The 121,896-nt window shown below is 49.3% G+C and overlaps 4 protein-coding genes and 1 long non-coding RNA gene across 9 annotated transcripts; 3 read left to right on the top strand and 2 right to left on the bottom strand.

Annotated features, from left to right (window-relative positions):
- The first annotated feature begins 13,836 nt into the window (after window positions 1–13,836).
- On the top strand, window positions 13,837–32,836 carry SDHC (succinate dehydrogenase complex subunit C). The gene is made up of 6 exons (XM_044990932.1): window positions 13,837–13,928; window positions 18,558–18,614; window positions 20,324–20,425; window positions 21,432–21,493; window positions 26,620–26,783; window positions 30,054–32,836. The coding sequence occupies exons 1-6, from the start codon at window positions 13,909–13,911 to the stop codon at window positions 30,156–30,158; spliced, it is 510 nt and encodes a 169-aa protein (XP_044846867.1). The 5' UTR covers window positions 13,837–13,908; the 3' UTR covers window positions 30,159–32,836.
- Window positions 32,837–35,738: 2,902 nt separating this feature from the next.
- On the bottom strand, window positions 35,739–42,055 carry CFAP126 (cilia and flagella associated protein 126). Its single transcript, XM_044990931.1, has 5 exons — window positions 41,924–42,055; window positions 40,094–40,156; window positions 39,433–39,513; window positions 38,389–38,565; window positions 35,739–36,915 (listed from the first exon to the last, which is right to left on the bottom strand). Exons 1-5 carry the CDS (start codon window positions 41,948–41,950, stop codon window positions 36,241–36,243), a joined length of 1,023 nt encoding a protein of 340 aa, XP_044846866.1. The 5' UTR covers window positions 41,951–42,055; the 3' UTR covers window positions 35,739–36,240.
- Window positions 42,056–45,496: 3,441 nt separating this feature from the next.
- Window positions 45,497–72,180, top strand: LOC123352057 (NACHT, LRR and PYD domains-containing protein 3-like). Of its 4 annotated transcripts, none has more exons than XM_044991766.1 (10): window positions 45,497–45,626; window positions 58,312–58,378; window positions 58,770–58,936; window positions 59,873–60,050; window positions 61,311–61,376; window positions 62,487–64,224; window positions 66,627–66,713; window positions 67,351–67,521; window positions 69,214–69,381; window positions 71,265–72,180. In XM_044991766.1, the coding sequence occupies exons 2-10, from the start codon at window positions 58,345–58,347 to the stop codon at window positions 71,344–71,346; spliced, it is 2,691 nt and encodes an 896-aa protein (XP_044847701.1). In that variant the 5' UTR covers window positions 45,497–45,626; window positions 58,312–58,344; the 3' UTR covers window positions 71,347–72,180. The 4 variants fall into 4 exon arrangements, with proteins under 4 accessions (XP_044847701.1, XP_044847704.1, XP_044847703.1 ...); XM_044991768.1 differs by lacking the exon at window positions 45,497–45,626 and adding an exon at window positions 57,369–57,436; XM_044991769.1 differs by lacking the exon at window positions 58,312–58,378 and having other exon boundaries at window positions 45,518–45,626.
- Window positions 47,029–88,380, bottom strand: LOC123352058. 2 transcript variants are annotated; one of them, XR_006574092.1, is made up of 4 exons: window positions 88,251–88,380; window positions 83,086–83,400; window positions 77,551–77,721; window positions 47,029–47,993 (listed from the first exon to the last, which is right to left on the bottom strand). It is a non-coding gene; the product is annotated as an uncharacterized LOC123352058 (long non-coding RNA). The 2 variants fall into 2 exon arrangements; XR_006574091.1 differs by lacking the exon at window positions 47,029–47,993 and having other exon boundaries at window positions 77,069–77,721.
- An 8,192-nt stretch (window positions 88,381–96,572) lies between these two features.
- LOC123351384 (NACHT, LRR and PYD domains-containing protein 12-like) lies at window positions 96,573–116,667 on the top strand. Its single transcript, XM_044990683.1, has 8 exons — window positions 96,573–96,656; window positions 97,245–97,422; window positions 103,677–103,742; window positions 104,850–106,578; window positions 108,526–108,612; window positions 111,255–111,425; window positions 111,820–111,987; window positions 113,816–116,667. The coding sequence occupies exons 2-8, from the start codon at window positions 97,398–97,400 to the stop codon at window positions 113,895–113,897; spliced, it is 2,328 nt and encodes a 775-aa protein (XP_044846618.1). The 5' UTR covers window positions 96,573–96,656; window positions 97,245–97,397; the 3' UTR covers window positions 113,898–116,667.
- Window positions 116,668–121,896: the final 5,229 nt, after the last annotated feature.

The following is a 121,896-nucleotide window of genomic DNA, read 5'->3' as shown; positions in this document are numbered from 1 at the left end:
AGGGGGTGGGCGATGCTGTCTGGAGATGCCAGCCTGGCAGGGAGGCACAGGCAGCAGGGCTCACTCCTGCAGAGCCAGCAGGCCAGCCCCTGGGTCCCCCCTTCCTGTTGGCATGATGGTCAGGGGCGCAGGACCAGGGGAGCCCCTGGGCTCAGAAACTCCTCACTGCACAGCCTGGCCAGCAGCTGCTGCTCTCCTGCAGCTATGGGGTGCTGTGATCAAGAGGCAAGAAGTGAGGTGGGCCTGTGGTGTGAGGCCGCAGAAGGGACCTTGAGGCAATGAGGGGGAACCATGGGAAGACGGTGACCCAGCTGTTGGGAGAGGCTAGCACCTGTCCCCTCCCCTTCTCCCACCCAAAGCAGGATCGATCACAGAGACCCCTTGGGACTGTCACCTGATGTCCTGAGACTACCCCTGAGCCCATTTTCTCTGCCAGTTTGGGCCTCCAGAACCCTGTCGTGTTGAGCCAGATATGCTAATCTGCTGCAACGCAGACCTAGGGTCTGACCCACACCCCAAAAGACTTAACTAAAAATGGCTGAGGAAGTGCTCCTGTCTCTAGCACCCAGACACCCAGCTCTCAATGGGATCTAAACCCGCAAATTAATCCATTTTACTCTGTATAAAGCCCTTTAAAAAAATTCTGTATAAAGCTGTTTGCTCCCTCAGGTATTAATTACTTATTCTGGGTTAATTAATAAGCAAAAGTGATTTTATTAAGTATAAAAGGTAGGATTCAAGTGGTTCCAAGTAATAACAGACAGAACAAAGTAAGTTACCAAGCAAAATAAAACAAAACATGCAAGTCTAAGCCTGATACATTAGGAAACTGAATACAGGTAAATCTTACCCTCAGAGATGTTCCAAAAAGCTTCTTTCACAGACTAGACTCCTCTCTAGTCTAGGCCCAATCCTTTTCAGACCAACGATGTGGTTTATGGCCTGGGTCCAGCAATCACTCACATCCCCGTAGTTACAGTCCTTTGTTCCAGTTTCTTTCAGGCATCTCCTTGGGGTGGAGAGGCCATCTCTTGATCCAGTTGAAGACAAAATGGAGGGGCTTCCAGGGCCTTTTATAGTCTCTCTCTTGTGGGCGGAAACCCCTTTGTTCTTCTGTGCAAAATCACAGCAACAAGATGGAGTTTGTAGCCACCTGGGCAAGTCACATGTCCATGAATGATTCAGCTTTTTGCAGGCTGACACCATTGCAGGAGCTGGTCCAAGAGGCAACTATAGCAGGACCGCTTGGAAATAATGACCATAATACAATAGCATTCAACATCCCTGTGGTGGGAAGAACACCTCAACAGCCCAACACTGTGGCATTTAATTTCAAAAGGGGGAACTATACAAAAATGAGGGGGTTAGTTAAACAAAAGTTAAAAGGTACAGTGACTAAAGTGAAATCCCTGCAAGTTGCATGGGCCCTTTTTAAAGACACCATAATAGAGGCCCAACTTCAATGTATACCCCAAATTAAGAAACACAGTAAGAGAACTAAAAAAGAGCCACCGTGGCTTAACAACCATGTAAAAGAAGCAGTGAGAGATAAAAAAGACTTCCTTTAAAAAGTGGAAGTCAAATCCTAGTGAGGCAAATAGAGAGGAGCATAAACACTGCCAACTTAAGTGCAAGAGTGTAATAAGAAAAGCCAAAGAGGAGTTTGAAGAACGGCTAGCCATAAACTCCAAAGGTGGTAATAAAATGTTTTTTAAGTACATCAGAAGCTAAACAACCAGTGGGGCCCCTTGACGATCGAAATACAAAAGGAGCGCTTAAAGATGATAAAGTCATTGCGGAGAAACTAAATGGATTCTTTGCTTCAGTCTTCACGGATGAGGATGTTAGGGAGATTCCCAAACCTGAGCTGGCTTTTGTAGGTGACAAATCTGAGGAACTGTCACAGATTGACGTGTCACTAGAGGAGGTTTTGGAATGAATTGATAATTAATCAACATTAACAAGTCACCGGGACCAGATGGCATTCACCCAAGAGTTCTGAAAGAACTCAAAAGTGAAGTTGCGGAACTATTAACTAAGGTTTGTAACCTGTCCTTTAAATCGGCTTCGGTACCCAATGACTGGAAGATAGCTAATGTAACGCCAATATTTAAAAAGGGCTCTAGAGGTGATCCCGGCAATTACAGACTGGTAAGTCTAACGTCGGTACCGGGCAAATTAGTCGAAACAATAGTTAAGAATAAAATTGTCAGACACATAGAAAAACATAAACTGTTGAGCAATAGTCAACATGGTTTCTGTAAAGGGAAATCGTGTCTTACTAATCTATTAGAGTTCTTTGAAGGGGTCAACAAACATGTGGACAAGGGGGATCCGGTGGACATAGTGTACTTAGATTTCCAGAAAGCCTTTGACAAGGTCCCTCACCAAAGGCTCTTACGTAAATTAAGCTGTCATGGGATAAAAGGGAAGGTCCTTTCATGGATTGAGAACTGGTTAAAAGACAGGGAACAAAGGGTAGGAATTAATGTTAAATTCTCAGAATGGAGAGGGGTAACTAGTGGTGTTCCCCAAGGGTCAGTCCTAGGACCAATCCTATTCAATTTATTCATAAATGATCTGGAGAAAGGGGTAAACAGTGAGGTGGCAAAGTTTGCAGATGATACTAAACTACTCAAGATAGTTAAGACCAAAGCAGATTGTGAAGAACTTCAAAAAAATCTCTCAAAACTAAGTGATTGGGCAACAAAATGGCAAATGAAATTTAATGTGGATAAATATAAAGTAATGCACATTGGAAAAAATAACCCCAACTATACATACAATATGGGGGCTAATTTAGCTACAACAAGTCAGGAAAAAGATCTGGGAGTCATCATGGATAGTTCTCTGAAGATGTCCACACAGTGTGCAGAGGCGGTCAAAAAAGCAAACAGGATGTTAGGAATCATTAAAAAGGGGATAGAGAATAAGACTGAGAATATATTATTGCCCTTATATAAATCCATGGTACGCCCACATCTCGAATACTGCGTACAGATGTGGTCTCCTCACCTCAAAAAAGATATTCTAGCTCTAGAAAAGGTTCAGAAAAGGGCAACTAAAATGATTAGGGGTTTGGAGAGGGTCCCATACGAGGAAAGATTAAAGAGGCTAGGACTCTTCTGCTTGGAAAAGAGAAGACTAAGGGGGGACATGATAGAGGTATATAAAATCATGAGTGATGTTGAGAAAGTGGATAAGGAAAAGTTATTTACTTATTCCCATAATACAAGAACTAGGGGTCACCAAATGAAATTAATAGGCAGCAGGTTTAAAACAAATAAAAGGAAGTTCTTCTTCATGCAGCGCACAGTCAACTTGTGGAACTCCTTACCTGAGGATGTTGTGAAGGCTAGGACTATAACAATGTTTAAAAGGGAACTGGATAAATTCATGGGGGCTAAGTCCATAAATGGCTATTAGCTAGGATGGGTAAGAATGGTGTCCCTAGCCTCTGTTCGGCAGAGGATGGAGATGGGTGGCAGGAGAGAGATCACTTGATCATTGCCTGTTAGGTTCACTCCCTCTGGGGCACCTGGCATTGGCCACTGTCGGTAGACAGGCACTAGGCTAGATGGACCTTTGGTCTGACCCGGTACGGCTGTTCTTATGTTCTTATGTTATGTTCTTATGTTAGTTTGAACGTTCCCAGGATGTGGATTGGCATCTCCCAAAGTCCACTATCAGTTAACTGTTTCTTGATTGGGGACTTACTCAGAATAGTCCTTTCTCAAGAAGTTGACCAAATGCTTCACTGAGGCTACTTAGAATCAAACACACAAGTACATAGCTAATATTCATAACTTCAAATACAAAAATGATACACACATACAGACAGCATCATCATAACCACCAAATTACAACATTTCCATAGACACCTTACCTGACCTCCTTTGTACAAGACCTGGTGCAACTATAGGACCTTGGTTGCAACAATGATCTATACAGTCACAGTTCATGTAAAAAACGTCACAGAGGGGATGGATGAGAAGGCAGTGGGGGAAGGAGGATGGGTAGGGAGACAGCAGGGGACGGGGGCACCAAAATAATGCTACTGATGTATCTGTATCAATGGGATCTGCTTTGCTCCAATAACTGATTCAGTCCAGTATGTTCTGGGCCACGGAGGAGCCAGACTTATGTCTCTCTATTTTTCAGCCTCAACAGTCCAGCCATATTCACTTGTTGGGGATGCTGGGCCTTTTGCTGTTCTCTCAGGTGCTAGGGAAATCAGGCAAGCGGCACTGGACTCAATGAGCATAGGACTGGAAGGTCTCTGTCACTGGAGGTTTTTTAGAGCAGGTTAGACAAACATCTGTCAGGGATGGTCTAGATAATACTTAATCCTTCCATGAGTGCAGGGGACTGGACTAGATGACCTCTGGAGGTCCCTTCCAGTCCTGCACGTCTATGATTCTAGAAGATCCCTGAGATCAAAGGAAGTCCATGGATGGTATTTCTAGGGTTGTTGTGATGGGTTATGCCCCTTAGGAAGCCACCTGATGGGCTGAGATACCACTGAGTCTACCTGTTCTGCCCGCATGGGCCCCCTTTAACCTGTCTTGCTGAGCCAGGATAGTAAAGCCTCCTCTAACACACACACACAGGCAGGGCCACACTCAGCTGCAGATCAGCTCTGGGAAGACTCAGCTTAAGGGACTTGCTTCAGCACTCAGGTATCCACCTCCCTTGGAATGCAGACCCAAAGGTATATTATGAAATTCACCTCCTCCCTCAATTTGGAGGAAGGTATGCACAACTTCTCGCTCCCCTTCTCCCATTAGAAATTACAGAAACTGGGTTATATTATAAACAAAACAAATTTTATTAACTACAAAAGGCAGATTTTAAGTGGTAAAAGGGGTAGCAAACAAAACAAAGCAGATTACCAAGCAAATGAAACCAATCACTCAAACTAAGCTAGTTTCAATAAAAAAAATAGTTAGAAATAGTATTTCTCATCCTGAATATTGTTGCAGGCAGAAAGGCTGCTGCACTGGGACCTCTTGAGACCTCAGGTATTATTACTCACAAGCTAGAGGCCCTTCCATCTTGAGCTCAATCCTTCTCCTCCCCCCACCCCCAGTTCAGTTCTTGCTTCCATGTCTTTTTCCATGTCTCTTAGGGTGGGGAGGTGGAGGAAACCTTAATGATGTCACTCCCCTGCCTTATATAGCTCTTCTGTAAAGTGGAAACCCTTTGTCTTCTAGTGGAAAAACCACTGGCATTCCAAAGGGGAGGAGGGGTATCCAGCACCAGGTGACTCAGACCCATGTCTCTGCAGGGCTGTGGCAGCCATTGCTCGTAGGCTGTCTCCAGGATCCACAGGAAGTCTAAGCTCTTTCACAGTCCATTGTTTCTGCTAATGGCCCATTAGCCCTGTCTGGCTTTTCCATTGTTGTACCTGAAGGGCTGGTTGGGGGTGACACCCAAAGTAACACATTTGAAATACACGTACATATTAATATTCCTAATTTCAGATACAGAAATGATACAGGCATACAAACTGGATAATCACATTCAGTAACTCATAACCTTTCCAATTATATCTTACATGATCCATCTTGCATAAAGTACATCTCAGTTATGTCATATTCATATCATAAGCATATTTTCATAAGGAACATGGAATGTAATGTCACAATTGTAATTCCCAAACTCCCATTGACTTTAATGAGGCTGGGGTTTCACCCAAGAAGCATGATACTGAACTAGCTTCAGAAATTATTGGGAAGCTGGGAGAGGCAGGAGAGGGTGGGAGCATAGGCACCAACTCCATGTGTGCTCTGGGGCTGGAGCACCCATGGAAAAAAATAGTGGGTGCCCAGCACCCACCAGCCACCTCCCATCAGCTGTTCAGTGGGCCCCACTCATCAGCTCCTCCCCATTCCCTTCCCCCCCAGTGCCTCCTACCAATCAGCTGTTACATGGCGAGTGGGTGGCACTGGGGGTGGGGGGAATGGGGAGGAGCAGGGGCAGGTAAGGCAGAGTAAGGGCAGGGCATGCTTGGAGGAGGGGGTGGAATGGGGGCAGGAAGAGACAGGGTGAGGGTCGGGCCTTGGGGGGAAGAGGTGGAGCATCAGGGCAGAGCAGGGGTGGAGCACTCCTGGGGAAAGCTGAAAGTCAGTGCCTGTAGGTGGGAGAGATTTGTACATGACACAGTTCATGGGGGTCATTCTAAATAATAACGAGGGACTATGGGCCAGTGTCCCTAGTTGGTGGGGGGGAGGGGAGCACTGTGGTGGGAGCCAGGAAAGAGGGCAGACACAGATGCACTCTCCATCCCTTTCAATCCCTGCCAGTAGGGTCTGACTCTGCAAGCAGCCAGGATGGCCATGTCCAATGGTAATGAGAAAGCTGCCTTCAGCTGGCTCCAAAATGCCAAGAGTCAGGCTCCAACTGATCTCTGTGACATGTCAATTCCATAGCCTGGATCCTTCACCAAGACCTGGTCCCTGCAATAGGCCCCCCACGTCAACAGAATAAAGTTCAGACCAGTCACATACGTAATTGGTGCTGTCAAAAGGCCCATTTCAAAGCTGAAAACAATTATGAGCCGAAAGGCAGCAGTGCTCAATAAATAGTTCATGGGGGGTCTGTATTTGGGGGAAAAACAGATGATGTTGTCTTATCATAGGGTGGGGATAACATTCTCTTCATTCCACTAGTGTCTCTGGAGGATGTTAAACAGAAGTTACTAGAGACCTAGCCCTGAAAAAGAGCTCTGTGGAGCTTGAAAGCATGTCTCTTTCACCAACAGAAATTGGTCCAGTTAAAGATATTACCTTACCCACCTTGTCTCACTACTAAAGTTAGACATTTTTTAAATTAGCCAGTCCAGACAACTTGGATCCAAGAGTTTTTAAAGCGCTGGTTGAGGAGATTGCTGGACCGTTAATGTTGATTTTCAGTAATCTGATGTTATTGACATGAACTGTGACTGTACAGATCATTGTTGCAACCAAGGTCCTATAGTTGCACCAGGTCTTGTACAAAGGAGGTCAAGTGAGGTGTCTACAGAAAGGTTGTAATTTGGCGGTTATGATGATGCTGCCTGTATGTGTGTATCATTTTTGTATTTGAAGTTATGAACATTAGCTATGTACTTGTGTGTTTGATTCTAAGTAGCCTCAGTGAAGCATTTGGTCAACTTCTTGAGAAAGGACTATTCTGAGTAAGTGCCCAATCAAGAAACAGTTAACTGATAATGGACTTTGGGAGACACCAATCCACATCCTGGGAACGTTCAAACTAACATGTAAGCAATGGTGTCAGCCTGCAAAAAGCTGAATCATTCATGGACATGTGACTTGCCCAGGTGGCTACAAACTCCATCTTGTTGCTGTGATTTTGCACAGAAGAACAAAGGGGTTTCCGCCCACAAGAGAGAGACTATAAAAGGCCCTGGAAGCCCCTCCATTTTGTCTTCAACTGGATCAAGAGATGGCCTCTCCACCCCAAGGAGATGCCTGAAAGAAACTGGAACAAAGGACTGTAACTACGGGGATGTGAGTGATTGCTGGACCCAGGCCATAAACCACATTGTTGGTCTGAAAAGGATTGGGCCTAGACTAGAGAGGAGTCTAGTCTGTGAAAGAAGCTTTTTGGAACATCTCTGAGGGTGAGATTTACCTGTATTCAGTTTCCTAATGTATCAGGCTTAGACTTGCATGTTTTGTTTTATTTTGCTTGGTAACTTACTTTGTTCTGTCTGTTATTACTTGGAACCACTTGAATCCTACTTTTTATACTTAATAAAATCACTTTTGCTTATTAATTAACCCAGAGTAAGTAATTCATACCTGGGGGAGCAAACAGCTGTGCATATCTCTCTATTAGTGTTATCGAGGGTGGACAATTTATGAATTTACCCTGTATAAGCTTTATCCAGAGTAAAACGGAATCCTTTGGGGTTTAGGCTCCCAGAAAGACTGAATACTGGGTGTTGGGAAAGTCCCTGTTAACTGAGAAGCCCCTGGGCTAAGTGAATCTTAGTTTCTGTGAACTGCAGGGGGGTGTGGCCCAACCTCTTTGTCTGGGCTATAGCCGACTGGTGTGTCTCAGCTCAGCTAGATGGGAGTGGAGGGAAGCCTTTTCTGGCAGGGGAGTTTGTCCTCAGTGGTATCCCAGCACATCTAGTGACAGTCTTGAGGGAATTTCTGTGACCCAACCCATCACAAGTAACTCTTGGAACACTAGGGAAGTTCCAGAAGACTGGAAGAAAGTTCGTGCTGTGACATTATTTAAAACAGGTAAAGAGGGTGACATATAATTATAGGCCTGCCAGCTTGACATCAATCCCAGGTAAAATAATGGAACAGCTGAAACAGCATTCAGTTATTAAAGAATTAAAATAGAGTAGTATCAATGCTAATCAACATGGATTTATGGAAAATAGATTCTGTCAGACTCACTTGTTATCTTTTCTGATGAGATGAAAGGTTTGGTTGATAACAGCACTAGGGTTAATGTCCTGTGCTGTACTTCGATTGTTGTAAGGTGCTTGGGTTGGCACTGCATGACATTTTGATTAAGAAAACTGAATGATACAAAATCAGCACGGTGAACATTAAACGGATTAAAAACTGTCTGATAGGTCTCAAACGGTAACCGTAAATGGGGAATGATCAAGTGGATGCGTTTCCATTGGGGTCCTGCAGGGGTCAGTTCTTGGCCCTACACTAGCTAACATTTTTGTCAATGATCTGGTAGACAACGTAAAATCATCACTGATAAAGTCTGCAGATGACAAAGATTGGAAGAGCAGTAAATAGTGTCATATCACTGATATGGAGTGACCTGGATTGCTTGGTAAACTGGAGGTAACTGTACAGTGTGCGATTATTATGGCCAAATGTAAAATTCTACATTTAGAAACAAAGAATTTAAGCCATGTTTACAGGATGACGGATTCTATCCTGGGAAACTCTTCAAAGGATTGGGGGGTTGTGATGGAATGCACCCCTGTGTTCATTTCACACCATACACGCTATTGTAATAATCTTTGCACAAGATATGCCTCGTGAGGTATCATTTGAAAACTCTTAATTTGCTGGTCAGTATTGTCTTGATAAAATATGTGTGGCAACATTGCGTGTACAGTTATAAGATTTCCCTGTATGATGTTATTAACACATGTTCCAAATCCCACAGGCCTGGCTAAACGGTGTTGGCTAACAGGACTATCCCAGACAAAGGAATGTGTGCTTGTCTTAATTTGCATTTAAGCAGTAAACAGAGTCATCAAGCAGGCAGGGAAAACAAAGGAAGCTCAAACAGATGGGAAAAAGCCAGTAGGGAACATCCTTCCACATCAACTCTTTGTCTGCCAGTACTCAGCTGGAAATGTTTTTCAAGAGGGGGACTGACACTATGAAAAGTGTTTTGCAGGGAGTCAGATGAGATGATCACAGTGGTCCCTTTGGACTTTATAATCTACGAATAAAGGTCCCTGTTGGTCACCCAGAGAGAGACAGTCACTGGGACAGCCAAGTCCAGGCCTAGCAGAGGCTTTGTAGGGGAGGATCAGGTCTTTTATTTGGACTTTAGGCTAGTCAGGTGACCAGAGTAGCATGCTCGTGCGATGTTGCTCTGTTCAGTCTGCTGTGCTTAGTGCAAGAGCTGTGGTGTATTCCTCCAACTACAGCTCCCCTGAGCAGCTTTACAGATCAAATGACAGTCAGTCCAAGCTGCAGCAGAACAAATCACCAGCTGGTGAGCTTTTCAGGGCAGGCAGGCTCATTATTGGATTTGAAGAAGCTCAGCTCTGAGGAAAGCACCCTGAGAAATGGTTTTCTTTGCTCCCATGACCCTGCCAATGCTCGTTGAGCTGAATTCTGTAAGAATTAGTCAGTTGGAACCTTATTTAATTGCACAGAATCCCTGCCTGAAAACGATGGGGTACACGAAGCCCTATTTATTGTGTCACAGCTGGAGAATTCAAGGCTGTGTTTCTAGGTAATGAGTACTATAGTCCTGCGGGCCTCCGGGCTACGCCAGATGAGCAGCTGATTTGTCCCAGTCTGAAAAATGAGGTCGAAACTCCAGGGTGCTCTCTTTCTCTATGCCTCTTTCAAGCAGTTATTTGTAGATCCTGGTTATGACCCTGTGCTGGCAGGGCCTGGGAGCTTTCCCTTAGGGTCTATCTACACTGCAGCTGGGAGGTAAGACTGCAGCATGTCCAGGTGTACCCGAGCTAGCTTTGATCGAGTCAGGTTGTTAAAAGTAGTAATGTAGCCACTGTAGAATATCCAGCATCAAGATCTGGCCACTCAGATACTATCCCCCCATTACCCCACAATCTAGGGCACCCCGCCTACACCCTATTGAGGGCTCAAGGCATGACCCAGTCAATTTAGGCACTTCCACCCTTTCCCTACAGAGAGCTTGGGGTGTAAGGCACCCATCCTTTCTCATGAGACCTGGTCAGTTAAGTACCTGCCCCTACCCATGGGGCTCGGGGCTGTACAGGTCTGCGTGACCTTTTCCTAGTGAAAGAACCATAGACAGCTGTGTTCTAAACATCTATTTATTAGCAACGCACACAGAATACATATACCAAGCAAATCTCTTATGCTCACCGCTCCCAAGGTACAGACAAATTTCACCTGATGGCCAGTCCGGAGCCACTAGTCTGAGGGTTCCTGGCAATGCCTCTGCACATCATGGCCATGCAGAGGGGTTGGAGTTCCCCAGCAGCTTAATGTTGAACTATAGTCCAGAAATGGTTCCCAAAGAGCATTGCTTTCCATTTACATTCTCTAGGTAAAACTAGCTCCCCCCCTTTCACTTCACTAAACCCACCACCCCTAAATAACAAACATTGTAACCAATTACACCCTGGCACCTCTGTGTCCTCCTTCCTGCCCAAGTTTTTTACATTTTATCTTTCATGCCCAAATTGTAACTTAGTTGTGTCCTTTTCTGTTTGTGCAGCTGGTGAGCATAAAACACTGGTCAGAGCTTATTTTACCATTTGTTGAGTCTCTTTCTGTATCCTTCCTAATTTCCCAGTGCCTGGTTGTCCAGTTTATAACCTCGGTGGTTATAAGTCTCGTTAGGACATTCCTGAGGTGGGGGTGCTTTATCAGCAGTAGAACTTTTTTTTTTCTCTCAATTTTAGCATTTCATCCATGGCTGATTTAATGGAGGGCGGGGGAGGGGTTGATCAGGTCTCAGGTCAACATTCCATGACCCAAGGTATGTACTTGGGTGGCTACCCTGTCCTGCTAGGGCTATACTACTATTTTTAGCAAGCTACTCAATCAAAGGTAGCTTGAGTATGCCTCCCTGTGCTGTCCCTATTGCAGTGTAGACATACCCATAGTCTTTTTTTATATTCTGTACAATTAGTCTGTGGAACTCATTGCTACAAGATATTACTGAGGCCAGGTGCTTAGCAGGATTCAGAGAAAGATCAAATATCGATATGGACAACAGGAATATCTGGATTTAATACTAGCCATGATTAAAGAAAGAACAAAAAAGTTTAGAAGAACTATAAACCCTCCTGCTTCAAGGCACACACCAGCCTCTAACTAATGCGGGTCAGGAAGCAACTTATCCAGTAGGCAGGTCATGTCATACTTTCCCACTTCATGTTTCTATGAAACATCTGGCACTGGCTACAATTAGAGGCAGACGAGACAGACCCCTAATCTTACAGTTTCTATGCTCCTTGTCTGCAAATATTTCTTTTAAATACAAACATAATTTTGCCAGGAGCTACTTTAGCTCTTTTGGTAGCAGGAATGGGGAAGGTGTGGGGGGAGAGAAGATTTGTGTGGAGTGCAAAGTATAATAATTTGACTTCTGTGTGACTTTCAACATACCTATATAAATTACTGACCACTGTTGTTATTTCACTTATTGTAGGGCCTATTTTAAATGGCAGGGGGCATTGTATGAGAGGAAGGATACAGTGGGAAACAAGGAGTCAGCATACCTGGGTCTGTACTGAGCTCTGTCCTTCAATTGGATAAGTCACCTTCGCATCTGTGCAATGGAGATATTGTTGATCTGCCTCGTGGGAGGGTTGTGAGAATTCAGTAACGTTTATGAAGCTGTGATGGCAGAGGAGGTGCCAGTTCATGCTAAGGCCCCTAGGTCTCAACTGAACACTGAGGGCTTGTCTACACTGGCAATTTACAGCGCTGCAACTTTCTTGCTCAGGAGTGTGGAAAAAACACCTTCCTGAGTGCAGCAAGTTTCTGTGCTGTAAATCGCCAGTGTAAACCATGCACCAGCGCTGGGATCCTCTCGTGGAAGTGTTTTTTTTTTCTCCCAGAGCTCTGCCGCAACCACACAAGCCACTTTAAAGTGCTGCCACAGCAGTGCTTTAGCATTGCCGGTGTAATAGCTAGAGCCAGTCTGGCTCACCTGTGTGCTGGAACGGTTAAAATAGGTATTAGAGTTATAAAAACATGCTTAGCATTTAGCCTTTATGGAATACTTGTAAATTGCTGCATGCATTAATCTCACTTTATAATACCTGTAGGCCATGTAATAAAGTAAAATTTAAGTGTTTGCTCCATAACTGTAAATCACCTGAGAGGAGAGCAGCATTACCAAGTGCGAAATACTTGTTTTCAACATGAAGTGTTATCTCTTGCCCAACAAAAGAAGGCCCATCAACACTAGGGAAACCACTGCTGAACATAACCACTGCTGAAGACAAAAGGCTTTGTGCATTGCTTCTCCTCTCCCACCCCCATGAAGAAGAGATGTGAATTCAGCTGTCAGGAGGAATTCAGTTGCACAGCTCTAATGCTTGAGTTCACACTTGATACATGGTTGGTGAAATCTAAGGTCTTGTCTACACTGCCACTTTACTGCTCTGAAACTTTCTCATTCAGGGGTGTGGAAACCCCCCGAGCGATGAAAGATTCAGTGCTGTAAAGTGGCAGTGTAGACAATGCACTAGCGCTGGTAGCTACTCCCCTTGTGGGGGTGGTTTTTGTTTTTTTGTTTTTTTTACAGCTTTCTCCCAGTGTTGGTGCCGCAACTACACAGCCAAGTTGAAGTGTTGCTGCGGCAGCGCTTTAACATTGGCAGTGAAGACATGCCCTACGTATAGAACTCACAGCCAATTTGGGGTTTGTGTCCTGCTTCTCAACTGTTAGCCCTGAAGATCGTACTCATGCTCTTGAGCCACTGGAGCACAGCTTGAAAGGAGCATTTTGAGATCTGCAGAGCAGATCAAGATGAGCCAAAGTTACTTAGTCAATTCTTCTTCTTCTATGCCCATAGTTGGTGCTTAGATGGTAAAAGCCCAATAGAAATATCTTTGCTCTCAAAACTAAAAAACTTATTTTGAAACTTTCATAATCTAATTTAATAAAACCTTTCTGTGGAGCCTCCCTCTGGGGCTCGAGCCAGGAGTGTCTGCCAAGTTTGTTACATTAATGTTAAGCATTTAGAGGGCACATTATATCCTCAGAGCACCTGACTATGACATTTCTGCTTCCATTGAAAATAAGCGGTGGGGCTGTAGAACCACCTTCACTGCCGCCAGCCCGCGTGGGATATAGGGCAATAGCGCTACCGCCCCTATCGGGCTGGGGACCGGAGAGCCAGAGCCAGGGGCTGGAGCATGTGCCTACTGATGTTAACAAGAGCAGGATCAAACCCGGTGACTTGCCCGGGGTCACAGAGCGAGTCCCTAACAGAACCCAGGCATCCTGGCTCCCAGCCCCCCACAGCCCAGCTCCAGGGAGATGCACAGCAGTCAACGAAGTGCGCATGCGCGTGGCGGGGTCCCAGCGCTGGGAGGGAATCCCGGCTATGAGGGGCGAGGCGGCCGCTGGGAGAGGAGGCTCCGCCTTTCCCCGCGCCGGGAGCGGAAGTAGGGCCGGCGGACGTATTTTGTACGTCTGAGGTCACTTCCGGACCTCGGAGCGTTTCAAGATGGCGGCTTCTTTGTTGAGGTGATGTCTGGGAGCGGGGGGGAGGGGTAGGCTGGAGATCTGGCGAGTGTGGGGCGCTCGGGTAGCGGGCGGGCCCGGGGGGAGGAAGGGGACGCCCGGCGGGGGAGCGAGTAACGGGGCGGGCTCTGGGGAGCCCGGCGGAGGGGGGGGGAGCACGGAGAGGAAGGGGAGGCCCGGCGGAGGGGGGGGAGCATGGAGAGGAAGGGGAGGCCCGGCGGGACGGGCCGGGGAGAGGAAGGGGAGGCCCGGCGGGGGGCGGGTAGCGGGATGGCCCGGCGGGGTAGGAGGTGGCGGCCGTGCCGTGGAGAGCCCCCGTGGCGGGCGGGCCGGTGACGGCCTGTGCTGTGGCTGCGCTTTTGGACAGGGTGGAAGCGTTGGAGGGCTCGGGGCAGCGCTGGGACCCTGCCCCTGGCTTCTCCCGGTCACCTGCAGCGGTGCTGCTCCTGCCTCCGGGGGCCGCCAGGGGCGCGCAGTTAGGCCAAAGCAACAGCCTCGGTGACCTGCAGTGAAGCCTGACTGGCTCCCGCTGCCGGGGCGAGCCCGTGACAGGCTTTTCTAACTAGCTTTCTGTCTGCATCTCTCAAAACTGCCAAATGCACTCCTAATTTTTTTATCCATGGTACATATATGACCCCAGTTACTGTAACATCTGAGCACTTCACAATCTTTAATGTGTTTATCCTCACAATCTAGGCATGGCTCAATATCTAAATAAATACTTTGCCTCAGTCTTTAATAAGGCTAATGAGGAGCTTAGGGATAATGGTAGGATGACAAATGGGAATGAGGACATGGAGGTAGATATTACCACATCCGAGGTAGAAGCCAAACTCGAACAGCTTAATGGGACAAAATCTGAGGGCCCAGATAATCTTCATCCAAGAATATTAAAGGAACTGGCACATGAAATTGCAAGCCCATTAGCAAGAATTATTAATGAATCAGTAAACTCAGGGGTTGTACCGTGCGACTGGAGAATTGCTAACATAGTTCCTATTTTTAAGAAAAAAAATAATCCGAGTAACTATAGGCCTGTTAGTTTGACATCTGTAGTATGTAAGGTCTTGGAAAAAATTTTGAAGGAGAAAGTAGTTAAGGACATTGAGGTCAATGGTAATTGGGACAAAATACAACATGGTTTTACAAAAGGTAGATCGTGCCAAACCAACCTGATCTCCTTCTTTGAGAAGGTAACAGATTTTCTAGACAAAGGAAACGCAGTGGATCTAATTTACCTCGATTTCAGTAAGGCATTTGACACGATTCCACATGGGGAATTATTAGTGAAATTGGAAAAGATGGGGATCAATATGAAAATTGAAAGGTGGATAAGGAACTGGTTAAAGGGGAGACTACAATGGGTCGTACTGAAAGGTGAACTGTCAGGCTGGAAGGAGGTTACTAGTGGAGTTCCTCAGGGATCAGTTTTGGGGCCAATCTTATTTAACCTTTTTATTACTGACCTTGGCACAAAAAAGCGGGAATGTGCTAATAAAGTTTGCAGATGATACAAAACTGGGAGGTATTGCTAACAGAGAAGGACCGGGATATCTTACAGGAAGATCTGGATGACCTTGTAAACTGGAGTAATAGTAATAGGATGAAATTTAATAGTGAAAAGTGCAAGGTCATACGTTTAGGGATTAATAACAAGAATTTTAGTTATAAATTGGGGACACATCAGTTGGAAGTAACAGAGGAGGAGAAGGACCTCGGAGTATTGGTTGATCACAGGATGACTATGAGCTGCCAATGTGATATGGCCGTTAAAAAAGCTAATGCGGTTTTAGGATGCATCAGGCGAGGTATTTCCAGCTAAGATAAGGAGGTGTTAGTACCATTATATAAGGCACTGTTGAGACCTCATCTGGAATACTGTGTGCAGTTCTGGTCTCCCATGTTTAAGAAGGATGAATTCAAACTGGAGCAGGTTCAGAGATGGGCTACTAGGATGATCTGAGGAATGGAAAACCTGTCTTATGAAAGGAGACTCAAAGAACTTGGCTTGTTTAGCCTAACCAAAAGAAGGTTGAGGGGGGGATATGATGGCTTTTTATAAATATATCAGAGGGATTAATATTAGGGAGAGAGAGGAATTATTTAAGCTTAGTACCAATGTGGACACAAGAACAAATGGATATAAACTGGACACTAGAAAGTTTAGACTTGAAATTAGACGAAGGTTTCTAACCATTAGAGGAGTGAAGTTCTGGAACAGCCTTCCAAGGGGAGTAGTGGGGGCAAAAGACATATCTGGCTTTAAGGCTAAGCTTGATAAGTTTATGGAGGGGATGGTATGATGGGATAGCCTAATTTTGGCAATTAAAGATAAATTGCCAAATTATCAGCAGGTAAGTATGCCCAGTGGTCTGGGATGGGATGTTAGCTGGGATGGGATCTGAGTTACTACAGAGAATTCTTTCCTGGGTGCTGGCTGGTGAGTCTTGCCCACATGCTCAGGGTTTAACTGATCGCCATATTTGGGGTTGGGAAGGAATTTTCCTCCAGGGCAGATTGGCAGAGGCCCTGGGGTTTTTTCGCCTTCCTCTGCAGCACGGGTCACTTGCTGGAGGATTCTCCGCAGCTTGAGGTCTTCAAACCACAATTTGAGGACTTCAATAACTCAGACATAGGTTAGGGGTTTGTTATAGAAGTGGATGGGTGAGATTGTATGGCCTGCATTGTGCAGGAGGTCAGACTAGATGATCATAATGGTCCCTTCTGACCTTAAAGGCTATGAGTCTGTGTGAGGCAGGATAGGGCTATTATCCCCTTTATTCAGGTGGGACGCGAGGCACAGAGACTGTGTGACTTGCCCAAGGTCATACAAGGAGTCTGTGGCAGAGCAGGGAATCCTGAATCCCTGCTTGCTTCCTAGCCTCTGGATCCTCCTTCCTCCCCTCATTGCAGAAATGCCAGATTTGTTTAGCTGTGTTCCTTGTTCAGTTTGCCTCCAGCTTCCAGAAAATTCTTCCACTGACAGAAGTTGGAGAGAGATGAGGGGAGGAATCTGGCCGCGTTGGAAGCCCTCATCCTAAACGTGTTTTGTCATAGTAATTACCATAACTCCATAATGAAAGTCACTGCAGAGAACTGCATTGTGAACCGGCAACCGTAAACTAGATTAACCCAGACAGTGCTTATCTTAATAGGGGGCGGTGAATTGATCTTGGGAGACAGGAGGTTCTGAATTGCTAATGCTGGCTCTGCCAGCTAACTCGCAGTGTGACCGTGGTCAAGTCATTGAACGACTGTGTTCTTTCCCTTCTTTGTTGTTTTGAATTGCAGTAGAGCCTAGGGGCCCCAGGCGTGGACCATGGCCCTGTTGTGCTAGGAGCTGTACAAACAATAAAAAGAAGGTCCCTGCACTAAAGACTAAGTAAATTGTAAAACAAGGCTGATCCTCAGAGTGTGGAGCTGTCAGCCGTGTCATTTTGTGTACGCTGTCATTTTTTTTTGAAAATCTCTTGTCTTCTGCCATCTGTGTAGATGGTGTCCAGGAGTCAGAGCTTCGATTTATGTAAATGTTTATAGCTTAGTTGAGGTCAATGGAGCTATGACGCCCTGTTGAGGGTCTGGTCCTCAGGTGTTTTTACCGCTGTGCCCTCCAGATCTGTTGGGGGATGGTTAAAAATACCAGCACTGTGTTTACAGACTGGTGTTAATGAAACAGTGGGAGATTTCCTGAGATGCTGGAGCAGATGCAGTCTGCATGCATCTGAGGGTTAATTAATGTTTGTCAGTGCGCTGTAGATGAAAGTGCGGAGTGTTATACACTTAATTCTAATCATGTCACCAGGAAATGAAGTGCTGTCTTTTGTGCCTTGTCCTTGACAGTAACTTGGGGGAGAGAGCGGATGCTGTAGATTCCAACCCACATCTGCAAACTCTTGAGCTGTGGCTGGATTGGAGGCCTGGCTCTGCCCCTCTTGCTGGAGAAATGCCCTTGAATGTCAGAGTCACAATTACTGCAATTGATCTGTAGAGAATGGCTCCCACTGCTTTGGGGACCATAAAAACCTTATTTATCTCCCACCTCCAGTGTTGATGTGCCTGAAATACTGTGTGCATTGGGCCATGACATTGACTTGCCTTCTCGCTAACACTCAGAGAATAACGAATGGCAAGGGTGAAACAATATAATGAAAAAGAGCTTTAAAGAGGAAAGCTGGTGATCTCTTTATTTCAGAGGCTCGAAGAGCTGTAGACTGAACCAGCTCTTTTCATAGTGCTTGGCAGGCATGCTTTCTGGGACATTTACCACCCAGTCCTGATAATTGCTTCTCCTGAGAGTGAAGAATGGCCTGCATTAGCCTCGCTGTTAGTGCAGAGTACTGTTTATGCCTGTCTTATTAGCAAGGTATTACAGCTCAGTATGGTAATTACAGGGTATCATGAAGAGAGAACTCTTGGGCAGAGTCTGGAGAGTCTAACTAACAACTAGGCTCAGCGTTACAAGTGGTGTTAAAAATAATTCCTCATCCCCCAGGCTCACTCTTAAAACATCAGGCATTACACTGTGGTCTCCTCTGCTCCTGGTTATAAAAATGCCCCTGTTTTGTGTGCATTTACCCCTTTCAGTGTCTAGCTGACATTCACATAGCTTTTTCCGTCTTCTTTTTTTTGCAGACATGTGGGTCAGCGTTGCCTGTGGACTCGGCTCGGCCCCAGCCTTTCTGTGCGACAGTGAGTTTTTGAGTCTTTATTGAGAGTAAAGGGATTAATTCCTTTCTCCCTAAGGGATCCCTTCTAAGACTTCACTGCCTGTGCATGTTCTACCTGCTTATTAATTCTAACCATTCAGATATCTGGCAGGTGCCATGTGTTGGCAGGGTATTTACTATGTCATTACATGATAAATGTGACTAGTTAAATAACCTGCAGGTGTTTATTTTATCCCAGGATACAATTATTACCTCACAAAAGAAACTCCTGGCTGGAGGCTGGGGTGTGTGTTAGTCCTGGGCCTGGCTGTTATTGAAGGTGTCAATGATGAATATGTACAAACGCAGTTGGATTAGAATAGTGTAACCGGAATAAAAGCAGGCTCACTTTGAGATAGCCTCTTATGAGGTCAGCATTGATCGGGATTTGCATGCCGTACAGGTGCATCAGCGACTATGTTGCATCCATGCGCTTTGCCCGTCACTGCTGTCATTCTGTGTAAGCTGCAGTGCAGTGTACACAGTAACTTTATACCTTACAAAGGTATGAACAACAGAAATCCTCCCAGCTCCCGTGCTCCATGCAAGCTGCACAGCTGGGCTCAGTGGGGGGTGGGGGAAGCTGTTGCTTTTTGTTTTTTTTGGCTAAATCGAGCTGTAAGAGTAATTGCTGAGTTATCTCAGGAACATGAAATTACAAGGTCTTTCTTTGGTACAATGTGCAATTACCGTGGCAGTAAAGAGCAGGTTGCATGGTATCAGCCTTATATAACATGTTATCAGACAGCTAATAGTCCGACTCAGCTGTGGATGGTGCTTTTCAGGTTGGGAGAACTAGGGAAATCAGTATGGAACTGAGCACAGCACTGTCTCACCATCCTAAGTTTTATTATGAAATGCTGAGAGCTGCCCCTGACTGTGTCAAATCCTGTTTTTCAAGAGCTCCATGCTGCATTACTGCAGTTGAGACCAGCAGAGGTGCTTGAGGTGGCAGCTTTTGTTAGGGGCTCTAGTTTGGAACTCTCCCTCCACCCACAAGTCCACCAAGGCCCAGTTTTGTTACCCTACCAAACACGTTGTGAAGCCTATCTTTCTCCTTGTGGTTAAGGTTGTTGAGGAGGGTGGGTTGACGTCGGCAGTCCTTGTTAAAGTTGTAATTTTGAAGTTGTGGGCTTGGTGCCCAGACCACTGGATGGCACCTATAGATGGACTTAATAATTTTAATAAATAAATACTCCTCGATGAGCTGGGAATGGAGGAGATGAATTCATGTCAGAAGCCTGCTTCCCTGGCATCTCCATTCTTACTCATGGCCTCACTGCATCTTCCTTGGGCTTCATGCAGACCTGATGTCGTGTTTATTCTGCCCTTTAGTTCTTTTTCTAGGTGCTGTTTTGCAGGGCAGCTATGAGCTGGCCCCATTTTCAGAACTGTGCCCATGGTTCAGGTAGTTTTCCTGTTTCAGGATAAAACTGCAAGGAGCAAAAAGCTGCTCAGTGGGAGGGGCATTGTGTGTGGTCGGTTTGACTTGTGCTGATGTGGAGATGGATGAGCTGTCTCCCATGGGATGTACAGTTCTGCAAGGTGAAACGCCTCTCTGGTGTTGCCCTGTGGACCTGGAACAGCCCTGCTCAGACAGTGATGTTCTGCGGGCACAGGGTAAATCTGAGTCACTTAATTTTGTTGCTCTTCCTTCTACTCCTCTGACTTCCTACCTCTCCTTTGTTCCAGCGTGGTCCCCATGGGAACAACGGCGAAGGAGGAGATGGCTCAATTTTGGGATAAAAACACCCAGTCGAACCGTCCTATGTCCCCTCATATCACCGTCTACAAGTAAGAACTCCAGAGGCATCTGCATCTCTGTGGGGTTACATCCCAGAGTCTGGCAAAGGACTTAACCCTCTGCATCCTCCCCTTCATGTGGAAAGAACTCTGTATGTTCCCTTTAGTCGTCAGGGAGCACCTGCTTTGTGGTTAAAGCAGAGGAGTGGGAGACCTGGCTTGTATTTCTAGCTCTGTCATAGACATTCTGAGACCCTGAGCGACAGAGTGTTACTTTCCCACCTGTGACAATTTCTTCATCTCTGCAATGGCAATAATTAAACTGACCCATCTCAAGGGGTTGTGAGCCCTAGTTAATGTCTTCAGAGCCCTCTAACGTCCTTGATGGAAGGTGCTAGACTGGGTCAAAGGATTATTTCCCCCAAAAACCTGAGTCCAAAGGGTGTTAGGGTGACCTGAGGCACAGGAAGGGGATCATGTTAGGCCACCAGAGCACACCTCCTCAGTGTCTCTGCATTGGGCTGTTCCCATGATCTGATTCTCTTGTGGTAAATTTCCTGTTGTGTTGGGATTTTTCTCATTTCTGTGTATATGTCTGGGAGCCTGAATCCTGTCCTTCCCCTCTGAATCGGCAGCAGCCTTGCACTCTCCCCCCATCCTCCCTCCCTTTAAGCCCTCCCAGCAAACATGGGCTTTCTCCCTCCCAGGATTCCTGCCAGTGGGGTTTGTCATTCTTGAGCCACCCCTGCAAATTCCCCATCCATTTTCCTTCTGGCTAGATTCCTTGAATAATTCTGAGTGCAGAAATACACAGCCAGCAGCACAGAGCGGTCTGGGAATAGATTGGTCATGCCTCTGCCCCCCTTCTCAACAAGTTTATGTGAGTTCCCAGTTTGTCTGGAAGGCTTCCAGCCTGTCCTTCACCCTCACATTACCTCAGGCTCCTCCTTAGACTATCTCACCTCTAACATGCTTCAGACACCCCAGATGTGCTATTTGCATATCACCCACACTCCATGAGTGGCTCATCTTTCTGACAAGGTCTGTTGTTTTGCAGGTGGTCTCTGCCCATGATGATGTCCATCGGCCACCGTGGCACTGGTGTTGCAATGAGTGCAGGTGTGTGAGTCTCTGCCTCAGGTACCTTCGGGAGTAGACGGGCCTTGGTCAGCATCAGTATAGAGAGCTTCCATTTGCAGTCACTAATCCTGAGACAACTTGACTTTCATTCTGTTGATTACCTCGTCTCCCCTTGTCCTCAAGGCAAGGAGTTGGAGTGTCTCTGCTGTAGTTGCTACAGCTGGGATCTGTAATGGGCTATACTGACTGCACAAATAAATACCCATTGCTCCTAATCTCATTCTTTTCCTTCTGCAAGCTGTGTCTTGCCACATACACTGGTAGAGCCCTGCGTGGATACACAATTTATATCCATAGAGACAAAGTGGATATCTGTGGAGCTGCAGGGCTCTAGTGACAATGAGCGAGACCAGCAGGGCCATGGCCAGAGACTGGGCCAGGAACCGCAGTGGCGAAAGCAGCAGCATGTTGGGCCACTGCTCCCAGGAGCCAGTACCCAGACCGGGCAGCTCCTCTGGTGTGGCTGTACCGCCCCCAACCCTGATCATTGGGGTGGGCACCAGGCTCACTGGCTGCTGTCCCTGGTCCCTAGTGTCTGCATGCTTCTGTCCCGTCCACACAGCAGTGTGTGTCTCCTGTCTGGGAGCATGCGAGCTGCTTGCACACACTAGTGGGACGAGGGATAGCTGCTGGTGAGCAGTGGGCAGGGCTGGGGTGGTACAGTCTCATCCTCAGAGCTGTCCAGGCTGGGTTCCGGCTCCTGCAAGTGGTGGCCCGACATGCTGCTGCTTTCACCGCTGCGGTTCAGGGCCTGGTCACTGGCCCTGCAGCTCCTCGGATATCCACTTTATATCCGCAGATATAAATTGTGTATCCGTGCAGGGCTCTGTGCACTAGTGTCCATACTCCTGTACCTTGTCAGACCCGGTGCCCTGCACGTGTGCCATATGTAAGTGGTACCCTTCCTGGGAAAGTCAAGGAGGCAGCATTTTCTATTGGTTAGAGCCTGGGAGTCAGAAAACCTGCATTCTGGTCTGAAATCTGCCACTCCCTTGCTTGAAATCACACAGCAAGTCACTTACCCTCCCAGGGCCTCATTTTTGTTTGGTGGAGACTGGCTCTCACATGGGGTGCCGTAGTATAAATGCAAAGTGGGGTTCGCTTTTGCTTTGCCGTGGCTTCCCGTTAAAGGGCTGCTGCCCCAAGCAAGAACCCCAGTGTAGGGAAGCCACTCATCAGGTATGAATCGAAAGAGCAAGTTCAGATTGAAATGGGTTTTCTAAGCTTTCTGCAGGTATTTATTATTTGTATTACTGTAGTGCCTAGGAACCTTAGTCATGGATCAAGATCTCATTGGTGTAGGTCTCATACAGACACAGCTGCTGCCTTCCCAATTAGGGCCCCCTACAGAGACACTGATAGTGCACACTGGGTGGGGGAGTAGGTGGCACCAGGATTGGGGCCGCTAAACCATGTCCAAACAGATAATTTGATCTTGTACCATTTAACCAAAACACTAATGTTGAAACTGTAACAGTCTTTCTGACCCTCATTCTCCTAAGGCCCTTCCCTCTTCTCTGGCTGTGTAAAGAATCTGGCTCTTTAAAGTGTTTGTGCTACTGCTCAGCCTGCTGGGAAGAGGTGGAGCTGTGTTTGTAGGGGGAGGGCTGCGAGGGGGTGTCTGAGCAGAAGGAGCTTCACTCTTAGTGTTCTTCCTCCCGGGACCCGAGAGCCAGGCAGCAATACAGGTGGGAACAGGCGCTGAGGCCAAGGCCTATGTTTTCCAAACTGGACCTTCCCTTTAGGTGCCTGATTTCCAACACCTGGAAAGCCGTGAAGATCTGCAACCACAGTTGAAGTCAATGGGAGCTGTGGGTGCTCAGCACCTCTGAGGATTTGGCCCCAGGGTTTGGAAGTTGGGTGCCCAAAGGGAGAGGCCACTTGAAAATGTAGCCATAGGCACTCTTGTACATGTGGGCCCAAGTGACAAGAGCCAGTGCAGAGCTATGGCTGGAGCTCTGCTCTCCTGCGCTCCAGCCGCACAGGGTTTATCTACACAGCCCATGGCAGTGAGTCTCAGAGCTCAGATCGACAGACTCAGGCTTGTGGGGCTTGGGCTACCTTGCTAAAAAGAGCTCTGTAGATTCTGCAGCTCAGACTCTGAAGCCTAGGGAGGGGGGTGGGTTTTAGAGCCTGTGTTGAAAGGTTTTTTTACTGTGATAGCCCAAGTCTATTGACCTGGACTCTGAGACTTGCTGTTGCTCTCTGTGTAGACATACTCTAGCAGTGCTGACTTGCAGGGTATTTTCAGAGCAGGAACACATCTTCTGCATAAGAAGCAGGATACATAATGGCCATACTGGGTCAGACCAAAGGTCCATCTAGCCCAGTATCCTGTCTTCCCCACACTGGCCAATGCCAGGTTCCCCCGAGAGAATGAACAGAACAGGTGATCATCAAGTGATCCACCCCCTGTCGCCTATTCCCAGCTTCTGGAAAACAGAGGCTAGGGACACCCTCCTTGCCCATCCTCCAGGAACTTACCTAGTTCTTTTTTGAACCCTGTTACAACTGTGGATTGTAGGGAAACCCATGGCTAAGAGGTTTGCATGAGCCCCCCAGTTGTGACTCCGTACCACATTTAACTCAGGTCTTTGTGTTGTGCTGCTGTTGGAGCAAAATGATCGGGAAGGAAAGGGAGAGAGTGAGGGGCTGCTAAGAATAACTTCACCAGCCCTCCCTCTCCATCAACTCCTAAAGCTGGACCTGGAATGTGGGGAATGTCTTTGGGGAGAGGTGACCCCCCCCCCCCACTTGCTTTCCACAAGGTGGGTAGAATCTGAAATGAAATGCACAGCAAAGCTTGTGTCTCAGGACCAGAAAACTTCTGTTTCTGCCAGTGGGGGAATTTAACTAAAGATTGGATAAAAATGGCGCTAGAAACCATGGTGCTGTTTCCAGATGGACTCATTAGACAGAGTTGCTTGTTTGAAGGGGGTCTAGTGTAGGTTGGGCCTTAAGGCTTGAACTGACCATGTGCTCCCTGCCTCCCTCTTGGCTTTCACTCAGTTAAACCCCAGAATTGCTAATCTGTGCAGCTAGGCATTATTGTCACAAAGTAGAAAAGCTGAAGGTCCAGCCAGGTGCCAAATGTCAGCAGCATTTGAATTCTGTTACAGAAATGAACTACAATGAGCACAGCAGTGTTTTAACCCAACGTGGGTGCTTGCTGCAGATCACTCTGTTACATCAGCGCAATTTATCTCCTTGCTGGATCTTAGGAGCCCAGCAGGTTTATTCCCTAATGTCCTTTGAGTTAGCCCATGTGCCCTTCTCTGTAATACCATACTAGGAGGAGTGACACCCACTGTGCCAGGCAGAGAGGTGGTTTGTCAACATGGTCCAAGCCTTGTGGTCCTGTTGGTCATTCTCCCCAGCCCAAAGCTACTCATTCCCCAGAAGGCTGGGAAATGCCTGCCCTTCTGTGCAGGGGGCTTGGCCAGCAGCTAGTGTGCTATCGGACCTGCTAGTTCAGGGGTAGGCAACCTATGGCATGCTGATTTTCAGTGGCACTCTCACTGCCCGGGTCCTGGCCACCAGTCTGGCGGGCTCTGTGTTTTAATTTAATTTTAAATGAAGCTTCTTTAACATTTAAAAAACCTTATTTACTTCACATACAACAATAGTTTAGTTCTATATTACAGACTTATAGAAAGAGATCTTCTAAAAATGTTAAAATGTATTACTGGCACGCAAAACCTTAAAATAGAGTGAATAAATGAAGACTCGGCACATCACTTTTGAGGGGTCATTAACCTTTGTGCTAGTTGTTGTTCAAGCTCACAAAGTTGCCATTGCCTGTAAAAGAGGATTTATTACTCACTTACAAAACAAGCCCTTTGTTGACCTCTGCCATGGGAACAGCAAGAGGCCTCCTCCCCAGGCCTTTAGAATCCAAAGGGTAACCCCACACTGGCTGCACTGTCTCACCAGACAGCTGTGCAGCCAACAAAATGGAACAGACCGGGGAGCTCTGCTTTCACTGGCCAGGCCAGCAATTACATGAGCACTTGATTCCTGCACTTTCTCAAGGCAAACACAGAGGCCATTGAAACCACAAGTGGCTGAGCTGGGAAGCAGCTAGTTGGCTTGGAGGCGCTGGCACCGCTGCGGATAGAGCTGCTTAAGCCCGTGTACCAGAGGAGAGCAGTCGGGCTCCACTGACCGGAGGGTTAATCACAGCTTGGCTAGCTCGTCTCTCTTTGATCACTCCCATTCTTTTAGCAGCACCATCTGTAAAAAGCCTCTTGGCCTAGAAATGACAGAGAGGCTGCCACCACTTCTCCAGCTAGCATGCTCACTTATGTCAAGCCGTGTCTTTGTGTGCCAGCCTCTTCACTGATGTCTGCACGTGCCATTGGGCTGCGGGGCTTGGCTCCTGCTAAACTGTTTGGTTAGTGATTGGCGAGTAGATATTTTTTTCCCTACTATTCTGGACTCTAGGGGACTTTCTGGTGGAGCTTCTCTCTTACATTTCAGACATTGAGGGGATCCTCTGAAACTTGCATTCCCAGGTAGTTTGGCTTATGCACTGAGGCCTTGATTCTGCAAAGGCTTGAGTGTGTGTCACTGTACTCTCAGGAATAGTCACTGGGGCTACTCACATGACTCTAGATACTCCCATACTTCAGTGTTGGCTGGACTGGGGCCAACAGTAAGGTACTTAATAGCCTTGTTGACTTCAGGGGGTAACACTGTGGTAACAAAGTGACCTCACACCTTATATTCTGTTGCTATTTGTTTATTTAGCCAAGCTGAGACTGTGACTGGAATTGTTCTTAAAGGCATAAGTGTGTCAGAACAAAAAGTGACCTCTCCTGCACTAATCACCTAAAAGTAACTCTCCTTCCATCTCCTCACTATGACGTGCAGAATTGAAGGCCGCTCCCTGTGGGAGCTGTGCTGTACTGATGCAGAGGAACCAGGAGAATGGGAGAAGAAGTTGGCTCATTTTGTTTGCATTGGCTTTTCAGGCCCCGGGAGTAGGAGCCCCTGGCTCCCAGCTGGGGAGTGCTGATTATCTTGCAGGGCTCTCTCTTTCCTGCTGAATAAGCTGCTGGCTAACATTGGCAGCTGGTTTGACTTGTGGGTTCTTTCTTTTCCAGGAGTCTCTCTCTTTGGCCTGGCTGCCTTGATTCTCCCAGAACAGTTCCCCTATTACCTGGCATTTGTGAAATCGCTGAGCCTGGGGCCTGCTCTGATCTACTCTGCTAAGTTTGCTTTGGCTTTCCCCCTCACCTACCACACCTGGAACGGAATCCGACACCTTGTGAGTAGCCTTGATGGAGCTGCATGTATGTGTCTGTCTAAGGTGCAGGGAGTTGGGTGGGCATCTGGGGTAATACTTTCAGAAGTGCCTAAGTCTCATTTTCCAACGTGACTTGTCACTTTGGCACTTCTGAAAGTGTAACCTCTTGTTTAATATCCCCAGCTTGTAACATCATTGTCCTGTGACAGTGTGAGACCTTCCAAAATGACTGGTTTTCAGTGTTAATATCAGCTCACAATAGCCATGTTATGTTATACATTAATATTATATTACATCTGTCTCTGATCTACTATAGTCCCTTTATAGAAACCAGCCCTTAATATTTGCCCTGGGCTGAAACTTGGGAGACAGTATCTCAGCGTAGGAGAACTTTGCGGATTTAAAAAGACTATTGGCTCCCCAATGTGGGAACAAGATGTGCTGCTTTTGCTGCAGATAACGATGTCTTGTGTTTCTGTAACTTCAAATACATTTAGTTTTACAAAATCAAAATGGCAGAGGCAGCTGGCTGTGTGTGACCTGATCCCTTCTGCTTTAGGGGGAGTGTGGCTCAGGGGTGCTGCCCTTCAAACATGGATTTGTGCTGCACACGTTGGGTGCCCGTTGTGTTTTCGTCTTGGTGGCATAAGTATTGCTTCTCTAATAAAGTATTGATCCCCAGAGTTTGTATCTTGCTTCTGGTATTACCAGATGCTTATGATGAAAGAAACCCATCATGCACCTGGTAGAGCTGTCCCTGTAGGGATCAGTGGCACCCTGAGGAGTGAGGTGAGGGGGCTTTGTAAATCCCTCAGCTGGGGAGACTCGTTGACCCTGGTATGGCTGGCACTGCTGCAAACATTGTTCATTTTGCAGCCCACCAAGAATTCCAGATCAGATCTGCGAACATGAGGCCTGGCCCAGGGCTCCAGCGTTGATCTAGCTGGCTGAGCCCTGTTTGCTCACGGAGTTGCTGTCAAGCAAATAGAAAAAGTCTTAACAGTCCTCTCATTAGGGCCTTGTGAGTCAAATGCGGGTTGAAAGACTGTAACTGCGTATTTACATTAAAAAGGCAATGCAACTGCCTCCAAATCTATGTTAAAATAACCAGCAGTGCTGACAGCTGGCCAGGTGGAGGGCTACATTGCAGAAATGTGGGGCAGGGAACGGTTAATGCTTACATTGTTAGGTGTTTCATTTCCTTGAATAAACTGCAGTGCTGTGGTGGTGGTGGTGGTGGTGATGTGCGTGTGCATGTGCGCCGGTCGCTCCACTACTGGAGAGCTGGTCACTATTGTGCCTAGGCCTAAATTCAGTTAGGTGTCCAAAATCAGACCTATTATCACAGCACTAGCCATGTAAACCAAAGGCACTGCCAGCTTAGGCTGAAATTCCCAGCTCTCTCCACCCTTAACTTAGATGTTTAGTGCACTGGGACATATTCTGATCACCTGATAGCACCTGTATGTGACATGGAGCAGTCCTACATTGGCCAGGGCTAGCAGCAGACTGAATGACCAACTAGGTCCATGTCTGACACCATGGTGATTGACTCAGACCCCATATACAGAGGCATAGTCAGCGAGAAATTCAGACAGTGAGGAAAATGACTCCTGAATGCTGCGTTCCCTGTCTTTGAGGGGACGGGGATGACTGCATGGATGGCCGGGTTAGGTGCAGAGCTGCTTTCTGGTAAGATTCCCTACTGGAGAAGGGGAGGTACCTCCTGTGACTGATTTTGGCTCTCCTGTGGAGCTCCTTGGTGTAATACTGAGTGAGATCAGTAAGTTTCCATGTACAGAGGGAGAGCTGAGGCACAGAGCGGCCATTACATCCAGTGTTATCTGGAGTGTTGACTAACTATCGGTGCCCACTCTGAGACATCTGGGACCTGGTGTCTCCATTAGATTTTTGTTTAGAGCTGAGGTTGCCTCACACCTTTGAAAACCAGGACATTGTCTCAGGTTGCTCACCCAGCACCAGTGGATGCTTAGAAAGTTTAGGCCTAAGTAACTGGCACAAAGTCATACAGGTAGTCAGTGGCAGAACTGGGAACAGACAAGACTGTCTGCCTTGTCTGTTGCTGCCTGCCACCTCAGTGCATTATGGATGGCTAAGGCTAAGTTTTAGTCAGGGGTATTTTAAAGTCACAGACAGGTAGTAAACAAAAATTCACAGTCCGTGACCTGTCCATGACTTTTACTAAAAATACCAGTGACTAAAACTTGGATGGGGAGGGGGCTGCCCGGGGCCCCAGCAGGTGCTGGGGGAGTGCAGGCGGTAGTGCGTGGGCCAGGACACCTGCTGGTGGGGGGCGGGGCTCCCTACCTAGCTCTGCGCCCCCCCCAGCTCAGCTGCTAAGTGGAGGCATGGTCAGGCAGCCTGTGTGCTGCCTCTGCCACCCCTGCAGCTCCCATTGGCGACGGTTTCCAGCCAATGGGAACTGTAAAGCCAGTGCTCTGGGCGGAGGCTGTGTGCAGAGCTGCCTGGCCACATCTCCGCCTAGCAGCTGAGCAAGGGGGATATCGCTGCTTCCAGGGAGCTCCCCAGGTAAGCGCCGCCCAGAGCCTGTCCCGTGCCCCAACCCCCTGCCCTGTCCAACACCCAAACTCTTCCGCTGCTGCGGGAGGGCGGTGGCCCGAGACTGCCCCAGCAGGGGCTGGTGCGACTGGCGCAGGGGCTGCAGAAGTCATGAAGGTCACGGAAAGTCACGGAATCTGTGACCTCTATGACAAACTCCCAGCCTTACTGATAGCCAGTCAGAAACCAGATGGAACCAGCTTCGCTGGGACAGGGTTTGTCGTTTGTGTAATGAACGGGAGTCACTGTAGCTAACTCTACAGGGCATTATCAAAGATTGCTCATTTCTGTTGGGTCACCGAGGCCATTCCCAGGATGATCCCTGGCAGCAACATCTCTAGTGCGCTGTCCAATCTAGGTGTTGGGGCTCTCACTGCCCCTGCGCACAGCCAGCACCCCTCACCCTAGAGACTCCTACAGAACTTGTGATAGGTCCAAGTGTCCCTCCCTCACTTGGGCATTTCTCTGCACTCCCTCCCATTTGCAGTCAGGTCCTCAGAACACAGTACTCCAAGCGGGATCTCAACAGCTCCATAGCCAGAGGGGCTGTTCCCTTCTCTGGCTTGTTCTTTGCCTATTTTCTGTAATGCACTGATGGCCCTGGGCTCTGGAGGTCTGGCGTGCCTGGGGTTCAGTTGCAGACTGTGTGAGTGCCCCAGTGGGATGCCCTGAATCCTTGAGTGTGTCTCTGTCTCTGTTCTCTGTTTCTAGATGTGGGACATAGGAAAAGGATTTAAGATTCCCCAAGTCTACCAGTCTGGAGTCCTGGTCCTGGTCTTGACCCTGCTTTCCTCTGCTGGACTCGCAGCCATGTGAAGGCACCTCCCTCCTGAAGCCCTCCCTTCTCCTACAAGGATTTGATTCATCTGGTGATCTGATCCAGACAGAGCTCAGTATGTGTGTATGGAGGTAGGGCAGGAGGGACTAGAGACTCCTAGATAACTAAATTGTTGGGGAAAGATGGTGTTTTCCCTTCTTTGTAAAACATGTGACTGATCAGAGTTTGCTTATTACTAGCCCTGAGTGATGTGCTGTCTCCAGATATCCTAGCCCAGCGGTTTCCCAGAACACCCTTCCAGAATGCCACGGGCAGGAGTCCCAGGCCAGGATGTTCAAGACTCTAGGTAGCCACAAGCAGCTGGTAACTGACAGCTGATTAGCGGTTGATTCCGATCCACTTAGAGCATGCTCAGAGGAGCTGCCTTCCTTAATTCATTGCTGTTCTTTCAAACTAACTCTGGTTCACTTGCTTTCTGCTCTGCCCTGAAGCTTGAGACAATACTGGCACTGTGTGCCCCCTCACTGGGCCTGAGCGGGGTTGGGGGAGGAGACGCGAGTGCCTCTAGCCTAGCGTCTGTGTGTAGGCTCACGTAAAAGACAACTGTCCCCATTGATGCTGGTGCTGGTTCTAGGGCAAGCAGAGACTGAGCCGCCGACGCCAGCGCCCGTGATGCTAGTAAGGGGAATGAGGAATTTGATGCTGTCGGGTACAATGCCTAACTGCTGGAATCTGGCTTTCTGCTGCAGTCAGCATCCTGTGGGCTTTACAGTGGGGAGAGGGGCAGCCTGTAGCGAGCCCAGTGCTTGGGGGCTGGGTATGTTGAGTTCCAAGTGCTCTGTGCAGCAGCTCACAACTCTTCCAGCCGATCAAGGATAAACACCCGTATGTTTTTGGAGTCTTCAATCAAATCTGTTCTTTTTTTTTTCCCTCTGAAAATCTGTTCTTTGAACCTTTTGGATGAGTGCCGATGCCACTGTCTCCCCCCACTGTGTACTGTCACTCCAGCCCGTGTGTTTGTAACAGACCCACCCTCCCCAGTAAAGCAGGCTTGCTCTTTCACACCGCACGCTGGCAGCTGAGTTCTTGGTACAGATTTTTCAAATGAGCTGCCATTTTGGCTTTTCGATAGACTCTAATGCAACATCCGAAATCTGAACAGAGACACATGGAGAATTTACCCTGAGTGGATGGAGAATGTCGTGTTCTTTTCAGAGAAGCAGTGCAGAGGTGTGTGGTATGACATGGGAGTCGGGGCCCTCTGATCACATGTAATGGAGCCCATAGTGACTGGCTACACCTTGGGTATGCAGTTGAGAAGCCTGACACTGTGGGCCTGCACCCCATGGTCATTTACACTGATGTGAAATGCTCCCGGCTCAGTGTGGTGGCATTTCAGACCCAGTCCGTGCTCGCTTTGTGCTAGTGCCCCAGGTGCAGGCTGCTGGAGAGTCCGCCCAGGGGGCTAGAGATTGCGGCTAAAACCCAATGTGCTCCAGTAGTTGCATTTACACTTGGAGACGTGGTTCTGCTCTAACAAGTGACTGTAAAAATGGCCTCTTCCTATTTAGGGGCTCTGCCTCCTCTATGGAGCAGTTGGAGCTGTTGACTCTACTGTCTGCAGGAGCGGTTTTCCTCCCCCTCTATTGATGCTGTGGAGCCAGCATGGACTGTCCTGAAACATGAATTCCGCTGGCTCCAGAGTGGCTCCAGGGCCAGCAATAGCAGCACAAGGTTTCTCCCACACAGTGCTTCAGCTCTGGGTGCTTTGGTGTCCAATGCCTAGTGAGGGTTTGGCCTCGGAGAGTAACAGTGACGTTATGACTCCCCTGACAGCACTAGGCCCTAGTGTGCACTACCTGCAGATGCATTTACCACTGGGTTGTCATGGGGTTAAGAAGCCTGTGGCTATAACCACTCGAGCCTGTGCTGGTGGCAGAGCAGTGTGGGCGGAGTGCCCTATAACTGTCAGTGAAGGTGCAGACCCAGAGAGGCAGTGGTGCATGGCCATCTCTCCCGGGAGGAGGCAGAGAGATGATTTCCCTTCCCTTCCAAAGTCATGGAGCCAGCAAACAGTGCTGCCTTTTGGTGGCTACCAGTTTTAGTCTTTCACTGGTAATTCCCCCACCCCAAGTGAGCCAGTGAGTAGTGACCAAACAGAAGCATGGACTGATCTGGAGGCCTCAGTGGTAAGGTCAGGGCCTGGTGCAAGTGGTGACCATGGACAGAGGAGTGTCTGCTTAAAGTGCCCTGAAAAGCATTTATGCAAGATGGGGTGTGGGCACCGTGTCTGTGCTGGATCAGAAGGCCTGGCAGGGGCTGAAAGGGTTTTTTGCTTTTAGAAATATTAGCAGCGTCCAGTCTGCTTGTCCTGGTTTTGCTGGGGGATGTCTGTCAGGGGGTCTCAGGATATCTATGAAGGGAGCACTAAAAGCCCTAGTTAAGAGGGAAGAGGTGGAGTTTTTGGCAAAGGCTTCCTTTATCCAAAGGGTTAGTCACTGACATTAGATTAATCAATTCCAAGGCCAGAAAGGACCACTGTGATAATCTTGTCTGACCCCTGGGATAACACAGGAGAGAAACGCCTCAAAATAAGTCGTAGAGCAGAGCTTTTAGAAAAATGTCCAAACTTGAACTAAAAATTGTCGCAAGGGAGAATACCTTGGTAAATTGTTCCAATGGTTAATTACTCTCATAGTAAAAAATTTACACTTTATTTTCAGTCTGAATCTTTCTAGCTTCAACTTCCATCCCCTAGATCGTGTTATATTTTTCTCTGATACACTGAAGAGCTCATTATTAAATATTTGTTCCCCATGTAGATACTTACAGACTTTGATCAAATCACCCCTTAACCATCTTTTTGTTAAACTAAGTAGATTGACCACCTTGAGTCTGTCACTGTAAGGCATGTTTTCTAATCCTTTAATCGTTCTCATGGCTTTCCAAACCCTCCCCAATTTATCAATATCCTCCTTGAATTCTGGACTTCAGAACTGGACACAGGATTCCAGCAGCGGTCGGTCGTATCAGTGCCCAGTACAGAGGTAAAATAACCCTACTTCTACTTGAGATTCCAGTTTATGTATCCAGAGATTGAGCTGATTATCCACCATGATCCTCCAGTCTTTTTCACAGTCAGTGCTTCCCAGGAAAAGAGCCCCCCGTTGTGCATGTATGACTGACATTCATTGTTCTTAGATGTATATGTTTACATTTAGCCATGTTAAAATGCATATTGTTTGCTTCCGCCCGGTTTACCAAGTATCCAGATTGCTGTGTCAGTGACCTGTCATCTTCATTACTTACAAAAATTGGGGGAGTGGTATCATCTGCAAACTTTATCAGTGATGATTTTATGTTTTCTTCAAGGTTATTGAAACAAATGTTAAATAGCATAGGGTGGAGAACCGGTCCCTGCGGGATCCCACTGGAAACATCTGCTTGATGATTCCCAGTTTAGAATTACAAATTGCAAAACACAAAACAGCAAAAGCAAACACAGGAGTGTAACAGTCTGAATAAACCCTTCCCCCCGCCAGGTGTTCAGCTTTCACTTCTGGCTTCTGTGATGATGTGATCCTCACTGTTTCTTCAATCACCACAGAGGTCTCTAAGCCCAGAGAAGACCCGAATCTCCAAATTCAAAAATCAAGCAGGGACAAATATCTTAAAAAAAACCTCCAGCCCTCCCCTCCCCATCAGAAAGTGTGTGTGTGTTGGGGGGGTTACACAGACTTAACCCCACCCCCTTTGTAGATCACTATTCTTCAGCCATCCACTGATGCATTACATGCTGCAGTTGCCAAAACGACTTTCAATTGGAGTTTGATTTCTAATCAGTTGTTATTTGACACATGCCAACTGTTAAGTTTGGACTTTGCCATGCCTAATTACCCTCTCACAAACGCTTCTGGCACCGAGTTGGCTTCAATACAGACAGGGAGATGGGAAGCCATGCTCTGAGTTCTGGGGAATCAGGGCAGCCCAGGACCTTGGTAACTCTGGGGGAGAAGCAGCAGAGGCAGGCACTGGTTTTACAGTTGCAGAAAGCGGGGCAGCCATGTTTCCATCATGCCCTTTCTGGTGTTTTGCCTACAATTTTTCTGTCCATTTGAAACCTTCCTTGTAAAATCTGAACCTAGGCTTGCATCTCATCTTAAGAGAGGGGGGTGGCTGTCACTGGCCAACTGGTTAAGTTCTTGGGGGTTATTCTGGGCTTGCTAGGAGGCACTGGGCATGGCTTCTATTTGATGGAAGGCTTGCCAGGGTGGGATTGGGAGGATCCAGTCCTGTGTGCCCTTGCCAGTTCCTCAGCTGCTGCTGATCCAACTTCTTCAGGCTGGGACCAGCAAAGGGAGGTGAGTCAGAGTGGGAGGGCAGGCTGAGCATGGAGGAGCCTAATGCTGGGCCCCGGTGGTGGCATTGTCTAGCTGGGAGTGTGTGCCATAGCCTAGCTGTAGGTGGTGGCCAATCAGGATCAGGTGCGCTGAGGGCCTTGGCCCGGTGATGTATGTTACAGCTGAGGTCTGTTGCCCTCCAGCGTGACTCTTCTTAAGTTATTTTTATTTTAATGCAAATTGATGCTAATAAAGGTGCTGCAGGGCCTGCTTCCCTTGGCCCACAGACCTTGCCCTGGAGAGCTCCACCCAGCCTCTGTCTCCATTCAAGCTGTGGCCTCTCCAGGGCTGCCGTTAGGAGGCTCAATGATGCCCATTAGGAATTGCAGAATGCCCCCTGCTCCCACAATCTGATAGTTGTTCTGTGCACTGCATCCCCTCTCTGGCTCACTCTGATCCTGGGCTGGGTTCAAACCAGCTGCTGAGAGGTGTTGGGTTCCCTAGCCCCTGCCCTCCCAACTGCTCATCACTGCATTATAGACAAGCACAGGGGACCTACAGTGCAGTGAAAGCATCCCCCAGGCTTCGCAAAGATGATTCTTCTGCCAGCGCTGAATGCGCTAGGCCTGGCTCCCCCTCCCCCATGCTGGGCAGAGAAGAGCCAGCCTGAAAACATGATGCTACAGATGGTGCGATACTGAGGCATTGCAGCCTGCATCCCCTTGGGACAGAGTCAGAACTGCACTGAGCCCCTCTGGGGACTGGCTTTGTGTTTGCTCCATGACTCTTGACTGCCCCCCATTGGATGTTGTTACTGGGGTGAGTGAAGCTCTTAGCTGTGCTAGAAGAAGAGCCAGCCCTGCAGGAAAGTGCTCAACATATCAAACTCGGTGAGTCCACGAGTGGCTGGGGGCTGCAAGGGCATCTCACCAGGACCCCCGGGGCTGCACCTAATCAGCCTGAAATGGAGACGAAAGCCGCCCCCCTGCAATTAGAACACAGACGTGACCCATGGGGAGCAAGAGGCCCAGCATACTGTGTTCTAGCATGATCTGATGCTGCAGCACCGAGCATGCTGTCAGGAGCCAGGGTGGGTGGGTGGGTGGCAATAGAGGGTGAGTGCTGGCTCAAGGCCCTTGGCATTAATGCTTGTGGGAGTGGAGGCTGGGTGCTGGCCCACGGTGCTAATGTTTGTGAGAGTGGACGGTGAGTGCCAGCCCATGGCCTGCCACTGATGCTAATGCTGGTAAATGAAAACTGATGGGAGATTGTTTTAGTTTTAGTTTTATTTTTGTGTTGATTACCATGAACACACACACTGGCCACATGGTATTGTCGAATCATCAGCATCACTTGGGCTCCTTCAGAACCAACCACCCTCTTGCCAACCTGGGCATCAGCCCTGGCTGGTTTTGTTCCCACGCTCAGGTTGAAAAGCAATTTGTACATATGGCTGAATGTCCCTGTGAGGCAGCGTCTTGGTTCGAGAGCCCCGACCTTGGGGCTCAACAGGCTGGGAAGTCGATTGTGTCACTGCTGGGTCAGTTGGGCTCACTCTTATCCGGGGGGAAGTTCCTACTCGCAAAGAAACTAGCTCACAAACAGGATTAAAAGTTGAGATTTACAACTAGATGGAGGGAAAGGAAACACCTCCAGCCTGGGGATAGAGGTGACTAGAACTGAAGAAAGTAAAGGGCCAGAAGGCTTGAAATGCTGAGCAAGATGTTTGTCCTTGGTCTCATTAGCGTTCGTGTCTCGGGCATAGAATTTGCTTTGACCTTCAGTTGAATGTTTGCTCAAATCTTTCTTCAGGGCAGGACTGGGGTCTTGCTGACCCTTCCATCTTGGGTGACATGCTCCCGTTCCCCTCTGCTGCCCTCCTTGACATCCTCTTCTGGGTCTCAGCTGCTTCGCTAGCCTTTGAACCGGGGCGGCCTGATGCCAAGGCCTCATGTGAGATGGCTCCCCTGGAATTGGCCTCCATTGACCCAGGACAACATGAAACCATGAGCTCAGGCGAGCTGACTCCTTTGGCTTTAGCCTCCACTGACCCAGGTCGACTTGGAGCTGGGACTTCGGCGGAGATGGCTCGCCTGGGATTAGCTTCCCTTGAAGGAGGGCGGTTGGAAGCTGGGATCTCTTTGATTCGAACATCCATGCAGCCGGGCTGGCGTGACAATGGGACCTCAGATGATACGCTTCCTCTGTGCCACACCTCCTTTGAGCCTGGCTTGCGCGAACCTGAGATCTGGGTAGCTCCTTTGATTCGAACATCCATGCAGCCAGGCTGGCGTGACAGTGGGACCTTGGGGGGGGTGGATCCTTTGTGATAAGCCTCCTCTTCAGGGGGCATTTTGGCTGAGGACCTGGGGCCCTGGGAGCCTCTGTTAGATGCCCGGCTGTTCTTACTGGAAAGCTCCTTTGTGGGCTGCGTGTGTGATTCAGGCTCTCGAGGCTGTTTAGGGAGGAAGAAGTGCAATGGTGGTTTGAACCCTGCTGCGGTGCTGCACAGAGGCCGTCAGTGCCATGGAGGAGCACAGCGAAGCCAGAGGTGGAGAGGAATGTGAAGGGCAGAGCTGGCACTATAGGCGAGCTCTTTACTGCCAGTTGGGCTCTGCACCTGGGCGGCTCCCATGCAGAGAGGGTTTGATGCAGTTCTTCCCCTGCCTGGGTCTCCGCATTCCTAGTAGGTCCATCCCCAGGCTGGATGTAACCCCTTCCCTTCTGCAGTGCTGCTGCAGCAGGCTGATTCCACTGACACCTGAGGATGAGCTGGTGCCGCTCAAGCACCACCCAGGGCCCATCTGCTCCCATAATTGACCCCAGTGGCATTGGAGACCTTCCTGTCAGTGCTGCAAAGTTAACCCTTTAGAAATGGGATGGCCAGTGTTCTGTGAGTTCAAGGGCTTCTGGCTACTGGGAAAATTTGTTAGGCCTGATCTGCCTACTTCTTACCAGGAGCCCCTCCTTCCTGCCCCGGGTAGTGTGCCCAACATGACCTACATCCACCATAGGTCTATGGATTCCCAGCCCATCTCTTGGGAGGGCAACGTGGGCAGAGGTCAAAGGTCCCTACCTGCTTGGGGCATGGGCTTCTCTGCAAGAGCGAGCTTGTCAGGTAAGAAAAGAGATGCCACTCAGCAGTACGAGGAGCAGCTGGGGCAGGGGCATTTCTGCATTCTGGGCAGCTCCCATTCAGTACCTGGAGAGTGGCAGTAGTGAGAGCTGTGGTTTGTGAGCTCCCCCTGCTGGCACAGCTGCAGCACTGCGTGGGCACATGCCCCAAGCTGCCATGGCAGAGTGCACAACCAATGCTATACTGAACCTAGCAGCCCCGTCACACCGGCTGATGCAGCCCTGCAACCCAGCAGATTAAAACCAGCACCTCCCCGAATACCAGGGGCTGTCAGTTTCCAGAGCTCATTACCATGTGAGATGAGAACGAACCCTCAGCATTAGCCTCTGCTATGCAGAGTACAGAGATTAGGGTTTTAGTTGAGAGTGGAGGTTGCTGATGGGGATGTGTGGCAGCCCATTGAGGTGCCTTTGCCATGCAGCTGAGTCAGCCCCTCCCCAGCATGGCACAGGCTGCCATGTTCAGGAGATTAAATACGCTCTGAAAGGATGGACAAGAGGCTAGGAGTGTGTGCTTGAAATCTGCCCTTGGGACACCTCCAGCTGGCTTCATAAACCCTGGCCTTGGTATTTTGGGGCACAGCTACTCTCTGCTCACTCGCCCGGCTCAGAGACCCAGACACCCTCATGTCAGTCAGGGCGGCACAGATTAGTGCCAACAGTTACATACACGTGCCATTTCCCAGGCCGGCCTCCCCCACTCTGCTCTGCAAGGGTTCAAGCCAAGCCTCAGCAAACAGATGCCGTCTGCTCCCTGTAGGAAGGTGCAGCCCCTGCACACAGGGCTCCCTACCTTGCCGGTGATCTGCGGGCGGAGGCCGTTGCAGGCGCTGGTCAGTGCAGTGGACTTGTGGATCCAGTCGGTGAGGCGTGAGGCTGCGGCAGCCGAGCGGGAGGTCAGGTTCAGTTTGGCTGGGGGAATCTTCAGTGGCATCTCCCAGGTTCCCATAAATGTGCCCCAGGGGGAAGCCTGCAGGGCAGGGGGGTGATGGCTTTGGTCTTGGGTGGCAGAGCCCTGAGAACTTCTCTCAGAGACAGAGCAGCCCTGTCTGCACTGACATCAAAGACTTGCTACAGCCATGTCTGAAGGGGGCTGAACCCTGCCAGCTAGCAGTGAGACCCCACTACCCAAAGCTTCCTGCCCCCAAGGGAAACCCAGCCAGCAACAACCAGGTTCACACACAATTGTAGCTTCCCTAGCTCTAGTTCTGAGGGGGGGCAGGAACAACCCAGGAATCCAGCTGCTGCTCCCGGCTCCTCCGCACCAGCTTCCTGGGCTGACTAAATGCTGGCCCTGGCTAGCTGCACCCTCTCTAAGGGAGGCACAGCCTGGGCTTTCACCTCACCAGGCAGAGCTAGTGTTACCAGGAGAAGGCTCTGCACAGGGAGTTGGGGGCCCTGGGAAAGATGGATGCTGTATAAAGCCAGCTGGTTTCCCAACTCATGGTTAGAAAATACCTTCCCCACACAGAACTCCCTCAGACCCAGGCCAGGAAGGGCAAAATGCAGCACCCTCTCTGGTGGGGGCTCATGGGCACATCCCCTCCTGTTCATGATCACACCCCTCCCTGGGCCAGCACCAGCACTGAGTGCTAATGGGCAGGGGCCTTCAGGGTTAACGTCTCAATGTGATTCAACAACGGGACGTGAGGAGTCACCATCTGATCACCCAGGGCCTATAACCTTCACAGTGCAGGTCTGATGTACCTGGCAGGGCTTAGATACCATGGTGATGGGCACCAGAGACAAGGCAGATAGTTACTTGCCCACTTACTGGGCTCCCAGCTCCAAACCCTGAAAACTGCTTAGCAAACAGGAGCCAAAGCAGCCCACTCACCTTTGAACGTGGCACTGTGGGGAGCAGGTGTCCTCGGTCATTGGCTATAAATTGGGTGTAGCCTTCCCGGGCAGAGGGGTGCTGAGGGCAGAAGGAAAACAACGGGTTAAACTGCTGACGTGGAGGTAGAACAGAAATGGACGGACACAGCCACTCTGGGGCTGGGCTATGAGGGAGAGCCTGGGAGGGCAGTGGGCGTCCATCAGCCTGGCTCTCAGCATTGGGGCCCTGGGCAAACAGGGCTTCCCAGCTGCGTGTGATCCAAACTTGTAAGTCCCCAAACTGGTCGCCTGGCCCACCCTGGTCACCTGGCCCACCCTGGTCACCTGGCCCACCCTGGTCTGATCCCAGCACAGAGGCAAGTGGGAGGCAGGGTCTGGCTCCAGATTACTCTGGCTCCATTGACACTATCTTATTGCCACACGGTCCAACTCATGTTAGAGGCTAACAGCTCCTGACTGGGAGCAGCCAGGAAGAACAGCAGAGGAGGCCGTTGGGCTCAGAGGTTCCTGGGTGCACACTGTGTTGTGAGACGGTGCAGCCACCTTTCCTGCACAGGTGAGGTACAGATGCAGCACAGTGAGGCCTGCAGAGAGCTCTGGGACACATCCCCATGAAAGGGGAGCGCAGGCAATGCAGGGTGAGGGCAGAGGCGTCCTACCTCCTTGTAGAGCTTGGGCAGGGTCCAGTTTTGCAAATTCTGTGCAATGAAGGCATCCTCATACTGCAAAAGAGAGAGGGGGCAGGCCATTAAACAGGCAGCAGAGCCAGAGAGCTCCAGCGCCCACTTAGGGTGACCAGATAGAAAGTGTGAAAAATCGGGATGGGGGTGGGGGGTAATAGGAGCCCATATAACCCCCCCCAAATATCAGGACTGTCCCTATAAAATCAGGACATCTGGTCACCCTACGCCCACTGCAGATACTCAGGGTATGCCTGTCAGAGATCTCTCCAGCCCATCCTGTTACACTGACACCCTTGTGCCCTTAACAGCAGGGGGCAGTGGTGAGGGGGGCTCACAAAACCCTATTCCTGCTTGGGATGCATGCAAGCTACCCCATGGCCCTGTGAAGCAACCCAGAAACAACAAGATCATGAGCTTCCAGCACGGCTCTGAGGCCAGGCAACCTGGCCTGGAGGAAGGAGCTCCAGCTGGGCGCGAGCCATGGGTTAGCTTGGAGCCAGGGACCCTAGATACACCTGCACTGCGACTTTGGACAAGTTCCCTCCCACTGGGCCTCAGTTTCCTCTGCTGTAAAGGGGGTGGGCATGATTCTGAATTCCTGGCCATGAGCCCCCCACAGCTGTGGTGGTGGGGCCCAGGCTGACATGCCATTGAAGAGGCAGCCTGAGGGAGCAAAAGCTGCAGGTGTTGGGTGGGAGGCAGTCTCAGGGGAGGAGATTGTTTCTCTTGGGGGGCGTGGGTGAAGGGATCTGTCTCATGAAGGTTTGGGGGAGAGGTTGGGCTGGGGGGTGTGTGTAGGTGGGGGACCCAAGGGAGTGTCAGGGGGACCTAGGGAGTTGGACTAGGGCAGTGTCAGGGGCAGGCATGGGGACAGGTTAGGGGCCCCAGGGTGGTGGTTTGGGAATCATAGAATATCAGGGTTGGAAGGGACCTCAGGAGGTATCTAGTCCAACCCCCTGCTCAAAGCAGGGCAAATCCCCAGTTTTTTTGTTTTTTGTTTTAAACCCCAGATCCCTAAATGGCCCCCTCAAGGATTGAACTCACAACCCTGGGTTTAGCAGGCCAATGCTCAAACCACTGAGCTATCCCCCCCAAGGAGAGGTAGGGCTGGGGGGCAGGACTGTGGGGAGTTCTCTGGGGGGCCCGTGGGAGGTGGGCAGTACCATGGGGGGTAGGGCCTGGGTTGGTGTGGCCCATGGAGGATGTAAGAGGGGTTGGGTGGGGTAGGACTGTGGTTGGTGGGATCCCGCGGGGGGTGGGGCCAGGGTCCGTGTGGGCCTGTGTGTTAATGGGGTAGGGCTGGGGATAGTGGGTCGGTGGGGCCTAGTGGGGGGGTAGGGCCGGGGTCGGTGGGGCCAGGGTAGGTGGGAATGGGACCCGTGGGGGGGGCAGGGGTCTGTGGGGACTGTGGTGGGGGGGGTAAGGCCAGGGTCGGTGGGACCCGTGGGGGGTCGGGGGGGGCCCGTGGGGGGGTAGGGCCGGGGTCAGCTGGGGGGGAGTAGGGCAGGGGTCGGTAGTGGCTGGCGGGGGGGTAGGGCCGGGTTCATTGGAGGTCAGCTGGGGGGACAGGGGTCGGTGGGGGCCAGCGGGGGGGGGGTAGGGCCGGGGTCCGTGTGGGCCTGCGGGGGAGTTGGTGGAGTCAGCTGTGGGGGGGGTAGGGCCGGGTTCTTTGGAGGTCAGTTGGGGGGGCAGGGGTCGGTGGGGGCCAGCGGGGGGGTGGGGCCGGGGTCGGTGGGGGACCGCGGTGGGGGGTAGGGCCGGGGTCATTGGGGGTCCCGGGGGGGGCGCCCGCCCCCCGGCCCTCACCTGCCCCGCTTTGTAGTTCGTTGCCATGCCGCCTCCGGCAGCTTTCCGCTCTGTTTACACCTGTCTCCTAGCAACCACGCGGGGCAGACACCAACCAATGGGGAAACAGCGCCCGGGTTCCATCCCCGAATCTCACAAAGTCTCGCGTAACTGTCGGAGAGCTGAGCCCTCCCTATGGCCCCGCGGCGTCCGCCCCCGCGAGACCCCGCCCCCTCGTCTGACTGGCTGACTCCGCGGGGGCGGGGCCGCTTCTCGCCAGGGAGCGTCGCGCGCGGGCAGGGCTGCGCTGGCCCGGCCCGGGCTCCGTGGGGGTGTGCAGGGAAGGGGGGGTCATTAAAGCCGCTGGTGAATAGCCGGGCTCTGTGCTCGGCTCTTTATTGCTACTGGCAGCGCCTGTCCCGCCCAGGCTGGGTGACCAGTGTCCCCTATTTGTCTTGTATAGGTGCCTATTACCCCCTCCCTACCCCTGCCCTATCTGGTCACTTTAAGCCTGGACAGCAAACAGCAGCTGGCCCAGGCCTGAGCCTGCTCCCCGCTGGGGCCCGTGGCAGGGAATTGCAGGCCCGCTGCTGCGCCCTGCAGCCGTCCCACTGCACCGGCTGGGTAAACAGCGACGGTCTGTCTGTTCCTCTGAAACATGAAATCGTGGCCCTGTAGGTGGGCAAAAGCACAGGCTCAGGCCAGTGAACCTGCTGGGGTGATCCACCCGTCTTCCCTTCCCGGCAGTCAGAAGTTTAGGGTTGCCTCGGGCATGGGGTTGCATCTCTGACCATCTTGGCTAACAGCCATTGATGGACCTGTCCTTTATCTCGTTCTTCACTGAACCCAGTTATACTTTTGGCCATCAACATCCCATGGCAATGAGTTCCACAGTTTAACTTGCCATTGTGTGGGAAAAGTACTTCCCCTTATTTGTATTAAACCTGATGCCTATTAATTTAAAAAAAAAACAACCTGCTGGGCTGCCACCAGAGGTGCACAGCACCTGCCCTGTGCTCATTGCACCTTGTGTCATGGCCAGCTGGCAGTACCCATCAGAGAAGGGCTGGAATCAAACCCTGCAACAGCTGCCCCCCAAGCCAAACAGCAGCAGGAGAGGGGCAAGGGGCAGGACATACATACAAGAGAGTCACTGCAGGAGAGCAGCATTTTCCGATGCAGAGCAAGACTGACACCCTGTGGCTAATTTGGGCTAACCACAGCTGCTGGATTTCTGCCTCCCCAGTCCCAGCTGTGCTGGAACTGCAGGGCATGTTCCAGAGGGGCAGGACTGGCTCCCAGGAGTTCTGATGTCTGAAGCTGAACTTCCTAGATTATCACTTGGCTCAGTGCAGCCCATGTCACTGCAGCTGTGTTATTACAGTTGCAGGTGTAACATTGACAGACATTGTTGGCAGGCAGGATTGAACCTGGGACCTCTGGAGCTTAGCGCATGAGCGAAAAGCTACCTGACCCCTCAGGGATACCACTATTTATCTCTCTCCATTCTGAAAACTGATAATTTATTCCTACCCTTTGTTTCCTGTCTTTTAACCAGTTACTGATCCATGAGAGGATCTTCCCTCTTATCCCATGATGGCTCACTTTTCAAAAGTCAATTTAAATTAAATACATTAAAAAAATATATATATATTTTTAGAAATCTAGACCTGTTATGTGTTTTGGTGTAACTAACATTATCCTTATGTTACATTTGCATCATCCTAACAAAACATTTACTTTATTCATATCTCTTTTATATATCTCATTGGTCCTTTCCCCCCCCTGTAAATTCGAACCCCCCCAATTTCAGTTCCTGGTGAAACCACTGCCTGGGACAGAACGCCACACCCAGAAGGTGTGTGGGTTACACAGGCCCTTCAGTTGTATGTATATGTTGGTTGCTCCATATGCCCTCATAATGGTGCAAATCACTGCAGATCATTTAGCAGGAGAACACCTACGCCGTATCCCTGCACAGGGCTCCTTTCATCCACTGTTGGATCATTGCATTGTGGGCGTCAGCACAGCTTTCCAGAGCATGGATGCAAACACCTGATGAACAGTTGGCAGACTCCTAAAGGGCCAACACGCCTTCTATGAAAGCTCCCAACACACATTTCTGGGTCCCCCAGGGAGTCCTCCAACAAAACCAGGGAAGCTCAGATTTGATATTTTGGTCACTCCATGGTAAACACCAGACAGAGCTGCCCCCTTCACCCCAACAGGCCTTCTCCAGGCACCAGAAAGAAGCAAAAAAGGGCACAAACCCACTTTTTTTGCTTAATTCAATAAATAAACCCCAAACAGAGGAGATTTGTGAGGAAATAGTGCAAATGCTGGTGGCAGAGAACCTTTGTTATGGCCAAAGTGCTGACAGGAGGAGCTGGGCACCTGCCCCATAATCAACTGAGGTATCCGGGGAAGTCCTGTGGGAATACGCAAAGGGACGGGATTTCCAAAAGTGCTCAGTATTGGCTTGACTCTGCTCCAGTTTAAGTCAATGGAAGTTTTACTATTTCCCTGGGAGCAGAGTTAGGTCAACCGAGAGGCCCAGGTCGATGAAGGTATTTAGATTCCTAACTCCCATAGAAATCAATGGGTGTTAGGTGCCTTTGTGGATCTGGAGCTGAATGCTTTTGCAGATCGCATGCAAGGTGCCTACACGTATCTGGGAGGCAGGGATGTATGAACCCCTGGGTAGGTGCTGAGCCCTGCTCAGGGATAGAGGAGGGATGGCTTGTGTCTCCTGGTGCTGCCAGGAGTCCATTTGGCCCCCAGCACAGAATAGAGCGGCACTACCAGCTTTCGCTAGCTTGTGACCTGGCTGCAAGAGCCCCCCGGGGATACTCTGACCACCACCTTCCTGCCCCCACCCTGGGGACACCTGCAGGGTGGGAGGGCTGCAGCGCTGCTATGTCAATTGCACTGGCTGAGGAAGCCTGTAGGTTTTCTGTAGATTTTCTTTGCATTTCCAGCCACGCCAGCAGAAAGTGACCACAGTGCACCGAGGAATCCCTTGTCAGCTTCCATCTGGCTGCTACCTCCTCTCCTTGCTGCTAGCAGTGGGGACATGGCGGTCCTGGGCTGTTTGATAAATGCAGCCTCTGACACCTGTTCTCCTTCTCTTAGGGATGCCCACACAATGGGTCTCTGAGTCGTCCTGAGTGCAATGAGTTTGTGGTTCTCAGTCCAGTTCCTAGTGGGCCCTCTTGACCCAAACCACCCCGCGACTGGAAGCAGCTGGCTCCCTTGGCTGGCAGCGTTAGCAGCCTGAAAGGATCAAAGAGGATGACCCCTCTTGGGGCAGCGTGTGTGCGGTGGGGCAGCTTGCCCTGTTGGTGCCCCTGCTGTACCCGTTCTGCGGTGAGATGGCCAGGTTGTGGTGTCCAGGCGGTGTCACTGTCCCCTCTATCCCACCATGGTCACAATGGATCTTTCCAGTCCTAGTGGGTTGGCTTTGTCCTTTCACCCTAAAGATGTGATTGAGCCCAATCTCCTCCAGCCTGGCTGCCAGCCGCCCCCTTGCTTTAGGAGCCCTGTTTGACTCCACATGACTCAAAAATCGTGCAGTGTGTGTGTGTGCATAGGGGCGGGGCTTTCCTCCGCCAGGCCTTCCTTCCTGCTGGGGACAGGAGTCCGGAGAGCACTTTAATACACTACACAGCAACCCAGACGGTGCAGGGCCGGGGGCATCTGCTGCAGACGGTGCTGCGCCTGTAAAGTAAGTGACAGGATTTCCTAGGGCTTTTCCCACCACCCTGCCCAAGCGGGAGCGCTGGGATCAGAGGAGAGAGGCAGAATCTCCCCAAACTGCAGCTTTCTGGGTGTGAAGCAGAATGAAAATGAAAGTGAGGGGCTGGGCGGGAGGAGGCTCTGCAGAGGGCAGCTCCTGGTGTGTGTGTGTTTGTGTGTGTGTGTCTTTGGCTTTTCCATTCCACGAGGGGTCTGAGATCTTGGCAAGAGCTCAGCCAAGGAGCCTGTTCCCCAGGACGTTCCTGAGGGTTCTCCACAGGGGCCCAGACCTACATCCAGCCCCAACAGCTGGAGCCCGCTGGAGTCGCCTGCTTGTACCAGGGCTGACTTTGGCCTCGTAACAGGAAGGTTGTAGTTTCTGCCCATCTGATCCAATGACCTCTGGGAGTGATCAGCTCAGTTTTCACTGCCGGAGGCTGCGGCCTGTTGAGCTGGTTCACGTGCCAATGCATGAAGCTGCTTTCTTGAAAGATAAGCCCTGCAGCTTTGGGGGCTGATGCAGGCAGGGTCTCCTCTCTGCACACTGAGTAAATCTCCCGCCTGCTGTGCTCAGTCTCAGGGTTTGGCTGTGGTGCGGAGTTCACGCGAGCTATAACTAAAGTGCTGCCCCTAATCTGAGCCCAGTCCACACACACAAACTCTTCATTCAAGTGCAATGGTGCTTTTAACTGGAGCTGGCTGGCCCCTCAGGTCATGGGTGGCCTGTGACCTACCCGTTGGGGGAGGCTAGTCCCTGGCCCCTCTCCTTCTGCCCAAGGCCCCCTCCCCTTCTGCCTCCCCTACCCCGCAGGAGCCTAGAGCACTCCCACTACTGCCCCTGGCCCCAGCTCCAGGTGGCCAGGTGGTGTGACAGCAGTGCCCCCACCCCGGTGCACCAGGCAGCCAGCCCTGGAGCACTGGGTGGCCAGGTGGTGTGGCAGCAGTGCCTCCACCCTGGTGCACCAGCCAGCCAGGCCCGGAGTGCTGGGTGGCCAGGTGGCTGCAGTGCCCCCAGCCCTGAAGTGCCAGGCGGCCAGGTGGCATGGTCTAAGCATTGGGCGGGCAGCGCAGCCCTGTAGTGTTTCCAATTTAGCTACTTTGTCACTACATTTAGTGACCCTTTTGGTTTTTCTAGCGAGAAAATAAGTGTCAAAGTGACCAGTGCAAATCTAGCGACTTTCACTGCCATTCAGAGAAATAAATCACCAATATATATAGTCACAGAATCATTCACAAGCAGCTCAATAGTGTTAACAAAATCCATTCCATGCTCTTCTTACTACATTCTGCTGCACACCAAGTCAATGTCATTATGTCTCAATTGAGCATGTCCTCGGAAGGAACTGAATTCCAGGGCTTCTTGGGCCAAGATCACTATAATCTGCAGGTGAGGAAAAGAAGTTCATGGAGGCTAATTAAATACTTTGCTAAAGCCAGGCGCACTTCGGAAAGAGCAGCACATTAGCCAGGGCTTGTTTTTACCCAAATGTTTTTTTTTTCTCTGCTCCGTAGTAGGTAGCACACCCTGTCATGCAGGGAAAGCCCAGCTAATGCAGCAGGCTGGCTGGGGGAGGCAGGTTAGCCAGCGAGGAGAGCCGCACGGATGGAAGGTGGGGTGGGATGAGACAGGGCCACGTGCCCCAATGGGGCAGGGGACACTGTGCCTCCAGGAACGAAGCCCTGACTCCAGGATCAAAGGTGGAGCTAGCTTGATTTCAGTTCCCCTTTACTCCTTCCCCTGGCTTGGCCTGGGGTTAGCTACTCAGCTGTTTTCAGAAATGAAACCCTGGAAGCAGGCGGAAGGGGTCTGGCTAGTGGATTTTTGTTTTTAAATCTACTTTCTTTGCTCCCTGCCGCGCTGAGCTCAGGCCAGGCGAATGCCCTCCTCCCGCTGGCTCTGGGCTCTCCCTTTCACTAACCTGTTGGCTCAAATCTGGGCTGGTAAGAGCCAGATGAAATTATCCAACTCCAGCCTGCCTGGGTTGCAGTGTACAGAGCATCCTTCCCAATAAGCAGAGGGCTGCAGTTTCCTTCCCAATGAGCAGAGGGCGCCCTCCTGATGATGACAGTGTCCTGGTGTAGTTGCTGCCGGTGTGCAGCAGAATGTAGTAAGAAGACCATGGAATGAATTTTAATAACACTATCAAGCTGCTTGTCAATGATTTGAGAACATTGCAGGCTCTCCCGGGTGCTGGGACTCCAGCCCCATCAGGCCACGCAGACTGCTAGTTTCGGCGATATAAGAGATCTCGGGTTGCCGTGTCGACCTTTTGTTGGTAGTCCTCCAGTTTGTCATGCACAAAGCTGTGATGGTTTGTCGTGTTCTCTCCCAAGGCCTGAAGCAGCTGGTCAGTACCTGAGTACACAAGAAGGGAGGAATACTTTAGAAAAGCATGGAATGGATTTTATTATCACTACTGAGATGCTTGTGAATGATTTTGTGACTTTCCTCGCCTGGGTATGTGTGTGCGTGGTGAGTGTGTGTGTGTATATATATATAATTCTCTGTTGCAATCTCTGGATATAATTTTCTGTAAACTTTGTTCAGTGACATTTTTGACTCCTTTTGAGTGCTTAAACAGCTACATCTAAGGACTTTTCAGGCAGGGGTGAAAGTAACTTACAGGACTTACCGGTACTGCTGGAGTCCTGAGGGGGGCGTGGGCTCATCCCAAAGAGGCGTGGCCTCTCAAGATTTAAAGGTCCTGGGGAACGAGCTGTGGCTGAGAGACCCAGAGTCTTTAAATCAACCAGGGGCTCCCCGCTGCAGAGGTGGCTGGGAGCCCTCTGGGGCTCAGGGGCAAATTAAAGGGCTGGGGCTCCAGTCGCCGGGGGGAACCCCGAGCTTTGCGGGACTGGGGCAGGGATTTAAAGGGCCCAGAGCTCCTGCCACTGAGGGAAGCCCGGAGTCCTTTAAATCCTGGCCCCAGCCTGGCCGCCAGAGCCGCGGCCGGGATGCTCTGGGCTGCCTGCAGCTGCGGGGAGCTCTGAGCCCTTTAAATCCCGGCCCCAGCCCGGCCGCCAGAGCCGCGGCTGGGATTTAAAGGGCTCTGGAGCCCTTTCAATCCCTGCCGTGGAAGTCGATGCGGTCCAGCATGGCGCACGGGCTCTTGCCAGTACGCCGTACTGGACTGGACCGGCTTACTTTCACCTCTGTTTTCAGGGTTTGTCTGGTGACTTCCTGCTATGTGGAGTTGGCAACACTGACTTCCCTCCTTACCAAAACAAAACATTCCCCCAGTACGTTACACAAACACACTCCATCTAAATTCACATACATCGGAGAGGGTTCTCCACAGTTCTGAATGCCAGTTTCACTATTCTGACCGTCACCAGCCCAGTCTGGGGAACCCCCCCTCTTCCTCTCAGCGTTGGCGAGGGCCCCCACTCAGAGTCTCTATTTCTCCCTCATGCTCACTGAGCATCAGGATCAGGAGGCCTCTTGTTTCCTGGGTGGCCAGTTGCTATTTCTCTTGGCAAGCCGTCTGTAGCTCGCTTTCTGTGGCTCCAGCCCCTCAGGGAGATCTCCAGTCCTTGGGATGGGAGCCATAAAGTACGTGTTTATCCTAGTAGTCACTAGACGGGAAAACAACTCACAGTTTGCCGGAGGGTTACACAACAGTGGTAAAACTCTGGGACTCAGTCATAGATTCCAAGGCCAGAGGGCACCATTGTCATCTAGTCTGACCTCCTGGCTGACACAGGCCAGAGACCTCCTAGAGCTTTGAGAAAAACATCCAATCTGGATTTAAAAATGGCCAGTGATGGAGAATCCACCATGACCTTGGGTAAATCGTTCCAGGGGTTAATTACCCTCACTGTTAAAAATGTACACCTTATATCCAGCCTGAAGTTGTCCAGCTTCAACTTCCAGCCATCAGATTGTGTTAGCCAGAGGTTCCTAGGGGTCACCTGGGCTAGTGTTAGCCTTGCTGGGACCCGCTGCCCAGGCCGAAGCTGGAGCCCCACCACCTGGCGCTGAGGCCTGAGACCGGCTCAGGTTACAGGCCCCCTGCCTGGGGCTGAAGCCCTTGGGCTTCGGCTTTGGCCCCTCTGCCTGGGCTAGTGGGGCTCAGGCTTTGGCCCACCTGCCCAGTGCAGCATGGCTCAGGCGGGGTCAGACTTGGGTCCCCCTCCTGGGGTCATGTAGTAATTTTTGTTGCCAGAAGGGCGTTGCAGCGCAAGGAAGTTTGAGAACCCCTGTGCTAGACCTTTCTCTGCTAGACTCTGCTAGTCTGTTATTAAATATTTATCCCCCATGTAGACACTTATAGGCCTGGTCTACACTAGGACTTTAATTCGAATTTATCAGCGTTAATTCGAACTAACCGCTCAACCGTCCACACCAGGAAGCCATTTAATTCGAACTAGAGGGCTCTTTAGTTCGAATTTGGTACTCCACCCCGGCAGGTGGAGTAACGCTAAATTCGCACTTGCTAGCTCGAATTAGGCTTGGTGTGGATGCTAATCGAACTTAGCAGCTCCGGGAGCTATCCCACAGTGCACCACTCTGTTGACGCTCTGGACAGCAGTCCGAGCTTGGATTCTCTGGCCAGCCACACAGGAAATGACCCGCGAAAATTTGAATTCATTTTCCTGTCTGGGCGGTTTGAATCTGACGTTCTGGTTGCACATCGGGGCGAGCTCCGCAGCACCTGCAACGATGCAGAGCTCTCCAGCAGAGGAGTCCGGGCAATCCCAGACTAGAAAGAGGTCCCCAGCATGGACTGACCGGGAAGTCCAGGATCTGATCGCTGTGTGGGGCGAGGAGTCTGTGCTCTCGGAGCTGCGCTCCAACAAGCGGAACGCGAAGACCTTCGAGAAGGTCTCTAAAGCCATGAAAGACAAAGGATACAGCCGGGATGCGATGCAGTGCCGCGTGAAAGTGAAGGACCTAAGACAAGGGTATCAAAAAGTCAGAGCGGCAAACGGACGCTCCGGAGCCCAGCCCCAGACATGCCGCTTCTACGAGGCACTGCATGCCATTCTAGGTGGGTCTGCCACCAGTGCCCCACCAGTGACGGTGGACTCCGAGGACGGAATAGTGTACCGGGACAGTTCCCCCTCCCTGTTCGCCGATGGGGAAGATGAGGAAGGGTCTTTAGAGGACGGCGCAGGCGACATGGAACCCACTCCCGCTTTCCCTGACAGCCAGGATCTCTTCATCACCCTCACAGAGATCCCCTACCAACCCTCCCCGCCCGTTAACCAGGACTCGGAATCAGGGGAAGGATCAGGCGGTAAGTGCAACACACGTATAAACATTTATTTTTTATAACATTGTTATAGAAAAAATAGAAACAGTATTTACAAAATTCTAAATATTAAACTATAATATATATTAAATTATATGAAGAGAAGGTCCACACAAATGGACTTTAAGAAATTCTAAATATTTACAAATTAAAACATTCTAAATATTAAACTATAATATATATTAAACTATATAAAGAGAAGGTCCACACAAATGGGGATAGAAAAATAGTCCTCTAGCGACATTTCTACGAAGGTGTCATTCAGTTCCTCGCAAAGCCTCCGCATGAGGTTCGTCGGAAGAGGTCGCTTGTTGGGCGCTCCGTGGAAGCAGACTCTTCCACGCCAGGACATCCGAATATAGAGTGGAACCATCGCCTCTACTAGCATTGCTGCATATGGTCCTGGTCTGTGCAGTGCGTCCCGTAACATGCGGTCTTTCTGGGCACGAGTGACCCGCCTCAGGGTGATCTCGGTCTGCAAATACTGCATCTAAGTAGGGCAATTAGTGTAGTGTTACTATTGTTAATGGTTTACAATTAGGTTGCATAACAATGACCCTCGCCTAACAGCCACGTGCGAGAGTCCACAGAGAACAAGCATGCATTGATCGTTCCCGTGCGCTGGCGGGAGGGGCTGCTAAAGGCTTATCCTTTCTGCTTTGCACATTGCCTTTAGCAGGAGAGCACAGCTAACCAGTAACTGATAAGCAGTATGTACTGTAAGGCTTACCAGGACTTTGTGCAAGAGGGATGCAGCTATCTTTCCTCGCTTGTGCGCTCTCCAGTGCAATGGCGCCGCCAATGAGAGCGTATTCCGAAATCTCGGACTAGTTCTGAGATCTCCTGAGACTTGGTTCCCTCTTTGGTCTTGTTAACTGAAACTGACTAGACTGTGTTTACTGTTGGCAAACATGTATGTGTTCAAGGAAATCACCTACTTTTTCACATCACACAGCTTCGGCTCCTTCCCGGACTGCCCCGCCATCCCCCTCGCAGAGGCTGGCTCGGATTAGACGCCGAAAGAAAAAGACAAGGGACGACATGTTCCAGGAACTGATGGCCAGCTCCAGAGCGGAGGCGGCAGAGCAGAGACAGTCGAGGGAGAGCCTGTGTCAGCAGCATCGCACACACCTGGAACGGGAGGATAGGTGGCGGCAGGAAGACCAGCAGGCGACTCAAACGCTGCTTGGTCTAATGAGGGAGCAAACGGAGACGCTCCGGCGCCTTGTAGATGTTCTGCAAGACCGCAGTCAGGAGGAGAGAGCCCCCCTGCAGTGCATCTGCAACCGCCCTCCAACGCCAAGAAGTCCTGTCCCCCCCTCACCCAAAGTGACAAGACGGAGGGGCGGTAGGGGCCGTGAGAACTGTCCCTGCACCGCAGCACACCGATAATGTTAGAGACAACTGTCGCGCTGTAAATTTGTACAAGCTCTTTCTTTACAGCATCAACCAGTCCCAACTCCAAGTTCAAACCCCCCACTGTGTATTACATTATTAAAAGCGGTTTGGTGTTACTGACTGTTTCCGTCACGTTTCTGGTGTCAGAAGACTTTCTGTTGTTCTGTGGGGGGGGGGGGAATTGTAATGTCACTGCATAGCCCACAGTGCCATGCTACAGACTTGGCTGCAGGGTCAACTGCAGGGCACACACAGACTGCAGTCACTAGGCACCAGGGACAGTCTGTGTGGTGTATGCTGCCCCGGGTCTTTCCTTGATGTGTATGCTTGTGCAGGGTCCTGGTGCCTGACATCCCCGAATGTAAAGGCAGGCTTCCCTTCACATGCATTTGGACCGTAGTCACGATCCTCCCCGGTGCCACGAGCCCCAAAAAGAGACCTCATCCAGGGGCAGATACTCACCCTTCCCCCACACCCCTCCCCCCTTCCAACGCCCAAACCCACAGCCGTCATGGTAACCCCTATCCAAGGACAGCACCCCTCGCCCCTTCCTGCAAACCCACCCATCAGTGCACACCTTAACCAGCACAGAATGCTTCCATGTTTCAACGAATAAACAGAAATGCAAAGTCAACGAAAGATTTATTATTAATTACTAAAACATGTCCTTAGTTTTAAAACGTCCTTGGGAAGTGGGGAAAACTTGGTTTATGATCAGGCTCTCTTAAAATCAAGTGGACAGTCACAGGTTACCCTGCTCTGCGAGGAAACTCGCTTTCAAAGCCTCCCTGATGCATATCGCTTCCCGCTGGGATATTCTCTCAGCACGGGTGTCTGGCTGATCGTAAACAGCAGCCAGGCGATTTGCCTCAACCTCCCAAGCGGCCAAAAAGGTCTCGCCCTTGCTCTCACAGAGATTGTGGAGCACACAGCAAGCAGCAATAACTACGGGGATATTCTTTTCGCTGATGTCCGAGCGAGTCAGTAAGGTCCGCCATCTCCCCTTGAGACGTCCGAAAGCACACTCCACCACCATTCTGCACTTGCTCAGCCGGTAGTTGAAGAGTTCCTTTTCAGTGTCCAAGGCGCCTGTATAGGGCTTCATGAGCCAGGGCATTAGCGGGTAGGCCGGGTCCCCGAGGATCACTGTAGGCATCTGCACATCCCCAACCGTTATTTTGTGGTCCGGGAAGAAAGTGCCTGCCTGGAGGCGTATAAACAGACCAGAGTTCCTGAACACACGCGCATCATGAACCTTGCCCGCCCACCCGACGTTGATGTTGGTAAAACGTCCCCTATGGTCCACCACAGCTTGCAGCACCATTGAAAAGTAGCCCTTTCGGTTAATGTACTCGCTGGCCTGGTGGGCTGGTGCCAGGATAGGGATGTGAGTCCCATCTATAGCCCCACCGCAGTTTGGGAATCCCATCGCGGCGAAGCCATCTATGATGGCCTGGACATTTCCGACAGTCACTACCTTTGAGAGCAGTTGCTCAACGATTGCGTGGGCTACTTGAATGACAGCAATCCCCACGGTAGATTTGCCCACGCCAAAGTGGTTCGCTACTGACCGGTAGCTGTCTGGCGTGGCAAGTTTCCAGAGGGCTATGGCCACTCGCTTCTGCACAGTCAGGGCTGCTCGCATCCTTGTGTCCTGGCGCTTCAGGGCAGGGGACAGCAAGTCACACAGTTCAAGGAAAGTGCCCTTACGCATCCTGAAGTTTCGCAGCCACTCTGTGTCATCCCAGACCTGCAGCACTATGCGGTCCCACCAGTCTGTGCTTGTTTCCCGGGCCCAGAATCGCCGTTCCACACCATGAACTTGACCCATTGCCACCATGATCTCCACTGCCCGGCGTACCCTGCTTTGTGAGAGGTCTGCGCCACTCTCCTCACCGTGCTGCCGGAGCCTCCTCGCCCGGTTTCTCAGCATCTGACTGTGGAAGAGGTGGACGATAATGTGCGAGGAGTTGACAACGGCCATAAGTGCAGCGATGATCGCAGCGGGCTCCATGCTCGCAGTGCTGTGGCGTCCACGCTGTAACCGACCAGAGAAGGGCGCGAACAGATTTCCCGCCGGCGCTTTCAAGGAAGACAGGGAGGGCGGGATTGACGGTTCAATGACGACACATTTTTCCCCCCAGCATGCATTGGGGGGAAATCCCACAATTCAAATGGGCAGCGGGGAGTGCGGGAACTGTGGGATAGGTTCCCACAGTGCACCGCTTCCAAAGTCGAAGCTGGCCCCGTGAATGTGGACTAAGAAGTTCGAATTTGTGTATTTAGTATGGATACACAAATTCGACTTATTAAGGTCGAATCCACAAATTCGACTTAAGTAGATTCGAAATAGTCCTGTAGTGTAGACAAGCCCATAGACTCTGATCAATCTCCCATAAACATTTCTGTCAAGTATCAGAGGGGTAGCCGTGTTAGTCTGGTTCTGTAGAAGCAGCAAAGAATCCTGTGGCACCTTATAGACTAACAGACGTTTTGCAGCATGAGCTTTCGTGGGTGAATACCCACTTCTTCAGATGCAACATTTCTGTGTTATGCTAAATACATTGAGGTCTTTGAGTCTATCACTGTAAGGCAGGTTTTTGAATCCTTTAATCATTCTTGTGACTTTCCTCTGAACCCTCTCCAATTTATCAACATCCTACTTGAATTGTGGGCACTAGAACTGGATGATTTTATGGTTTCTTTAAGGTCATTGATAAAAATATGAAATATTGTAGGGCCAAGAACTGATCCCTGTGGGATCCTACTGGAAACACTGACTTGATGATCCCCTAATAATAATAATTTAATTTATGGAGATATATACCTATTTTATAGACCTGGAAGGTCATGGAGTTCAGTCCCCTGCCTTCACAATAGGACCACGTACCAACCTGGAAAGATTTTTGCCCCAGATTCCTAAATGGCCCCTCTCAAGGATTGAGCTCATAACTCTGGGTTTAGCAGGCCAATGCTCAAACCACTGAGCTATCCCTCCCCCTGTTTAGTGTTACATTTTGAGACCTATCAGTTAGCCAGCTTTTAATCCATTTACTGTGTGACGTTAATTTTATATCATTCTAGTTTTTAATCAAAATGTTGTGCGATACCAAGTCAAACACCTTACAGAAGTTAGGTATATTGCATCAACATTATTACTGTTATCAACCAAACTCATAATGTCATCAAAAAAAGATGTCAAGTTAGTTTGACAGGATCTACTTTCCATAAATCCATGTTGACTTGCATTGATTACATTAGCCTTTTAAAATTCTTTATTAATCAAGTCCCATATTACCTGCTCCATTATCTTGCTGGGGATTGTTGTCATGCTGACAGGCCTATAATTACCAGGGCCATCCCATTTACCCTTTTTAAAAATTAGCACAACATTAGCTTTCTTCTAGTCTTCTGGAACTTCCCCAGTGCTCCAAGACTTATTGAAAATCAACATTAATAGTCCAGCAAGGACCTTAGCCAGCTGTTTTGAAATTCTTGGCTGCAAGTTATCTGGACTTGCAGATTTAAAAATATCTAACTTTAGTCTCTGTTTAACATCCTCCAGAGATACTAGTTGAATAGAAAGAGTGTTATCACTATGTGATGAGATTATATCATCTGTTTTTTCCCTAAGTACAGAACAGAAATACCGGTATTTATTGAACACTTCTGCCTTTTCTGCATTATTATTGTTAATTCTACCTTTTTCATCCAGTAATGGACAATACCATTGTCAGGATTCTTTTTGTTCCTAATATATTTAAAAAAATCCTTCCTATTGTCCTTAATTCTGCTGGTCAGAGATTTTTCTTTGAGTCTCTTTGCTTCCCTTATCACTTTCCTACAATTCCTAACTTCTGATTAATATTAATTACTGTCAACTTCCCCTTTTTTCCACTTGTTATATATAATTTTTTTTATTTTTATAGCTGCCTTCACTTCCCCTCTAAACCAGATCTTTGTTTAATCAGACCATCCTTCTTCCTCAGTTATGGGATTTTGGTTTTGGGGCAACTAGTAAGGTGTTCTTAAATAATTCCCAATGATCATTCACATTTTTCTGATTAAATTCTTCCTCCCAGCTGATTTGGCTTATAATTGTTTTCAGCTTTGTGAAATTGGCTCCTTTAAAGCATTAAAGTCTGGACTTCAGAACTTCATTCTGCTTGCATAGTACAAATGTGATCAAGTCATGATCACTTGTACATAAGCTACCATTAATTTTAATTGAGATGGGAGTGTGATTTAATGGTTAAAGCAGGCAAAACTGGGGGTCAGGAATCATAGGCGCTATGCCTTGCTCTGAGAGGGGAATATGGCCTAGCAATTAGAACAGCTGTGCTAAACAGCATAGATCTAACAGATTCATGCTAAGTGGATGAGGTTGGAATCTACCCTCTCAGAGACCAAGGTTCTAGTCCCTGCTGTGCTAGAAATGACCTTGTCCAACCCCACAGTTTATTTGTAAAATGGGGTGGCTGATGCTTTTCTGCCTCTGCACCACTGTGATGAATATGGCGATGCTTGTTCTTGTTTGGGAGGGGTCAGGCAAGAAGGAGCAGATGGTCATCTGTGGTCTTCCACTTAGAGTTGTCAGGGAGCAAGGTCAGAGCTGGCTCTATCCCCTACTGAGCCTACAGAACTGGCTTGGCCTGTGCCAAACTAGCCAATACTGCAGAAGCCTGGGGGAACCAGGTTGCAAATTCACTTAGATGTGGAAACTGGGGCGTGTCTGCGGAACATTGTTGGCCAAGTCACCGTGATGGCATGGTAGTACTTTGGGTAAGGTAGACATGCCTTCAGGTTGTCTGTTTTAACATCCTTTTCTCTAATGCTTTGTCCCCAATGCTCAATACAAATACTTGGCTTTGAGGAGGCTGCTGATTATTATCACTGGTCACAGGCTCCTGAAGGGAAGAACCACAGGTGCCCAGAGTCCAATTTTACCTGATTGGTGATAACGACTGGCACCTGGGGTAGCCTGACCTAGTCCTGGCCTAAGAGTGGAAGCCTCCCACAATTCCAACCTGTGATAATCAAGTGGCCCAAGGCCTGAGGTGGGTGCTCCCAGAGAGACCAGCAAGGGGACAGAGGTTGAGCTAGCCTTGTAACCATGACAACCACTATTTTGGTACAGGACTAGAGGGTACGTACCATTTAGGTGTCTTAACTTTCTCATTTCCTTGTGTTTGTGTCGGGACAGCCTGTGTAGATTAAACAGAACCAACAGTTTTCCCCAGGTTGTTGGATTAAGAAAAGCTCTTCAGCACAGCAATGGCTACTTCCAGGAAAAAGCAGATCTTTGTGAAAGCGCCAAGATGGCACAAGAGCTCCACATTCATCAGGGGCATTTCATGAAGATCTTATTCTTGTGGAAGTAGCCGCTGTTCCCTCTAGGTCCTTCCTCTGCAATGCAACCCAAATGTTAGTGGGCTAGAAAAATCCACTCCCGTGTTGGGTGGAGGGCACACTATCAAAGTTGGCTGTACCCATTTCTGACTTTCTACAGTCTGTAGCATTTAAGCAAGTGGTAGGAGATAATCAGGAGATCAAAGGGTTTGTCTACATGGGGAAATTTACTTGCATAATTTCACTACGGTTGTTATACTGGTATAACTCCCATGTGGACACTCTTAGTCTGCGACAACTATAGAGGCCCTACTGCCTCTTTACATCCCTCTGGCAGCAAACTGTAACGTGTGCCAGAGTGATGTGCAGGGGCCTTAATGTGAAAGAAAACCAGGCCTTATCTGCAAACTTTTAAAAACCTGAATAGAACTCAGAAACTAATTAACAGATTTCCTTGGAAGTCCTCAGACAATCCAAGCTTTATTCTGAGACTAGGGACTGAAAAGCTGAAGCAGGTACACATTTTCATACAAAACAGAGGCTAAATTCCAGATTTAAGAGCAAAATGACCCAGCTGTAGATATGGCTGCTCCTCCCTCATGCTGAGCTGTTAACCTGGAGATGGACGTGTCGTTCCTTGCCTCTGTATGACGTACTTTCCCCGCTCCCTAGACTTCTCAGCGACGCAAGAGCAGAGTGAATAAAATGGCTTCCAACCAACGGGCTGCGGTGAGCGAAGGTGAGTGTGATCGATGGGCTCCTCTCGTCATGAGCAAAGCAGCACCGCTCCTGCAGTAAAGCTCAGTGCCGCAGCTAGCGCCTGCCCCATTCCTGACAGCGCCTCCTGGGAGAGGCTGGGACTAGAACAGTGCTGACATTGTAACAGCCCTGCTCCTGCTCCTGCTCCATTCCCTGCAGCGCCTCCTGCAGGGAGAGGCTGGCACTGCAGTTGCTGTGAACTCCCTCACGGCCTGTGCTCCTATACGATTCCTTAAAATGCAACCTTCTGGTAGAGGCTGCATCTGGAGTAGCTGTGATGTCTCAGATAAGGGTGCCAGTTATCAGTGAGTGATATGAGCCCACCCCAAGCTATAAGTGCCATACTGTCTAAGTGCTGGTCTTCTCCACAGATAATATTGTAGCCTTCAGAAAACACATGGATAATTATACATCTGGGGAGCTGAAGAGGCTGAGCGAGCACTTCCGCCCTGACTTGCTCTACGTCATTGAGAACGACAGTCTCACTGTGCTGCAGGAACTCACCAGCAGATGTGTCATCACTGCTCAGCAGGCCCAGGTATGGCACCGCTCATTGACCAGCAGGAAGCCAGGCTAATGCTGCCGGAGCTGAATTCTAAAGGCCCCAGGCATTCTAGGACCTTAGAGCTCTCCCCATGGAGACCTGGTCCCTTGCTGGTGACAGAAAGAGGCTAATGCTGGTCATGAGGTCCAGGGAGATACCACAAACTGTGGGAAAGGTAAATACAGTGTAGAAGTGAGCACCCAAGCTGAGTGACAGAAATCTGCCCCCTAGTTCATCATTATTATAAATTCATTGTTAATTTTAATCACACACACGCATACACTCCCCCCCCCACCCCATGCACACACTTCATGTTGCCTTTTTTGAGCTCTCTTGTTCTGGACTGTTCCCTGGCTGGTGGGACTCTGCATTGTTCAGCACTTTCCAGCTTTCAAATACCTCCAGGGGTGAGCAGGTGCCAATGTTCCCCACTGAGATTTTGGACTCTGGAGGGCGCTCAGCCTGTCCCTCTGTTCTAGGCCCCTCGGCATCCACCCGTCAGACGTCTCTAGATCCAGGTGTGCAGGGAACAAAGATAACTCTTAATTACACTTGGAGCTGGCAAGGAGAAGGCATTGTTAAGAACGATATTTGCCCCTGACCTCTTCTGGGAATGAAAATGCAGCACAGCCCCCAATCTGCATTGATCTGGGGACTAATTGCAATGGGGAATCAGACGTGAACCCAGATCTCTGCCACAACAACAAAACGCCACCACTTTTACTTCGCCACCAGTCCACTCTGCCCTGGCAGAGCCTTTCACTGCCCTTCTACCCAGGGGCCAGGTACTGGGTTGGTCACTTTTAAGAAGTGGCCCTTGGCCGTGGGGCATTATGTCACTCTTCTGATTCCATTCTAGCAGCTACGTTCCACCCTGCCGTGGCAGGCAGCTTCTGACTCTTTCTCGTCTGGTATCCCTCTGTGGTTTAGGATTACCATGACTGGGAGAGGAACCACGACTCAGCCAGTGCTGCAGAGAAGCTGGCAGATGACATTTTGGCTATGAACCAGGCCGCAGGGCTGGGTCTTTGGGAGTGTCTGTTTGCTCTGCAGAGCAGATGGGCTCACCCCAATCTCCATGGGATGCTGGAGGAAATCATTCAGAATGGTAACGTACCCATCGCACAGAATGGGGGGACACATGAAGTGGGGGGCATCGGCCGTGAGTGTAATAGGCAGCTAGCTACCGCGGGATGCTGGGTTGCAGGTTTTTGCTTATTATTATGCGCCATGCAGGCTCTGAGGTGGCTGAGGAGGCAGTATTTGCTATTCAGCTTCCTGGGTTCATCAGTCGTCTCCTTGGACTCCAGAGAGATTACTGATTACTGATGAACCCTCAGCCGCCCCGGAACCTGCATGACGCATATAAAAAGCTCAGCGTTCTTCCGCCGGGTGGCAGGGGGTCTCAGGACGGGAGGCGTGTCACATTTCTCATTCTCTGGCCGGCACAGCTGGGGCGGTTGGGGATGGCCCAGGCTGGCTCGGGGCTGGGGCAGCTGGCCAGCACGACTTGGACTGGCTGGGGTTAGCTTGGGGCTGGGGCTGGCCTGGTGCTCAGGTCAGCCAGCCAGCGTGGCTTGGGTTCCTCGGACTGAGCGTCTGGGGCCATCCCAGTGCTAAGGTGGCTGAGGCCGGGCCGGAGCTGGGGTGGCTGGGCCCAGCCCAGGGCTCGGGCCAGCTGGCTGGAATGGCTGGGGCTGCTCGTGTTGGACCGGCTGGGACTGGCCTGGAGCTTGGGTCAGCTGGCTGGTGCGGGAGGGTGGGAGACTTGGGGTTCCAGCCACTAGGGGGGGACCCTCGTGCGGAAGGGGTGGGGCTGGGGGGGCTAGCCTCCCCGAGGGCTATGTGGGGGGGGGGGGAATTCACAGGAATCCTATGAACAAGTGACCAGAGAGCTGGGGAAAAGCAAGTGTGACCAGAGCTGGGCTCAAGCAGAGAGGAAGAAGGATCTGTGCAGAAGAGGGAACCTCTTTTGGCTGGATAAAGAGCCTGTAGAGAGATTGCTGGGCAGAGAGCAGCTCCTACAGTGCAGTGATGAACATGAAAAGGAAACAGCAAATAGCTGGTCAGGAGACAGAGGACTGTGTCCTGAGCTCAGACACGGATGGCTTCGTGTCTGCACAAGGGTGAGAGCTGGTTTGACCAGCCATGTGGAGATGAGCCCAGTGTACCTCATAGCAGAGAGGAAACAAGATTCAGTTGTAATAAATATAAAAGGGAAACTCAGTGTGGCATTGCTGATCTTAAATAAAGAGGTAAAACTAAGAGCCCAGAACAATGAAATGTGATGATATTTGAATATTTGTAACCATAACCTATGTCACAGAATAGCATAGTCTGGGCCTTCTCTCTCTCTCTCTCTTTCTAGGTCAAAATCTGTTAAAGGAAAATCTCCTGAATGAAAATGGGCACGTGCTTGATGCCGAACTGAAAGGTACCGTGATGGAATTTCATCCCTGTTCATGACAATAAAGGGCTCAGTCATGCCTTATAGGCACTGATCTGTACTGGGGCTGGGACAGAACCTCTCGACTCAGGGTCAGCTTCAGTGGGGCACAACTCCCCAGTGGTCCAAGGAAATACCCCTGTAGAGAGTGCAGCTTACCCCCACTGTGAGCCCAGCCATCTCTGCTAGCCAGGGCACCCAGAACAGGGCCATGGCCCTGCCTCCTCCTCAGCCCCCATAGGGGTCTCATGTGTCCCAGAAGGTGCTAGGAGGAGGAAGCAGGATAATTGTGCCATTACAATTAAAGGTAATAATTGGAGATATACCAATCTCCTAGAACTGGAAGGGACCTTGAAAGGTCATCAAGTCCAGCCCCCTGCCTTCACTAGCAGGACCAATTTTTGCCCCAGATCCCTAAGTGGCCTCCTCAAGGATTGAACTCACAACCCTGGGTTTAGCAGGCCAATGCTCAAACCACTGAGCTATCCGTCCCCCCGGTGTCCAGCTGGTTTAGAGGTAGGAAGGCTTCTTACACTCTTTCCCCCTTGCGCAAGCGCAGAACAGCTGGGCTCAAACTGGCTCTGCGTGTATTGAACTGCAGTGGCATCCACTGGGCAGCTCAGCATGAATGCCGGGGCTTCTCTGCTCTCCTTCAGCTACACCTGCAGCTGCACTTCCAGGGATCCTTATTTTATAGGCACACGGAACCAGCTGTGGTCAAAATTAGACCTATCAGAGTTGCTGGGTTTACTAGAATTGAATCACACAAGCTGGAACAGGAAACCTGATGCGATCCTGTTGGATCTCAGTGCAAGCTCCAGGGTAAACCAGAAAGTATTCACGATCTGACTCAGCAGAGGAGAGGGCAGAGGGAAGACAAAGATGTGAGATCAGAGCAGTTACTTATCTGTACACGCCTCAGTTTGGTATCTGGTTAGAATATAAATGAGAAGAAAAGTGTCTCTATCAGGCCTCTGCTTGGTATCTCTCCAGGTGACATGGTCATGGGCAGTAAGGGGGGAGGTCCAAAATGGGAAAGACAGCGAGAAATATGACTGGGGGGTGCCATGTCTGTCTCAACACATTTCTTTGTTCCAGTTTGCCAAAAAAAGCACAAAGATAATCTCTGTGACTTGACATGGATGATGAAGGAAAACAGGAGCTCAGGGAAGTCACGGGGACCTCAGCCTCCCTCCATCTCTAGCCACTATGTGGAGCTGAAGGTTGTCTCAGACCATCACTTCAAGAAGCAGACACACCAGGAGCACGAGGCCCTGGCCGCGGCTGGGGAGCTGAATGAATATCGCCTCCAGAGGAGAATGAAGAGTGAGCTGGAGCGCATTGCCCCTGACCGGCTTTTCCGCTGGTGCTTTCGAACCCGCCGTCTCCCCCTGTCAGTGATGGTGAGCGGAGTCGCCGGCGTGGGCAAGACAACCCTGGTGCAGAAGTTCATCTTTGACTGGGCAATGGGGAAGCACTACCAGAAATTTGCCTTTGTTTTCTTCTTCAAGTTCCGGGACCTGAACACTATTACTGAGAAGAAGAGCCTAGAATCTCTGCTCTGTCAAACATATCCACACCTCCGGGACAAGCTCCCAAGAGTCCTGGAAGACCCTGAGAAGCTGCTTTTCATCTTCGATGGCTTGGATGAGAGCAAGACTGATTTGAAATTAAGCAGAGGTGGATCCCATGAGCTGTGTAGGAATCCAGGGGATGTGAAGCCAGTTACTGTGATTGTCGCCAGCCTGCTGAAACAGACTCTGCTGAAGGGATGTTCTGTGCTGCTCACCAGCCGCCCCAGCAAGTTGAGCAGTTTGGAGGATGGAGTCTTCCATAGAGTGGCCAGTATCGTGGGCTTCCTCTCCAAGGAAAGGGAAAGATACTTTTCCATGTTCTTTGGAGATGAGCGAGCCTCCAGGGAGGCCTTCGCGTATGTGAGGGACAGTCAGGTTCTGTACACGTTGTGCTACAACCCGTCTTACTGCTGGATCACATGCACGGCCCTGAAACCCTGCTTCACTGCCAAGGCAGGGAGACCACAGCCTGCACCCAAAACAGTGACCCAGCTCTTTGTCAGCTATGTCACCCATATTATGGCCAATCACATGCAGGAGCGGCCTGAGCCACAGAGGATGCGAGATACATTGATAAGTGTCGGATGGTTGGCTGAATATGGCATCACAAACCACATTCTAGTCTTTGATCTGAAGTATTTACAAGATTTCAATGTGGAGTTTTCTCCATTCCTCAGTGGCTTCTTGGTGGAGAACCCTCAAACCGATGACTCCTCCCAGGTGACCTACTCCTTCCTTCACCTCACCATCCAGGAGTTCTTTGCTGCCCTCGTGCATTACCTAGATTATAAGGAGGTCAAGTTCAGAGACACAATGGCTAAAGCCAGGTCCTGTAAGGAAGGTGACTATGAGATCTTCTCTCGCTTCCTGGCTGGGCTCTCCCATCCTGCAACCAAGATGCCCCTGGAGAAATATGTGGGGAAGTTCTCCGCAGAGGCAACTCGCAAGGTTATTGGGTGGCTCAGTGAGATGAACTATGAAGAGCTGCAAAGCCCAGAAGAGCCCGAGGGGAAGAGGAGGCTGATGAATGTATTCAGTTTGTTTTTTGAATCCCAGAACAGCCAACTTGTACGTGATGTGGTGGGTAAAGCTGCCCATATGGACTTCTCAGAGTTATACCTCATGCCGGTGGATTGCACAGTCCTTGCTTATGTGTTGAGTTGCTGTGAAGAAATACAGCGCCTAACCCTAGATTCCTGCTTCATCCAGAACGAGGGCCTGGAGCGACTCAGAGCTGAGCTGCACAAAGTCAGAGAACTGAGGTAGGAAAAGAGGTCATGTGTAAAGTTTAAAATATTAGGGACTTGACGTGTCAGTGGCCTCAGCAGGGCTGTCAGGTAGTTGGTGATTCCCAAGAGTGTTACAGATACGGACATTACACCATTCTGTAACATACAAGATCCAAGCCCATGTTATAGTCAGCCTCTGTCTATGTCACTTGTGGCCCATTTTGCAAGAGAAAAGTCATTTCATGGACCAAACATCTCACCTCCCTAAGGCTTGCTTCCCAAATACTTAATTCTGCAGACCTGCAAGGAAGGGCTCCATGGATCACTGGTGGTCCACAGACCCACAAGTGGAACCGTCTATCTCAGGGTTTTATACTGGCACCCATCATCACAGTATGTGAGCACCTTCAGCATGAAATCTATAGCAACAGTGAAGTCCTTAGTCTGGACGTCATGAAGCTCCAGCTCTTCTCTATTTTCAGAGTCAAAACTCTGCTTGGAGAAGGGTTTTTGTTTGTAGATTTTTTGAGCTTTTATTAAGTTTCTCTCTTTGCGGGGTTGGTAGAAGGCATGTCCATGCCATGGCATCCTTAGGGCAGAAAAGCTACTGTGTTATTATCACTTAGTGGGAATGAGAGCTTCCTGAAAAAGACAAGTTGGGCCTTTTGGCACCAGAGATTCAAATCCCAGGGGGACCCGCTTAGCAAAGAGAGACACTGAGTTCCAGGGTGTTACTGGATGTGTGTGCTTGGAGGCAAGGTCCATCAATAGCTATTAGCCAGGATGGGCGGGGATGCAAAACCATGCTCTGAGCATCTCATTTGCCAGAAGCTATTATACTGGGCAATATCTGGATTAAGCAGTTTTTCTCACCCCACTAGGTATTGCAGTCCTTAGTATACAGGTTTGTCCCTTAAATCTGGGCCAGTCTCTTCTGTTGGAGTCTTCAGTCTTCTGAGTGTCCTTGTTGCTTTTGCCCCGGTGTCCTGAGACAGACAAACTCCTCTTCCTCACTGAGGTGTAGTGCGCTGCAGCTCCTGCCTGTCACTGCAGAGCAGGTTGCATGTCAGTGCTAGTCTGTGTCCATGGGACCCAGTTCTGCTTGTCTTGTGCGCCCAGCGCTCTCACTGAATTCACAGGAGCTTTGGGTGGGAGGGATCAGGCCTTGCACTCTGGGAGCCCGCGGCATGAAAAGTCCCCTCACGGTAGCTGCAGTGCAAGCGAAGGTTAAGGGGTGCAGCTCCCCCTCTGCTGTGCTCGTGCAAGGAAGGATGGGTTTGTAGTTAAAGCACAAATTTCTGCCTGGCTCTGCCGCTGACTCACTGTGTGATCCTAGGCAAGTCGTTTTCCCCTCTCTGAGCCTCAGTTTTCCCCTTCTCACAATAGCAACACTGCAGTAACGCATGGTGGAGGGTTGGTGGCTGTGACTTTTCACTGATCAGTGTCTGTAGGACACTTTAAGATCCTCAGGTGGCAGGAGCTGGTGAAATGCACAATGCCGTTGGGCTGGGCCTGTCAGGGGCGCAGCCCCGAACGCAGCCCCGCACGAGCTGGCCTGGAGGCTCCCAGGAGCCTTGGTCCTGAGCAGCCGCTTCGTTCTCCCAATTAGGCACATCACAGAGCCGTGGAGAGGCACTCTAGGCTGTGTCTCTATGGTTAGACCCCACCGTGGGAGGACTCTAACCAGAGGCCCTGCGTAGAGCACAGCCCCCACCTTGTCTGCAGCCACAGAGCTAAGGCTAGAGCGACACTGTGGCATCACCGTGTGTTGTAGGGTGTCGCTCCGGCTGTTGCTGTGGGCGTGTTGGGGCCCTTCTTTAGGCAGAGGTAGCTCAGGGAGGGGGACACTGGGTGTGGATGGGGGCCTTGAGGAGGCGCTAGGCACGGTGGGAGTCAGAGCAGGTTTCGGAGTACGCCGAGGGTCTGTCTACACTGTGCTCAGAGGTGTGACTGCAGCCGAGCTCGCTTTGATCTAGCTCGAGTGACAACAGCGGTGAAGCCGCCGCAGCGTGAGCTACGTGTGCACAGTCCGTGCTGCTGTTATCTGAGCCTGCTGGATCACGTCAGCACGCGCTGCAGTCACCCCTCTGAGCGCAGTGTAGTGTGAGCGGGGGCAGGGCAGCCCGCGAGAGGAGCAGGGCGAATAGGGGAAATGCCGTTGGGGTACCAGAGAGAGCCGTGAGACAGGGAGGAAGCTCAAAGAGGGGATTGTGAGGCACAGGGGAGGATTTATGGATTGGAGAGGGAGGAGGAGCGAGCTGTGGAAGGATTTGATGGGTCTGGAATTGATGTAAATGAGGTAATGCAGATTGAACAAACATGCAAATCCTCCATTGCATAATTTGCATAGTGCATCCAGCTTTCCAAACCCACAGCCTTGGCAGATTTGTCTCCGTATCCAGCCTGAAATGGTTTGTTCTTTCATTTCTCACCAGTCTCCTGGATAACGATCTGAAGGATCCTACAATGAAGGATATTTGCAAGGCCCTAAAGCACCAGAACTGTAGGCTAGAGGCTCTGAGGTAATTCAGTATCACTCATTTTCAAATGTATTTCATGTTCTGAAGAGTCATGGGGCTTGCAGCCTGTGTACATGGGGATGGGAGATAAGGCATAATGATAAGCTTGGGGCTCTGCCATTTTGCCCTGGGCCGTTGTCTGTTTTTTCTGTTTTGTTCAGTACATAGATGGGGGATGGGAGATGGCCAGAGAAAATCCAGGATGTGCAGGAAGTTGTGGTGGTGATTTGGAACACGGCTCTTTTCCCTTGGAGTTACACGGAACCAATGTCCCAGCAGCGGCCATGCTAGGGACCTGTGAAATGCAGCTCCTCCTGAGTGCTTGTGGTCACTAGTGATCCTTTGGCCGCTCACTCTGCCAGCTGTAACCCATCCCCCTTGAGATCCTTCTGGCTCTGGGCCTGTCCCCATCTGTGTGCCATTGGTTCTGACGGGTCTCCTCCCTCCTGGCTGGCTGATTGTTCTCTGGGCTCTCTCACTCATTTCCTTCCTACCTCGGTTCTGATTTGTCAGCTCTTCGTTCTGTTCTCTTGTTTGTTCTCCCTCCTCCTCCTCCTGACTTTGACAGTTTCTCTCTCTCTCTCCTCTTTACCTTTTTCTGGTTTTCATTTGGCTCCTTCTCTCCCTGCCTGCTCTCTAGCCTAGGGAGGAACGCGTTCACTGAACAGTGCTGTGAAGAACTGGCATCTGCCCTCGCGGAAAACCGGACCCTCCTGAGTCTCGAACTCAAGAAGAATAAACTGCGGACAGGGGGTCTTTCTTACCTGTCAAGGGTGTTTGAGTCCCCAGAGTGCAAGATTCGGAAATTAGGGTAAGTATCAGTCTGACAGTGACGCTTCTGCTCTAGGGCACTAAAGGTTTCCAGGGTGTTTGCTCTTCCCCTCTAGACACCTGTGTTTGTCTGTCAAAGCCCTTCACCCCTTTCCTGGCATAAGCATCATTTCAGGTCATGTCAGAGAGGGTGACACAGACACAAGGATTCAGAAGGGTACAAAAAAATCTTGTCAGGTTCACAAGGTATGCTGGTCCCATCTCCTGTGGAGCAAACCGGCCAGGGGAAGGGGAGGTGAAACATTCCTCCTTCTCCTCGTCCATGGCAGGAATGGCCAGCCCTGCCTTGATCAGCCAGCACTGCTCTGAAATCCCAGCCCAAAGGATCTCAAGATCCTGATCATGCCTGGGCTCCAGAAGCAAAATGCTTTCCAGGAAAGAGCGGTTGGGGCTGTTCTGATCTTGTGCTGGTGTGAGCTCAGCAGGGAGTGGAAATGGAGGGGTTTCTATGGGCTCAGATCACTGGTCAGCTATAGCACTAGGAGGAATTATTTCTGGGAAGTTCTATGGGCTATGTCAGCATTTTGCAAAGTTCGGGTCGCGACCCAGTACTGGGTCATGGCATGTAAGGCACTGGGTCGCTCTGGTCATCACCGCTGACCGGGATGCTAAAAGTCCCGTCGACGGTGCTGCCCAGCTAAGGCAAGCTAGTGCCTACCTGTCCTGACACCGCGCTGCGCCCCGGAAGTGGCCAGCAGCAGGTCTGGCTTCTAGGTAGTGGTGGTGGGGGGGCACAGGGCTCCGTGTGCTGCCCCTGCCCTGAGCACCAGCTCCGCACGGCCAATGGGAGCTGCGGGGGGGGGGGCAGTGCCAACGGGCGAGAGACGTGCACCTCTGCCTAGGAGCCAGACCTGCTGCTGGCCGCTTCAGGCACAGTGTGGTCCGCATGGCCAGGACAGGTGGGAAGCATGCCTTAGCTCCCCTGCTGCGCCGCTGACCGGGAGCCGCCTGAAGTAAGACCATGCCCCAACCCCTGCCCGAGCCCCCCCCAAATCCCAGAACCCCTTCCTGCACCCTAAACCCCTCACCCTTGGCCCCACCCTAGAGCCTGCACCCCCAGCCCAGAGCCCTGATCCCCTCCCGCACTCCAACCCCCTGCCCTAGCTCTGAGCCTCCCCAAACCTGGAGCCCTTCCTGCACCCCAAACCCCTCATCCCCGGCCTCACCCCAGAGCCTGCATCCCCAGCCCAGAGCCCTGACCCCCAACATCCTGCCCCAGCCTTGAGCCCCTCCCACACCCCAAACCCCTCATCCCCAGCTCCGTTGGGTCACGGGCATCAACAATTTTCTTCAACTGCGTCCCCAGAAAAAAAGTTTGAAAACCCCTGGGCTATGTTGTGCAGGAGGTCAAATCAGATGATCTTAATGGTCCCTTCTGGTCTGAGATTCTATGCATCTAGTGGATTGCTGATTAGGAATTAGCATGGTGAAGAGTCCCTGCTAATATGGATGCAGCCCCCGTGCCAGTTTTAGATTTGTTAAACCTGTGTGATTCTGCATATGTGGTGAGATTATCAGAGAGAGGGAGTGAGGCAGAGGGAGGCAAAGTGACATGGACCAGTAAAGTGAGGATGGTGGGGAGATGGACATAGGCAGCCAGACAGTGCAGGAAGCCCTGTCAATGCTGTGCTGCAGCCTTTCTCTAAGGTATGTGTCCGATGTTCTGCTGCAGCCTCCAGGGAACTGGTTTGTCAGATGAATCCTGCGGGAGCCTCTGCTCTGCTCTCTCCAAAAACTCCAGCCTCCGGCATCTGAACCTGAGTGCGAATATGTTCACCGATCGCTGTGCTGAAGAAGTGCATCTCCTTATCCTGACGTGCCCCAGCCTCACTGAGATCAGGTAAGGCGGCAACTCCGGCTCGTCCTGCAGGGCAGACACAGCGAATTTGTTTTCTTTTCTCCTCTCGTTATGCACACCCCCTTTTGCCTGTGCAAACCTGTTGCATAATTTCTTTATTCTTGGTTATGGAGAGGTTGACTGGGGAGAGATGCCTCAGGGGACTGGGAATGGATCCAGTCCTGGTTGGTGGGGACCAAAGGTCACTGCTGTCCCACGGCTGGTTGATGATCCATGTCACAAACTTTGGTGCTTTTAACCACTCCCTAGCGAACAAGTATCACACCACAATAGTCAGTATCCAAACTGGCATCACTTACCCCGGTCTGCTGGCAATCTCAGCAGAGAAACCAAGGAAGACGGGTGCGGAGCCCAGCCGGTTCTCTCAGCACTCGAAGGGTCCTGCCGGGTAAGGGGTGAGGCACCGGCTGGTGCCAGTGCGCATGGCAGGGGCACGAGGGCTTCCAGTGCTGTGCTTGTTCTGGGAATCTGCTGAGGAATCAGACCCCAGTGATGTCTGTTCGGCACTTGTCACGGCCCAAAAGTCCCCTGCCCCCCAAATAATGATGTAAAGAAACAATGATTGTCATTTGCGTGTTGTTTTTCCAAATGGAGGAGCAGTCTGGACAGGAGCTATTCAGAGTGGGCCTCGCCCAGCTGAGTTGGCGTTGCACATCCATGGGCAGAACCATGTAATGAACAACGCAGGGAGCTCTGTGGATAAGGGGTGATGGGAGTCTGTTGATCAGGCTTTAGAGAGTTTTTAAGCTGTCTTGGTGGTTCAGTGCCAGAGACCAGTGACTCAGTGGCCAAACACCCGTGAAGGCCTTGTGGTGGGGAGTGTGGCAGCTTTACAGGGCTGTGTGGACATCGCATTGAAGGGACCTTTTCTGTCTCTACAAAGATTGATCACAGGGACTTGAGCTGACGTGCTCCTGACTATTCCACCCTCCTGCTTTCTGCCCTCCCAGCTTTCCGGATTTTTATACCACACCCACCCCTGTGGTGCTTTCCCAGTCCTGCCCCTCCCCGGTCTATTCAGAATGCAGCCAAAGTCATCCGGCTGGCCTGCCAGTTGGACTCCATCACTCCCCTCCCGTTTCACCCAATCACCTCTCAGAGTCTCACTTCACATCTCTCCCCAGTGCTGCTCCGGCCTAAAGCTCTGCTCTTGTTACTTGGCAGCGTGGTTCCCAAACTTTGACACGCCAGGTGAGACCAGGGTTGCTGGGTAACAAGTGGAAAGATTATGCAGTGGTTCGGATACTGGCTTGAGAGACCAGCATTCAGTTCCTTGCTCTGGCACAGACTTTCTGTGGGCAAGTCACTTAGGATAAACTCTTCAAAAGCCCCTAAAGTTCCATTTCCAAAATTGACTTTAAATGATATTAAGGTTTTGTTGACTTCCATGGAGACTTAGGCACCTGAGCCATGTTTAAAAATGGGATTTGGGATCCTAAGTCACTTGGATGCTTTTGCAAATTTTACCCGTAGGACTTGCCTAGCAGAACAGGGACTGCATGGCTTGCTGGGGTATATACCTACAGTGCACCAGGGTGCCACACACTAAGCGTCCGTGCGGACCCTACTACTGCACACTAAGAGCTCCTTAGTGCACCTTGACCTGCTCTGCTTTGAAATGGGTGTAGGTCAGCATGCACTAGGGAGCTTTCAGCATGCAGTAGCAAGGTTCACACAGCTAGTCAGTGCACAGCGGGCTAATGCGCTGTAGATTACACCCCCCAGGGGTGCTGCATGGATAAATATGCTAAGACTGAGACTAGAGCCATATAAATACCTAACAGAGAGAGCAACAGCAGAGTCCTGTTCATCTGTGATATGAGTTACCAGAGGGTAACCCTGGGTATTTTCTGTTTGTCTTCTAGGCTAGGTTTGAACGACTTCTCTCCAGAGGTGGAAAAGCAGCTGAAGAACGTGCAGAGAGAAGGGCTGGCCATTCATTTTTAAAGAACAGAGCTGTGCTGTTCCATGCTGTGAAAGCAGCACTGGACGCTAGTGATGCACTGCCTGGTGCAGCATCTACTGCCTGTGATTCAGTGCGAGGGGTGACAGCTGGAGATTAAAGCACACTGCATAAGACATATAGGGGCACATTGCAAGGAAACTCGGGCCAAACTCCTATGATGGATCTGCTGAGCTGGGGACTACAACTCCCATCAGTCCCCGCCGCACATCCCCTTCCTCCTGGCCAGGTAAGGAAGCGGCAGCCACATGGCAAGTAGGTGGCGGAAGGGAAACTGAAACAGCAGCCGCATGGCAAGCAGGGAGTTGGAGAGAAGCTGAATTCAGAGTGGAGTTCCCAGGAACCATATGTGCGGAACAGAGCCATATGGGACTTATGGGGGAGCAGCAGCGCTGGGCAGGAATCCAGCACAGAGGGGCCCCAATGACAGACACTAACTGAGCCTGGCCTGGAAACCTACAAGTTCCTATTTGCTTGGAATAGAGACTGGACGGGACAGGGCACCCCAAGCACAAGGCGGGACAAGCCCTGACTCTCGACTGGACTGCCCCAGGGGCCCAAACATTTACTGCTATCGCTCTGTTTGAACTGTAATTGTTTAAGCCACTATACCTAAGGAATCTACAACCTTTCCTTTGCTGCTGGCATTTCTAAAGCATTTCTGTTCTTGGTATGAAAATTATTGTCCCCTCTGGCTAAGCAGCAGTTCTGCAGAAAAGGCCCTAGGGGGTTACAGGGGACAAGAAGCTGGATATGAGTCAGCAGTGTGCCCTTGTTGCCAAGAAGGCTAATGGCATATTGGGCTGTATTAGTAGGAGTATTGCCAGTAGATAAAGGGAAGTGATTATTCCCCTCTATTCGGCACTGGTGAGGCCACATTTGGAGTACTGTGTCCAGTTTTGGTCCCCCAAGTACAGAAGAGATGTGGACAAATTGGAGAGAGTCCAGCAGAGGGCAACAGAAATGATTAGGGGGCTGGGGCACATGACTTACGAGGAGAGGCTGAGGGAACTGGGATTGTTTAGTCTGCAGAAGAGAAGAGTGAGGTGGGATTTGATAGCAGCCTTCAACTACCCGAAGTGGGGTCCCAAAGAGGCTGGAGCTAGGCTGTTCTCAGTGGTGGCAGATGACAGAACAAGAAGCAAAGGTCTCAAGTTGCAGTGGGGGAGGTCTAGGTTGGCTATTAAGAAACACTATTTCACTAGGAGTGTGGTGAAGCACTGGAATGGGTTACCTAGGGAGGTGGTGGAATCTCCATCCTTAGAGTTTTTTAAGGTCAGGCTTGACAAAGCCCTGGCTGGGATGATTTAGTTGGTGTTGGTCCTGGTTTGAGCAGGGGATTGGACTAGATGACCTCCTGAGGTCTCTTCCATTTCTTCCAGTCTCTTCTATGATTCTAAGAGATGATTTTTGTCGCTTGTATTATACAGCAGGAGGTCCTCTGCAAAAATGTCCTGGATATTGATCATGTTATTCACACAGTAGTGAAAATAGTGAACTACATAAGAGTGAGGGGATTTAGTCATCGGCAATTCATTTCCCTTCTTGAAGACACTGACGCCGAAAACCAGGACTGACTTTATCATACAAATGTCCTCTGGCTCAGCCTAGGAAAGGTATTACAGCGAGTGTGGGAGCTCAGAGATGAAATTTGCACTTTTCTGGAAAAGAAAATGATTTTCCTGAATTAAAGAATTCAAACCGGGTATGCGTCTTCACTTTTGGTGTGGATATCTTGGCACATTTAAATTAACAATGTAAAGCTGCAAGGAAATAATGTGTTTGTACACAAATTGTATTCTACTGTGACAGCTTTCAAAGCTGAGTTAGTCTTGCTTTCAAAACAAATTAAGGACAAAGTGTTTGCTCACTTTCCAACACTGAAATACTTGAAAGTGTCACCAGAGCAGACAGAAAATTCAAGCAAAATTTTGAGTGACTTGCACGGAGAATTTTCTCATCAACTCTCTGACTTTGCGAAGATAGAGAAGACACTGGAGCTGGTGTCATGCCCACTGTCATTTGACTACAAGAAAGCCCCGCAAGAATTACAACTAGAGCTCATTAATATCCATTGTGATTCCACCTTGAAGGAACAGTACAATTCAGAAAAACTGGACAGGTTTTATGCCTCCTTGAGTGAAACAAAACTCCAACAAATATCCACAAGGTGGCACAGAAAAATCTTTGTTTTGTTCGGCTCCACCTATGTGTATGAACAAACATTTTTCCTGCTGAACTACAACAAATCTCTCTCCTGATCCCAGTTAACTGACCAGCATCTCAGCTCGGTATTACGGATTTCCAAAACAAGAATGACACCGGACTTTGATGCCCTTGTAAAGAAGGGTGACCAGCTGCATTGTTCACATTAATCAAAGAGGGCATGGAAAGGGGTTACATTTGGTGTAATAGATTGTTATGATGGTATATTTATAATAGTAAGTAAGGTTTTATGTTTATTTTCACTATAATATATCTTTATTAAATAGAGTTTCTTTGAATATCTCTGAATTGTTAATTTTGTGAGCATTCATTGCCTACCATAGAATTTCCCTACCCAGATGGGTCTGCCCACCCCTGCTCTAAGAGGGAATACTTCCTCTCTCACAAGCACAGAGTCTGAGTGTAGCAGAAACTTTTAATAAAAGGAGGGAAGTAACTCAGCATTCATTTGGGAAAACACTGCAACTAAGGTTCACAAACATAAACCATGAGCAAAAGACCCACCCCCAAATAAGTTGGGCAGTGTCCTTTCCCCCTCAGGTTCTTAAGTCCCGCAACCCAAAAGTCCCTTTAACATGCCCGTCCCTTCTTTGCATCCCACTCACAGTTGTTTTCCTTGGCCAGTGCAGCCCCAGACTTCAGATGTTCATCTGCAGAGTTCACCTCCCACTCTGTGTGGAGGCGGGTGGTGGTAAGGAGGCACCTTACACACTCCGCTGTTTGGGCACTCGCTCATCGCCCCAACAGCCAATTGCTGTGCCTCTGTTGGGCTCTGTTCTGGCTCTTTCCACCAGCCACCCTTCTGGCCACTTGCCATGCCTCTTCACCAGCCACTCTGCTGGCCACACCCCTCCACCAGCTGCTCACACCAAGATGTCTTCAGACCCCCACTTGACACAGCTCTGATTTCAGATATTAGTGGGGGAGTCTCAGTGCTGGTGCACACTGGGCACTCTCTGGTAATAAAGATACTGTCTCAAAGTAGGGCTAATACTTAGACATCAGTGATTTTAGCTCTGCAGCATGTAACAATACAGGTCTGTCTCATCTTACGCTGGGGTTACGTTCCACGGTCAGCGCATAAAGTGAAAACCGTGTATAGTCAAAATTACACTGGGTGTAATGGCGGGCGGAATCGCACACACTACAGGAACAGTATTTAAATTATTTTTCTTTTTTTGTTTTGTTTTTGCTAACCATGTAAAGCTGAATTCGCTGATGTTAAATGCGCGTAAGATGCAACAGACCTGTACTCTTAACTCTTCTTTTTTACATCATAGGGAAAGCACAAAGGTCAAATACCATCTAAAACCCTTAAACAGCACCACATACAAGTACTCATCCACACCCACTCTCAACTCATGGGGCTGTGGAACCCATATCCCCTAGCAAATGCTGTTGAGTTGATGGTGAGTTCCTCCATTGGGTTAGGCCAGGTACAGTTCTGCTGCCCTCATCTCACACAACAAGGGTAACAACATTTTATTACTCCTGCCCCAATAACAAGGAGACTGGGGATCCAACACCAGCCACAAGTGATCATTTGGGCAAGCAATCCCATCATGCTGAGCACCTAGGCAGGGTGGGTGTGTCCATGCAAACGAGATCAGTTCCTGAAGTCTTTTTCCACTAGATGTCAGGGGAGAGCTCATTCAGACTCTGCTTACATTTACAAAAGCTGCAGAGTAGATATTAAGAAATCTTTAAGGATAATTAAATGCTGGCACAGGTACCAAGGGAGGTTGTGTAATCCCCATAATTTTTAAGAACAAGTTAGACATCTGTAAGTGATGATCTAGGTATACATGGGATGCCTCAGAATGGAGGCATGGACTAGATTAATGGTTCTCAACCACGGGTACATGTACCCCTGGGGGTATGCAGAGGTCTTCCAGGGGGTACATCAACTCATCTAGGTATTTTCCTACTTTTACAATAGGCTACATAAAAAGCACTAGCGAAGTCAATACAGACTAAAATTTCATAAGGACGATGACTTGTTTGTACTGCTCTGTATATTCTAAATCTAAACTGAAATTTAAGTGCAATATTTACATTACAGTTGATTTATTTTATAAATATATGGTAAAAAAGAGAGTCAACCATTTATCAGTAGTAGTGTGGCTGTGACACTTTTGTGTTTCTATGTCTGATTTTGTAAACAAGTAGTTTTTAAGTGAGATGAAACTTGGGGTATGTAAACAAATCAGACTTCTGAAACGGGTACAGTAATCTGGAAAGGCTGAGCATCACCTGACTTGATGACCTCTCCAGGTCCCTTCCAGCTCTACATTTCTGTGACTCTATGTGCTATGCCTACTTGTACCTGTTTTATTTATTGGACTCTTAAAGAGAGAGACATTCCAATTCTACTTACCAGCTCTATGACTGTATTAAATACACATTACAGCCAGGTACCAAGTCCTCTAACAGAGGGGTTGGCAACCTTTCAGCAGTGGTGTGCTGAGTCTTCATGTATACACGCTAATTTAAGGGTTCGCGTGCTAGTAGTACATTTTAAGGTTTTTAGCAGCTCTCTAAGTCTATAATATAGAACCAAACTATTGTTATATGTAAAGTAAACAAGGTTTTCAAAATGTTTCAGAAGCTTTATTTAAAATGCAGATCTTATTAGTTTAGCGTGATCCTTACCCTTGCTTTTCCTTGTTAAATTTTCCAGTGTCTGGTGGCACCTATTTGGATACTTTAAGCTGCACACAGGCTTCTGAGTGATCAGTTGTTAACTGGCTGGAACCCCAGATCAGCAGCTGAGGTGAGTGGAGCTGGCAGCTGGTAGGGCTGAGCAGGGCCGGAGGCCTGGACCCTGTCTGGCAGGGGAGCTTGTGCTGAAACTCCAACCGGAAGCAAGGTGAGTGGGGCTGCGGCGGGGACCCCAGCTGGCAAGGGGCCAGCAGCCAGAGCCCCAGAGCAGCTGCGGGCTGAGCGGGTCCGCCCGTCCCCGCTCTGGGGTTTCAGCCGCCGGCTCCTGCCAGCCGGGGTCTCAGCCCACTGCCAGCCTGGGGTTCCTCTACCCAGGCCAGCAGCAGGCGCTGAGTGGGACCGGCGCTAGGACCCCGGCTGGCAGGAGCTGGTGGTGGAAACCCCAGAGCGGCGGCGGGCTGAGCAGCTGAGCCTGCTGCCGCTCTGGGGTTTCAGCTGCTGGCTCCTGCTAGCTGGAGTCTCAGCCTGCCGCCAGCCTGGGGTTCCTTCCCCCAGGCAGCAGCAGGTACTGAGTGGGACCAGCGGCGGGACCCCGGCTGGCAAGGGGCCAACAGTGGGAACCCCAGAGCGGTGGGCTGAGCAGCTCAGCCAGAGCCCACGTGCCATCAAAAATTGGCTCGCATACCACCTTTAGCACGCGTGCCGTAGGTTGCCGACCCCTGCTCTAACACAATGTTTCAACATCAATATAGCCAGAGTGTATGCAGATTAGCAGTTCAGCATGCATGTCGTTATGTATTATGACCTTATTGCCTTCATAGAGAATACCATGTTGTACTGTCAGTTCTTCCTTTGTTCTGTACTCATGAGACACTACGTCTGCAGAATCTGCTTATCTGTTAGACAAGGGAATGCCTGGTTAAACTCCTCTCCCTTGCCTCATCTTGGCATATGCTGAGAGTCTCATAATCCAGGCTCTGGCCAGTGACTCTCTGTAGTGACAGCGAATATGCAGGATACTGTTCAAACTTGGTTCATGTCAACACAGAAGGCCTAGCCATTATCTCCCTGCAAGCATAATTTTGCACCGTCCTCAAGCCAAATGCTAGAGGCTGACCAACCAGTAATGCTACTTTCAATCCACATTTCCCCTCATCATGTGTTATGGTTTTATTTTGTATGTAACCATTTGTTTCTAATGCCTCTACTTGCTGTTAATTGAATCTCTGTGTTGATCAGGAGCTGGGTGCTCCAGGAAGATGCTTGGTAGGCTTTGGGGATGGAGTGTGCCTTTCGCTAACCTGTAGAGTCACAGCAGGGCAGTGCTTGTGTTGTCCATGGCCGGTGGCGTTGGGGAGCTGACCCATGGGAGGCACAGACCAGGACTGCTCAGGCGAAGGGCAGGTGGTAGTGAGGTGCCTCACAACCTGGATACCCCAGGAAACATCACAGCGAGTCACTAACTTTTGGATCTGTTTGAAATAAAAATGGAACGGCTATGGGACTTGATTAATAAAGAATTGAAGGAGGGTAATGAATCAATGCCAATCAATATGGTTTTCTGGAAAACAGATCTTGTCAAGCTAACTTGATATCTTTTATCAGAGGGGGAGCCGTCTTAGTCTGGATCTGTAAAAAGCAACAAAGAGTCCCGTGGCACCTTAAAGACTAACAGATGTATTGGAGCATGAGCTTTCGTGGGCAAATCCTCACTTTCAGACGCATGTACTGGAAATTTCCAGAGGCAGGTATAAATATGCAGGCCAGAATCAGTCTGGAGATAACAGGGTTAATTCAATCAGGGAGGATGAGGCCCTCTTCTAGCAGTTGAGGTGTCAGCTCAGAATTAAACAAAGGCTGTGAATGGCTTGCCAACTACAAAAGCAGTTTCCCCTGGGTCCAGGGGTGAGGCAAAACCAAGCAGCCCATAAGCATTTTCAATCCCCAAACAACCCAGTTGGTCCCAAAACAGCAGCTTCTTGCATGCCCTCTGCCTGCAAATGAGCTAACAGGTCACTTAGGGCCTGATTTCCAGAGCACCCAGTGCTCCCCTTCCCTCCCAAGGGAGTGGCAAATGCTCAGCACCTCTGGGCACTTGCCCAGCCCACTCATTCCTTCTCTTTTCCTGTGTGAGGCAGTGATGAGATCTAGTCTGAAACCCTCACACAATGACCAGAAAATTCCCCCTCAGAATAGCCTGGGTGGAAAATCCCTGAGCCAGAAGGTCCTTAGGATGAACATTTGATGCCTGGTCCTAGAATCATAGATCATTAGGGTTGGAAGGGACCTCAGGAGATCATCTAGTCCAACTCCCTGCCCAAAGCAGGGCCAATCCCCAAATGGCCCCCTCAAGGATTGAACTCATAACCCTGGGTTTAGCAGGCCAATGCTCAAACCACTGAACTATCCTCTACCTTTTTGCAGGCTACTCTGCATGGCTGCAGAGGGCGGTGGCTGTCCATGTATGCGCCTTCCTTCCAGTAGGCCAGGCAGGCTCATCTCCATAGCCTGGTGCCCAGGGAAGGGAGAGGCTGGTGTCCTTGGTGCTCCCAGGGCAGCACAGGGCTCCCCGTGCCTCCCAGCACAACTCTGCTCCCCCAGTTGGGCATTGGAGAAGTAGGGATTTGGAATGGGTTTCCCTTAGAGATCTGACAGCAGAGAGCCACCCATGGGGGCAGAACGGAGTTGGCAGGACCTCCAGCGAGAGGGGTGTGGCTCTGAGCCAGGGGCTGATGGGCATGGTTCTTAGCAGAGTGAAGCACAGCTGATCCAGCCAGGCCAGCTGCACATCTCTAGGAAGAGCCAGGGCAGCCCTCTTCTCCCCACTTCCTTCCCCCTCTCTAAGGAGGGGTCCTCCCAACTCCCTCTGCCTTCCTGGAAAAGCAGCTGCAGCTCTGCTCCCCGCTCCAGGGTGACCAGATCTGCGGTCCGGGTGGGGGAAGGTGTTATCTCAAAGGGGAGCTGTCATGAATAGTTAGTAAAGGGTTAAAGCATAGTACCTGGTGGGCATCTGACCTGAGGACCAATCAGGGAAGAGAATTTGAAACTCCTAGGAGGGAACTTTTCCCTCTGTTTGGGGGGGTCTTGGTCTTTGGCCGTTTGGAGTTCAAGAGACCAGACGAGTTAATCAAGTCCCTACAAGTTCCTCCTTTCTGAACTAATTTCTTCTAGTCAAGATAGTGAGTATTAGAAAGATACTTTGTGTCCTTATCTAATAATCCTATGGTTGCAATTCTGTGTGTTTGTTATTGATTATTCTTAATTCTGCTTGTACTGGTTGTACTGAGAAAGAGAGAGGATTCTCTCCAGAACTTAGCAAGGTTATACCCTATGAGTGCCCAGCTTGGATTCATAGAGATTCTATATTTTCTTTTGTTCTCTTAATAAATTCTTTTCTTTTCTTTGGACTTGGTTAATTCCTTCCCTTGGGGAAATTCAGGGGAAGGGGAGGGGGAAGTGGGCTGCTTCCCTGTGTGTGTGAGATTCAAGGCGTTTGAATCCAGGCACCTCTGTCTCCAGAGCAGGCTGGAGAGAGGGAGGAGGGGGGAGGTTCCTCCTCTGTGAATTGATCTGTGTTCCCAAGGGGGGAAAACAGGGGTGTCCCGGCCCACGGAATTGACCGGGTGGTGGCAGCCGAAGGGGAGACCTACCCTAGGATTTTGGGGTGGGGGAAGACATGCGGGTCCTCACTTTGAAACCGCCCAGTTTCAAGTGAGGGTAGACTCCTGACATGGTGGCAGTGGTGTTTCGGACCCAGAGAGAGAGGCAAGGCTTTTCTACCAGAGGCACTCTGAGACAGTTTCAGGGTTACAAGTATTTTCAGTTTTTTGCAGGGCTTTCTGTTACAAAGCCTCCGGTGGAGAGGTACTGGCGTCCATTGTGATACAAGGTACCACTCAGGATTCCTGAGGTGGGGGGAAGTGCTCGCCAAAGTACATTCCCATCCAACAGGAAAAGCAGGTTTGGGGGTTGCAGAGAGAAACCCTCCAGCCAGGTTTTTTTTCTCCCTGTGTCTTTTGAAAGGATCAGAAGACAGGAGAACACAAATCCCTAAGGAATAGACCAGATTTTTCTCAGGGGTATTGTTAGCAGCAGCCTTTCAGCTGGGCTGCTGAGTACAGCAACTCAGAGCAGAGGGAGACAGAGAATTTTTTTTTTTAACTCTTTCCCTCTTTCTCAGTACAAACCAGTAACATTACACAAACCACAATTTGCTATACAAAGGATTGATTTCTCTTTCTTTACTCAAGTTATCATAGGCAGGGGTAGGGACTGTCAAGCAACACATACGGTTCACTGACTGCAGAGGGGTGTGACCAGCACCTGAAGGCACAGACATGACTGACTCAAAGACCGAACTGGAAATTGCTCAAGTAAATTTAAAAATCCTACAGGCACAAAAAGAGAAGGAGGAAGCTGCGTCACCTCATGCCAAAGTTGCTATTAAACAGGAGATTGACAACATGTTGGAGATGGGTATCATCCGCCCTTCTACCAGTGCATGGGCATCTCCAGTGGTTCTGGTTCCCAAACCAGATGGGGAAATACGCTTTTGTGTGGACTACCGTAAGCTAAATGCTGTAACTCGTCCAGACAACTACCCAATGCCACGCACTGATAAGCTATTGAAAAAGTTGGGACGTGCCCAGTTCATCTCTACCATTGATTTAACCAAGGGATACTGGCAGGTACCACTAGATGAACCCGCCAGGGAAAAATCTGCCTTCATCACCCATGCAGGGGTGTATGAGTTTACTGTGCTTCCGTTCGGACTGCGGAATGCACCTGCCACCTTCCAAAGGCTGGTGGATGGTCTACTAGCAGGATTGGAAGACTGTGCAGTTGCATACCTCGATGATGTGGCCATTTTTTCTGATTCATGGCCCGAACACCTAGAACATTTGAAAATGGTTTTAGAGCGCATCAGGCAGGCAGGACTAACTGTTAAGGCCAAAAAGTGTCAAATAGGCCACAACAGAGTAACTTACCTAGGACACCAGGTGGGTCAAGGAACCATCAACCCCCTACAGGCCAAGGTGGAGGCTATCCAACAGTGGCCTGTCCCAAGGTCAAAGAAACAGGTCCAATCCTTCTTAGGTTTGGCCGGATATTACAGGCGATTTGTACCACACTACAGCCAAATCGCTGCCCCACTAACTGATCTGACCAGGAAAACCCAGCCAAATGCAGTTAAGTGGACTGATGAGTGTCAGAAAGCCTTTACCCAGCTTAAGGCAATGCTCATGTCGGACCCTGTATTAAGGGCCCCAGACTTTGACAAACCCTTCCTAGTTACCACCGATGCATCTGAACGTGGGGTAGGAGCGGTACTAATGCAGGAAGGACCGGATCACAACTTCCATCCTGTCGTGTTTCTCAGCAAGAAACTGTCTGAGAGGGAAAGCCACTGGTCCATCAGTGAAAAAGAATGTTACGCCATTGTGTATGCCTTGGAAAAGCTACGCCCATACGTTTGGGGCCGGCAGTTCCAGCTACAAACTGACCATGCTGCGCTAAAGTGGCTTCACACCAACAAGGTAAACAACAAGAAACTTCTCCGCTGGAGCTTAGCTCTCCAAGACTTTGACTTTAACATTCAACACATTTCAGGAGCTTCCAACAAAGTTGCTGATGCACTCTCTCGTGAAAGTTTCCCAGAATCAAGTGGCTAAAAACTGTTCTTAATATGTTTTCATGCTTAGTAGTCGATGTAATAGTGCATGTGTTTTCTTACTCTGGTTGTTTTACAGTTCTAGGAGGAAATCGCCGCCAGTGGATCCCACTGTGACGATTTGGGGGGCGTGTCATGAATAGTTAGTAAAGGGTTAAAGCATAGTACCTGGTGGGCATCTGACCTGAGGACCAATCAGGGAAGAGAATTTGAAACTCCTAGGAGGGAACTTTTCCCTCTGTTTGGGGGGGTCTTGGTCTTTGGCCGTTTGGAGTTCAAGAGACCAGACGAGTTAATCAAGTCCCTACAAGTTCCTCCTTTCTGAACTAATTTCTTCTAGTCAAGATAGTGAGTATTAGAAAGATACTTTGTGTCCTTATCTAATAATCCTATGGTTGCAATTCTGTGTGTTTGTTATTGATTATTCTTAATTCTGCTTGTACTGGTTGTACTGAGAAAGAGAGAGGATTCTCTCCAGAACTTAGCAAGGTTATACCCTATGAGTGCCCAGCTTGGATTCATAGAGATTCTATATTTTCTTTTGTTCTCTTAATAAATTCTTTTCTTTTCTTTGGACTTGGTTAATTCCTTCCCTTGGGGAAATTCAGGGGAAGGGGAGGGGGAAGTGGGCTGCTTCCCTGTGTGTGTGAGATTCAAGGCGTTTGAATCCAGGCACCTCTGTCTCCAGAGCAGGCTGGAGAGAGGGAGGAGGGGGGAGGTTCCTCCTCTGTGAATTGATCTGTGTTCCCAAGGGGGGAAACAGGGGTGTCCCGGCCCACGGAATTGACCGGGTGGTGGCAGCCGAAGGGGAGACCTACCCTAGGATTTTGGGGTGGGGGAAGACATGCGGGTCCTCACTTTGAAACCGCCCAGTTTCAAGTGAGGGTAGACTCCTGACAGGAGCCAAGAGAACTCTGTATGTATGATGGTGGAGGTATCAGGATATCAAACAAGCCCCTTTTGCTCAGAAGAGCAGAAGCAGGTAAGTGTATTGAGGGATAAATTACAAATAAGGGAAGGGGTAAACGTGAACAACAGTAACTATAGAAAACACAAACCAGTAATACAGCAGCTTTACCAAGAAGCATAAAGCTCAGGCCCAAATACATAAGCCACCATGGCAATTAAACGAATAAAACCCCAACTAAGAGAACCCTGATTGTACCTCACTATATCCTAGCATGTCTGTGGCAGAAGTGACGTCCAGGACCTACACTCTTTGGGTAATTGGAAGCCGTGGAGGAGGAACACTAGAGTCCCTCGATGTCGATCGGGGATGGAAGAAGCAGACCGAGAACCCTCTGGTGCTGGTGTCTTCAGGAATAGGAGCAGGTAAGGTGGAATACTTCTTCCTTCTCTTCACTTCAGGAAAGGGTGGTATTCTCCGATGATGCACGGATGCCTCAAAGACCTGAACCACGCACACACAGCCACTAGGATGGACTGCGCCGCTTGTCTGTGGTTACAGTTTTTATGCAGTCTGTGGCAGGAAAACATGGTATGGTCATAGAAGATTAGGGTTGGAAGGGACCTCAGAAGGTCATCTAATCTAACCCCCTGCTCAAAGCAGGACCAATCCCCAAACAGATTTTTACCCCCATTCCCTCCCCCCCTAAAAGGTGGGGAAAGGTGGGAAACAGTCAGAGGCAAAATGTTCTTGAGATGGCCCAGTGGCAGGGAAAAAACAGTTTGATCCAGTCATAACTTAGGTAATAATTGGAGATATACCAATCTCCTAGAGCTGGAAGGGACCTTGAAAGGTCATTGAGTCCAGCCCCCTGCCTTCACTAGCAGGACCAATTTTTGCCCCAGATTCCTAAGTGGCCTCCTCAAGGATTGAACTCACAACCCTGGGTTTAACAAGCCAATGCTCAAACCACTGAGCTATCCCTCCCCCATTAATCAGGATGACAGAGCACAAAGGGGTCATAAGATGGAGTTTACAAGATGTCAGTACAGACTCCATCTTGGATTGCTGCCATATCCTTACAAACTAATTATTAGGAAACATCACACATCTTAATAAACCATTAACAAGATAACAAATCACACCCAACAAAGAGGACGAGGCAGGCAGAGTTTCACGGCTGATGATATTTGGTGACTGAGCTTCTGACTGTCTCCTGCAGCTTGGTTGTGGATTTTTGCACTAATTCAAAATGGCCACACTCTCCCATTACTTTCAATGAGTCTGAAGCCACAGGCTCCCCTAGGTGTTAGGTGGTCCAGGTTTTGCCTGGGGCAATGAAGTTGTCCTTAGTGAAGATGGCCACTGCTACCCATTGTTTCAAAGGGAGTGAAGCCAGGCCTCCTTCAGGGAAGATGGTTGCACCCTGGCTCTGTGGCTAGGAAACTGGAGAGGAAACTCGAGGGGAAGCAGGGAATGGGGAGGGGGTGAGGAGAAAAGAGATTCAGGAGAGAGACCTAGAGGAAGGGGTAGGGCTGCCATCTCTACGGTACAAAAATCCAACACAGCCGGGAAGTCCCATCACACCAGACAGCTGGCTCTGTGTACTGAGTGCCCAGCCACATTTCTGAGGACAGTTACCTCAACAAAAGGGCAATCCTGGGAAAACTGGGACAAATGGCAACCTAGGGACGAGACTACTGGGAACAGGAGGGAATCTGTCGGGTCCTGGGCATGTGGAAACAAGGGTGTGCAGAGAAATAAAGGTAGAGGGAGAGAGAGAGAATGCGACAGGTATGAGACAGTGAAGGGAAACAAGGAGTCTGGAGGCATCTTATAGACTAACAGATTTATTTGGACATAAGCTTTCGTGGGCAAAAAACCCACTTCTTCAGATGCATGGAGTGAAAGTTACAGATGCAGGCATTATATAATGACAGGTGAAGAGAAGGGAGTAAATCACAAGTGGAGAACCAGTGGTGACAGGGCCAATTCTATCACAGTGAATGTAGTCCACTCCCAAAAATAGATGAGGAGGTGTCAATTCCAGGAGGGCGGTTTAGGTTGGATATTAGGAAAAAAACTTTTTCACTAGGAGGGTGGTGAAGCACTGGAATGGGTTCCCTAGGGAGGTGGTGGAATCTCCTTCCTTAGAGGTTTTAAAGGTCAGGCTTGACAAGGCCCTGGCTGGGATAATTTAGTTGGTGATTGGTCCTGCTTTGAGCAGGGGGTTGGACTAGATGACCTCCAGAGGTCCCTTCCAACCCTGATATTCTATGATTCTAAAATGCTTCCCCACAGCTCCTCTTGCAGGGGGCACACACACACACACACACACACACACCCACCCACCCACCCTACCTGTTCTTTTGCCCGTTCTAAACATCCCCTGTGTCTATGCAAAGCTGTGGGTCAATTTCTCTACCTTGATTGGGGAGGAGCTGTGATGGGGAGGTGTGTGAAAGCACTGGGAATGGGATGGGGAGACTTCCAGCCCTTCATCCACCCTAGCTGAAAGAAATTGAACAGAAGGTTGGGGACCTGTCTGACAAGAGTGGGAGCTCTTGAGCCAGCCCTAGTAGACAGATGTCACCTTCTAAATATCACTTATTTAAATTCCTCCTCAATACCCATTTTTTCTGCAAGGACAGGAATTTGGTCACTAGTAGGCCGGCACTGCTCCCTGCTGTAGATTGTTAGCTTCTTGTGGCAGGAACTGGTTCTCTGTGGTTTGTAAGGCACTGTCAGTGCTTACCAAGTAATAATTAATGATGAATCCTGTAATGAAACACAAGTGTCTGCGGTGGAGCTGTTCTCCCACAGCAGCCACCAAGGGTGACTCAGAAATTAATCTGACAGAAATCCGATAGTTCTGTATGTAGAGACTGTTTGTGGAAGACAGATAGTCCCTGTCTCTGTAGCCAAGGTCCTTTAGTAATACGGTGGAGCAACAGACTAATAGCAGAGTTGTGTGCATGGGGGATAGCAGTTACCAGAGAGTAAACCTGGCTTAGAACAACGTTTCTCCAGTGATGGAAAAAACATTTGAAAAACCTTGAAACAGAGAAGGTCTGAAGATTAATTTTACAGACCACTGTAATCAATGTAACTGTGCTTAACCCTGCTGTGAAAGCTGAGTGGGACGCAAAGAAGAAGCAAGTGAATATGTTGACTGCAAAGGGTTCTCTACCCTCACTCTGCAGGCTTTGGCCAACCACAGAGGCATGTTCACGAACACCACTGGGATGTCCAGGAAAGGTGCATGATGCCTGGGTGCTGAGGAGACTGGGTGTTTACCGGCTGGGACAAGCAGGGACCTTATTCCCTCCTAATGACACTGTTCTCAAAGGGGTGTCAATTAGGTTGTGATAACTGGGCCTACACATTTACCCTAACTGTGAACCAAAAAAAAAAATCAATGAACCAAAATGGATGTGTTGGAAAGTAGGCCTAAATGGTAGACAAAATAATGAGAGGCTGGACTATTCCACCCATCACTCCCTTTTGGAGTCCAAAAGCTTTGTCTTTAAAGAGAAAAATTGGCTACTGAAGTGAGATTCACCATCATGGCTGCTGCCACGACTATCTCCTGGGACCCTGAACCTTCATCAAAATCCTGAGAGATGTCCTCACCAGAGCGGGCCAGAGACAGGGAGCCAGATGACATCACCACCTCCACTGGCTCTGGCTAAATCCCGAACACAACCTGGGACATGAAACTTTGTCTGGCCCCTCCCCACCATGTCTCCTTTTCCTTCCCTACCTTATTGAAGGTCTGTAATTTAGCCGTGGTTTGAACTGTTTTAATCAATTTTACTACTGTTAGTTTGTCCTGTTTACTCTTTTTAGACATTTACACAATTAATAATCACATAACACCATGGCAATGTGGGTACTTATAGGCCTGGGCAAGATAAGGGAGCAGCTGATCTAGGACTCGATTAATAAAGAATTAAAGGAGGTCAATATAATTAATGTCAATCAACATGGGTCTATGCAAAATAGATCTTGCAAACTAACTTGATATCTTTTTTGATAATATTACAAGTTTGGTTGATAAAAGTAATAGTATTGAAGTAATATACTTAGACTTCTGTACAGCATTTGACTTGGTATCATGCAACATTTTGATTAAGAAACTAGAATGACACAAAATTAATATGGCACCCATTATATGGATTAAAAACTGGCTAACTGACAGATCTCAACATTTAATTTTACAGGGGGAATCATAATCAAGTTGATGTGTTTCTAGTGGGCTCTCCCAGGGGTTGGTTCCTGGCCCTAGCTACTTAACAATGTTATCAATGACCAGGAAGAAAATATAAAACCATCGCTGATAAAATTTGTGAGTGACACAAAGATTGGGGGAGTGGTGTTGTAGTAACTGGGCCTACATCTTTACCCAAGTTGTGAGAAGCGAGTGAAAGTTCATAAAATGGTCACAGAAATCTGTAACAATGAATGTTGATGGAAAAAGGTAAAAAAGGAGACAGAAGGACTGAATTAGTCCAAACAAAAAGGCCTCCTATTATAACTCAAGGCCTGTGTTAAGATCATGCTTGGTAAACAAGAGATGAGGGGGAATGCAAATCAATGGACCAAAATTGATGTGTTGTAAATTAGGTCTAATTGGTGGATAAAATAATGAAGGGATGGGCTATTTCACCCAAAGCTCTCTTCTGGGGTTTTTAAAAGACAAAGCCATGGGTGTGTGGGGGAAAATGGCTGTAGACTCTCTCACTGCAACTGCTGACCAGGAGATGGGTGGACTAGAAGGAGCGAGCTTCATCATTATGGCTGCCACACTAACCCTTTTTCGGATCCACTGTGACACCACTGGGTCTTTGTCATCTTGCCCCTGAGAGATGTTCTGGTTGGATCAGGCCAGAGAGAGGGACCCAAATGACATTGCCACTTTCATCAGCTTGGCTAAATCCCAAATACCCCTTGGGAGGTGAGATTTTTGTCTCTTGCACTCAGACACCTGCCCACCCTTCTCCATGTGTCTTTCCCACCTTATTTTTTTCTACCACTTTCTGTCATGGAGTGCAGCCCTCACTGCTGGACTGGCGCCTCCTCCTGGCCCTCTGGAGATTAGCTCAAGGCCAATGCTGCCCTCCACGGTCTGCACACCATCACTCTGTCTCTGCTTCTGCCTATGGCCTCTCTCTTAGCTTCTGGAATCACAGCACCCTCTTCACAACTCAGCCCTCTCACTAGCTCGCCTTCCATGTTCCCCCCTTCCAGGGGAGGTGTGCATATCACAGCCCTACTGTCCAGCCACTTCCCCAGTGGTGAGGATCAGGGGACCACTACACCAAGTCCCAGCTCAGGGACCCTGTAAATAGCAGCCTCCTGCTGCACCTCTTTAACTTCTCTATTTCCCTGGGCCACTTCCCCAGCACCTTCTTTTCACTTACCTTAGTGCCCTCAGCTGCTCGGTCCCAGCAGCCAGCCAGGAGCTCCCTCCCACTCTCCTAGTCCCGGCTAGCAGATGCTCTGTTCAAGGTAGTTACAGGTCTCTCAGCCCTCCAGAGACACAGTTTTCACTCCCAGCAGCAACTGACTACCTCTGGCCCTGCAGCCCTTTTTATGTGAGCCTGCTGGGCCCTGATTGGCTGCTCCTCACAGCCTCTCTTCTATTGGCTGCTTCCCACACAGCCTCCCTAGGGCTCTATTAACCCCTTTTATGCCAGTGTGGGATAAACACCGCATCATACAGGTCTGTCGCGTCTTCCGCTGGGGTACGTTCTGCAGTCAGCGCGTAAAGCGAAAATCGCGTATAGTCAAAATTCCATTGAGTGTAATGGCGGGCGGAATCGCCCGCACTACAGGTACAGTATTAAATTGTTATTTTTCTCTTTTTTTGTTTTGTTTTTGCCGACCACACAAAGCTGAATTCGTGCATGTTAAATGCATGTAAGATGAGACAGACCTGTACTCTCCTATTGCCTTCAATCTAATAAGAGGCTGGCTTAGCTGTCCAAGACTATACTTTGCAACTATGGTGTAAGTCCGTGACTAGAGAGGCAACTAAAAGCACTGCCCTAAACAGCCTGATTCTGGTACAAGTTTGGCAGGTCTCAGGGTGGCTGACTGGATCATGGGCTGGGCCTGTGTTTCTCCAACAGTGAGGCTGCAAGTGACAGTCAACTCCAGAGACAGACGCTGCCCTTTCTAGCTTTGCTGTTCTCTTCTTTCCTCTTTTAGAACATAGAACATAAGAACGGCCATACTGGGTCAGGCCACAGGTCCATCTAGCCCAAAATCCTGTCTTCCGGCAGTGGCCAATGCCAGGTGCCCCAGAGGAATGCACAGAATAGGTAATCATCAAGTGATCCATCCCCTGTGTGCTTGTGTGTGTTTGTCTTGTACTCTGAGAAACGGGATTAGACTGTAACAACAGCAGCAACACTGACAGCTGCAGCCCATCTCAACTAATTTCCCTGCATTTGCCCCCAAAGGACAGTAAATAAAATTTTTCATACTATCTAAGAGACTGCCACATAGGCGGGTGGGTGGGAAGGGTAAGGAAGGGAGGGTTCCTTTTAAAGACTTTCTCCAGATAAGGGATCAAGGGTTCGTGTTAAAATGACAACCTTATTTAATACTTTACATTGCAAATGCTAATTGGTTTCCTTCTTGTTCTATATCCTTAATAAAAGATTATTAAGATTTTTGATGGTGGGTTTGCCAGGGGACTAAGCAGGCTGAGGTCTATGTACTTGGAACCCTGAACCATGTTTAAAACCGTGAATACAGTACAGTGACCCTTGGACCCAGGGAGCGGCATGTAGATAAGGAATCAGAAACAGGGCTTCACTTCCGCAGAGCTGCCCTGACACACGCAGAACCGGAGGACGCATCTGGGAGAGGGCTGCAGATGGTGCTTCTTCCCACAGCCTGCAAGGTAAGTGACAGGCTTTCCCTGGGATCTTTCCATCTCCCTCCTCCACAGAGGAGAGCTGGGGAGCTGAGATTTGGGGGGGTGGGGAGAATCTCCCTGAAGTGCAGCTTTCCGGGTGGGAGGCAAATTGAAAGTGAATGTGAGAGGCTGGGTGGGAGGAGGCAGTGCAGTCTGTGATGCTGCAGCAGGACTTTCCCATCCTCTGCCAAGGAGTCTGGAATATTTACATGAGCTCAGCGAAGGAGGTCAGAAAACAGGCCTGAGTCAGCCCCCTGAGGGCTCTCTGAAGGGGATAGGGGAGTCGGGGACCAGGACTACACCCAGCCCTGATGTACACAGGTGGAGCTGCACTGAAATCCAGGTGAAATGCACCTGTTGATGCCAGGGCTCACTTTGCCCTTGTCCCATGAAGTCTGAAGAGTTTGCAGAGTGATCTGAACAACCCCGAGAGTGGTTTTCATTTTGGTTGCTCTGAGTTGTCCCCGCAGAGCGGGCTGTCATCTGCTGAGCCAGTTCACATGCACACAGGGACTGTGCTGGGCCTGGCTCCTGAAGCGCAGAGAAAATCTATGTGGGGAGAGCAGGTTGCAACGGGCAACCCCCCGTGCAAATCATCTTTCCATGCCCTGTGGCACAAACTGGGATGATCTAGCCCCTGGGGTTTTTCTCTACCATTTGGAAAACAAAACATGGTGCCCCCCAAAGTCCTGAGCTCTGGGAGTTTTCTCAGAGATAGAGAAGTTCACCCCTAGAAGTGTGGAGGTGCACTGCAGGAGGAGACGGCAAAGGGGCTGCACAAGGTCCAAGTGCAGAGTGAGAAACTGCAGGAAAGGGAGAAATGGTGGGAAAAGAGCAAACTGCTGGGCTTGCTTCCCCACCGATGTAAATCAGGAGTAACATCACTGGAGAGAACAGAGTTAAACTGGGGCACAACCAGGGTGAGAGATGACGCCAGCCATGTGGGCTAGAAAGGAATTTTGGATAACAAGGAGCATTTAGCCCAGGGCTGCTGCCAGCATGGGCACCAGGACAGAGTGGAGGTGGTTTTCAGGCTAACAGGAGCTGGTTGGGCCCCCAGGATAGGTTAAGGTAGCCCTGAGGTGCTGCTTTAAATTGCACCATGGTTGCAATGGCCCCTGTGTGCTTTTTTCTCCATATACTGCCCACATGCCATTCTGCCCCGGCCTGCCCTGGAGCATCCCTTGTGCTGGGGCCTCCTGCTCCTGGGCTGCAGGGCAACAATAAACCTAATTCTCCTTTGCCTTGTTCTGAGATGATCACAGGTACCAGGAACTTAGTCCTCCCCAGGTGTAAGTGTGATGGTCGCCATGTTGGCCAACACACCAAGGACTGAACCAGGGACATCCAGAGCTAAAAGCATGGCCAAGTACAGGTCCAAAGTGTTGTAGCTGGGGCCTGTAACACCTTGTATCCTTTGCAGATCAGCACAGTGGAACATGAAATACCCACTCATCACTGGGTTACATGAGCCCAGGGAAGTGCATGGGGTGACACTTAGATAGATTTGACCATTGATTTAGAGCAAATGAAAGGGAATGACAGGGAATGGAAACATGTTCTATTTAGGATGGATCATTTAATATAAAGCATTTTGTAGGCCACAGTTCTCCACTCAAACCCCACATGCAGGTGTGAGGTCACACTGTGTGGAAAGTGCTATTTTCCTCCACAAAATGGCACCCTCCATGCAGCGTGACCTTGCATGTGTGTTGAGTGCAAGGACATGTTGTGCGGAGGATGCCACTGTGCGAGCAAAATGGCAGCCTCCATGCGGCAAAAGTGCCAGAATGCCGTTCTGGCACAGTCCGGCTCTATCACGCCTGTGGCTGAAACTGCTTAAGTGTGAGTTGCCTGTCATACCCGGTGGGGCTGGTGGGAGACGGTCAGCAATCCGCAGGCAGACCAAACCCCATGATGTCATCTTTTTTTAATTCCATCATGTCTGAACCAATCTTATAGGTTTTGAACGTTTGGGGTTAGCAATACTGCGATTCGTAGAGCTCTCTGAGGTTTGTGAATGAGAATCCCGAGATAGATGCTGAGTGTTATTAACTCAGAGACAGGAGCCCTTTATGGAGGGCATCAACCGTCTTCATAGATTTCTCTGAAGATGTAAAACACTAAGAACAAAATGTGAGACTGTCTCAGCTGTAGAGCGAAATGATCTCCCTGCCTCTGTCTGATGTACGTTTTCCTCTCCGCAAACTTTCCAGAGAGACAACGGCACAGAGGGAATAAAATGGCTTCCAAACAAAGGACTGTGGTGACTGAAGGTGAGTGTGACTGATGGGCGTATCTCATTATTAATCAAGAATTAAAGGAAAGTAATATAATTAATATCAATCAACATGGGTTTATGCAAAAGAGATCCTGTCAACCTAAATTGATACCTTTTTTGATGAGATTACAAGTTTGGCTGATAAAGGTAATAGTGGTGATGTAATATAATTAGACTTCTGTAAGGGTTTGACTTGCTACCTCATGATATTTTGATTAAAAAACTAGAAAGATATAAAATTAACATGGCACACAGTTAATGGCTTAAAAGCTGGCTAACTGACAGGTCTCAACAGGCGGTTGTAAGTGGGGAATCATCCAGCTGCTGTGTTTCTAATGGGGTCCCTCAGGGATCAATTCTTGGCCCTACACTGACAGTTTTATCAATGACCTGGAAGAAAATATAAAATCATCATCGATAAAGTTTGTAAATGACACAAAAACTGGGGGAGTGGTAAATAATGAAGAGGACACAGCATGGTAGGCTTGGTGCAAGCAAACAATATGCATTTTAACATGGCTAAATGTATACATATAGGAACAAAGAATGTAGGTTGTACTTCCAGGATGAGGGACTATTCCCAGGGAAGCAGTGACTCTGAAAATGATTTGGGGGATTATGGTGGATAATCAGCTGAACACGAGCTCCCAGTGTGATGGTGTGGCACAAAGGGCTAATGCGATCCTGGGATGCATCAACAGGAGAATCTCAAGTAGGAGTAGAGAGGTTATTTTATCTCTGTAGATGGTATTGGTATGACCAGTGCTGGATTCCTGTGTCCAGGTCTGCTGTCCACAATTCAGGAAGGATGTTGATAAATTTGAGAGGATTCAGAGAAGAGTCATGAGAATGATTACAGGATTAGAAAACAGGTCTGATAGTAAAGTATCAGAGGGGTAGCCGTGTTAGTCTGTATCCACAAAAACAACGAGGAATCTGGTGGCACCTTAAAGACTAACAGATTTATTTGGGCATAAACTTTCATGGGTAAAAAACCCACTTCTTCAGATGCATGGAGTGAAAATTACAGATAGAGGCATAAATATATATTGGCACACGAAGAGAAGGGAGTTACCTTACAAGTAGAGAACCAATGTTGAAGGCCAATTCAGTCAGGGTGGATGTGGTCCACTCCCAATAATTGATGAGGAGGTGTCAATACCAAGAGAGGGAAAATTGCTTTTGTAGGTCTGATAGGACCTACTCAAGGAGCTCAATCTACACCTCTACCCCGATATAACACGACCCGATATAACATGAATTCAGATATAACACGGTAAAACAGTGCTCTGGGGGGCGGAGCTGCATGCTCTGGCAGATCAAAGCAAGTTCGATATCACGCGGTTTCGTCTATAATGCGGTAAGATTTTTTGGCTCCCGAGGACAGCGTTATATCGGGGTAGAGGTGTATTTAGTTTAACAAAAGGAAGGTGAAGGGGTGACTTCATCAGTCTATAAGTATCTACATGGGGAGCCGATATTTAATAATGGGCTCTTCAGTCTAGCACAGAAAGGTCTAACAGGATCCAATGGCTGTAAGTTGAAGCTAGACACATTCAGACTGGAAATAAGGTGCACATTTTAACAATGAGAGTAATTAGCCACTGGAACAACTTACCATCAGCTGTGGTGGATTCTCCACCACTGACAATTTGTAAATGAAGACTGGATGTTTTTCTGCCCTAAGAATTACTTGGGGGAATTCTGTGGCCTGCATTGTACTGGAGGGCAGACTGGATCATCACAGTGGTCCCGTCTGGCCTTGGAATCTACGAATCATGAACAAAGCAGCGCTGCTCCTGCAGTAGAGCTCAGCCCCACTGCCATAGCCCTGCCCTGCCCCATTCCTTACAGTGCTTCCTCCTAAGGGACTATGCCTAAGGGTGCAGAATGCAGCAGCCCATCTCTTAGGCGATGCTCCTCGGTGGCAGCATGTTTTATTCGTGGTCTGATCTGTTCTGGCTACTGATTGGTTTGTGGTTGAATAATGTAAGGTGCTGGATCTGATGTGTGAACTCCTAGGTGGGGTTGGGACCTTGCTGCTTGAGGGATCCCCTTTCTCCTTGTACCAGATTGGCACAGTGGTTATAGGCAGAGGCGCCTGAGCTGGTCCCCCTTGGTTTAAAAGGGAGGGGGCTGGCAGCTGAACACTCCCTGTGAGGGGCCCTCCACTGCAAGAAACATCTTTTTACGTGGGGCATGAGGCAGGGATGCCTTTGTAAAACACCAGGGGGCAGAAGGGAGTTTGGTGCTCAGTAGGTGATCTCATGTTGATTTCAGAATATCTGGTTGGGGCAACTATGAGTATTATTTATTACTGAGGCTAAGATTTTGTCATGGATATTGTTAGTAAAAGTCATGAACAGGTCACGGGCAATAAAGAAGAATTCACGGAAGCCCGTGACCTGTCACTGACTTTTACTAACAATATCCATGATAAAATGGGAAGGGCCTGAGCAGCTGTGGGGTGGCTGGGAGCTCTGGGGCTCCCACCATCAGTGGGGGCTCAGAGCTCTAGGGTTCCCCTATGGCGGAGGGGAGCTTCAGGGTTTCCCTGCCCCTTCCCCAGTGGTGGGGAGCTGTGGGAATCCCCCCCGTCCCATGGCAGCAGTGGGGAGCTGCTGGGATGCCTTTGCCCTATGGTGGCGGTGGGCAGCTGCTGGGATGCCCCTGCCCCATGGCAGCGGCGGGGAGCTGCTGGCATCCTCCTGCCCCATGGTGGCGGCCAGGAGCTTCCAGGGACCCCTGCTGCTGCAGCGGGCGGTGAGCTGCAGGATAACCCTGGCTTGGGGGCACTGCTGCCTCAGGCGGTGAGGGTACCTCTCAGCTCCCTGCCGCTGCAGGAGGCAGCGGGACCTTGCAGCTCTGGGCTGAAGTCACAGAGGTCTTTGGAAGTCATGGATTCCATGACTTCTGTGACCTCCGTGACAAAATATTAGCCTTATTCATTATCTGTATTACTGCAGCACCTAGGAGCCCCAGTCATGGATCCCCAGACCGTTGTGCTAGGTGCTGTACAAACTACAGCCTTAGCTACGAGCCACTTCTAAGCTTTTTTATACATCAGATAGTCTAATCTGGGCAAAAGCTGGGAGGAGAGTATCTGTGTAGCTCCCCTACTGCATCACCCGCTGTGACCTCTCATTATGGACCAAGCAGTAGAGCTCAGCCCCCACAGCCAGAGGACCTGAGCTCTGGGATTAGAGATCATAGAATGGGCATGGGTCCATGCCAGTCAGTATGCGCCACGGTGTCTAAGTGCTGGTCTTCTCCACAGGTGACGTCAAAGCCTTCAGCAAACACATGGATAATTATAGCCCTGGGCAGCTGAAGAGGCTGAGCGAGCACTTCCGACCCGACATGGTCTATGTCATAGAGAATGACATTCCCATTGTGCTGCAGGAACTCATCAGCAGACACATCATCACTGCTCAGCAGGCCCAGGTACTGCGCCCTCCATATAACAATGGACCCCCGGCTAAAGTTGCCCGAGCTGACATTCTCATTTCCCTAGAGAATCCTTGTCCTTGGATATCAGGGCAGATAGGGTTTGCGAACACAGGGTTGTCTTTTTCCAGGACAGGAGAGTCTAGGGCTGCTGCTAGCCATATATAGGCTGACCAGATAGAAAATGTGAAAAATCAGGACAGGGGTGGGGGATAATAGGAGCCTATATAAGAAAAAGACCCAAAAATCAGGACTATCCCTATAAAATCGGGACATCTGGTCACCCTAGCCATATATGCATTCTGCAGAAAAGGACCTAGGGGTTACACTGGACAAGAAGCTGGATACGAGTCAGTAGTGTGCCCTTGTTGCCAAGTAGGCTAATGGCATTTTGGGCTGTATAAGTAGGAGCATTGCCAGCAGATCAAGGGATGTGATCATCCCCCTCTATCCGGCATTGCTGGGGTCTCATTTGGAGTACTGTGTCCAGTTTTGGGCCCCACACTACAAGAAGGATGTGGATAAATTGGAGAGAGTCCAGCGGAGGGCAACAAAAATGATTAGGGGGCTGGAGCACATGAGTCTAGGCCTTTGCAGACAGGCCTGAATATGTATATCCTAACATGAGCCTGCGCGCAGGCAGAGCCTAATTTCTGCGCTCAGCCTGTACCTTGCTAACTTCGCTTTATATTAGGAGGGCCTGACCACTACTTTAGTTTGGGCCTCAGGCCCTATACTGCTCTGATACAAGGCCTTGTGTCTCAAGCTCCCTTTCAACTACAGCAGGCACGGGTCGGCTCTGTCTCTGCAGGCAAGAGTGTTTTCTGAAAGAGAAACAATCCATTAGTTCTGTTCCATTAATTATAATTCCTGAGGAGGCCACTAAGGGGCTCTGTAAGAGTAGGACGCCTGCCCCACACCTCTCCTAGCAATGGAAATGCTTCAGTGTCCCCAGTCTCGGTTGATTTGGGGAATGAGAGCTGGGGCTGGTCTATCAATGCCACATGCAGCCTTTACCCCACCACCAGGTCACTCTGCTATGACAGAGCCTTTTGTTGCCCTTATAATCATGGCCCAACTGCCCAGATGGTCAATTTTAGGAAGTAGCCCTTGGCCATAGGATGTTATGGGCCCCTGATACAGCCTCAAGTGGAATACTGGGTCTAGTTCCAGGTACCACACATTGGGAAAGATATGGGCAAATTGGAGAGTCAATAGGAGAGCAACAAAAATAATTAAAGGTCTAGAAACTCTGACCTACTCGGAAAGATTTTTTAAAAAGGGTGGGTTTAGTCTGGAGAAGAGAAGACTGAGGGGGACATGATAACAGTCTTCAAATATGTAAAAGCTTGTTGTAAAGAGGAGGGTGACAAACTGTTCTCCTTAACCTCTGAGGATAGGACAAGCAGCAATGGGCTTAAATTGTAGCAAGGGAGGTTTAGGTTGGACATTAGGAAAAACTTCCTAACCGTCAGAGAGGTTAAGCACTGGAACAAATTACCTAGGGAGGTGGTGGAATCTTCATCATTGGAGGTGTTTAAGAACAGGTTAGACAAACACCTGTCAGGGAAGGTTTAGATAATACTGAGCCCTGTGTCAGTGCCAGAGACTGGACTAGATGATCTATCTAGGTCCCTTTCTGTCCTCCATATCCATGGTTCTATGTCACTCTTCTGAATACTGTATAGAAGCTCCCCCACCCCCACTGCCACTGCAGGCTGTTTCTGATTCTTCCACCTCTTGTGTCCCTCGGTGTTTTAGGATTACAGTGACTGGGAGAAGAACCACGACTCAACTAGTGCCGCAGAGAAGCTAGTGCGTGATATTTTTGCTGTGAGCTCTGCCGCGAGGCTGGGTCTCTGGGAGTGTCTGTTTGCTCTGCAGAGCAGATGGGCTCACCCCAATCTCCATGGGATGCTGGATGAAATAATTCAGAACGGTAACGTACCCATCGCACAGAGTGGGGAACAAGTCAACTGGGGAAATCCATGGGAATCTATGTTCTTCACAACAGGCTTTTCCTTGTCAAGCCCTCAGATCAGGGCTGTGTTCTGTGGGGTTAGTTAATTAATCTTAAGCTACGTCTTCACTGCACACTAAGCATGGGGAAATTTAACCTGTGGTAGCCTAACTCACCCTGCAGGGGTTCTCAAACTGAGGGTCGGGACCCCTCAGGGGGTCCTGACTCCATTACATTGGGGGGGTCACAAGCTGTCAGCTTCCGCCCCAAACCCTGCTTTGTATCCAGCATTTAATATGGTGTTAAATATATAAAAAATTGTTTTAAATTTATAAGTGGGGGTCAGACTCAGAGGCTTGCTATTTGAAAGGGGTCACCAGTACAGAAGTTTGAAAATCACTGACATAGAATCTCAGGGTTGGAAGGGACATCAGGAGATATCTAGTCCAACCCCCTGCTCAAAGCAGGACCAATCCCCAACTAAATCATCCCAGCCAGGGCGTTGGCAAGCCTGATTGTAACCGGGTCCTTTCCTGGGCCGCCCCCCTCTGCTGAGCTCTGTGCTCCCTCAAGAAAGCACCGTGAGGCTTTTTTACTGCAGCACCCGTGGCTTTTATTTACATTCGGTTCCCACCACCAGCAATGCTATTTACAAACTTACAGGTCTTTCCATCTCCTCTGTTACAGCAAGTCTCCCTTCAGCCTGGAGACTACCCCTTCCCTGGCCATTCCCACCTTTGCACTGGCTGCCAGCCAGCCTTTATAGCTCTCCTACTAGCAGGCCCACAGGTGCAGCCAGTCCCAGAGGCCAGGCACCAGCCCTTTCCCTAGCCCCAAGCTAGTTCTCCTGATTGGGGCTAGCTGAGCAGGGGCTAATTAGGTGCCTTTGCACCAGCACCCTGCTACATACCTCCCCGCTTAAACTGGTGCCAGGCCTGGCCTCCCTCTGCCTCGCCTTCCCCGGCCAGGGATTTTATTCTGAGGTTGGGCACCCTGCCCAGCCGAGGGGTCCCCTGAAACAACCCCATGGGGCTTTTGCACTCCCCACCCACAAAAGGCACATTGGGTAGGGGGTGAGGCACCCCACAGGTCCACGCTTACCCAGAGGTCCTCACACCATTCACACGGCTGGACCGGCCGCGCCAGAGGCTCCTCTTTCCTTTCTAGTGGGGGTGATGGCTCAGAGCCCACTGCCCCGAGTCGGCCCCCTGTCTCTGGTCTAGGCCCTCCGTCCCTTTGCTGCTGGGCCTCCCCCTGCTGAATGCTTTCTACCTCCCCAAGGGCTCCCTTCCCCAGGTGGTCCTGCCCCAGGAGCTCCCTGGGCTCCTCAGTCATTCCCTCGTTTACTTTCCTGGCTCTGTTGTCTAGGCTGTTCTACTTCTCCCCCCAGAGGTTGTGGGGCCTTCTCTTGCTCCCAATCCGCCTCCCCCGGGGCCTTGCTCTCCCCTTCCAGGGTTCTTTTTCCCCTCGTTCTTGGTTGCTTCCCCCCAGCCGCCTTTCCCCTCAGGGGAAAGCACCAGTCTTGCCCTAGGACCACGGGGTAAGCTAACCCTTCTATTACCCCCACCCGCTTCTAGGTAAACCGCCTGTCTATTTCAAGAGGTACCCGGGCCACGGGACAACATTTCTTATCCCCGTGGATGCACTCCACCCACATCCGTCCACCCGGGATAAGCCAGTGCAGCTCCACCACGCGCTGCTGTACAAAGGAGCGGGCGGAGGCCGTGTCCACCAGACCCCTATGGGTCCTTTTCCCTACCCGCACCGGGATGGTGGCCAACCCACGCCTCCTTTCCCACGCCCCACTCCTAGTCCATCCACAAAAGTCCGCCGCCCCACACTCCATCACCGGGCAGTCCCGACTTTTGTGTCCCAGCTGACCACATCGCCAACACACGAACTGCCCCGGGCGGCTAGAGGTCCCCTTGGGCTCCTCCTGTCGCCGGTCCGGCGGCTTCACCCCGCTGTGCTCACGGGGTTTCCTGCCCCCCTCTGGGTCTCGCAGGACTCGATGCTCCCTCACTGGGAAGTCAGCCTCCGCATATTCCTCAATCCTTTGCACGGCCGCTTCCAGAGTGGCCGGCTGATGTCGCCACACCCAAACCCGCACGCTGTCAGGGAGGCCCTGTAGAAACTGTTCAAGGACCACCTGGTCCATTATCTGGCCCACCGTGTGGGCATCGGGCCTCAACCACCGGGTTGCCCAGTCCAATAGCTTTTGCGCAAAGGCCCGGGGCTGCACACGCCCTGTCCATCGGGCTGCCCGAAGCTTCTGGCGGTATTTCTCGGCCAACAACCCGAGGCGGTCTAAGATTGCCACCTTCACCGCATCGTAATCCCTGGCTTGGATCGCCGTCAGGGCCATATACGCGGCCTGCGCCTCCCCGGTGAGATAAGGGCCGAGCCGTAGGGCCCAGGTGGTACGATCCCAGCCGGCTCCCAGGGCCACCCGCTCAAAGGTGCCCAAAAAGGCATCAGGGTCATCGGCGGGGGCCATCTTACAAAGGCTGAGGCCTGGAGTCCGGGCACCATCCCCCACCACAGCAGGACTCACCAATTTCTGCAGGAGCTGTTGCTGTACCGTTGACTGCTCCTTGATAAAGTCCTGGAGGACTTTCTGCTGCTCAGTCTGCCAGACGAGGAGAGCCTGCCGCTCCACCTGGTGGGACTCCTGGAAAGACTGTAGTGTCTTCTGCATTTCTGTTTGCTGCTCGGCGAGCCATTGCAGGGTGCTCTCCATGCCCAGGCTGCCACACTGCGTCTATGGCTCGGATCCCGGACAAGCCCCCACGTGTAACCGGGTCCTTTTCTGGGCCGCCCCCCTCTGCTGAGCTCTGTGCTCCCTCAAGAAAGCACGGTGAGGCTTTTTTACTGCAGCACCCGTGGCTTTTATTTACATTCGGTTCCCACCACCAGCAATGCTATTTACAAACTTACAGGTCTTTCTATCTCCTCTGTTACAGAGGCATCTCCCTTCAGCCTAGAGACTACCTCTTCCCTGGCCATTCCCCCCTTTGCACTGGCTGCCAGCCAGCCTTTATAGCTCTCCTACTAGCAGGCCCACAGGTGCAGCCAGTCCCAGAGGCCAGGCACCAGCCTTTTCCCTAGCCCCAAGCTAGTTCTCCTGATTGGGGCTGGCTGAGCAGGGGCTAAGTAGGTGCCTTTGCACCAGCACCCTGCTACACTGACCTTAAAAAAAAACCCTAAGGAAGGAGATTCCACCACCTCCCTAGGTAACCCATTCCAGTGCTTCACCTCCCTCTTAGTGAAATAGTGTTTCCTAATATCCAACCTAAACCTCCCCCACTGCAACTTGAGACCATTACTCCTTGTTCTGTCATCTGGTACCACTGAGAACAGTCTAGATCCATCTTCTTTGGAACCCCCTTTCAGGTAGTTGAAAGCAGCTATCAAATCCCCCCTCATTCTTCTCTTCTGCAGACTAAACAATCCCAGTTAGTGTGACCACATTACGATGCTGTCATGCCCTCTGTCCACACTGGTGCCAAAGCTGGCCGTGACACAGCTATCTGGGCATGTATGCCAAGATCCATATGTGATGGTTCTTGGGGTACCCAGTACTGTAAGTCACCCCCCTGCCTCCAGAGTGAGGGAGTCTTGCTTGTGCTTAACTGTGTGTCAGCTCCCTGACACCACCAGCCTGTTGCCACCCTAGCAATCGCCTCCAGGCTATGCCAGCCCTTACATTGCCTTGCAGGCTAACACTAGGTGCACCCCAGTCCCTGAGCCCCTTTGAAGCATCCCCCCTGGAGTGTCCAGCCCGTCCTCCACTGAGCGCTCTCAGTGATGCCAGGTCTGCTGTCCCCAAGGGAACAGCATAAAGTATATCTCAGTTATGTCATATTCATATCATAAGCATATTTTCATAAAGAATATGGAATGACACATCACAGCAATCCCACTGCCCAATTACTTGCTAAGTGCAGGATAAAGTGGTGTCTTCCTTGACTTCTTCTTATATCTCCCAAAGTTTATTGTTTGTCCCCAGAGTCAGGACAAACCCCATAATTTATTCTTTGGTGAACTGCCTCCCTGTTGACTTCATATGTAAATAGAGCTTCTATTGTCTTGGCTTACAATGTTTAATTTACATGTGGACAGGTGAATAAACGTCTGTGATCTAACAGAAAACCTGTTTGTCAACTCTGCCTTGATACAGACTTTAGGAACATATTTTCAGTGTACCTCTCAATTCATAGAATCATAGAATCATAGAATCTCAGGGTTGGAAGGGACCTCAGGAGGTCATCTAGTCCAACCCCCTGCTCAAAGCAGGACCAAACCCAACTAAATCATCCCAGCCAGGGATTCATAGAATCATAGAATCGTAGGACTGGAAGGGATCTCGAGAAATCTTCTAGTCCAGTCCCCTGCACTCAAAGCAGGACTAAGTATAATCTAGACCATCTCTGACAGGTATTTCTCTAACCTGCTCATAAAAATCTCGAATGATGGAGATTCCACAGCCTCCCAAGGTTAATTTATTCCAGTGCTTATCCACCCTGACAATTAGGAAGTTTTTCCTAATGTCCAACTTACACCTCCCTTGCTGCAATTTAAGCCCATTGCTTCTTGACATATCCTCAGAGGTTAAGAAGAACAAGTCTTCTCCCTCCACCTTGTAACAACCTTTTAAGTACTTGAAAACTGTTATCATGTCCCCCCTCAGTCTTCTCTTCTCCAGACTAAACACACCCAATTTTTTCAATCTTCCCTCACAGGTCATGTTTTCTAGACCTTTAATAATTTTTGTTGCTCTTCTCTGGACTTCCTCCAATGTGTCCACATCTTTCATAGAATCATAGAATCTCAGGGTTGGAAGGAACCTCAGGAGGTCATCTAGTCCAACCCCCTGCTCAAAGCAGGACCAAACCCAACTAAATCATCCCAGCCAGGGCTTTGTCAAGCCTGACCTTAAAAACCTCTAAGGAAGGAGATTCCACTACCTCCCTAGGTAACCCATTCCAGTTCTTCACCACCCTACTAGTGAAAAAGTTTTTCCTAATATCCAGCCTAAACCTCCCCCTCTGCAACTAAAATGTGGCATCCAGAACTGGACACAACACTTCAGCTGAGGCCTAATCAGCGCAGAGTGGAAGAATTACTACTTGTGTCTTACTTACAACACTCCTGCTAATACATCCAAGAACGATGTTTACTTTTTTTGCAACAATGTTACTGTTTTGGATCATATTAAGCTTGTGATCTACTATGATGCCCCCGATCCTTTCTGCAGTACTCCTTCCTAGGCAGCCATTCCCCATTTGTATGTGTGCAACTGATCCTTCCTAAGTGAAGTACTTAGCATGTGTCCTTATTGAATTTCATCTTATTTACTTCAGACCATTTCTCCACTTTGTTCAGATCAATTTGAATTTTAATCCTATCCTCCAAAGCACTTGCAACCCCTCCCAGCTTGGCATCATCCACAAACTTTATAAGCGTACTCTCTATGCCATTATCTAAATAATTCATGAAGGTATTGAACAGAACCAGACCCAGAACTGATCCCTGCAGGACCCCACTTGTTATGTCCTTCCTGCATGACTGTGAACCACCAATAACTACTCTCTGGGAATAGTTTTCCAACCAGTTATGCACCCACCTTATAGTAGCACCAACTAGGTTGTATTTCCCTAGTTTGTTTATGAGGCCATGCAAGACAATATTAAAAGCCTTAGTAAAGTCAAAATATACCATATCCCCTGCTTCCCCTCAATCCACAGGCTAGTTACCCTCTTCCCCCCCTTGCCCCTCGAGCACTCCCTTCCTGGGCCTTTTCTAGTTCTGGGCTAATCCAGCCCATCTCCAATCTATCAGTTATGCACAGCTTTGCCCCCCAGGTTTAGTCGGGGGTGATTGAATTGGCGATCCAGTGATCGGAGTGCTGGTCCCCCTGCTGCAGCCCAGCACTCCATCACGGGGGCAGGGGAATGTGGGGAGCAGGAAGGAGATGGATGGGGGAATACAGGGGAATGTGAGGTACAAGATAGAGCAGCCAGTAGTAGGAGAGGGCAACACAATGGTTCTTTGGGTGTGATGTCGCTGAGACCTCATTAGCCTACAGGTCCTGATATTCAAAACATGGAGCCCCACAGGGGGAATTCAGAGCTGGACTGGATCTATTCGAGCTGCTAACATACAAGCATTGGGTACGCTCTTCCATGCCAGCTAACAGCGCAGTCTCTCTCTCTCTCTCTTTCTCTGTTTAGGTCACAATCTGTTACAGGAAATTCTCCTGAATGAATCGGGACACACCCTCGACCCAGAACTGAGAGGTACCGTGAGGGAACTGAACAGCACTTAACTCTGCCAACACTGTGTCTCTTGTCAAGCCAAGAAGGGCTCGATCACAGGCCTGGCCTGGGGGCAGTGTGGAGACTGCTGGCCCCAGTGGGAGCTCTGAGAGGTGCTATGCTTCAATGAGGCACAGCTCCTCTTGGAGTTCCACACCCTGCGGGGGGGGGCATGTCTTCTGCTTCCCCCCTTTAAGGGGTGCAGTGTATACCCATGTGCCCAACCAGCTCTGGTGTGCAGTATAGACCATAGCCCTGCCTCCTGCCTGCTCCCCTGGGTTTTGTGTCCCAGGAAGAACTAGGAGGGGGCAAACCCTGTCACGCTGTCTGAAGTGGGTCATGACTGTGAGTGTGCACCTCAGGGCAGACTGTCAGAAAACAGGGCAGAGACCCCACACTGGTGGTGTGTTCTATGATTAGATTTCACCAAGCCAGTGACAAATGTGAACTCCTGGATCACTATCCCAGTCTTACCACAGTCACAGGCAGTCCCCTTAGACTCTCCACTCAGACAAACTGAACTTTGTGATAAAAGGTCACTTAAACCAGAAATCACATCACATCAGGTTACTGCCAGTCCCAAGAAACCAGTCACGTACCCCAGATCAACTGGTACCTAGATCTTAGGCCAAAGACAACACTGATAGCCAGTTCTGTAGTAAACTAAAGCTTTATTAGCTAAGAAAAGGAAGTGAGAGTTATTGAGAGGTTAAAGTCTTTTCTGGGTATCCAAATTGTCTCTGGGGAATCTCTGCTTTGCCTCTGTCCCTCTGCTCAAGTGCAGGGATTCTGGTAAGTTTCTGTTCCCTACTGGATTACATGAGCCGTACCTGATAGTGCAGCGGTGTCCTGTCAGACTCAGGGTGAATTCCAGTAGAACTATTCATGATCAGGCCCGGCAGAGGAGAGAGGAGCTGAAACAAACAAGTGAGTCCAGAGCATCCATCCACCTAATCCCCTCACCATATTGTCTGCTCAGAGTACAATTTAGAGGAGAAGATTTCTATCAAATTTCCATTTACTAACCCTCATAAAATAAACAGTGATGAGACGAGGGAGAGGGAAAATAACCGTATTTCTCCTTTTCAGCTTGTCAGGTAGAGCACAAAGACAAATTCCGTGAGCTCACAGGGAGGATGAAGGAAAACAAGACCCCAGGGCAAGCTGAAGGGCAGGCTTTCCCCATCACTAACCGCTATGTGGAGCTCAAGGTCATCTCAGACCGTCACTTGAAGAAGCAGACACACCAGGAGCACGAGGCCTTAGCAGCAGCTGGGGAGCTGAATGAATATCGCCTCCAGAGGAGAATAAAGGGTGAGCTGGAGCGCATCGCCCCTGACCGGCTCTTCCGCTGGTGCTTTCGATCCCACCGTCTCCCCCTGTCTGTGATGGTGAGCGGAGTAGCCGGCGTGGGCAAGACAACCCTGGTGCAGAAGTTCATCTTTGACTGGGCAACGGGGAAGCACTACCAGAAATTTGCCTTTGTTTTCTTCTTCAAGTTCCGGGATGTGAATGAGGAAAAGATGAGCCTAGAATCTCTGCTCTGTCAAACATATCCACACCTCTGGGACAAGCTCCCAAGAGTCCTGGAAGACCCTGAGAAGCTGCTTTTCATCTTTGATGGCTTGGATGAGAGCAAGACTGATTTGAAATTAAGGAGAGGAGAAGCCCATGAGCTGTGTAGGAATCCAGGGGATGTGAAGTCAGTTACTGTGATTGTCGCCAGCCTGCTGAAACAGACTCTGCTGAAGGGATGTTCTGTGCTGCTCACCAGCCGCCCCAGCAAGCTGAGCAGTTTGGAGGCTGGAGTCTTCCATAGAGTGGCCAGTATCGTGGGCTTCCTCTCCAAGGAAAGGGAAAGATACTTTTCCATGTTCTTTGGAGATGAGCGAGTCTCCAGGGAGGCCTTTGCATATGTGAGGGACAGTCAGGTTCTGTACACGTTGTGCTACAACCCGTCTTACTGCTGGATCACATGCACGGCCCTGAAACCCTGCTTCACTGCCAAGGCAGGGAGACCACAGCCTGCACCCAAAACAGTGACCCAGCTCTTTGTCAGCTACGTCACCCATATTATGGCCAATCACACTCAGGAGCGGCCTGAGCCACAGCGGATGCGAGATACATTGATAAGTGTCGGATGGTTGGCTGAATACGGCATCACAGATCGCACACTTGTCTTTCAGCCGCATCACTTACAGGTTGCCAATGTGGAATTTTCTCCATTCCTCAGTGGCTTCTTGGTGGAGAACCCTCAAGCTAAGGGCTCTTTCCAGGTGACCTACTCCTTCCTTCACCTCACCATCCAGGAGTTCTTTGCTGCCCTCGTGCATTACCTAGATTACAAGGAGGACAAGTTCAGAAACACAATGGCTAAAGCCAGGTCCTGTAAGGAAGGTGACTATGAGATCTTCTCTCGCTTCCTGTCTGGGCTCTCCCATCCCGCAACCAGGAGGTCCCTGGAGGAATACGTGGGGAAGTTCTCTGCCGAGGCAACTCTCAAAGTTATTGGGTGGCTCGGTGAGATGAACTATGAGGAGCTGCAGAGCAGAGACGATCCTGAAGGGAAGAGGAGGCTGATGAATGTATTGAATTTGCTGTTTGAATCCAAGAACAAACAACTTGTGTGTGATGTGGTGGGTAAAGATACCCACCTGGACTTCTCAGAGTTATACCTCATGCCGGTGGATTGCACAGTCCTTTCTTATGTTCTGAGTTGCTGTGAAGAAATACAGCGCCTAACCCTAGATTCCTGCTTCATCCAGAACGAGGGCCTGGAACGACTCAGACCTGAGCTGCACAAAGTCAGAGAACTGAGGTAGGAAAAGAGGTCATGTGTAAAGTTTAAAATATCAGGGACTTGACGTGTCAGTGGCCTCAGCAGGGCTATCAGGTAGACAACAGTGTTACTGATACAGAGGTTACACCATTAGGTAACATACAACCAAACCCAGGCTAGCATAATGAATATGCATATGGGGCTAATTAAGATTACACAGTCAACCTTGAATTCTGGCATTTCCTAACTTTTGAGTGCTTGACTTTGTAATCTTAATAATGTTCTTTTAACTTAGGCTTGTGTTTTGTGTGTGTGTAATTTCCTAGGTTTTAGAAAAAGCAAACAGACCCCCCCCCCCCGAAATCCCATTGTGTGGCCTCTTATTGATGACCACATAGGCTAGTAGCAGGGTCTAGATCCACTGCACAGACCTCTGCCACTTGACCTAACTGAGTAACTGATAGCAGTAGTAGGCTGTCACCCTCTTTGTGGCCTCTCAGGAGGATGAGACACCTTGCCACTGGATTTTACGGCTATTTGCTGACAGCCAAGGAATGGTTAGACACGGGAATCTTGGGGTCCATTCCAGACTTTGGAGGGGAGTGTGCTCTAGTGGGCACAGACTCTTTTACTGTTTTCCTCCAACCTGTCAGAGTCAGGTCAAGTCTCTTCTCTACCCGTGGTCCTTGTTCCAGTTCCATTCTCCTTGCCTACCCAGTCCCAGGCTCCACTACTCAGGCTTTACCTCCCAGTCCCAGTCTCCTTGCCCAGCCAGTCCCAGTTCCCGCCCGATGCCTGGCTCCTTGTCTGAGCTGTCTCTCCCCTATGCCCACACTGGTTTCCAGTTCCAGTTTCCCTCTATAGGCTCCTCACTCAAACTCAGTTACTGCCCTGCCCCAGACGTCCCCAGCTCCGTGTCTAGTGTCTAGTCCCCAGCAATCAGTCCCAATCTAGCCTATCCCCCACCAGCTCCCAGTCTCCTTGCTCAGCCAGTGCCAGTCTCCCCGACAACTCCCAGTACCAGTTTCTCTCCCCACTCCAGTCCCAGTCTCACCATACTCCTTGTTCCAGTCTACTTCTTTCCTTCACCCTGGTCTGGCTTTTGTCTTTTCTGCATTCAAATCAGGCATCCTCCTCCTCTGTGCAGCCTGGGCCCCAGCAGGGGAGACAAGGGGGACATTGAGGGGTGGTTCCTTGCTCTGAGTTCTGGGTTTTTGCTCCACCCCAGCCTGGAGCAGCTGAAAACTCTTAGTCTGCAGAAGAGAAGAATGAGGGGGGATTTGATAGCTGCTTTCAACTACCTGAAAGGGGGTTCCAAAGAGGATGGATCTAGACTGTTCTCAGTGGTAGAAGATGACAGAACAAGGAGTAATGGTCTCAAGTTGCAGAGGGGGAGGTTTAGGTTGGATATTAGGAAAAACTTTTTCACTAGGCAGGTGGTGAAGAACTGGAATGGGTTACCTAGGGAGGTGGTGGAATCTCCTTCCTTAGAGGTTTTTAAGGTCAGGCTTGACAAAGCCCTGGCTGGGATGATTTAGTTGGGTTTGGTCCTGCTTTGAGCAGGGGGTTGGACTAGATGACCTCCTGAGGTCCCTTCCAACCCTGAGATTCTATGATTCTATGAAAACATGCTCCGTTTTGCTCTGAGGGGATGGTGCATGAGCAGTCTGGGCAGCACTAAGAGCAGTGAGAGGCTGGAGCATGCTCAGTGTGGATGGGAGCTTGGGAGATTTTAGCTGTTAAGCTCTACCAGTCCCTGCTGAGCATGTGCGAATTGCACTTTTTCATTTGTAACAGAGCTAGGGATGGATCCCAGAAGTCCTGCTCGTCAGTCTCGTGCCGTATCCATAGCTCCATGCTGTCTTAGTAAACAGTACACCTCCAAGAGACTGAAGAGAAAGCCCAGCCCAGGATTTCAGCTTTGAAGCTAACACAATGTGTCTCTGTGTCCAAGCTTGTAATTCTCTCTATTCATTTCCCCCTAAGCCTCTCAGACAACGATTTGAAGGATGAGGCAATGAAGAATATTTGCTCTGTACTAAAGCATCCAAACTGTAGGCTAGAAGACCTGAGGTAACTTCATGCTTGTTTTCTGTCTGTCCTCAGAGTAATTCAGTGTCTCTAATTTCCAAATAAGAGATATGCCTGCAGTTGTACTGTCTTGTTCTGGGGCCTTGTCCTATCTTCAAAAAGCTAAGTAGCATTGGACCTGATGAGTGACTTCCCAGGTAAAGCCGGCATGCTGCACGAAGTGGGGATGATCACGTTCTGTGTGGCATGGCACTCTTCCCTTTCAGTCACTACTCAACCAATATCCCAGCAAGGGCAATGCTACTGACAGACAAAACTTAGGTCCCTCCTGAGTGCTTGTGACCATTAAAGTTCCCATGGCAACCTTCACAAGATTAGAAGTATCAAATCGCATGACCTGGTCAAAATTCTAATTGGATTTATTGAACTCTGTTTCCATAAATTCCCTCTGTTGTTTCAGTTTGTTAGAAAAGTCTTCACTAACTGCTCTAAACTGTCATGTGATGTTGCTGTGCGCTGTTGTACAGCTTCTGTACTCCACTGCAGAGGTGATTGCATTTCAGTACTGGGTGAAATGATTCCTGTAAGTAATACTATAATTTGTTAATTCTGAATGTCCAAATTCAGAATAGTTAAGATACAAACTCCTCTTGTCTTATAAAACATTGAGGGGCATGTCACTGGTAACCAGAGAAGCATAATTTTTCACAGATTTGCAATAACATACTAGATTTTCCCTATACCCTCAAAACTGGTTGAACAAATATCTATATGAAAGGAATGCAGTAGATATAATGAACCAGGATTTTAGTAAAGCATTTGATACAGTGTATTGCAAATGACAGTATATAGCATGAAAGTGGGCGGAAGGGTAATGATAAATGGCCGATTATAAAGTTGTGAGGAGGCACTTTGTGGTTTACTCTGTGGACTGGAATTAGGGCCCATTTTATTTAATATTTTAATGAATTGTTTGGAACAGGAAGTAAAGACCATGTTAATTACATTCAGAGATCAAAGTACATTGGGAGGAGCTGCAAACAGCTTTGAGAACAGAAATGATACAAAGGGTTTGTCTACACAAACTCTCACTGGAAAAACTGAATCAGTTTTAATAGCTACTAAAGTCAGACATTCTTAAATCATCCATAACTTGCCTCTGAGAGTTTTAAAAGACTGGCTGAGCGGATGGCTGGACTGTTAATGTTGAATTTCAATACATCCTGGAACAGTAGGGAAGTTCCAAAGGACTGGAAGAAAGCTAATGTTGTGCCAATTTTTAAAAGAGGGATGACTCAGATAATTATAGGTTTGTCAGCCTAACTTTGTTTCTGGGCAAAATACTGGAATGGCTGATGGGGCAGAGAAGAGCCATGAGAATGCTTAAAGGATTGGAAAAGAAATTCATGGAGCTCAATCTGCTAGTTTAACAAAGAGAAGGTTAAGGGATGACTGATCACCGTCTGTAAGTAACTACACAGAAAACATGGTAGGTGAGGTAGTATCTTTTATTAGCTCAACTTCTGTTGGTGGAAGGCACAAGCTTTAGAGCTTCACAGAGCTCTTCTTCTGCTCTGGGGAAGGAAGCGGAGTGTCTGAGCTAAATACAAGTTGCGACAGATTGTTAAGCAGAAGGGGTAAGGCCGTCCCTTCAGGCCTTAAATTATATGAATCCATGAATTCACATTAAATTATTTCAAAGCAGATCTATGTGTGGATACTCTTATCTCAGAATACAAATATCCTATTTCAGTTTAGCCAAAGGCTTTTAAAAACAATTTAAATGAAATCAAAATAGGATACTTTTATTTGGAAATATCAGAGTTCACACAGACTTGTACCAAAATAACAAAAGATGTGAATTAAAATCAGTTTAGTTATTTCAGTGCAAATCTGTTTGTAGTCAAGCCTAAAGGGACCTAGAGAGGTTAAAACCATGGGCAGGAAACAAGAAGTTCAGGTTCAACTTGTACAAACAAAGCTGACACATCCAAAGATAAATCATTCAAAATACATATACCTGATAGGAAGGAGAAACCTAGCAGGCAGGAAAGACTTTGCAATCAGTATGGCCAAGGCGTTTGGGAATAATTGTATTCTACCATCCTGGGCATGGACCAGATGCCTCATGTCTAACACAGGATCATAATTCAACGTTACGCTTCCTGGGACTGCCTGTTATTGCATTGTATTGGTCCCTCTGCTAGAGTTTCAAAGACACGATCACATCCCAACATGCAACCAGCTTGGCTCTCAAAAACACTGTGTATAGTGCTGGAGCGTCAAACATGTAGGAAGTGAAAAGCTAACATAACCTTTTCCTGTTTCTGCCTCATTCTGCTCCTACGTCTTCCATCCCTTCTCTGCATTGTGGCTCTTGCATTCCATCCTCATTTGTTTTCCATTCATTCTGATTTGCCTGCTCCTTCACATCTGGGTGATTCCTGGGGCCTCTCTCCTATTCTTTCTTTCTTTCATTCATTGTCCACGACTCCTTTCATCCACCCTCCTGCCCCACTGTCTATTATTCTGGGTACTTTTTCTTTTTGCTTTATCCTCCTGTTTCTTCTACTGTTTTATTTTCAATCCTTTTCCTGCCTTGTCATTGTCTTTTTCCTTGTCTCCTCTTTATCTTTTCCTCCCTCTCCCTTTCACATTTTTCTCTTTTCCTTTTTGCTCTCTAGACTAGAGAAGAACATGTTCACAGAAGCATGCTGTACCGACCTGGCCTCCGCCCTCAAGGAGAACCAGACCCTCGTCAGTCTGGATCTGACCAAAAACAAAGTGCGGAACAATGGCCTCTATGCCCTGTTAGAGGTGCTTGAGGCCCCACAATGCAAGATTCAGAAATTAGTGTAAGTATTAACCTGACGGCGACACTTCTGCCTTAGGGCACTAATGTCTTCTAGAGCATCAGCTTTTTGGTTAAAATGTCCCCCTCCCCCCCATCCCTCCCACAAATTTCTGTGGAAAGTGTACACTTTTTTTTGCATTTTTTTTTCATTTTTTTTAATAAAACCCAATTTTTTACTGAAAAACTGTTTTGACCAGCCCTGGCTGTATGCCGAGCACAATGAAACCCTGATCCCTGATCAACGTTCCTAGGCGTTATCATAATGTAAACAACAAAAATAACAATACAGGGAAGATGGTGGGGAGATGCTCAGATGGGCCTAGGCGATTAGATATGAACTGTCAATGCAGCCCAGAGGCTTTTCTCTAATGAATTTGTCCAATGCTCTGATGCAGCCTCCAGGAAAATGGTTTATCAGATGACTCCTGTGAGAGACTCTGCTCTGCTCTCTCCAGAAACTCCACCCTCCGGCATCTGAACCTGAGTGCGAATGTTTACACTGATCGGTGCGCAGAAGACATGCATCACCTTATCCTGACCAGCCCCAGCCTCACCGACATCAGGTAAAATGGCACCTTCCGGCTCCTCCCACAGTTCAGACTCATAGTGGCTTTTGCTCTTTTTTTTTAATGTCTCCCATGTATATGCAGATCTGTTGATTAAATTATCTGGTTATGCAAGAGGGGATGCCTGAGATGAGAACCGGGTTATGAAGCCTATCACCTCTTGATCCCAGGCCGGTGGGTGACCTGGGTGAGACAAATTGGCAAGTTTGATTCAGTCCCATAAAAATTAACACCCAAACTGGCATCAGTTCTTCCCCTTTGCTGGTAAACTCAGCAGAAAAGCCAGTGACTAAATGGGCCATAGATCCTGGACTCCCCAATCACTGTTGGAGGTGGGGGGATCTCTGCAAGCAAAGGATAGGGCATGCTGGCAGGGCCTGAGTGTGCGAGGGCTCCCTGTGGTGTGTCTGTTCTGGGGTTAATCAAAGGGTTAAGTCTTCAGGGCCATCAATCCAGTACCTTGTACTGTCATAACTCCCGTTCCCTCCATACCCCTCCCCAGTGGATTTATGAAAAAGAGTAATGATTGTCAGCGGAATTCTCTCCTGATCAGAGAACGGTCTGGGAAGATGTTCAGGGCTGGCCCAACCCATCTGACATGCTATTGGATTCCTGTGTGCATACTCATTTGATTGACAATACAGGAACTCTGGGGATATAGGGGAGAGATGAGCAGTGGTAATAGGAGTCTGGTGGTTGGGATTTAGAAAGTTTTTAGGCTGTCTTGGTGGCTCAGTGCGGGAGACCAGTGATGTCAATGGCCAAACATAGTGAAAAATTTGGCTTGGAGTTTGACTATATAATAGGACCACATTGGCACCCCATTGAAGAGACCTCTTCTGCATCCACAAAGATTAATCAGAGGGACAAGATCTGATGGCTTGACTACTCTAGTCTCTTCCTTTCAGGGCTCCTTTTCCCCCCAGCAAATGTATCTAGATTTTTATACCATGCCCATTGGTGTGGTTTCTTTTTAGCATCTTCCCCACCTTGCTTCCCTCCAATCCACCCACAATGCAGCAGCCAAAGTCACCTTCCTCGCTTACCAGTTGGACTCTACCACTCCTGTATTCAGATCTCTCCACTGACTCCTCTGACCTACAGTAACAAGTCACTTTCAGATTATGATCCTCACCTTCAAGGCTCTACTCTGGCTGACATCCCTGATCTTGTACCTTATCAGATCCCACCTCACCCCTTTCACTTCACCAGCAGTTTCAGCCCCACTGTTCTTCAGTTACTTTCTTCCACTGTTGTGTTTGTGCCTCCTTCCATGCCATCCACTATGATCTCTTCAAGTGTGCCAGACACTCATCTTCTTTTCATTTTAATTCCACTACTTCCGCAAAGCCCACGGATAAATCCACCTCAATATCAAGCCAGCACTGCCTCCTTCTATTACAAATATTAGAAGTTCTTTATGTCTGATTGCTGGTTGTTTTTTTAAATGGCAAAGCTCATTGGGATAGGGACTTGGTCTCTTTAATCTCTTGTACAGCTCCAAGCACCCTGTCAGTACTTAACAAATAAAGATAATATTGAATGAATCCTGCAGTAAAACACTAGTGTCGGTCATGGAGCTGTTTTTGCAGGACAGCTGTAAGGTGTGACATAGAAGTTAACTGTGACCTCTCAGAAAGACAGAGAACATAGAGTCCTGTAAACAGACTGATCCTGGAAGACAGATATTCCAGGTCTCTGGTAACACGCCCAATTCCTATAGGACTACTGACCAAAATTTGCTTTGTAACAGTACTAGAGTTATACCCATTTGGGTTGTGGGTTCCCAGACAATAACCCTGCGTGTTTTCCGTTTTGTTCCTAGATTGAGTTTGAACGACTTCTCTCCAGACATGGAAGGGCATCTGAGGGGCCTGCAGAGAGAAGGCCTGAAGATTCATATTTAAAGAACTCTTTAATCTGACAGTGCTGCTGTGCTCTTCCATCCTATGAAATCAGCACTTGACTCTGGGAATTGCACCTGTCTGAATGCACTGCCTGGTTTAACAACCACTGGGATGATTCAGTGTGGGAGTAACAAAGGTGGAGGATCAGCTACACATAGTGATACATGTAAAACGCCTGGAAATAACTTCCTGGAAACCCTGCCAAAATGTCCATCCCCAGCACTGGTGCAATGGGCTGCTCTTCTAATTCATTTCTTACTGCCATTAGTCGACCTGTCATTTGTCGGACTGAGATTCGCTTACTCAGCAGATGGGTCTAACCAATCTTTATCATGGGAAAACACTCAGCAAGCAGTGATCAATTATTTACAAGTGGGAAGCTAATCTGGATGATCTCATCGCAGTCACCTTCATCGCTGGACAAAACACCTTCAACCTCCCTTTGTTACACAGACTTATTTATGACGTTCGGTTAGCTTTTCTTATGCATACGTATTAGTGTCTCGTTTCCATGTGAACTCTCCTCTGTCAGTACAGGGTTAGTGTTAGTTCAAGATGGGCTTTTCTAGCTTTTTAGTTACTTTATCTTTTCTTTTTCTCACAAATAGGAGCACTCTTCAATTTCTTACATGTACACAAACTAAACATGATTACGCTGCAATTTCTTACCCATGCACTGTTCTACTGACATTGTTAAATATTATCAGAAAAGACTCTTAAAATTTACAGCAGGCTTCAATCAGGTCTAAATATGCTGTCATTCCCAACATAGTTTATTTCCTTGTGAATTCATTCCAAACCCACTGTTGTGATGGAAACTTCAGATTTGTATTGTTCTGTGACATGGCAACTATAGCAAAAAGAATTGCCATAAACTGAGTGTAATGCTGTGTATAAAGAAAGGTGGCCATTTATATCACCATTGTTACCAGTGTTACACAATTTCCATAAATCTTGTACAAAGTATATCATGTAGGGTATCAATAGAAAAGTTATGAATTGCTAAGTATGATTATCCTGTTTATATGCTTGTATAATATTTGTATCTGAAATTATGAATATTGACTATGCACTTGTATCTTAAACATGGGTTGTATTTCTGGGTGATACACTCCAGATAGATTTACATCATCTCAAGACAGGCCATAGGAGAAACTCATCCCACCCAGATAGTTTTTCCTGTGGATGCCTCAGACAGCAAGGAGCCAGTGGCTGCCCCTGTGATTCAGCAAAACATGTATGGGTTTGTGATATGCTCCTGTGACCCTGGACTCCATCTTGGACCAGTAACTTTCCACACACAGGGGCTGTGGGCTTTGTCTGGGACAGTAACTTTCCAAGCACCTGGCAGAGGATATAAAAGGCACCTGAGACATCTCCATTTTGCCTCTTTCTTGCTCCAATTCTCTGGACTGTGGATTTACAACTAAAAGGAGTATTTTGAACTATGGACTGAGCACTGTCCAATCTTTTGGAAGTTACCAGAGAGACTTTTGCAAGCCAACTGTCTGTAACATCACCGCTACAAACCTGATCTAAGGACTTTGGAATCATTTATATGTATATGATCTATGAACTATTTTAACTCTGATCTTTTCTTAATACATTTTTAGTTAGTTTACTAAGGATTGGCTGTCAAGTATCAGAGGGGTAGCTGTGTTAGTCTGGATCTGTAAAAGCAGCAAAGAGTCTTGTGGCACCTTATAGACTAACAGATGTATTGGAGCATGAGCTTTCATGGGTGAATACCCACTTCGTTGGATACATGTAGGATTGGCTGATAGTGTGATATTTGGGTCAGATCTGAGATGCATCTTGATCTGAGGGAAAGTGTCTGATCCTTTGGGATTAGTAAGAACCTCACTTGCGGTGAATTGGATTTTCAATCACCCCTCACTATATTAGATCTCTGTGTCTGGATGGGAGCCAAGGGCTGGAGTGCCTAAAGGGGCCTGTGTTTGGCTTCTGGTTAACCAGTGTGGTACTGCACGGGCTCTTTTGCTACTGGCTTGGTGAATCTAATTATAGAATAAACCACCAGTTCTGGGGATTGTCTGCCCTATTTTTTGCAGTCTGCCCTGACTCTAGCATTCTTAGTGTGGTCCATCCCAGGCACACTGAGTGCCATTCTGTCCTTCAGAGGCCTACACAGGGGATGGCTCTGCTTTACAGAGAGGACATCACAGCTCCTACACGGCTCTGCCTAGGACATTGTACTGAGATGCTGTTTCCCAGCGATGAGAGGCCAGCAGTTTGCATGTGTTTCTGTCACTCTGTCTGTAAAGAGGGGTGACACTGAGGAAATTATTTAGGAAGTTGTGTTTGGGGATGTCTACAGATGCGTGGCAGGTGGGTTTTGGGGTTGGTCCCGGTTAGCAGAATTGGCAAGTGCAGTGTAAATCATTAAAGAAACAACATTTGCCAACAGTTTTCTTTAAAGGGTTTGAGACATGACATGTTTATTTCCTGTTTGGTTCATACAAGTGTCTAATTTAGATGTTAAGTGGTTTATATTCTATTCCTGGTCTGTGTTTGTATAATTTAGATTGAAATTGGTGGCTTATAAACTGTTTAATAATGAAAATAATTCCTAATAGCATTGCAGCGTGGGGTACCGCAAGCCCCAGTGCTCATGGAATCCCCTGCACCAGGCCCAGCTACTTGGACTTGGTGCAGGAGGGATTTGGGCCACCAGCTGTCTGGCATCATATTCCTCTCTTTCTTTAAAAGCAGCAAAGAATCCTGTGGCACCTTATAGACTAACTGACGTTTTGCAGCATGAGCTTTCGTGGGTGAATACCCACTTCTTCGGATGCAAGGCATCTTTTATACTGTTTCACCCACGAAAGCTCATGCTGCAAAACGTCAGTTAGTCTATAAGGTGCCACAGGATTCTTTGCTGCTTTTACAGATCCAGACTAACACGGCTACCCCTCTGATACTCTCTTTCTTTGTTATCTCTCAGGCCTGGTCTACACTGGAGGGCCGGGGGGAATCGATCAAAGTGATGCAAATCAGCTACGTGAATAACGTAGCTGAAGTCGATGTACTTAGATCTACTCACCGCGGTGTCTTCACTGTGGTGAGTCGACTGCTGCTGCTCCCCCATCGACTCTGCCTGCGTTTCTTGTGCTGGTGGAGTACGGGAGCTGACGGGAGAGTGCTTGGGGGGGTCGATTTACTGTGTCTAGACTAGATGTGATGAATCGACCCCTGCTGGATCGATCACTGCCCGCTGATCCGGCGGGTAGTATAGACATACCCTCTGATTTAAAACAGCGAGATTCCTGGATCTATTTTTTGCTTTGATCACATGGTTAATGATCTGGTATAGAACATGCAGTACCTTGCAGGCAATTTGTATGTTTTAAGCCTTGCCTATTGTGTTATCTGTTCATAAATTCTAATGTCATTTGTAATGTTTGCAGCACCAAATGCTGTAAATAAGGTTGCAACCTTACTACAACAACAAAGCCTTGTTTTCACTCAGAACATTTTTGACGATGTTCTTTCTCTAGCACATTTACCGTCTGAAGAGAATCCCATTGCTGGGTCTTGTGGTTCTAGCACAAAGCTCAGCAGGATCTCCCAGAGCTATAATGTTTTAAGGGCTGCTTCCCAATTCAATATCAGCAGGTGGCATATGGCGGCCCTGCAGTCTCCTTATGCCTCCAGATGTCAATTGCTTTTTCCCAGCCACAGGTGAATACGTGTAAGATTAAAGAGGTGCACCACAATTCAGCGGCAAGCACTGCAGGGCTACCCCTAGTGGGGCCCAGTTACCACTCAGACACATGGCTAAGGGAAAGGGCATTTCATTAGGGCTCGCAGGAAAGGGAAAGGTTGCAAATACCCTAGGAACAGAGGCTTACAGTTAGAATTCAAAGGGAGCAAGAACGTTGCTTGTTTGGGTCCCTGGGGAAGTACTACTGAGGGTCAGGGCATTTCAGCCCTAGTGCCTGGGGTCCAGTCTCTATTTAAGCAAATAGGAGCTTGTGGATTTCCAAGACAGGCTCAGCTAGTGTCTCTCATTAGGGCCCATCTGCACCAGATCCCTGCACAGCCACTGCTGCTTCCCTACAAGGACATTGGAATAAGGCCTTCAGTGGCTGGGCGGCCTAGTGGCTGGCTCATTGGTCGGGGGGCAAGAGGGGGACCTGACCCTGCCTCTACACCAGGCCCTGGCCTAGAAGTCCTGTGTCACTCAACCCCCTAAACAGGGGAGATGGATCTTTCTCTTGGCCAGGGTGTGTGTTCTGGACCTGTTTTCCCAGGCTGCTTCCTATGAAAGTCCTTTGAGTTTGGGGTGTGGCCTCGCTGGTCCCCTTACCTCACAGCTGGGGTGTACCTGCAGGCTCTCCTTGGCAGGGGAAGGGTTACTTGCCTCCAGTGGCTGCATTGGCTGGCAGGTTGCCAGTCTGGTCCATGCCTTCAGGCAGGCAAACCAAAAGCTCCTGCCTTTTCGCCAGTCAGCCCCTAACTGAGCCAGGCACCCTTCTTTTCCCCCCCTCCAGGCCTGGCATTGGCTGCAGGTATAATGGGGCAAGGCTAGCTGAACCCACAGGTTTTCTTTAACCCCTACTGTGCCAGGCAGCAGTTTCTCTGCTCCTCCACAGACATGCACTCCCTTGTGAACAACCAGCCATGTGGTTCCTGGGAAATCTTTCAGCCACCATCGTCTTTGAATGAATGTGAAGTTAAAAGGAGTTTTGCACAGAGTCTAAGAACACTGCAGAGCTCAGAAGGGACTTGACAGTCTGGGGTAGTGCCAGTGTTAAAAGGATAAGTGTTAAAGGGAATGCTGATGATATTTTTTTTAAAAAGACATCTAGTAAATTCAGTAAGAAAAAATGAGTAGCACAGCAGCTAACCCTGCCTTTCAGAAGAACAATTTAAAGGTAGCAGCAGAAGGATTGATATCTAAGTTGGCTGAGATTCAGAAAAGAATAAAGAAATCAAAGCAGCTGTAAAACAGAACTTTGCTAAAATACAGCAGTTCACAGAGCCCTGGCCAAAAAAATAAAAATAAAAATAAAGGTTCTCTCACCAGTGAAAAATGTATTCAAAGCTGAAATACAAAAATGAAATGCCAGTTTAGAAATGTGAGTTGTTTAATTTAGAGGAGACCCACTGAAAAATGAAAAGGATATTTTGATAGCCAAGGTACTTGTGCAGTATGTCTCAGGGCTGGTCTACATGTAAAATGCTGCAGTAGCGAATACATTACATACGCCAACAGGAGGGGTTCTTCCATTGGTGTAGGCAATCCACGTCTCTGAAAAAATGTTGCTATTTTCCACCCCTGTGAGCGATGTAGTTATACCAACCTAATGTGCTAGTGTAGACCAGACCTCAGATAAAAAGCCTTTTCCAACAGCCAGTTGAGAAGCTCCCTACCATGTAAGGACAAGCTAGTCCATCAGTATATCTGATTCAGGTAAAGCATGAAGAAGGGGTGGTGAACCAATGGTTGCACCCTCTGCAGCTGAAAGCATTCAGAGGGAAGCACAGAAGTGAATCTACTGGTGGAACAATAGGGAAGTGAGAATATCTGTTTTCTCTTTCAGGTGTTGGTCACCACAAGAGGCATAAAATGAATTACATCGGGATTCATGGAGTTTGGGACACAGTAGAGAAACAAGGCGGTGACAGTGCTCGGGGGGAAGAATGCCACCCTGGCCTTATGGTTTCTGGGTACTCATGCAGGAAAGTCTATGGTGTTCTGGTACAGATTGGACTGCAGCCAAGGTGGGGGAACCTGCAGCATAAGGAACCGGCAGAGTCTTGGTCTGGGGGACCTAGAAGGGGTGCTGTGTTTAAATGGGGTGGTAATGGCTAACCTAACCATGCATAATGCGCAGTTAACACATGTAGGAAATATTACTTACTTTAGCAGATCATCGAATTGCTGCCCGTGATGCAGCCTACCACAGGGCCGCCCAGAGGATTCAGGGGGCCGGGGGTAAAGCAATTTCGGGGGCCCCCTCCATAAAAAAATTTGCAATACTATACAATACTATATTCTCATGGGGGCCCCTGCGGAGCCTGGCACAAATTGCCCCTCTTGTCGTCCCCCCCACGGGCGGCCCTGGGAAAAATAAACCTGCATCTCAGCACAAACCCAGTTTTGAGAAAACGTCTTTACAAGGTATCACTGGTTCTCAGCATCAGCTAGTGCTAAAAGACACTAAAGCTCATTAAAAGGGTTGGACAAATTTTTCTGGATCGAAAACTGGGGGGGGGGGGTGTTAAAAAGCAGAAAAAAAACCACGGACAATGTCTGCTTATCTTCAAAATTTGTTGTGGTCTTTTTAATTGAAAAGCTGAAATTAGTCTGCCAAAACCTGAACATGGTTTGAGGTTTCAGAAGTGTGTGGCCAAATATCTGCTGCTTGCTGTGTTTGATTGTTTAAAGAAACAATAAAAAAATTCTGCTTAAAAAAAATCCAAAACTTTTGAACCACTTCAGCTTGTGACCAAACACCTGAGCCCATCCAGGCAGAGATTTTTGCAGGTTTCTGATACTCTGCTGGCTTCCTTGACTCATATCTGTCTCCATAACTTTGGGTTCATTTAGGTTAGAACATAAGAACAGCCATACTGGGTCAAACCAAAGGTCCATCCAGCCCAGTATCCTGTCTACTGACAATGGCCAATGCCAAGTGCCCCAGAGGGAGTAAACCTAGCAGGTAATGATCAAGTGACCTCTCTCCTGCCATCCATCTCCACCCTCTGACAAACAGAGGCCAGGGACACCATTCCTTACCCATCCTGGCTAATAGCCATTAATGGACTTAGCCTCCATGCATTTATCTGTTTCCTAGAGACTGGCTCCGTGCGGTCCCTCACAAACTGGAGATGGTTACTGTGGGTTTGTTTTTAGTATAGCTTATGTACCTACTCCATGAACTGAGCATATGGGCTTGTTCCAGAATCTGCGATGAGCCTATGTTGTGAACACTGAAATGTTCAAACTAGCACATGCATGTGAATGGACACAGGGTGCTAAAATTAAATTAATCCAGGGGTTCTCAAACTGGGGGTCAGAACCCCTCAGGGAGTCACAAGGTTATTACTGGGGGTCACGAGCTGTCAGCCTCTACCTCAAACCCCGCTTTGCCTCCAGCATTTATAATAGTGTTAAATATATAAAAAAGTGTTTTTAATTTATTAGGGGGGTTCGCACTCAGAGGTTTGCTATGTGAAAGGGGTCACCAGTACCAAAGTTTGAGAACCACTGAATTAACCCCTCTGGAGCCTCAGGGAATGCAGGGGGGGGTCTCCCTTTGTAGGGTTGGGAAGGATATTGCTCCCTGTCCCCTGACAGCCCCGACCCCTATTCTCCCCCCAGCTGAGTCCTGACAGACACCCCCTCGGAATGCCCACAATCCAATGCCCCCATTCCCTGTCCCCTGACAGCCACCCCAACCTCTGCCCCCTCCCTGTCCCCAGGACTCCCTGCCCCTTAGCCAACCCCACCAGCCCCAGCCTCTTACCCCCAGCTCCCCCCTCACCTGGAACCTCAGCGTGTCGCTGAACAACTGCAGCGTGTCTCCGGTGGGCCTCCTGAGCTCCGCCCCGTTGAGAGCTGCGTGGTCAGGGGGCGGGGCTGCGAGCTCCAGGCTGAGCGGAGGGAGCTCAGGTCCCGCTGGAGCTCGTAGCCCCGCCCCCTTACACGCGGCTCTCAGCGGGGCGGAGCTCAGAGGCCCCGCCGGAGCCACACTGCAGCGCTGTCCGGGGACGCTGCTGGATGCGCTGAGGCTCCGGGAGAGGGGCGGAGGCGGGGTCGGGCCGGGGCCGGGGCAGGAGCCTCAGCCGTTCTCTTGGGGGCCCCTGCGGAGCCCAGGGCCTGGGGCAAATTGCCCCACTTGCCCCCCCCTCTGGGCGGCCCTGGCCTACCATGCCAAGAAAGTGCCTGAGACCTTGATCTTTTCTCTGAATGTGATTAAGGACTGGCAGAGCACCACACACTATCCCTCCTGAATACACAGGAGAAACA

Source organism: Mauremys mutica, chromosome 17 (assembly GCF_020497125.1).
Source record: "Mauremys mutica isolate MM-2020 ecotype Southern chromosome 17, ASM2049712v1, whole genome shotgun sequence".
Classification (NCBI taxonomy): domain Eukaryota; kingdom Metazoa; phylum Chordata; order Testudines; family Geoemydidae; genus Mauremys; species Mauremys mutica.
The sequence above is the reverse complement of the archived record's forward strand: the minus strand, read 5'-3'. Positions and strand labels throughout refer to the sequence as shown.

Coding starts and splice junctions, on each gene's coding strand:
- SDHC (XM_044990932.1), top strand. CDS start 13,909: ATGGCGGCTTCTTTGTTGAG. Junction 20,426..21,431: donor CCTCATATCACCGTCTACAA/GTAAGAACTCCA, acceptor GTTGTTTTGCAG/GTGGTCTCTGCCCATGATGA. Junction 26,784..30,053: donor GGAACGGAATCCGACACCTT/GTGAGTAGCCTT, acceptor CTCTGTTTCTAG/ATGTGGGACATAGGAAAAGG.
- CFAP126 (XM_044990931.1), bottom strand. CDS start 41,950: ATGGCAACGAACTACAAAGCGGGGCAG. Junction 38,566..39,432: donor CCACAGTGCCACGTTCAAAG/GTGAGTGGGCTG, acceptor CCTGCCCTGCAG/GCTTCCCCCTGGGGCACATT. Junction 36,916..38,388: donor GCCCGCAGATCACCGGCAAG/GTAGGGAGCCCT, acceptor CTCCCTAAACAG/CCTCGAGAGCCTGAATCACA.
- LOC123352057 (XM_044991766.1), top strand. CDS start 58,345: ATGGCTTCCAACCAACGGGCTGCGGTGAGCGAAG. Junction 61,377..62,486: donor GCTTGATGCCGAACTGAAAG/GTACCGTGATGG, acceptor TCTTTGTTCCAG/TTTGCCAAAAAAAGCACAAA. Junction 67,522..69,213: donor TGCAAGATTCGGAAATTAGG/GTAAGTATCAGT, acceptor GTTCTGCTGCAG/CCTCCAGGGAACTGGTTTGT.
- LOC123351384 (XM_044990683.1), top strand. CDS start 97,398: ATGCTGGATGAAATAATTCAGAACG. Junction 106,579..108,525: donor CACAAAGTCAGAGAACTGAG/GTAGGAAAAGAG, acceptor TTTCCCCCTAAG/CCTCTCAGACAACGATTTGA. Junction 111,988..113,815: donor CCCAGCCTCACCGACATCAG/GTAAAATGGCAC, acceptor TTTTGTTCCTAG/ATTGAGTTTGAACGACTTCT.